Below are 139,234 nucleotides of genomic sequence, written 5' to 3'. Positions count from 1 at the left end.
GTCAATGTATTCAAAGTGCTTCATGTCCCAGAAACAGTAAGCACTAAACATTAACTATTATTACCATCATTACTCAACATACATGAAATTGATAAAATTTTGTCTCTGCACTATGGTCTAGTCTAAGCCTACCATCTCTTGCCTAGAATCTTGCAGCTGCTTCTAACCGGTCATCTGGTCTCTTCCCCTCCATTCTATCTCTATAGCTAGTGACCTGGTCACTTCACTGCTTAAAACTCTTTGCCCTCAGGGTAGTTTACAAGTGCCTTGAGGACAAGGGTGTGTGGTCACTGCCACATCTCCATCAACAACCTAGGACCTAGTATACAGCAAATACATGTAGATTTTTTTTTAAGTCTTTTATTCATTTTAATTTCATAAAATCTTTGCCTTGAAAAGTTAACAGTAGGAGCGCCTGGGTGGCGCAGTCGGTTAAGCGTCCGACTTCAGCCAGGTCACGATCTCGCGGCCGTGAGTTCGAGCCCCGCGTCGGGCTCTGGGCTGATGGCTCAGAGCCTGGAGCCTGTTTCCGATTCTGTGTCTCCCTCTCTCTCTGCCCCTCCCCCGTTCATGCTCTGTCTCTCTCTGTCCCAAAAAGAATAAATAAACGTTGAAAAAAAAAATTAAAAAAAAAAAAAAAGAAAAGTTAACAGTAAAAATATACCAAGACACCTAGATATAAGAGCACTCATTTCCATCTCGCTACTGCATTCATTCTTTTCTGTTGAATTCCTACACTGCTTCAATTTTAAGTTCTTATTTTAATTCCAGTTAGTTACCATAGTGTTATGTTAGTTTCAGTTGTACAATATAGCGATTCAACACTTCCATATACATTCACCCTCTGCTCATCGCTGACAAGTGCCCTTCTTAATCCCTGTCACTTGTGTAAGCCATCATCCCAAATGTGTAGCTTTTTTCTCATTCTTTCCACTGAATCCCTTCAAATATCTCACAGGTTCTGCATGAAGAGTATGTCTTTGATCTCTCAAGGCTACAGACATACAGAAAAACTGTGGTATCTCAGGTTCAGAGAAGTCTATGCGTCACAAGCACTACCAGCCTTAAGGGACACATCCACCTGGGCCTGTGACGAAGTAGTATCTAAGCACTTAATGTTAATTCTGCAAGGCTCATTCCTAAAGGTCCTCACATCTAGAATGGGGCCTGGACCGAAGAGGCATGAGTACCCACCGAGTGACCATTCCTAGCTTTTCCTAAACCAGAGGCTGAACATGTGCACCGATTGCTTGTTATTTTGGATTTTGCCCTTGAAATCATCCCCGAAGTAGTTGGGTACAATAACTGAGCAGAGTACTCATATAACTAAACATAGATTATATATACACATATGTAAACGAGAGGTGCCTGGTGATTGATACAATAATACAGTAATATTCTATGTGCCCACACTGCTCTAAGTGCAATTACATTGTCTCATTTAACCTGCCTAATGACCCTACTGGTAGGTATTATTACTCCCATGTTACAGATGATGAAAGCCACCAAAAAGCTTAAGAAATCTGCCCAAGGTTGGGGCACCTGTGTGGCTCAGTCGGTTGAGTGTCTGACTTTGGCTCAGGTCATGACCTCACAGTTCATGGGTTCGAGCCCCACAACAGGCTGTGCTGACCGCTTGCTCAGAGCCTGGAGCCTGCTTCACATTCTGTGTCTCCTTCTCTCTCTGCCCCTCCCCCACTCACGCTTTGTCTCACTCTGTTTCTCAAAAATAAATAAATGTAAAAAAAAAAATTTTTTTTTTTTTTTAAAGAAATTTGCCCAAGGTCTCACAGCTAAGTAGCAGAATAAGGACTTGAACTCGGGCGGTCTGCTTCCAGAGCCCCAGTTTAGTGCTAAGTTCTTTTATGTGTATTATCATTCTGAATCATCTCAAAAACCTATGAGCTAGGTTTCAGAGGCATTAACACCAGCAAAGAGAAAATAAATAACGGATTAAAGAAAGAGGCACTTGAGTAAGACATTAGCACATCTTGGTCTCATATAAAATCGATGCAACCCATTGCAGATGCACATGCTTTAAGTGGCTCGTAAAAGAGAAAGAAATGTATATTACAGGGCGCCTGGGTGGCTCAGTCAGTTAAGCACCTGACTTGGGCTCAGATCACCATCTCACAGTTCACAAGTTTGAGCCCCGCATTGAGTCCCTCTGCTGTCGGCATGGAGCCTGCTTTGGATCCTCTGTACCCTTCTATCTCTGCCCCTCCCCTGCTTGTGCTATTACTCAAAAATAAAATGAACATTAAAAAAAAAAATGTATATTACAAATGTGTGTCACAGAGATGTATCAAAGATGTATCAACAATCAAAAATTTGAACCAACATCCCTGAGCCCTCAGCCCCTCTTAGAACCCAGGAAAGGACTGGAGACCCATAGATGAGCTGGAAGTGCCCAGTGCTCCCCCTTGATCTCTTCTATGCTAGAATCAGTAGTGCTCCGCAAAAGGAACATCTCCCTCATGTCAAAGAGACAGCCCAGCCCCACTCTGAGTCAAGCCCTATTAGGATATGGTGAGGATTCAGGCAAATAAGACTTTGAACACAGGGGATCAGCGGCTAAGTCAACAAAATATGAAAATAGTGTCTTGACCTTCTAAGTCAGCCCAACTCACGTACCAGCCAGCAATTTTCATTTAAATTTAACTTCCCTTTAATGGAAATTGCTTGAATCTGTTCTTTTCCCCTTCGTACATTTCACTCACTGCTCCTTCCCTGCACACATCTACTTTGTTGGCCACATAGTATGCCCCAGTGCTGTGAAATACAGGTAGGCTCTTCACCTCCTAGAAACGGTTTGGAACTTATATGCGCCGTCTATTCTTTAGTTATTTAGCTAATATGCATAGCCTCACACAATTCTTAAGTTAGTATCTTTCCTCTTGAATGTAAGAACATGAAACTAATGTTGTAATCACCCCAACTGATGTGCTATTGTCATCTAGTATTTTGATTTGTCCATATCTCCCTCTCAGAAATTACATACTGCTCTAAGTTAATGTTTTCTTACTTTTACCAATATGTACAAATCTTGTTCAGTGTTCTTTCTTGAATCTGACTTGCCATTTGAGATCATTTTCCTTCTGCCTCAAGAACATCCTATAGATTTTTACCTCTCCTGAGTGGTAAACTCGGCCTTTGTCCAAAAACGGTCTTAGTTAGTCCTAATAAGGTGCACTAGAGGTGCCTGGGTGGCTCAGTTGGTTAAGCAGCTGACTTCAGCTCCGGTAATGATCTCATGGCTCATGGGCTGGAGCCCTGCACTGGGCTCCATGTTAACAGTGTGGATCCTGCTTGGGATTCTCTATCTCCTCTCTCAAAATTAATAAACTTAGGGGCGCCTGGGTGGCGCAGTCGGTTAGGCGTCCGACTTCAGCCAGGTCACGATCTCGCGGTCCGTGAGTTCGAGCCCCGCGTCGGGCTCTGGGCTGATGGCTCAGAGCCTGGAGCCTGTTTCCGATTCTGTGTCTCCCTCTCTCTCTGCCCCTCCCCCGTTCATGCTGTGTCTCTCTCTGTTCCAAAAATAAATAAACGTTGAAAAAAAAATTAATAAACTTAAAAAATTTTTAATGTGCACTAAGTGCCAATTTCCATATAACAGTTCTTTTCTTTTCACCAGGATGAATGGTAAGATTCCAGTGTTCTGGCTTTCATTGCTGATGCTGAGAAGTTAGCCATCCAGCTGTTTTCTGCATGTAGTTTGGGTTTTCTATCTAACTGTTCAAGATTTTCAGTTTCCTGCATTTCACTTTGTCTCTAGAAATGAGTTCCTTTTCAAATTGCTTGGAATTCATTGGGATTCCTAAATCCAAGGTCTGGTGACTTTCACCAAATCTGAAAATTTATCAGCCATCCTCTCTTTGGATAGTGTCTCTTGCTTCGTATTATTTCCTCCTGGAGCTTCAGATAACGTGCATCAAATCTCCTCTTGTCCGAATCTCACCATCTTCGTTATTTTCCATTCTTCCTTCTTCTCTTCTTCTGTGGAATTCATTCTGAATAATTTGTTGAGAACTATATTCCATTTCAGTAGTACCCTTCAACTTTTCCAACCTATTTAATCTGAGTTTTTATTGCAAATTTGTATTTTTTCCTAATTGAAAATGTTTTTTTTCAAATCTGGATGTTTTATTGTCAAACTTATTTTAATGATCAAAACGTTATTTCATTATAATCTGTGGGTCAATGCCAACATCTTTAGTATTTAAGGATCCGCTTCCGTGTCTTTTTTGTCCCCCTCTTCACTCATGGTGCCTTATTTGCGTATCGTAATTTTTGAGCAGGACTGCTCATTTGCCTGAGGAGTTTCTCAATGGGGACTGAAGCATTGCAGGGACTTCATTTGCTTCTGGAAATCACCTGGAGGCATGAGCAACTAGATACCACTTTAATGTGTTTTGGGGGACCACACAGGTAGTGCAAAAATTTGTTGGACTAAAAACCCACAGAGGGCCATCTTGTGGTTACAACTCCTCAGAGAAGATACTGGACTTATTTTTCCTTCCATCGAGCACCATGATGGGGACAAAGAAGCTCCTTGCTGCCCCTTCTATACAGTTTCTTGTTCACCTTGACACTGGGGGTACTCCAGCTTTACCTGGAGTCACCTGCAAAATTCCTTATTTCCTGTTTCCCATACCCTGTATAGTCACTAAAATAGATGCTTCAAGTCTGCTGAGTTTGGTAAAAACTCTGGGTAAAAGCTAGCTTTAGCATTTGCTTACTTCTTAGGATTCCAGTTTTCACTTCATTTTGAAGATCTGTAGATTCCTTACTTTTATGCTTGTTCATCAATGTGTTCATAAGTATTATTTATAAATACATTTACCCAGCATCTTATTTCTGCTGAAATGACATTTCAGATTATCTAATCCACCAGAATGCCAACAATAGAAGCCTTAACTAGTCCCAACTATACACACTATACTCCGCCCACTCTTGATTCTGACAAGAGCAGGTTGTAAAAAGACTCCGAGCCCAAAGTTTGCAAAAGACCAGTGCTAACCTTGCCTTAAACGCAGAGGAAAAAAGGCCTGAAGTGAAGACAAGAGCAGAGTAAGTGCCTACCTAGCACAACTTCACCACATAACCCACATTTTCTTTTCCTCAGGCACAATCACCTTAGGCCATTCAGGCTGTGCCCCCATTAGCACTAGAGATATCTGAGAAAAGACAGCAAGATAGTATTCCCTTCTGCACCTACACTGAAAGTGGGAGAACCTGTCCTTTTCAACAATAGAAATGTATATGGAGAGGAATGTAGCACTTTTTCCTCAGCTAAAAATAAAACACCTTGCTTACAATAATGCTTATGGCTCTTACAATTATACAAACAAGCATAAGTCTCTTGACTCAATCCACTTGTGAAAGCTGGTCCTGGTTATTTCATACCACCATAAAGAGGAGAAAAACAGTCAGGTTATGATAATGCAGACAGACCAAAATGATGATTTTCATGCTTTCCCTACCTCACTTCCTCCAGCTTTCTCTGCATCCATGTTTGCCCCTAAATTCTGGATCAGTTGAAGAAGTAATGCTTTAAGGGACACTGTCAGACAACATGAAAGTCAGGAGGTCACAGGGTATGAGAAAAAGAAATTCCCTCCTACAATGTCTTTTCTTAACTTTTCTTGTATTTTCTTGAGGTAGGCTGTCTCTCAGGAGTAATTTAAGCTTCTAAACACACCCACCTGACTTTGGTCAATGGGGTCACTATCTCCCCAGTCAAGGTACCCTTGTAGCCAGAAGTGACACATTAAAGTCAGCAACTCCAGAAATTCTCTCTGCGTTACAGGGCCCCGTATCAAGGACTAGCTTCAGCCCTCAGCAGCCTGGACCTTATCTACAGGACTTGATTTGAAGAGAAGTTTCTTGGGTGCCTGGGTGGCTCAGTCTAAGTGTCCAACCTTGGCCTCAGGTCATGATCTCACGGTTTGTGAGTTCAAGACCTGCATCAGGCTCTGTGCTGACAGCTCAGAGCCTGAAGCCTGCTTCAGATTCTGTGTCTCCGTCTCTCTCTCTCAAAAGTATTTAAAAAAAAAATTTTTTTTTAAGTTTCTTCTGCCTATACACTGGCCTATCACTATTCTCTCAAATTCAACAGTAAGCAATTCATTCCTTCCTCTATGAATTCTTCCTTACTGTGATTATCATTACACCCACCACGAAACTATTAATAGTGCCAATGGAGTTGAAGCCAGTCATCCGAGATTCAAGTTTGAGGCCAAAACCTTAAGCAAGTCACTAGATCACGGTCTCAAGTTACAATTAACTGACCAAAGGCATCAAAATATAACCTAGGTGACTTATCAAGATTTCAGATTCCTGAGTCCCTTCTATCGAATCAGTTTTTGGAAATGGAACATAGGGATCTGCATTTTTAACAAGCTTCTCAGGCAATTCTGGTGCACTTTTTCAAGTCTATAAGGCCAGGTCTAGTTGGTCTATTAAGTCTATCCATGAAAATACCAGGATGAACCTTTATTATCCTATACTTCAGATAGAAACAGACAAAATTGAAACACAAGGATCTAGAAAGGCCAGTCGGTCCTCAGTTCTTCCTGGGGGAGAGGCTTCCAGTTTGTAACAAAGCACATTAGTTCAGCAAGGAAGAACAAGTGGCCAAGTGAAGCCATAGCTTTGAGCTGTCAGAAAGTATACTCCTTATGGCCATTTCACAAACACGTTCACAAAAACAGCCTCGCTAAGACAGAAGAGTGGGGGAGCATCCACTATTACCACTTCCAGAAAACAACTCAGCCTCTAAAGGATCGAGGACATGGGCAAATCTTGGCACAATCCACAGGCTTCCTAAATTTGGTGTCAGAGACACCAAGAGGTTTCAAAAGCATTGCTTCATCAGTGCAGGGTGCTTAAGATACAGGGGCTTTACAGATCATTTTGTTGAACACCTTACTTTAGGTAGGGGCACGGGGGAGAAATGTTTTTAAAAGACCACAGATGAGGGCACCTAGCTGGCTCAGTTGGTAAGGCATGTGACTCTTGATCTCAGGGTCATGAGTTCAAGCCCCACAATTGGGGGTAGAGCTTACTCTAAAAAAACAAAACGACAGATCTTAGGACTCTCAAGGATTGTAAAGAGAAAGCGTCCATCTGTTTCATCCTTTAAACCTAACATCCACAACACCTAGCACATAGAAGATGTTCAGTAAATATTTACTTTATGAGACAAAACAAATGAACCAAGCCAGGGAGAGGGAAGTGTAAGATTTGTTTCTAGCTCAATGTCAGTGGATAATAAAGAATATAATGGAAATAAAGGCTATTCACCAGTAGCCAGGTTTTTCTATAGAGACAGAAAAGCATCTCAAGTGAAACTACCAAACCACTTTGGAAAGCAAACTTAGATAGCTTTTTGGCTCCGTGATTCATCCTGCCGGTCTAAAACTACAACTGTCAGACACAAACTAAGCTTTAAAAGGGATCAGCTACAATGCTTAGATTTCCTGGTCTCACTGGCCCAACAAAGTTTTCATACCCAAGACCTAGTTCAACAAAATTGAGACATGACCATCATCAGAAGCTATAGATTTTTAATCTAAAGATTGGGCATACAGCAAAGCATTTTACATAAATTCTCACTTTTTTTTTTTTTAAATTATGTAACAGGAAATAGGGGCCCCAGAAAAATAAGTCTCTTTCCATAGGTCTTAATCCTTGGCCTCTGCAGTAAAGACAATCCCTGTCAACCCAGCAAGTGTCTGTGACTCACCCACATATTACTTGGTAGGACACAAAAGCAGCTATAGGTCTGTCCCTTGTCTTCTTACTAAAGGATTACCGATAGCCTGAAAAGCAACATTCTGGCCCAGTATTCAGTACTTATACACATGAGCCTTTTAATTCTACATTTTCATATTTATGAAATGAGGGAATATTGGAGGAAGGCAATTGGAGTTGTTAGCTTCTAATCTTCTACCCATAAAGTTAAATGTTCAAGAGGGCCACGTATCGCAATGGGCTTTTGTTCAACGTTAGTTTTGCCAAATGTTGCAAAACAAATCCAGTGACTAAGAAAGTCATTAATTCCTATACTTCAGTTTCCTATCTCTAAGTTAGCAATAAGCTTCCCGTGCCCCACATTTAATTTTTAAGAATCTTGAGGGGAAAAATGTTTCATATGTAATTACCAACAATGTTGCTTGGTAAGACTTAGGACTGAGCTCAAAGTAATCCGCTCCTGGTAAACCCCCTTCTGGCTGCTCTGGAGAGAAGAAGGACACTGATACACATAAGGAAATAACCGAGATGAAAAGGAAGGAAGAGATACAGCTTAAAGTGAAGAAATGACACAGACCCCCCACATACACACTTTAAAAACTTTATTTATATAAAAAACTCATTTGTTTTTAAAAGCATTAACAAGAGAGAAAGGAAAACAGAAAAGGTATGGAGCAGAAGACACGCCCCTTAGTACTGTTCGGTGGGGAGGTGGGATTTTTGGTTCTCTGGAATTGAATGTTTAGTGTTTTTATAAACAAAAAAGAAAAAAAAATAGTTAAAGGTCCCCAAAAGCCCATGGCTGTTCTATTACCCACACCCCACCGAGAAAAAGAGCACCAGGAAAAGAGCAGAAGAGGACAAGAGAAACCAAGAGTGGAGCCAGGTCCAGATGGGGGCAATTTCCCCTGTGCAGTATGTTCTTAGGGTCACAGAGAGGAAAAGGCTCCTTTTTGCCAGAAAAGGAGTGGGAAGAAATGGGGGGGGGGGGGGAGGGGGGCGGTAAATAAGGGATTTTAATGCATAGGGGAAAGGGAAGGGGGGTGGTGGGTTGTGCACTTGTCTCCTACCCCATAGCCTCAATATATAAGGGAAGGGGGAGAGAGAAGGATAAAGATTTCCAGTTGCATTGAACAGAGCTTTTAGATTAAGGGGAGGAGTAAAAGGCAAATAAGGAAAAGGGTTAAAAAAAATCAACCAGCATAGCAGCTGATTCCTCTAGCCCAACCCACTAATAAACACTAAACAGAAAGGAGGAGATGCTGGGGGTGGGGTGGGGCAGGGAGGGCACAGATGCGACTTCCCTCCGGCCCCTTGGGAGATGACGATAAATTCTGGGCAACTAAGGAGTAAGAGTCGCACCACTCACTCCTCCCACATTTTGAGATTCATCAGAACAGGATGTTTGCAAAACCCCAGCCATATACTATTGAGCAAAGCTGAATGGCTGAAATCAGAGGTTCTACCAATTCCCAATGGAGAATCTGAGGTTCTCTAGGTCATCCCTCCTTTCTGCTAGTTAGGGCCAATAGTGGGTAAGAAAGCAACAAAATATAATTTGCAAAATCATGAAAATGAGACTGCAGAGGCAAAGAAAGGCACATGGAAGGGAAGGAGGAGATGCACCCCAGGCCAAAGGCACAAAGAAGAGGCAAATCCAGGGGCGATCCCCCACCTTTTAAGGGTAAAGGGGGCAGGAGTATGTACATCAAGTCCTTTTGTCAGCCAACCAATCCAGGGAAAAGGCAGGGGAGGACAGAGCTAGAAGGGTAAGGAAAGGAGAAAGAAGGGCAGGGGGGAAGCCAGCTTCAAAGCTTCCTGCCAGTTTCAGACTAACTGATTCATGTACATTCCTACTAGCTCCTGCTAGAGGTTCTTCTCCTCCCCAGAAGACATCTTTTTGATCCTTCTCACCCAAAAAGTCTTCCTTGACACATTCTCCTCTTTCTACAGCCTCTTGCAAATGGCCAGGCCAAGTCAGCAGACATTTCACAGGATGGGAGAGGAAGATTAAGGACAGCCTTAGTAAAGGGCAGTGGCAGCAGCTGAGGGTTGGCATGAGGCTTGGAGAAGAGATGGAGTCTGTAGGTCCACAGTGGTCCCTGGCCTGGAGATGAGACCAAGGTTTCTTAATCTCAGTTCTAGGAGACCTTCACTTACTCAAGGGCCCTTGCCAGGTGGAATGTGCCAATGTTGCCAGCCTTCTTTGATTCAAAAATAGTCATCAGGAATACGGGAAGAGCTCACACTTCCGATTCTCCAAAAAAATAAAAGTCCCTTCCCCACCAAGAAAAAAAAATCTTGATTAAGAATCATCAGTTTATCAGAGTGCTGGACACTGCATAGACAGCATGTAACTTCCAATTCTTCCCACGGCTTCCAGTGAGGATTCCCACTCTCCCCCTCCCTCCACACAAGGCCAAGAGTTCCAGGGAGAACTGGCAAAAAGAGCTAATTTGCAGCAGTTTCTCAAGATATGCATATAACCGAGTCAGGCTTCTTGGGAGCAACTGGAGGGGATCTGGAGGGGGGAGGAGGGACAATTAAGCTTCACTGGAAGAAGGTAGGAGTTGGTAGAAAGAAGGTGGCCACTTAGGGCTATAAGGGCAGGAGGCAGCCTGGCAGTTGGCACAACAGTCCAGCGAAGAAAGGGAAAAATCGTCAGTCCATTTCACCACCAAAAAATAAAAGTACATATATTATAAGCCCAGATGTAGTGCAGACAGTGGTGCTAAATCTTCTGCTGTAGGGAAAAAAGAGAAAGAAACGTTAATAGGGTTGGGAATGAGGAGAACCAAAAGACAGTTGAGCAAATCCGGAGGGAGGAAAGCAGCACGGAATGGAGAATCAGATCACCGGAGGCACGTCCCAGCCTCTTAAGAGGCAATAATCACAGAAGCAGCACCCCCAAGCGCCAAGCGGCTGAGACTAGGGTCTCTGGCCCGACTGGATCAGCTTGATTGGCAAACTGCTGGCACATAGGGACCTCCTTCCTCAAGGACGATCTTGGGGGTGGCTGGAGGACATACCATGGAGGGGTTAGACACTTGGTCCCCCTCATCATCCAACTCTTCCTCCAGAGATTCCTGCCCCTCGTCCTGCTGTGAACACATGCAATTTGTTAGTATGAGAGTAAGGAAATAGAAACCTCGTGAGTATGTGCCAAACCTAAGGAAAATCCCGAAACTGGTCAACTCAAACAAAACAAGATAATAGTAAGAAAAGGGCAAGATATTCAAGAAAAGGCAGGGACAGGAAGAGAGTAATGTATGAGAATCTATTGGCATTAGTCACATCAGCAATACATTTATGGTCTTCCTTCTCCTAACCTGACCGTTGCAGAATTATGACCCAAGAAATCTCAACAGGAGTCAAAACTCCTACTTTTCCTGAAAATCCCTATCAGAAAAGGATACTGTCTTTCACTAGGTACTTTCTTCCTATTTCACAAAACATGAAGGTTTCAAAACAGAACTAGCCTTAGAAGGACAAGAGTATATAAAAGAGAATTTACCATCAGGGGTGTTCCCTTCAATGGCTCCATTTCACCTAGATCCCCGGATCGATCCAGTGTTCTGTTGTGGTCCCCTCTCTCATTCAGTGTGGAATAGTTGTTATCTAATGAAAAAAGTACAAGAAATACGATATTCCCTCTGGTGTACCATACATATTAAACAGATAAGTGTGAATTAGGCACCCCTGTTGGGAAGTAAACTTTATCAAATGCTCCAGAAAGTCATTAAGTTCTAGTCCTTGACTTAAGGTCCCTGACTTAAAAATAATTTGAATCTAGTTGGGAAGACAATTAAATGAAACACACAGAGTATGACATATGATAATAAAGCAAAACAGAAGAGATCTGTCTATAAATGGCATTGGAATTAAGAAGAGAGCGTAGGGGTGCTGCAACAGTCAGGAAGCACCTAACAAAGGAGACAGGACTTGGTTAAGCCTCTGGGGATAAAGAAAATTTAGCAAAGCAAAGGGGAAGAAGGGCATTCCAGCAGGAAGTATGCTCTGAGAAAAATTTAAAAAGTAAAGAGACAAAATAGCAAATTAGACCAGGTGGGCTGAAACAGAGTACATGGAAAGAAGATGGAAAGGGAGCCTGGGGTCAGCCTGTGAAACTCGGTAACAGTTTAAGGACCCAAACATAATTCTGTAGTAAGTGGGGGTGGGGACAAGGGTGAATTAAGATTTGGGGGTTTTTTTTGAACCTTTGAATATGTGGGAATGTGGAAGAAAGTAGATATATCAAGTTTCACTAAATCTCCTCACATCCTTCCAAATAGAAATGTCCAGCCAATGAATGCTCTCCCAGGATGATGAAGGTGCTAGAAAAGAAACTGCAGAGCCAGACAGTTCTCATCCCAATGAAATATAACTCCGTGTCCTTAGGCAGGAATTAATCACCTACCTAATGATTTTGTGTTTGATCCCATACTGCTCATCTGAATTTCTTCCCGATCAGGTTTCTTATCTATACGGAGTCAGAAAGTTATCCAGGTCAAAAGCCAACTCTTCAAAATCTATACTCATCATAAAAATTGCTCTCTGGTTGGTCCTCCCTCCCTCCCATCAAATTTTTACTGAGCACCCACTATGTGCCAGGCACTAGACAAAGCCCTCATGGGACTTAAGAGATCCCTTTCCAATGGAACCCTAACGTTCACTCTTAACAACCATTCACTCTTAACAAGTACTTGTTAAATTATTTGGTCTCCAGACCCCTTTACACAGTCTTAAAAATTATGAAGATCCAAAAAGTATTCACTGGTGTCAGTTATATATATATTACTATTTTCCTGTACTGAGAAATTTTAAGTATTTCACTTAAAAGAAAAAATAGGGTGGCATCTGGGTGGCTCAGGTGGTTCAGCACCTGACTCTTGATTTCAGCTCAGGTCATGATCTTACTGTTCGAGCCCCATGTTGGGTTCTGCACTGACAGTGTAGAGCCTGCTTGGGGTTTTTCTCTCTCCCTCTCTCTCTGCCCCTACCCCACTTGGACTCGGTCTGCCTCTCTCGAAAATAAATAAATAATTAAATAAATAAATATTTTTTTAACAGTAAAAATAGGGGTGCCTGGGTGGTTCAGTCGGTTAAGCTTCTAAGTCCTGATTTCAGCCCAGGTCATGATTCATGAGATCAAGCCCCACCTCAGGCTCTATGCTGACAGTGCGGAGCCTGCTTGGGATTCTCCCTCTCCCTCTGCCCCTCCCCCATGCTCTCTCTCTCTCAAAATAAACATTTAAGTTAAAAAAAACTTATTCCATGTTAACATTTTAATGTTTTTTAAAAGCAGGTTTGTGGGTTTTTGTTTTTGGTTTTTTGTTTTTTTTTTTTTACATTTTTGCACATGTCTTTAAAGTTTGGCTTAATAGAAGACAGCTGGATTTTCCTATCTACTTCTGTGTTCAATCTGTCATGATGTTATTTTAGTTGAAGTATATGAAGAAAATCCAGCCTCCCACAGACAAAAAGTTGGAAAAAGAATTTTCAACAATTTTTTCAGATAATTGTGTATATTCTTTGATAGTACGCTAATACACAACAAGTAGAACTTCTCTAAAGAGCGAGTAGAGTTTCTCTAAAGTTAGCAGTAATGTAGAATCTGAATCCAAATGAGTGACCTCTTCTTCACACTTTGTTAAATTAAAATGCATTGGTCTGTCTTGCGCTTTGAATGGGTCAGTTACCCATTCGTGATTCTGAAACACCACACACTAGTCATTTGGAAAATACTGGTTCACAGAGTAATGCAGATCTTCTACATGTTAACACATTTCATTATACAACATCAAAAGAAAAATCACAGTCATTACTATCACCACTGGTTTGATTAAAATGTCTTTTGGGGTGCCCGTGTGACTCAGTTGATTAAGCATCCGACTCTTGATTTTTGCTCAGGTCATGATCTCAGTTTCATGAGTTCAAGCCCCATGTCGGGCTCTGTGTTGGCAGTGTAGAGCCTGATTGGGATTCTCTCTCTCCCTCTCTCTCTGCGTGTCCCCACCCCATAAATAAAATAAACCATAAATAAACAAATAAATAAATAAATAGATAGATAAATAAATAGTCTTTTAAGTATGGGTGTGTTATCAGGCTCATAATGGCAGGTACAAGTTTTTCACTTGAAAATTCAGGCAACAAGTACTGCTAGTTATTTTTCCTGAAAGTGACAAGCTCATTGCATTCATTTTTGAGAAAATGTCTAGCAAATACTCAAGTCTAAAACCATAGCTTGCCATTTTTGCCCAAGTAAAAATGGCATTCCGTAAAAAGAGTGGCTGGTCCACTCAGAAACTCCAACTAGAGCACCTGTGCTTTCCCCCAGGTCCACTACCACACTCTGGATGCAGCACAGGGCTCGCCAAGTACTTCCTATTTCATCAGCACAGGAGATTTCAAAAAGACGTGTGCTCAAGGTCACAAACAATAAAATTAGTAATTCTTACAGCTCCATCAAGTACATTAACAAGTGAAACTGGCTCTTTTTTACATTGTGAGCGCACGGCCACGAAGCCTAGGACGGCTAGTGGTGTGGGGTTGCTGCCATAGCTGCTGCTGCAAACACTCCCACTGCTTCTGCATAGTCAGCACAGATGTCAACAGACATGGGGATCCTCACACCACATCTCAAGAACCCTGATGTTGGAACACCTGGGTCGCTCAGTCAGTTAAGCGTCCGACTTTGGCTCAGGTCGTGATCTCAGAGTTTGTGAGTTCGAGCCCCGTGTCGGGCTCTGTGCTGACAGCTCAGAGCCTGGAGCCTGCTTTGGATTCTGTCTCCCTCTCTCTCTGCCCCTCTCCTGCTCACACTCTGTCTCTCTCAATCTCTCTCTCAAAATAAAAACCTTAAAAAAAGAGAGAGAGAGAGAGAGAGAGAACCCTAATGGAGGCAAAAGCCAAGTGTCAGCAAGATAATAAGGGTTACAGCAAACACTTTCATGAAAAATAAAATGTTTCATAAAATACGCTAATTCATCTTTGGGGCGCAAAATTTATTTGCTCACACGGCAAAAGTGTTTAAAAGATAAAACCACAAATAGCAGCAGTGATCTCTGGGTAACAGAAATAAGTGATTTTTGTTGTTATTTTTCTGGTTACCTGAATTTTCTAATTTTTCAACAGTCCACATATTACATGGTATTATGTGGAAATTTAAAAACCAAAAAATAATCATTATGCAATATATACATACATCAAAGCACTATGTTGTACACCTTAAATTTACACAATGATATATGTCAATTATCTCTCAAACAGAGAAAACAGTTGTAAGTCCGCAAGCAAAGACAGGATCACTTCCAGGCTACTGCCTGTTTTCTCTTCTAATGCTCAGGCCTACCAGCCTCTGTGGTACAATCCTGAGGTAAAGTATTATTACCGTCTACCAAAAGACTAGCTCATGCAGTAACAAATACATATTCTATTCCACCGGAAGTAAGCCCACTGAAGAATAGCCGTGGTGGAGTAAAAGCAGAGGGGTACGCCCCCCAGACACTGTACCTGATTTTGGGTTCCGGTCAATGAGAGGGAGAGTGCTGTCATCATATGAATGACTGCTCTGGCTTCGAGAAGCATTGTTTAGATTTACCTGGAAGCAAACATAAAATGCAACAATGTCACAGAATACTGAACTCACCCATATTTTATTTCCCAATGGGCACAGATCTTTAGGTTCCTATTCCCAAATATAGCTCTTCCCAAAAGGTACCTCATATGGGTTAAATATCTACATAGTGAAACAAATGAGGGTTTTGTGGCTTCTATTTATGTTCCTGAACAGGAGATTACAGAGGTACCAAACACTCGCACTATCAGAAGGTGACCTAGTTTCCAGTAAATTCCTTCAAGGGGCTATGGCACATCTGGGGAAAAGTCAAACAGGCCATCTTCCCTCATCCCCACCAATGTGGACAGCATGCTGTGGCACCGAGGAGAACCACAGCTATTCTGGCACCAAATGAAGCATAGCATCGTTCTTTTCGGGGAAGGAGTAAACTGAATGATCTCCTTACTCAGAATGACTTGGGATAAAGCAGGACTTAAGGCAATAGTGAGGAGGAAGGAACCAAAGACAAAAGTGTTACGTGAAACCAAGGGAAAAAAGGGTCAAGTCTCAGGCCCAAGAGTTACTCTACCTGAAAGTCTGATTTCTTCCATCCTTCTTTTTCCAGTGGCTTCCGCAGCTCCTTATATCCCCAGATTGTCTGTAATACAAGTGCTGCTGCTCGGACTTCTTTTTCTGAACGGTTCCTTTTGAGGAAAGTAATACGATATGGAATTTGGGTGTTAAGACCAAGGAGGAAGCTGAGAGCCTGTACTCTCCAATATAATGTAACATAAGAAGAAATGCCGAAATGGGCAAGATCAAGTATTCACCAAGTTCTGTACTGTGTCCCAAACAGTGACACAAAAAAATGTTTGATGCAACAGGTCTGTTGTCAATTTATAGCTCAACATTAAGACAAAACATTAAGACAGCATTATCTCTTCACACTTTATATGTAAATAAGAAAGCAAACATGGAACGCTCCTTCCTAGTAACTCCCCTCTCACACACAAACTCTTCCAGTTGTCATTTTCAGTGTTAAACTCACCCTGATTTGTTGATCAACACCAGCTTCTCAATACCCTGTGTCTCTCGAAGCTTTTTGGCAGCCTCCAAGTTCTCAGCAATAACCTCATTGATGGTGTTCAAAAGAGAGACCACAGTGTCCTCAGAGAAATTCTGGGAAGAGCTCTGCTGCCCTCCTGGCAGGTTCTTTACCAAGTTCGGAATAGCATGTTTACCTACAGCGTTAAGACAGAAGGACTGTGTGCAGGGAGAACAAAGCAAGTCCAATATATGGAGCCTAACACTGTACTTAACTTGCATCAATCATATTAAGTGCAATTCACTGTCCACATGAATCAACTTCATTTTGCTATGGGGTTATCGTATCAGAAGAGCCATGAACATATGGTCCTTCTTACTCCTTTATTTATTCTCCCCTTTAGTCACATTGAAACTATGTGAATACTTTATATCAAATATGTTACAATGCCCACTAACAAAGCAAGTGCTTAATGAAGAATGGCTGTTTTTATTCTAGTTTTGAAGAGTTACCAGTTCTTGTCTTTCTAGGAACCATTAAACTAGAACCCTCAGAACCACAAACTATGGAGGACTAGCCAGGATCCCTCCTCTCAGTCACTGCAATAATAACTATTTAGCATCTGCCAGACTAAAGGCTTGGTACCGATACTGAGATTAACGATGTGCATCCAACTCCTTACCAATCAGTTCTTTGTTGCGAGCATCTACCGCCAGATTTCTCAGTGCTCCGGACGCAGCTTTCACTACACGCTCGTGTTCACTGGTCAGGAGGTCAGCAATGGCAGAAAGAGCCTTCTCTTGACGCAGAGCAGAGCGGATGTATCGACCATACTGGAAGTAACACACAAGAAGAGGTGGAACAGATTACAAACGGTGGCAAACTAGTTAGGTAAGTTCTCCCATCTCTAAGTCTATTTTCTGAAAAGTACTCACTGTCCAGCGCCCAGCACACAAGTTCTGGATAGCTCCAGCTGAGGCTTCTAGGATGGCAGGAGTCTTGCTCTCCTTGAGGAGTGAGATGTATATCCGAACCACCTCTGGCTGAAATAAAAGCTCATAGCCTGCACAAGAAAGGGCAGGAAAGCAGGGGATGCTAGTCATTACCTAAACACCAGGCTCTGGCTGGTTGAAGTTCAGCCTCAGTACTCTGGATTGATGGATTTATGCTCCTATACCATTAGACCCCCTGTACTCTCCCACTCACCCAAGAGCAAACTCAGAGGCTTGATTCCATGCCTTCTTAAGAATAATTCATCCATGGGAAGAGCAGAACAGACCTCAACTCATATGCAACTCCTTTCTCTCTTTCCTCTTTGTCTCTTCTCTTCCACAGTCTACTTTGGCCTTGGCACTCAGGGCATTCAGGTGCCCACTGACACCGCTCAGGGTTAAAGATTCCTCATCTCAAGTGAATTATTTCTAACTTAACTGAATCATTCTGTCTACCTTTACTATGACTAAGTACAAAGCCTATCCTAGATTTAACAACATCTAAAATTTTTACATCCATGAAGAACTGTGAATTTTAAATTTTTTTTTTTTCAACGTTTATTTATTTTTGGGACAGAGAGAGACACAGCATGAATGGGGGAAGGGCAGAGAGAGAGGGAGACACAGAATCGGAAACAGGCTCCAGGCTCTGAGCCATCAGCCCAGAGCCCGACGCGGGGCTCGAACTCACGGGCCGCGAGATCGTGACCTGGCTGAAGTCGGACGCTTAACCGACTGCGCCACCCAGGCGCCCCAAGAACTGTGAATTTTAAACTCACTGTACTGGTAAACATAAACACCCAAACTGTGAGAAAGAGGCTTCTTAGAACGATTACAGTCCTGAGGAGAGTAGTGGTTACTTAGAGCACCTCCGTTTCTGGCCTAGATGGGTTCAGGACCCTACCCATCCTCCAATAATCTGAAAAGTTGCCACAACAAGCCATCTTTCCTAAGTTACTGCTACAATACCAGTTTCCCAGTGCTCCACCATCATTCCATGCCCAGAGTAGGAGGACAGAGAACCATACTGTCTGTCTATCAGACTCTCTGTCAGAGAACCATACCGCAGAGTCTACTGTTAGGCTACCAAACGCTTGTCTGTGAACTATATATATATGAGACCGAGATCCCTGGAGACTAAAAAGAAAAATAACTTACCCCGGGCAGGACTAGTTCTTTTAGGGAAATCCACTGTATCGTTCGCTGGATCCTCTGTGGGTTTTTTCCCTTTGGAAATTAAAAAAAGGAGGGGAGGGGAAAAAGTTTAAGAAAGGAAAGAGTCCACATAGTGTACTTTTTATTCTTCAGTCAAAATCTTTGGATCAGAGATACATCAAGAGGGGGGAAAAAAACAAAAAACAAGGTCCCTCCCCACAAGCTGTCCCAGCAGGGGGCTGTGCAGAAACAAGGACAGAAAACAGGCAGCAGACAGGTAAGATAAGGATAAGCACCGTTGTTGCTGTTGTCCTGAGTTCTGATACCTGGGTCTGCTATCCAGAAATAGCATGCCATGAGCCATTAGCTCCAAAGAGGTGAACTTGTTTCAATGGTCCTCCTCAACTGAATTTTCCTACATGCATCCACAGGGAAGGGTTAGGAAATACTAGGGAAGCTAAAACCAAAGCATGCAAATTAGAAGTCCATAAGCGCCTTAAAAGATTCCACTCACCTCTGGAGAACCACTCATCTTCCAGTGCGTCACCCAAGGTGGAAAGCAGAGAGAAATGAAGGAAGAAAAATGCAGGAGAGAGATGTCAACAGGATCATGGGCAAATAAGCAGGGAAGCAAGGAGGAAAAGAAAAACACAGGAAACACAAAGGAGGAATGGGGGAGAAGGCCCCAGATTAGTTGAGTTCTCGTCCTTCACTGCCCCCAAACTGATACCAATGACCACCACCACCACCATGATCACCGCCATGAATGGAGAACACGACACTGGGGAAGCGGCTGCAGAGCGAGGAGATATCCTTGACTAGGCAGACTCGTGTACTGCTCAGAAAGTATTTTGTGCCTAAAGCTAAAAGAGTTCCTTCCCTTCCCCATCCTACATTAAAGAGCAAGGAACAAAGAACCAAAACTCACCTTTGCCCTTCTTGGCCCCAAAGCAACTGGCAGCATGTGGCCCAGTATTGTTGGCAACGTTGGGAGGTGCCTCTTGGTAACGCTCTGCCTGTGGGATCTCCCGGTGAACTTGGTATGACAAATTCCGAAGAAGGCAAACGCAGTTCTCCACAAGCTTGGGGACACAAGATAAAGGGCTCAGTGAGCGAGGAGAATGCCTATAGTGTTTCCCAGCAAGTACAGGTTTCCATGATCCAAGTATTAAAATACTGATCCCCAAAAGCATAGCCCAGTCCGTCATCTCTCACAAAGCCTCTTAAGTGCACCAAGCCTTTCAAAATCCTTGCAGCCTCAGGCTACTGGAAGGTTTCTGCCACCATTTGGTGTGTGACACAAAACCAAGGGTCACCCTTTTTCCTACTTAGGAAAATATAGAACCTTGGAAATACAGCTAAACAGCTTTAAAACAGATTATACACGTGAAGGAAATTCTAAAGAAAACCATGAGGAACATCTGCTTTAGGGAACAGGAGCTGGTACAGATACCTCAGGTCATCTGAAAGCCTGAGATGGTAGGTCTGCACTACTGGTGCCTCATGGTTGCTGTGAATGGAATTCACTCAGCTGTCAACTTACCTTGCTGTCTGAATCCTTCTGCCCAATCTCAGCCTGCACAATGAAAATGAGGGCATCCACTAAACCATCACATTCCCGAAGTTTCCGGCGAGCCTCACTCCTCTCTGAGCTGACATTCCTGAGGGGAAAGGGAGAGGCTTTAAGATGACTCAAATCTAGAAATCCTCCCTTGATATCTTCAACATTTACAAGCCTCCTCTGTATCTTTTCTTTTCACTATAACGAATAGTGAGTACTTGTTATAAGCAAGGCACTGCGGTTAGAGAAAGTTAAGACAATCCCTACTTTCAGGACATTTATACTGTTAACAGTGCTTTAAGATAGAATAGATACTTCTTTCATGGAAGGACGAATGAAGAATGGAGCAGAGAACACAGGGGTATACTCCAAAGAGAGAAAGAAAATTTTCATGAAATAAAGGCATTTTTGAGTTTAGCCTCAAAAGATAAATAAGGAGGGGCGCCTGGCTGGCTCAGCCGGTAGAGCGTGCGACTCTTGATCCTGGGGTTTTAAGTTCAAGCCCCACGATGGGTGTGGAGATTACTTAAAAAAAAAAAAAATCTGTAGGAAAAAAAAGATAAAAGAGACAGGGGTGATGTGGACTGAAGGAAGAACAGTTCCTCCCCCTACCCTTCTAGTACATTTTGTACTCCTTTTGTTCACTCATTGCAGCCTTACTTGAAATACATATCATTGAGGACAGGGACACAGACACACACAAAAGCTCCAAGCTCAGGACTTGACAAGTGCTTTACATGTGGTAGATATTGAACAAACATTTACAAATTAAATGAACAAAGTCAAAGAGGCACAGAAGTGAGGATGTGCAGGGAACAACAAGTAAACCGGCGTAGTGAACGTATGTGGCATGCAAAGGAGTAGTGACAAAGGTAGAAGACAGGCTGGAGTCAGAGTCATTCCTCCAGTCACAGGAATGGAGGCTGAGTGACAGGCTGAAGAATTTAAAAAGAAAAAAAAAAAATGTTAGTCCTCAAAACTTCAATCTTCATACTCTTGAAGCCCTTATGTTACCTAAGACAGCCAGCTGTGTTGGTAAGCACCGACTCCCACTCGATATGGCGCGGTTTGCAATCTTCATTTGGTTCCCGCTCCCAACCAGAGTGTGGGATGATCACCTCATCTGTCAAAGCATGCAGTGCATGGTCCACAATCTCCATTTTGATTGAGTCATGGGATGAGAGATTCCACAGGGTGCCTGGCAGAGACAACTCATCAGATAACCTCTCCAACACCCAACACAGGATGTTTGAAGAAAGCCAAAGAGAATCCCCTACTCCATCATTTCTCAGTCTTCCCCAATACTTTATAATCTGGTATAACCAGATACATTATACTGATATTTAAGCTTTTGTTTGTGACTCACGGTAAGAAATATACATTATGGCTCAACATACACATACATACATACGTGTCATGAAATAAAATTTCATAAAGTAATACTTACTTATAAGCAATGCTCTCTGGGCTATCTCTACCAGTTTCTCAACTTCAGCACCACTGACCTTTTAGGCCAGATAATTCTTTGTTGTGGGAAGCTGACCTGTCCACTGTTAGATGTTTAGCATCTCTGGCTTTTACTCATTAGATGCCAGTAGCACTCCCCACAAGCCAAGTTGTCTGTCTCCAGACACTGCAAATATCCCCTGATGGGCAAGATCAGTCCTGAGAACTAATAATCTACCCTATTTTTTGTTCTTTCTTTCTCTTGAAATACTGATTGGGATTCACAAAACTGTATTTAATATGCACTAATGGATCACGACCTACAACATGAAAAACAACTCTTCTAAAGCAAGGGCCACAAGCTCGATTGTCTACACACGCCAGGCAGGTATGTCAGAAGCAGATACTTAAAAGAAATTACAAGAGAGTAGAAAAACGGCAGACACCCAGCTTCAGTTTTGGGAGACAACTTCCTACATGGCAGTAGTTGGCTAAAGGCAATAGAATACGTTCAGGATTATTGCAAACCGGAGCGCACACGTACCAATCAGCTCAGACCAACTGTCAGGGAGCAAAATAAACCTACTGTTACCAATCCTTGCACGTTTTTACCAGAAGCCAAGAATCTGGAATTTTAAGTGAAATCTTCTGAATTTTAAACATCAGCAACCAATTCTTTAAAATTTTGAAAACCTTGTGTGATCCAAACAAATCTGTGAGATGGATTTGACCCAAAGACCACCAGTTCACGACCTTGACTCAAAAATAAAAGGACTGGAAATCCTTCTAGCTCTCAACACCTCCAGGGGTAAGAGTAACCCCAACCGAGCAGTCCTCTTGTGCCTGTAACTCACCAGTAATGACTTCGGTGAGGTCCATATCACGAGCCTTTCGGAGCAATCGCACAAGGGCAGGAACACCATCACAGTTTTTTATGGCGATCTTGTTATCCTGGTCACGCCCAAAAGAGATATTCTTGAGAGCTCCACAGGCTCCAAGATGCACTTCCTTTTTGGGGTGGTCTAACAGCCCCACCAGTACTGGGATTCCCTTGAGCTTCCGAACGTCGGTCTTCACCTTGTCATTGCGATAGCACAAGTGTTGCAGGTATGCAGCTGCATTAGACTTGACAGCATCCAGGCGGAACCCTAACATGGCTATCACCTCTGGCAGCTCTGGCTGTCTCCAGTTGGGAGGTGGTGGCCCTCCCTTGCGCAGGCTATCCAAGCTTGCTAAACTTCCCCGTTCATGCTGGGCCAGAGGAGCCCAATAGTACTGGTCCGATGGCACCTCCTCACCAATCATGTCTTCATAGCTCCTGCAGTGTTGGAAAAACCAAGAGGAAAGACGAATACATCAAGTTGTTGAGTCTGGTTTCCCGGTGAGCTCCCATGACCCCTCACCTCCAAGGCAAGAGTAACTTCAGCTCCAGTACGCTAGATCTTACCTCTCCTTTGCAGAAATGATGCGTTGATCAATTTTTCTTAAGGAGAGAAGGTAACAATTTTAAAGGCATCTGCATTTAGATTAAAACTACCTTTTTTTCCTATCAAGTTTACTAGCTTGGAAGAGAGTAACAAATATTCAGAGACGTTAATCACAAAAAAAGAACCAAATCCTGACTGCTTAGCACTTAAATGATACCTGACAGCTAACCTCTCTGGATAGAGACTGAAATAAACCCTCAGATGACAGGGTTAAACCAAAGAAGTCAGCAAACAATGTCTGAGAACAGTTCTTACAAGCCTTTAGCTAAACAGGAAATGAGGCATCTACACACAGGAAACAGCTGCTGGGATTAGACCCTTAAACACACTTCTTATTTAAGCCTCTCCTTATCTTATTTTGGAAATTATAAGAGAGGAGGTGATAAGAGTAAAAACAGTACATGCCTTCTTGGTACATCACATGAGGACTTCGCTTTGGTATGAGCCTGAACATTAATTTTCACAGTCCACCCCAACGTCATCTCTGCTATTCAACAAATATGTTTGAGATAGGATTTCTAGCCTCTAATTTCTAAATACCTCAGATTCTGTCAAAACAGAGGCTACAGAACACCACAGCATTTGGGATACCCAGTCACCAAGAAAAGTACAAAAACAAAGCAACTGAAGGTTTAGAGAAGTCTAACCAGAATTCTTCCTATTTCAGTACTACCAGCAACCACTAGAGGGTGAATCTGTCACACTATTATTTATTCATAACCACCAGGAAGGAAGAGACCCATTATCTGTGAGCTCATCTCACTCTTTGGCTCCCATAGGAAAGAGGAGAATCTATTGTGTGGAACTCTCCAAATGAGTCTGTTGTTTGTTCCACAAAACCCCTCCCACTGTCAGCCCAACCCTCAAGGTTAGCCAGGAGCCAAGGGCCTGCCTCAAAGCTGTCAATATCAACCACTCAACAGCAACTCAGATGGACGAAGCATTTAGTAAAAATCACTATTTTTTAATATCATTGAAACAAAATGAACAGGTTATAGAGCTGAGTTTTAAAAATAAGCTACTAGGGGCGCCTGGGTGGCGCAGTCGGTTAAGTGTCCGACTTCAGCCAGGTCACGATCTCGCAGTCCGTGAGTTCGAGCCCCGCGTCGGGCTCTGGGCTGATGGCTCAGAGCCTGGAGCCTGTTTCCGATTCTGTGTCTCCCTCTCTCTCTGCCCCTTCCACGTTCATGCTCTGTCTCTCTCTGTCCCAAAAATAAATAAACGTTGAAAAAAAAAATTAAAAAAATAAAAAAATAAAAAAAAAAAATAAATAAAAATAAGCTACTGAACAGTATTTTAAGTAAGATTCCAGTTTAGCAGAAGAAAAAGAAAGGGTATGTTTACCTGCGTAGGAAAAAAGAACTCGCACCGAAGGAAAGGAAACACACCAAATGTTAACCATAGGTCTTTATCAATGGATGGTGTGCCTTTCTGGGTTTTCTAGTTTTTAGTGAGCATATTTTACTTTGATTATTATTTTAATATAACCAATCACAAAAACAATTGCTATAACCAAGATGTTGGTCACTCAGTTGTATTTCCTTCTTTTACAAGCAGTGGATCATGACATTCTTTCCCTTGTTTTACAAATAACAAAGCTGTACCCAGAAAGATTAAATGACTTGCTTGAGGCTATATAGCTAGTGGCAAAGGGACAACTAGAAGTCTTCTGGTTCAGTGCTTTTTCCACTAATCATTCTGCCTTACTGTTTCCGTTTGACCTTGTATTACTCTCCTAGGCCTAGAGCAGGAAGCAGCAAATGTTCTTGCTAGTCAAGCAGGTTTCCAAGTCCAGTGCCACCCTGGAACAGACCCAAGAACCAGGCCCCAGACGCTCTCTATGTCAATTGCCACAGCAAGGGACAGCAGAGAATGAGCTGGCCACCCACACCTGCCTAGGTCCAATCACTCTACTAATGAGGAAGTCAGAAAGGCAGATTTGTTAACAAGCAGAAGGGCCAACACCCTGGGCAGACTCTTTGGTGATAGCTGTTATCTACCAGTGCTCCAAGTTGCACCAGCTGAGGTCTGATGCCCACCCCACTGCCCCCTCCCCCCAATGAAAGGTGAGTCACATGGGAGTTGGACTAGCTGTCCAAATGATACAATACCTAAAAGGTGAGTGACTCAGGCTTAGATAATGGGGCCTCTACCCCTGGGCCCAGCCCAGTTCATTATTAACCAAAGCTACCTAATATGAGGAAAATGAGCACAAAGGCATTTGCTTTAGAAGGTTATGATCCCATAGAGAAATTCAGCAACAGCTGCTAGGATAGCCTTACCATCAAGACATCTATACATCTTCCCCTTTACTTCTTATTTTTCCTTGCCTAGTAAACACTATGTCTCTGATTTAATCTAAAGCAGAGTTGGCAGCCTATGGGCCAAACTTGTTTTTGCACAGCCCCAGAGCTAAAAACGGACTTCTATATTTTTAAGAGTTTGTAAAAAGAACAACAACACACAACAAAAATTATACATGGCCCGCAAAGCCTAAAATGGTTCTATCTAGTCCTTCACAGAAAAGGTTTGCCAACTCCCATTCCAAAGCATTCTCTCAAGGCAAACCATCTACCAGCCCAAACATCAATCATGCCCTTTTTCAGATCACCAAAGAATCCTCCGGGATGAGTAGTAAAGTCAGAAGAGGCAGCTGCTTAGTGACCTTTCAGAATGTCACTAATGTACCACCCTCAAAGGATGCCACCCCCATTTCATTTTATAATCAAATGTAAGAACCAAAACACAGTGTCAATTTGGGCTTTTGTGAGATCAAGGTTTGTTTTTAACTTGAGATTAAAATCACCATGGGGAGGGTTCTCCCTTCACTGTCTATTCTGGCCTAGAAAGCCTAAAACCCTCAACTCAGAATACCAGATCAGATGCTGAAGAAATTCACAAGAGCAAGGGAGTGTCCCACAGCCCCAGGCACCAAGCTCCTTTGTGATGCTGCCTATCTCTAACTGGGGGTTAGGCAGAAACAGCAGAAACTCTTGGCATAGAAGCAAAGGCCATTCTTCAGGATATAGACCAATAACCATCACAAGTCATTTTCTATAATTAGATATATGACTTCTATAATGAAAAAGAGACAAAAAAGCAAGTCGATATCTAGTAAAATCACAGAAGGGAAGACACAAGTGTCTCTTTTTTTAAATTTTTTTTTTTTTTTTTCAATGTTTATTTTTATTTTTGGGACAGAGAGAGACAGAGCATGAACGGGGGAGGGGCAGAGAGAGAGGGAGACACAGAATCGGAAACAGGCTCCAGGCTCTAAGCCATCAGCCCAGAGCCTGACGCGGGGCTCGAACTCCCGGACCGCGAGATCGTGACCTGGCTGAAGTCGGACGCTTAACCGACTGCGCCACCCAGGCGCCCCAAGTGTCTCTTATTGAAAAACACTTGGAGAAAGAAGAGGGGAGCCTGGGTGGCTCATCCATCTGACTCTTGATTTCAGTTCAGGTCATGAACCCAGGATCGTGGGATCAAGTCTGGCGATGGACTCTGCTGAGCGTGGAGCCTGCTTGAGATTCTCTCTCTCCCACTACGCCCTCCCCTACTTGCTCTCTAAAACAAATAAAATGAATTAAAAAAAAAAAAAAAAAAAGAAGAGCTGTCCCTTTTCACTATTTTTAAAAGACCCTTACCTTCCCCTTTTCTTCCCTACCTGAGTCGTCGGCGAGGGTCAGAGGGCGTCCCTGTCCGACGGGCAGTGCCATAATCAGACATCATGCCGTAATCCAGATCATCATAGCCCATGCTACGTTGGTCGTCCTCTAGCCCATAAGGCTCTGGATGAAAACGATGCAGATCCACACTGCTCCCACCTACCCGAACCTGGGGCTGGGGCCCATAGACATCCTGTCTACTAGGTGCCCGATAACCTTCCATGCTGGGCCGATACCGCTCCTCAATGCGGGTCACCCGGGACAGACTACCATAGTTGTCACTGCTACTTGGATAACCATCTTCATAGTGGCGGCTATATCCATCAGGAGGGTAGTGGAAGTTCCTGGGAAGAGTAGCAGTGCCTGCTTGCCCCACATAGGGACCAGGTCCCCCATTGCCATTCTTGCGAAAGTCACGACCCAGAGTCTGGATATAGTTGTTAGAAACTGACGAGGCATCCACAGGCAGCCCATCTGGTCCCATAGGGACTGGCTGTACTGTCCGTGTTGTCACAGTCTTCACCACTTTCTTGACCTTCAAGTAAGGAAAGAGAAAAGAGTGAACAATAGAAGCTTAAATCCTAGACTGCTCTAAGAAATGAAATAAATCCCTACTGCCAGACCACTTTATCTAGAAATGCCTTACGCTTTACCATCTACCCTCCTCTCCATCTTAGAGGAAGTCCCCAGGCAGGACAGCTGCACTGACAGTAACTGTGCCTATAAAGGAAGCTACTATAGACCTTATAAGGTCTTTCTTCCTTCCCCATTCCATTAGATTTTCCCAGATCTCTTCTATATTCCCTGTCTGGCCAGAGACCACTTTCTTTATGCCTCCACTACATACATTCAACACCTTTCATCCACCTTAATTTTTTTTTTTTTTTTAATTTTTAAATTGTTAAATTTTTTTATATGTTTATTTTTTTTTAGAGAAAAAGAGAGCACAAGGAGGGGAGGTTCAGAGATAGAGGGAGACAGAATCCAAAGCAGGCTCCAGGCTCCGAGCTGTCAGCACAGAGCTCGACATCGGGCTTGAACTCATGAACTGTGAGATCATGACCTGAGCTAAAGTCAGGTGCCTAACTAACTGAGCCACCCCAGTGCCCCCACCCTAATTAAGTTCTTAATCCCTCCCAGTAAAGCCCACAAGAAGACCTCCTCCATCATCCCCGACCTCGTATAAGTCTTAGCTTACTGTGGTCTCTGTGCGCCGAGTAGTTCCATCATCAGAGGTCTCCACGGAGACAACAGACATGGCTCCCTCCGGGTCCTCCTCCGTGTAGGTCTCCACAATCTGCCCTGGCTCCTGCATCCTGGGAATGGTACTATACACAAGGTGACTGTGATCCTATGTGGAAAAGAGGAAAAGCAAGAAACAGCCATAAAGATCAACAGTCCAACCCAATGACAAGCAGTCTCCCTAGAGACAAAGACTTCTCATGCATCTTCCATGGGCCCCAGGATTTTCAGAGGGGTAGCTTTCCACACGTTTTGAACTTCTACAAAAGAGCAGAAGCTATAATTTCCCAGTTCTATTCATCTAACAAATAAGAACTGAGGGGTATCTGGGTGGCTCAGTCGGTTGAGGGTCCGACTTTGGCTCAGGTCATGATCCTGTGGCTTGTGGTTCAAGCCCCGTGTCAGGCTCTGTGCTGACAGCTCAGGCTCTGGAGTCTGCTTTAGATTCTATGTCTCCCTCTCTCTCTGCCCCTCCCCTGCTGATGCTGTCTCTCCTCTCAAAAATAAACATTCAAATATTACACACACACACACACACACATATATATGTGTGTGTGTATATATATACATATATACATATATATATATATATATATAAACTGAGTTAACTATAGCCACATCAACACCCAAGTGACAGAGACAGCAGACAGCAGATTTAACTTCCCAGTTCTGGTCGTCAAAGTGAATATGATCTGTGTTGACCGCGGCTACATCTACATATGAGTGATCCTTCAAAAAAGAAGTTCAACCAATAAAGAACTTTTAAGATGAACCAGAAAAATCCCCAAAAGAGCCATCTTCTGACTGGCTCTGTACCCTTCAGAAACTGCCTAAGGCTCAAGACCAACCAGATTTCAGGTAGAAATAGAAGCATGCCCATTCCAGAAAAGGGATGCAGTAATTGAGGGATCAAATACCGGATCAAGAGCCATTAAGATTCATTCCAAAATACAATCATCTATACATTGAAGCTCCACTTTTTTATTTTCCTAATTAATGGGGGGGGGGGGGGGGTACTTACAATGTACTTTACAAGACACCCATAAGCTCTTATAGGCTGGGGAAGGAAGAAGATACAAATGAAACAGCTGAGACTGTGAACCAAAGAAGTTACCTGGGGTCCGTTGAGTTTCAGATCTGAAAATTTCTGTCGCTCAAGGTCAGCATCGCCCACAAACCGGCCGTTCTGAAACACAGCCCACAAGGAGATAATTCATTTTGTGGCCTTCCTTTGCTCTATCAAATACAAATTATCTTTTTTTCCAAACAGGAAAAGGGCTTTCAAAATGATATTTGTGGCCTGGAGTCCTTCTGTCAAGTACTTATAAAAGAACAACATCACCCCTTAGTTTTAGCACTTTCCTCAAAACTGGAATTGGGCCTGGTACTAGCAGACTGGGTCTTTGGAGGATAAGAAGGTAAGCTCTATGAGGGCAGATGTTTGTTGTATTTTTAGTTTTCATTTTTTGGTCAGTTTTGTTCAATCATGTATTTCCAGTGCCCTGACCAATGCTTGGCACATAACAGGCACTCAAAAACTATTGGCTGAGTAAATAGCAGAGACTCAGGTAAGTCCTTAAAAATATAAGGCTAGGTTGAGGAGTTTCCAAAGGCCTTCTTTTTAAAAAAAAATTTTTTTTTTAACGTTTATTTATTTTTGAGACAGAGCATGAATGGGGGAGGGTCAGAGAGAGAGGGAGACACAGAATCCGAAACAGGCTCCAGGCTCTGAGGGGTCAGCACAGAGCCCGACGCGGGGCTCGAACCCACGGACCGCGAGATCATGACCTGAGCTGAAGTCGGACGCTCAACCGACTGAGCCACCCAGGCGCCCCTCCAAAGGCCTTCTTTATTGCTCCGTCCATATTCATGCTATACTACCACTGGAAACTTCCATATCAGAGAGACGCAAGAGATAGGAGTCTCTCTTTCCAATAGGAAGAAAATGAGTACCCCAATTCCCCTCAAGCAGACAGTTGTCTCAACATCATCTTCACCAATGTTTAGAGCCACGGAACACAAGTTGCTCTGTCTTAAGCAGCAGGAAATAATCTGACAACGTTATACTATGTAAAAATACATTTGACTGCTCCTCTTCCAATAGAAAACTGTGAGATCCAGCCACCTTGGGAGACTTCCCCCACCCTTCTCCCATTACCTAGGGAGTGTAATGCTGCAGGGAGAGGAAGTTAAACATTATTTTCAGGAAGAAGGAAGGGTGTGGCTTCACTGCTGAACAGAAGTTAAAAATAAAAAAGAGACAGAACGAGAAATCTTGTACTAAATCCTGGAATTCCCCACCACCTCCAAGCCTGAGCAGTCCTGCTCTCCCCATTCCATATATACCTCTCATTCCTGACCCTCAATTCTGGTTCCTATAAAAATCCTAGGAATCTTGCAAACACACTGCCTCCAAGTTCCTGATCATCCCCTAAATGGACTTCTGTCCACTCACTCAATATGCTCCTCAGCACGAGGGACCTTCTCTGTCTTAAAAAATAAATAATCAATGAAAAAGGCAACTGGAGCATAAGCTGGAGCATAAGCACTGTTGTTAGTTCCCACAGGAGATCCCTTAAGATGGAGTCTACTGGGCAATGCCTACTCTACACACACACACACACACACACACACACACACACACACGAACGCACGCATAACCTCAGACAGATTATATCACAGCAAAGTCAGACCAGAGAAACCATAGGAAACACAAGATACTTCTCATTTCTAACACCAACTCCCCCAAGTCACATCACAAAGTCAGCCAACCCAGAGACCACTGGCTCCTGTGGTTATCTGGATTAAATAGCAGCACGATGCTCCTTCTCCAGCTCTAACCAATGATCCCTTCCCTCCAAGACATGATTTGCAAAGCCAACAAAACTAGCACGCAAGGACAATATGGAGGGGGAATACACAATTTATGGACACTGCCACACCTTCTGAGCAGACTGTTCCCTGAGGGAGACTGAACTGGAGCCGAGAATACAAGATGCCCAACTGCGCCAACCACTAAGCAGACATTTACTTTCTTGAATTTTTGATACCAAGTTGGGGAAAAAAAATCAGAGAAAACAGAAGTAACTTGATTACAGCTCAAAACTATATGATCTAGAATCCCAACCCAGAAACCCCACTCCAGCAAAACAGAAGTCAGACGGATGCTTCTTGAGATAAGTCCACTCAACTCAGCAGAACAGCAATATCCCCTGTGTCTTATATCAGTATTTAACACCCCTGGATAGGTTCACCATGAAGCATGGGCACTGGACAGCCCAGCACCATGAGGAAAAGTAGTTTCCCAGGTAGGATCATAGCCTCCCTATGACCATGCCAAAGTCCTACCTGCAGGTCTGATGGAGAGTCCTACCTGCAGGTCTGATGGGTTACCTGATGCCGGCGGGTGAGGGTGCCGTTGGCCATGAGTGGGTTGGCATCTTGTGGTGAGACCCGGACGCGTTCCAGTTGCGCCGAGACGTGGCGCCGCTCCTCCTCCAGCGCCCGGGTCAGCTTCTCAAACTGGGCCTCTTGCTCCTTCACAGAGGCCAAGATGCTGGCGGTCGACTCCACCTCTGAGTCGTCCATGAAGGTAAAGGGCGGAGCCGCCGCAGAACAGGGTAAAAAGGAAGGTGTGGATCACAGAGGGAGGAGCAAGGAGGGAGAAGGCCCCCCTCACTTCACACTACCGGGAGAAGGTAAGAGAGAGGAGAGAAAAGGTCACAGGTCAGAGAAGACAGATGAATCATTAATCCCAGAGCCAAAGATGCCCTCTTGTGGTTTTACTGCGATGCAGAAAGCCAGCCACCATCAAGCCTGGGAGCCCATCACCAGTGTCCGCTCAAGCAGGATCCTTTGCCCGTTACCCTTTGGTAAACACCTCACCAGAAATAGTTACTGAATGGAAAGGTGCAACTAGATCCAAGTCTATACTGTTGGCACAAGAGGGAGAATACGGCTAAGGGCTGCAGTCATGACAGATTAAAACTAGATTATTTTTCCCTGGGAAAATTTGCTGGCATCAACTCAATGAAAATTGTAACTCCACATTACAGACCAGCACTCGCTGTCCTGCAAGAGCAAGCCACTGTTAGAGGTAAGGGAGCAGTACAGGTCCACAGATCTTCCTCAACCTCCCCAAATCTGAACACTGAAATTGCTGCAGTGGTGGCAAAATACACTAAATGAAGATGCTAAATTAGAAGGCCAATTAAAAATGGAAATATTAAAAACTTGCTATCAAATGCAGGAAACAAAATGAAGGCCCCCATATTTAATACATTCATGAAGGGGCCTTTCTAGGTTTCAAAACTGTACTACGATACTGGAAGGCAAACCATGTGCCTTGGCTAAAGGAGACAAGGGAGCAAAAAAACCCACAAAAATTCCATATGTAAAAACGCACCCGTGCAGCGACCTTTGCCTCCCTTGGGGAGTTGGAAAACGAGCATGAGGCTCAAACTCTGAAACTGTCCCTTGAAGTAGTTCATATTCTAATTTCCAGACAGTCAATTGCTGGAACTTCCTACATCCCTGTTATTCTACAGAAAGCTCTAAATAAACCAACTATATTTTTCATCTTTACTTACTCCAACTCAGGGTAATATCCAAGTATCTAGAGGGCTGGTGTGCTAGTTATACAATAAATGATAGTTATACAAAATGAAGAGTTCCCCCTATCCTGTTACATTAACTGCAAGTTGGCCAGTAAATGGAGGGGCACTGTAGTCATACTGTTGGACTGAACAAGGTTTCTCACTTACAAATTGGCTATAGATTTTATGGCCAGCTCACAATATACCATGTCAAGAGGCAGGTTTTAAAATAAACTCTCTTCCCCTCCTTCACCACCCTCTCATCAACCCCCTAAAGAAAAAAGACACTTAAAAATTTTATTCTTAAGAAACATAATTCCATACACACCTGTTAAGAGAAGGTCGTAACTGATTGGCTTAAAACAGAGAACAGCCCAGTCTAGATTCAAAAAATCATGGGAGAAGCATCCCAGCCACCACAGCAAGGAGGAAGCAGGAAGGAGACAGCTGCAGAAATATTTGAAGGAAAAATGGGAATGAGAGGAAAATAATATATACACAAAATATTAAAAAATAAGAGGAACAGGGGCAGGTATTGGGAGAAGGACAATCTGGGAATAGAAGGGAGTGAGTGATGTATAAAATACGACTTGGAATTGCTTAATGTGACAAATGCCCTTTGGACTTTGCTCTGTCTTCAGGTATTTGGACGTTGGATGTAGTTTTCACTAAAACCTGGATTCTACTGTCATAGACTACTTCTGTACAAAACCAGGGGTAGGTTATAATATGGATAAAGATTCATTTACCCCCTATTCCCAGCAACCAAATTGGGGGGGGGGGGGGGGAATGTCGTTGGAATGCCCTTCCCCCTCCTTCCCACCTCTAAGGCAGAAACCTCAAAGCCCAGTCCCAGCATGCCCACAAAGACATTGAGAAACCAATGCAACAGTCGTAGTGGGGAAGACATGTGGGGACTAGCCTAGGCTGAGCCTTTTGCTTCAGTTCCCTTTCCCACGCTCCCCAGAGCCCCACCAAACACAAATGCTTGGGCCCTTGGGCCCGTGTGCTTTAAAGTATACGCAGCATTCTGTAAGCAAGAGCACCCAGAGGAGCAGATAGACAGGTGCCCAATAAACTCCCTAATTAGTCCCCCACCACTAAGCTCCTTCCAGCGGATCCAGTACCTAAATCCAAGAATGTGGCAACCCTGTCTAAATTCCTTCTACCCTGGCTCTGCGCTCCCACAGTCACACTTATCAACTCCTGTTCTTCCTTCCGGTCCACTGCCAAGTTCTTCTATTCCCACCCTATATCCCAACAGGCCACTCAAGGGTCTTTAATGAAAAGTAACCTCATTTAAAAAAAAAAAAAAAAAAGCTGCTCCCTTTTCCTCTCTATTGCTTCATTTTAACCATTGCCCTTATCCATCATGTACGATGACCTATGAACCTTCCATACCAAGAGGACTCTAAGCCCAAGAGAGATTCTTCCAGTTCTAGGCTTCAACAGGGCTCAGACTGCAGTTACCACTCTGGCAGCCTCTGCCCTGTAATCTCCTTTACTAATAAAAGCCCAAACCACCACTATTATGGGGCATACAGTGAAAACACTCCCTGCTGCAGAGAAACTGTTTGTCACCCACTTTTATGTCACCCATAAACGGCCACTTTTTACCCCTACAGCTTTAGTTTAAAAGAAGGGGTTAAGGAAGGTTGTAGGAAAACTACCCAGGGCTCTAGGCCAGGAAGCACGATCCTTCCCCACGTTCATGGCTTTAAAGGCCAACCACCTGGCTCTAATTTGGAGAAGAGGACAGCACAGTTAAGCAGAAAGACAGGGTCAGATTCCTGGGCCTAATAGCATGGGGAGATTTTCTGCCTGAAAGAGAGCAGAAGCAGAGGCTGTGTGGGATAGGACTCAGAAGACTGGTCCCAGTCCTGGCTCTGCCACTAGCCAACAATGGCAGAAAGTCACTGCCGTGTTCTCATCTGTAAGATGCCAACATCACCAGCCCAGTTTAACTGAGGGTTGCTAAGAGAAACAGGTGAGATAATGTACATCATACAAATGTGAGGTATTAAGTTGTTTCAGGAGTTAGTTTCTATCTCCCAATTATATTACTTAATGGTAATGCCTCAGCCCAAAACTATTCTGTGAACTAGTAGATGAGACTCACTGGATCAAGAGCATAACTGGGTTCTAAGGAGTGGATGAGCTGGTTCCCCTGCTCCAACTCTATTTACTAGGGAGGTCCCACCTAGACCAGTGTTTCTGGGACATAGGGCATAGAGTATTACAGATCTGCTATAATAAGTTCTTGACCCCTTATTTGACGCCTTGGTAGTTTATTACCAAGGAGAAAGGGAAGGTGAAAAGAACTAACAATTACTGAATGTTTTACATTTATTATCTTGGCAATACTTATAACCCTAAGGAAGTAAGTTCTACTGCAAATGAGAAAACAGGCTCTAGGTGAAGAAATTACCCAAGGTCTAGGTTAATAGCAGGTTCCAAATATCAACTCAAATCTATTCCATTCTAAAGCCTGTGTTCTCTTTCTACTACATGCTGTCAAGCCCAAAAAATACAAGCCCAGTAGAAGATGGACAGTCCAGTCCTTCTTCCCCACAGTCCTTGAGCTTTCTGCCCAAACATCACAGGAAAAGGGGGAAGGGGAAGCTTCCATTTTTCCTTAAAGGCTTATTTATATGCCTGCATATAAGATATAAGTGGAAGAACAGAACCAAATGGGAGGAAAAAGCAAGCAGAAGTAGGGGGAGAGAATGAAGCTGCTGGCAAGCTATAGAACACTGCTTCACAACTCAGACTTAAGCAAAGTCTATACCATGCCATACACACACAAAAATTATGGTTTAGACCAGAATCTGCAAACCATTAACCGACTTTGGCAATTAGAGTCAAGAAAGTCACGGGAGTCCAGGCCGACACCTTTCTTAATATTTTCAAGTGAGTTAACACTGGATCTCACTACAAAAAGAATCAAGGAATTCTCAAAGTGAGAAGGAGCAGGAGAAGGCCACACATAAAGTGAGCCCTGCTATTTCCTTAAGACTGTACTTTCCCTTAAGACTACAATTGGGTTTTTTTTGTTTGTTTGTTTTTAATTTTTTTTAACGTTTTATTTATTTTTGAGACAGAGAGAGACAGAGCATGAACGGGGGAGGGGCAGAGAGAGAGGGAGTCATAGCATCCGAAGCAGGCTCCAGGCTCCAAGCCATCAGCCCAGAGCCCGACGCGGGGCTCGAACCCACGGACTGCGAGATCGTGACCTGAGCTGAAGTCGGATGCCCAACCGACTGAGCCACCCAGGCGCCCCATGACTACAATTGGTTTTACTTCTAACAAGCCATAGGTCCTACAGACTTGTGAGTCTACAGCAAAGCCTCAACAATGGTACAAATTCAGTCTCTTCTGTAAGAATCCAAAACCAGAAGTTAAATTGGATCAAATACCCTGCAGGACCAAACAGACAAGGCCAACCAGGTAGCTGGGCAAAAAATATCAGCAATAGCATGGTCCCCTGAAATGATCCATTCTATTGTAACCCAGCCAAAGAAATGTAATTTGGAATTATGATTTTTAGAAGTTAAAAATACAGACTTTAGAATCAGACTAGGTTCAAATCCCAACTCCACTGTTTCTTAGCTATAGGACTTTGGGCAAAGTACCACTTAATCTCTAACCCTCAGGTTCCTTTTCTGTAAAATGGGGAAATAAAATACATGTAAGGGTAGTTGTAAGAAGTACATAAGACAATCCACATAAAATGCTTAGAAAAATGACTTGACACACAGAAAGCTATTAATATGGTTACTAATACAAACACTGCTACAAATAGCTACCACAAAGGACTAGAGTTTGGTGGTGTTAATAGGTCTTTTGAATAAACCACACATTTCCACATGCTCCCCTCTCTGCTTTACAGCAGACCAGTAAACTAGAGAAACTCTTCACACTCTCAAAGGGAAAAATAAAATAAAACTCCAGATTAGGGTCAAAAGACCTGGGGTTCAAGTCCTATGTCTGCCAAAAACTAGCTGTGAGAACTAGCTCACAGGGGAAGTTATAACCCAAGCAATCTGCATTTTTATTACTTGTCAAGGCTTAACTTTAATGGGCTCATATATGTAAACCTATAGGCTGGGTGACTCTGACATCCATGCTATCCTGATAAACATATCCAATAAAGATATGACCAGAATTAGGCAAGCTAGCCCTTATGGAAAGAGGAAAAAGTATTTGTCCTAAGCCCCACAAAATAGTCTTTGGGGTTCTTAGGAAAGAAATTTTCTGTAGCCAATCCCAAAGCCAGTTCTCCTCCTTCCTTCCTTTTTATTCATCATGAAATTAAAACCAATGTCACAAAGTTATGCCTTCCTTCCAAAAGCAAGAATAAGCAAAACTCCTCTTCTAGGTCATCCTAGGAATTTCAAATGGTGGTTCTAAAAAGCACACTGAGGGGCGCCTGGGTGGCTCAGACGGTTGAATGTCTGACTTCAGCTGGGGTCATGATCTCGTGGTTCATGGGTTCAAGCCCCATGTAGGGCTCTGTGCTGACAGCTCAGAGCCTGAAGCCTGCTTTGGATTCTATGTCTCCCTCTATCTCTGCCCCTCCCCCACTCATGCTCTATCTTTCTCTCTCTCAAAAATAAATAAAAACATTAAAAAAAAATTTTTTTAAAGCACACTGAGCCTCATACTGAAGAATACCAATCAACAGAACATAGCACCTGTAACGCCACAGAGCTGTACTACATAACACTCAAGCCAACAAAAGTAGGTCTTCTAGACCCCTAAAAGGCATTTGTTTGCCTTAAATAGCACTTGCTCCAAAATTCAAAGCAATTACTCCTGTTCAAACATACACACAGAGGGTTGCCATTTTATTTTTAAATTAAAGGAATATATTTTGTCGGTAGTTTTTCTCTGGCTTCTTCTCACAAAGAGCGCTTGTACCAGAGTCCAAGATCTAAGTACCCCACCCACCACCTGATGTTCCACCATCCCAAACTCAGTGAGAACAATTCCAGTATACCTCCTTTTGTTGGGAAGACTCACTCGCACCCTAAGCCAAGTCCCTGGACATGATTTGCATTAAGACCTAAAGAAGACCCCGCTCACTTCACGATCTCAACTGACCACTTCTCAGAGTTACAAATCCAATATTCCGGAAATGGCCTTGTCTCAGGTGTTAGCGGTTTCTGAGCCTCCCCGTGGATCTGCCTGATGTGGGGCCCAGCTTCTCCACTTAAGAGCACCCAAAAGGCAGACTGGGGACTTTCACTTTCCCAGGGAAAGCCTGGGTCTCACTGTGTCCACCATGAATCTCTCTGATATAAGGGAGTCTCTGACAAATCACTGTCCTCTTAGAAACGAGTGATACTTCTGATTGGAGTTCAGAAAAGAAGGAAAATAAATACACAATAGTTTGAAGTTGTTTTTTCTTTAAATACTCTTTGTTAAAAAGAGGTTGAGCTGGCAATCTCTACAGGTCAACAGGACACGTTAAATGCACTTCAGTCTTATAATCCTGACCCAAAGTTACTCATCAGGTTTTAGCTTTTACTGTGACTTTAAAAGAAAAAAAAAAAAAAAAAAAAATCACCTCCATCATCTTGACCCTAAATTCGGAAACCAGATGGAATATTCTCCTTGTTCTTTTCCCCTACCAAGTATTCTGGGAACCCCCCAAACCATAACATACTAAATGGATGAATGCTAGACTGGCTTTGAAAAAAAGGAAGGGTGTGGCTCTCAGTTAGTGAGGGGCCCAGGACTGAAAGGCTATGGAAAGAGACAAAACCTGCTTCTCTCTGGGGCACGTATGACACACACACAGGACTGGTCTAACAAGTCCTTCTGATCTCTCAGGCCAGGCCGCCTCCTTCTCCTCCCCCATTACCCACGTGCCTCTCCAGGGCCCTCCACTGGGCCAGCCAACGCTGAATTTTCTCTCAATCCTGAAGGTCTGAGACACGGGAGTTACTTACCTGGATCCCTGATGCAATCCTGCCAAAGGAGCCTCACCTAGCCTTATAAGGAGAAAGCAGAGCTTTAGGGAGAGGCCGATAAGGAAACAAAGATAAGAGGGAGGGGCAAAAAACCAGAAGGAGGTGTCAGACTGAAGGGGAGAGGCCAAATGCCTTTCTCCTTCCTACAGGAGAAGGGAGAGAAAAAGAGGGAGGTCAAGTACACACAATGGGAAACGAGAGAAAAAGTCTAATCAAAATGGAAAGGTATTGTGTAACTCCTGTGTCATAAAACAGAAATCCTAAAATTAACAAGGACACCTTATACCCTTCCCTAGCCTAGGCTAGGGGAGGAAAAAAAAAAAAAAAAAAAAACATGGGGAAAAAGCTTAACCTTAGGGTTTTCTAGAGGTCACCCAACTGTCTGAGCTCACATTCCTTTTTTAAGGAGGCACCTTCTCACCAAACCCCCTCACTTTCTATCTATGGTATTCTCACCATTTCTTTGCCTGTCCTCTGATGGGGCTTGGACAAGCTGAAAGCATGCAATTGAGTCACATTTGCAGTCCCGCTTCCTCAAAGCACTGAAAAGAGCTAAGACACCCCTTCCCCCAGGTTTAGAATATATCTCCCTTTTGAGACAAGCAACAGAGTCTATGAGGAAATGAGAGGAAGTGTGAAGGTCCTGTTTCATCTATAGGACAGACAGCTGAAGGAAAGGTTTTTCCCTACTTTAAAGAAGAAAATCTGACCTTACAGGGGAAGAAAAGTTATGAATTAATTACTGATGTCCCCCATAAGTTATCACAATAATCTTCTCAGTGACCTCTGGGGTGACACTGGACCCTTTTTATAAATGAGTAAACTCTACATCAGAAGAACTCAGTATCTTGCCCAAGGTCATAGAGCCAGTGAGTGGTGGAAACTCATCTGTTCTGCTCCAAGTTCGTGTTCCTTCTTCCCAATGCAGTAAAAGAAGTCTGAACTTCCAAAGGGTCTTGCGGTTAAAAGTCATTCTAATTCCAACAGAGAAGCTGACCAAAAGTAATGGCATGGGGAGGATGGCATGGAAGCAGATAGACTTTTGGGTCTTACTTTCACTTTAATGAGTAAGACTTACTTGATTCTGAGGAAGAATAGCTTACGGTCTACTTCAGATTTATATCCCATTTTATAAAGGAATGAGAACTCAGAAGGGAAAATGCTAGGGGCAAAAAGTAATACAACTTTTTACATAATCACCTACTTTTCCTCTGCAGAGCCTGCTCTAGAAATCTGGCTACATGCCACATCCTCAAATCATCCAGATCTCAAGAAAGAAAACCTAATCACAAATATCCCTACTCTCATTTTTAATGTGGCATCTCACTAAACCAAAAGCAGAGATCAGAGTGGGGTGGGAAACAGAAGGAACTAGAATCGGGGAAGATTGTGCTGGCCAGCATCAGAACAGAGGGGAAGGATTGTTCTAGCGGTATGTTAGCAATCTGCCTCTGGGGCAGCTGTCCTCCTGAGCAATCAAAGGCCGATTTGTATGTGTGCTCAGGGACTAGCCAGCTTGGCAAGAAGTTGAGGACTCAGCCACCCAATCCACAAAGTGAGAAGAAATGCCTGTTTCACAGCTGGAATGGAGGGCAGGGAAAACACAAAACAAGGGGGAAAGGAGGGAGGAGGAGAACAGAGAGTGCTACAGGTGCTATTTCAGTCTAGACAGAGGGGGAACATATCCTAGGAAACTACCAACCATTCCTTAGTTATGTGCCAACAGTGAATTGCCAGTACCTCTCAATAGTGAAATCAAAGAATGGGTGGGTTTCTCTGGCTCTGTATGTAGTAGGGTGCCAACTGGAGAGATGAAACCTAAAGTGTTGGGCCCCAGCAACACCCACTTCTCTCTGTCCCTTTCAGACCAAAGTACCTGCAACATACAGAGTGAATAAACATCATATAAACAAACATCTCTTTCTAGAATTCCTTTCTTAATTAAATCTTAGAAATCTATAAATAACAGTAACACACATAAAACTCAGTGAGATTCCCCAATGCTAGGACGTGGAGGCCATTTACAGAATTCGAGTGCTGAGAAGGCCACGGTCCGAATTCACACTCCCTCATCCCTCAGAGTAGTTTAGATGCCCTGAGACCCATTAGACACACAAAGGCTGCTCTCTTCTCAGTAGAGCCCTGGAGCAGAGCTGCTCTCCAGGGACAAAGAGATTTCACAGGAGAACCACAAAGGCATCGCCCCTCTCCGCTCCCCACTCCCAGCTTTCTCACTTCCTGTCACAGTAGCACCAGACCACAGTCTCCCAGAAACAAACAAATACAAAGTGCTGGATTCTGGGCTGCAGGCCAACCGCATTCCAGGGCATCCTGTCTACCAATCACCAGTCAGAGCTCCCACTTTGCCCTGCTCAGTTCCTTATCATGTTCGGGAAAACAACCCTCCTCCCTGCCTCAAGCCAACACTACATAGGACAAAGCTCAGGCCTTTGAGAATCCGCAGAAAGATACTGTGCATGGATCTAAGGGTTTGAAAGGGGTGAGGGGATTCTTAAGATTCCTACTTGGCAAGGCTTCTTCACTTTGGAGGCACTGCATTGGGGATGTTAGAGCTACTGCTGCTGTTATATTCAGTTCAGCTACATGTGATACATCCCAAAGAGAACTTCACTATGGCAATCGGATTGCTGCTCTGGATTCAGTCAATAGAACATTCCCACCTGGAGAACTACATTAAAACACATCTTCTGTCACCTTCTCTATCACCCATTTCCAGTTTTCAAAGTCTTTCAAGCCCTTTTCCCCACAAGCATAAAGTTGATTCCTAGAGGCCCCAAAGAGAACAAACAAAGGCAGCAGACTCCACCCTACAAAGGGGCAGGATAAGCACCAGCAGGTGCTGGGAGCAAAGTTCTCCGCTTCCCCAGGGAATGAGATGTAGCCAAGTATTGCACAGTAGTTCTGGTGGCAAAGTGGTCAAGATCGCAACCTTTTCCTGTTCACTGCTCCCCCGGAGTGGGTCAGGGCCTGTAGATTTGGAACCTCTTCAGAAAAAGAAAAAAAAAAAAAAAAAAAGCCTCCCTTTCTAATAAGGGTCCTCAGCTAATTCCAAGAATGGGATAAATGATACATTCTTCTATTATCTTGTACAAACCCCATGGAGGTTAGCCCAAAACCCCAGAAGCAAAGATGCAGATAGAAGTCAAGCTAATCTATTAGCCAGAGAGTCTTGAAATCCAAAGAAGTAACACCCTTTGCCCACAGGGCTCAATTCCCTTTGAATAAAGCAAAGCACAGGCTCAGCCCAGAGTCCTTCAACCAGGTGACATTCCAGTCAATGAACTAGTAATATGTTATCATTTCTCAGCTTTTCTCCTCCTTTGCTTTCTCCTACAAACTCCTTTATCCTTCTTCTTGGATCTGCTAGAAGTACTCTGGGCTGAACCCTGATTTCAATTAGTATGTGATACAAAAGGAGCCTAAGTCTGAAACAACACAACTTAGAAGGAATTAGCCAGTATCTGAATCTGACATAACCAGGTGGGGAGGAATATACACAAGAGTCAGCCATTCTAGAGCTGGGTAGCAAAGTGGGCACTTAACACTGTGTTTTAGAACAGAACTTCAACAGTAGAGCCTAGCCACTGCAAACTCTATTCTATCACTGAAGCATACACAAAAAAAGTTTAAGATCTCTCACCTAGCACTGAATCAGACGAACTCCCCTTTTCTCTCAAGAATAACTGAGAAAGTAGTAACAACTGTTAATGTATTCTTGTCCCATTCTCCCTCATCACAGCCCAGGCCAAATACATCACTCAGTTAAGCAATATCGTGTGAGGTAGCTATACAAAAAAGAGATAAAAAATAATCTAGTGGGGGAGTTTTCTGGGATACCTATAAAAAAAACAAAAAAAAAACAAAAAAACAAAACAGGGTTGTCAAAGACTCATCCCAGACAGAGAACTGGATACACCCATTATCAGTACTCCTGCTAATGCTCCAAAAGGATGCTTGGCAGGTTGTCTGCCTCAAATTGAGCAGGTGAGACAGAAAAGCCGTGCTGACTCAGAAATACAGTCACCCCAGGGTGTGAGGGAGGGAAGGAGACCAATATAGCCAACCGATTACAATTCATCATGACTTCACCAAAGGTCCTGGTTCTAATTGTATCTCTGGCTGTTTGCAGACATATTTCAAAAACCCAACCAAAGGAATAATGAATGGGTAAGAAGAAAGTCAATGGAGGGGCCCAAGACTTAGCTGAATACTCAATGGTTGGAAAAGCATGAATCTGTTTTGCTATCTAACTTCCCACATACCCCTTTCCAAATCAGGCCCAAAGCTGAAAGAATTAGAGGGAGGGGAGGCAGAGAAAAGAATGTGACTGAGAAAGGTTTAGTTACATTCCAACTAGCCAACATCCCACATGGTATTAAGAGTGCCTGACAATCCAATCCCACTACATGGGAGTTGCTGGGGCTCTGCTAACATACATCCAATTCCTCCACCCCTCCCACCCCCAAACACTCTGAAAAGAAGCGTAATTGAGATAGCTTGATGAAGGCACCAGCTGTTTCCACCACTCTCCCTCCCCCCAACCCCAGAGACCACAGTTCAAACTCACATCAAACACTTAATACAATTGACTAGCCAGTAGGAAGGAGAAGCCTGGACTAAAATAGCAGGAAGAGTGCCAACTGGCCCCACTTAGAAGGAATGTTTTCTTGGCTCAATTTAAAAATAAGAAACCTTTGTCACCCACTCCCTTCTGCCCAATTATGTTCTCCTTTCTGCAACCTACTCCTCAGTGTCAAATGGATTTCAGTTTCTTCCCTACAACTCCTTGATCTATTTTCAAATGTCAGGGAATACAGGGGAGGTAGAAGGTTGAATGTAAAGTAATGCCTGGGAGATTGGGAGGCTTCCTGGACTGCCAAACCCAGCTCAGGGCTCTCACACAAGGGCAAGGAGACAAGAGCCCACACTGCACCCGTCTCCACATTTCAAATTCGGAAAGAAGGGAATGAACATTAGGTTTCCACAGCTGAACAATGATTTCCCGAGGCATGGGTAGCCGGTCAAGACTATTAACGTGATCAGCCCCTCCCCCACCCATATTTGAAGTTGGCCTGAGTTAGCCAAGGAGGAAGGGAAGGAAGCCAGCACTTCCTTTTCAGACAGGAAGTAACAATGGCCCTTCCTGTGGAGATTTAAACAAATTGTCCAGCTGAGTTTCAACAAGAACATCCTCTCCTGAATTTGTTCCACAATTTCAAAATGGAGAGGGGAAAATGGAGATATGGCCTAAAAGTTTCCCTTCCCTCACAACAGGCAAGTCCTCCATACCATGCTGAGTGCTGGCATAACCCCCAAATCAGGCGGTGACATCTGTAATTACAAAACAATACAGGATAGATACAGAGGTAGAAAACTTCAAATTAGCCACCTTCTCACCAAGTCCACTACCACAAACTATTCTTCTCTACTTCTCATTCTAATAACCACCCATCTGAGAAATCACATAGATATGTAGCTTAACTCAAAACGTTCAGGTTTTATGGTCCTCAAACCTGAGTGATCAGAATCACCTGGGAAGTTTTTTTTTAAAAAAATACAATCTCGGCGGGGGGGGGGGGGGGGGGGGGGGGGCTGCAGGTTAGTACCTGTGTGGCTTGGTCAGTTAAGTGTTGGGACTTCAGCTCAGGTCTCACAGTTCATGAGTTCAAGCCCCACATAGGGCTCCCTGCTGTCAGCACGGAGCACACTTTGGATCCTCTGTTCCCCTCTCTCTGCCCCTCCCCTGCTCATACTATCTCTCTCGAAAAGAAATAAACATTTAAAAAAGTTATTTTAAATATAATTTCTGGGGCACATAGCTGGCTCAGTGAGAGGAGCGTGCGACTTGAACTCAGGGTTAGGAGTTCGAGCCCCATGTTGGGTGTAGAGATTACTTAAATGAATAAACTTAAAAAAAAAAATTGGAATGCCTGGGTGACTTAGTCGGTTAAGGGTGTGACTTCGATGCATCGGGCTCTGTGCTGACAGCTCAGAGCCTGTAGCTGCTTTGGATTCTGTGTCTTCCTCTCTGTCCCTCCCCTGCTCGTGCTCGGTCTCTCTCTCTCTCTCTCTAAAATAAATAATAAACATTTTTAAAAATTAAAAGTTTTTAAATTCAAAATACAAAAAAAAAAATATTATCGCCCAAATCTACCTCCTCATCCCTTATACTTCAATTTCTAGAGAGAATGACTAGGAATTTATGCTTTTATTTTTTTAAAAATTTTTTTTTTTCCAACGTTTATTTATTTTTGGGACAGAGAGAGACAGAGCATGAACGGGGAGGGGCAGAGAGAGAGGGAGACACAGAATCGGAAACAGGCTCCAGGCTCTGAGCCATCAGCCCAGAGCCCGACGCGGGGCTCGAACTCACGGACCGCGAGATCGTGACCTGGCTAAAGTCGGACGCTTAACCGACTGTGCCACCCAGGCGCCCCGAATTTATGCTTTTAAAAAGCTCTCAAAGTGATTGATAGCTGCTGGGACCACTGTACTAGCCTATCACTGACAACCCTCTGGCCACCACACTTCTCCAGCAGAAAGGGCACTGGTTATTACATATAGGATTTGGGCCTGCTCTGTTCACCAGACAGCTCAGATCATTATTCCAAGCCGGATTAGTGACTCTTTGAAAGCCTGGGTTTAAATATAAGAATGACTAGAATGACACCGTCCTAAATCCTATATTCTAGACTCAGAACCTAGAAAGAATTATCTCATTTTTTAGAATCCTGAGCTCCTACATTGGAGGATATCCCTGTTTACATTGCAGACTGGACAACCCTGATTATTTTTTTTTTTTTTTCAACATTTATTTATTTTTGGGACAGAGAGAGACAGAGCATGAACGGGGGAAGGGCAGAGAGAGAGGGAGACACAGAATCGGAAACAGGCTCCAGGCTCTGAACCATCAGCCCAGAGCCCAACGCGGGGCTCGAACTCACGGACAGCGAGATCGTGACCTGGCTGAAGTCGGACGCTTAACCGACTGCACCACCCAGGCGCCCCACCCTGATTATTTTTAAAACAACTTAGTTTAGAGGCGCCTGGGTGGCTCAGTCAGTTGCGCTTCTGACTCTTGACTTCAGCTCAGGTCAGGATCTCACTGTTAGTGAGATGGAGTACACATTGGGCTCAGCACTGACAGCATGGAGCCTGCTTGGGATTCTCTCTCCGCCCCCTTCTCTCTCACTCAAAATAAGTAAATGAACTTTTAAAAACTGATTTGGTTTAATTTTCCTCCAAGAAACAAAGAACTGTGCCAACATTTTCAAAGATTGGTTCCATATATCCCAAAAGAAGTCTAAAGTCGCATATCTAGCATTCATGACCCCAGATAATTCTAGCCCAGTTGACAATATAACAGCAATAATCAGAAACTCTGGATTCAAATGTTATCTATGACATTTATTCAAGCAAGTGACTTTAACTTCTGGTTTGAGTAAGAGCAAATGAGTAGCAAAATGTTTTTAGAAGAACCATAAAGAGAAATATTTCCACAGGAAGCATGTGTCACTAAAGATTTAGGAAAAAAGAATGCCACTAAAAAGCATACTTTCAAGACAACTACAAACATCTTTGAATGCTGAAGTAATACATATCAAGCAGTTATTTAAAGCGACTTCAAAATTTGGGGGATCTGTGATTGCCTAGAGTATTTCCTATGCAAGAGGATACAGTTACTTGACCAGAGAAGGGGATGGAAGGGAAATAAATGTTTCCTGATTGAGGTCATCTCCCAAGGATGATATTAAGTAACAGGATGACAACTAGGTATAATTAAAAAGAAGGACAGAGGGTAACCAGGTCAAGTTGCAGAGCTAAACTCCAAACTGAGAGAGAGGGAGACAGAGATTCTTTCACTGAAGGACAGACTAGCTAAACAAGATTATCGTGAGAGGGAAAGTAAGAATGGTGATTCAAGACACAAGTACTCTTGGTAATCAAATATCCTTTTACTTTCCCATGTGTGGTTGCCACAGAACATCGATCACTAAATAGTTGGTGCTTATTCCTCAATCCCACCAAAGTCAACCAGGCCAAGCAGCTCAGTATATGCTTTAATAACCCTTAATGCTTAAACATACATATGGAAAAAGGGAAAACAGTTATCAGGGATGAATATCTCCTCCCATGAGCAAAACAGAAATATGAAAATGGTGACTTACAACATGGTCCCTGAAGCCATTAAATCCCAATGATTAGGGCTTTGGGGAAGCAGGGGCTTTTTGATCAAATGAACAAACAGAAAAGCAACAGATAAGTGGGGCAGGCATATTTGGTCATAAACCAAAGCACAAATGTACTCAAAAAGAAACTGTACCAGATGTAGGCTGTCACTTCTCCTGTTCATAGAAAATCGACTATGTAGATAAGGGAGGAAATTTTTATCTCACTTCCCAAACGCATACAAGCTTATTCTAAGTAGCTGCCCTACTATTATATTCTCCAAGACAAGGGTCATCAATCTATGCAAAATCTGCTACTCTGCAAATTATGTGCTGACTATACTCACATGGAACTTCTGCAATGGGACAAAGATGGAAGTTGGGTCAGGTATTGCCTCAACTCTTTACAAAGAACACACAAAAAATTGTTACCATTTGTTGTCCCTGTGGTCTGAAGAAGACTTTTTTTGTATTGTACAGTGCACGACAAGGTCCTAAATTAAATTGTCCCCTCTTCCCCACAACACATACCCATTGAACCTCTCTGAACAGATCTACTATTCCTCTCATCTTTCTTGCTCACTGGTAACAACCAACCTCAGGACCTTTACACATTCTACTCATATCTACATGACTTCACCCTAATATGTTTTAGGTCTCTCTCAAACATACCTTATTAAGTGAAGACTTCCTTGACCACTCTCAGTATACATTTAAAAACCTCACTTTACCCTTGTACTTCTTATTCACCACTCTGTATTCTGCTTTATTTTTTCCTCAATAGTATCAACACACTCTAGCATACTATACATTTACTTGCTTATTTATTATCCGTCTCTTCCAACTAGAAAGTAAACTGTGAGGTCTGATGTACTGTTATATTCCAGTGCATGGCATACAGCAGGTTCTCAAATTTCTTTTATTTAAAAAAAAATTTTTTTAATGTTTATTTTTGAGAGCACATGAACAGAGGAGGGACAGAGAGACAGGGAGACAGAGAATCTGAAGCAGGCTCCATGCTGACAACAGAGCCCAATGTGGAGCTTGAACTCACAAACTGTGACATCATGACCTGAGTTGAAGTTGGATACTTAACCGACTGAGCCACCCAGGCTCCCCTCAAATTTCTTTTAAATGAATGAAGATGTTTCACTCTTCCAATGAAAACAAAAAGTTAAATTTTAGAAAAATAAACCAACTTTGTTCATTTTTCTTTCTATATTTTTTAAGAGTGTATAGGCACACAGAGGTTTATTCATATCTTGTTAGGAGATTTAAAAAGATACTCTTGTATTGTTACAACTAAATATTTGGAGTAAAGAAATCCTGCCCTTCTGCTGCCAAAAAAGTTTTTAGCAATAAAGTTCTATACCAAGAGAGTGACATATACATGTGCACAGCAATTCACTTTTTTAAAAAATATTTTTTTTTAGATTTTTTAAGGTAATCTTCACACCCAACATAAGGCTCAAACCTACAACCCTGAGATCGAGTCACGCAGCCCACCAACTGAGCCAGCCAGGCACCCCAAGATTTTACTCTTTCAATTAATATGTTGGGCTATCTATTGTCTTCTGAGTCTTATGAATGGGTGCAAAATAGATATTTTTACATGCTCATGTAAGAGCTCATGTAAGGTAGTAAGATAGGATGGGACAAAGAAAGAATGCTGTCATGTTTTCTTAAAATAGAATTGCCTAAGAAGGCAATTTTTAAAAAGAAAAATAGGAAAGAGTAAAAAGATTCATGCTTACTGTTGGGAGTTCTCTTTTTCAAAGACCTGTGATGCTGCTTAATTCAGGAAACACACTTAATGACATCTTTGATTTCATTTAATGTAACTATGTCCTAATTGTGATCTTAGGCCCATCAATTGGGGTCTCCTGTAGCCTAACCTGCAGATTTGGCTGACCTTCAGCAGGATAGACATTCAAATGGCCAACTCTGCCCTGGTTTACAACGTAGTCAATGGAGAGCAGAACAGAGAGGTTACAGAACCTCCCTTACTCCAGCAAAGAAACCGTGGAAACAAATCAGATTGGCACCAATTTTTCCTTTAAAACAGACTACTCTATTTTAAAAGTGTGCTGAATATACACAAGCTACTTTGTTTCAATGAGATTCACTTCACTTGCAAAGAAATGGAAACTGTAGGTGCTTTGATAAAAGTATTGAAAAGTTGACCTAGTTTCTATAACAAGGTCTTATGTCCTCAACCATCAGAATATATTTTAGTTTCTTAAAATATAAGCTCCCTAAAACAAAAATCTTTTCACTCCGCAAAGCAATCTCTCAATGTGCTACTGCATTCCAATGCAGAACAACATGGGAAGCTACACACAAAACTATTAATTTACTCTTAGAAAAGTATGTATTTTTTTCGCTCTACTGCCAATGAATGAAAGAGAGTAATTAATTGGTAAATGTGGATGGAATCTGAAAATCAAAAAGATAAAAACTAACCTGTTTAAGGTTTATTTATTTTTGAGAGAGACAGAGAGAGATAAAGCACGAGCAGGGGAGGGGCAGAGAGAGAGGGAGACAGAATCTGAGGCAGACTCCAGGCTGTGAGCTGTCAGCACAGAGCCCGACGTGGGGCTTGAACCTGTGCCCGTGAACTGCGAGATCATGACCTGAGCCAATGTCAGATGCTTAACTGACTGAGCCACCCAGGCGCCCCAAAACTAATCTGCATTATTATAAGAGATCTTCTTGAATCACAATTTACCCTAATCTAGATCTAACTGAAAGAAATCAGAAGCAGTATCCTAATACTTGTACCTTTAGCATGAGTGTAGTTTATTCTATGATGAGAATCAGAAACTTCTTCCATATTAAGTGTTAGTGAGGCAAAGCAATGACCAAGAAGACTACCAACCTCAGGAGAAAAGATAGGGAACACCAGAGGTCAGGAAAGCAAATAAAAAGGAGAAAGTGTAGAGCAATCAGTGGAGAGAAATGTGGGTTTAAAAAAATGCAAAGAGTTGGGTGGGGAGCTATGATGCGAAGCTATGAAGTGCCAACAGGAATTAGTTAAAATACCATTCAGAACATTAGTTTCATGGGTTAGTTAGTATGAGGGGAAGGAAAACCTTCAGCCAGAAGAAACCTAGAAGTTTCCAGGCAAGCCTGCCTCTGACAAATATACATTTCCCACAGGCCACAGTTTGGCTTTTCCGCACACAAAAGCAGACCTCTTTCTTAAGCACACTTCTCACAGGATGCATTAATGAACTCACAATTTCTACACACCCCAGTTTTACAAATGTCCATAAATAGGGGTTGAAAATAGAGAATGAATTTTCCTGAACATAAAAGAGGGGAATTTATTTGAAGAAAAAAGATAGTAAAAGCCTGCCTTTATTTCTATGGAGTTTCCTATACAACCATTCATAGCTGAATATTGTCCTACAAAATCCTGGTTGGACAAAACTTCAAGGTAAACAATCTGGTCCAAAGTCAAAAATAATAAACCAACCAAAGCTTTTCCAGTCCAGTCTCTGCAAAATTAAAGAAAGTTTACCCTTGAATGCTAGAATTCTATCTCCTGTAGATAGAAAAGATGGGAGAAACCTTCTTTTCCCCTAATGTTTCCAAGTCTCTGAAGAAATTACCGTAAGATATTCAAGCTTTGCCACCTGTTTCTCTTCCCCCACTAATGCCTCACTTTACTTTATTAAAAGTTATCCATCCCTAAATTTTGGACAACCTTGCCCATATAACTCCCCAAACTTGTCTATTATTAGACACCATTTTTCCCGTTAAAAAAAGTTAGCTTGGGGTGCCTGGGTGGCTCAGTCAGTAGAGCATGCAAGATATCAGGGTTGTAAGTTCAAGCGCTACCTTGGGGGTAGAGATTACTTAAAATATCTTTAAAAAAAAGAGTTAGCTTACTCATCCAGGAAGCCCATTTATTCCATAATACAAACATCCATACCATAGAGTACCTTAAAGGGTATCTAGTCCAACAGACAAATGATGTTTGAATTCATTTAAAGCATCCATTCTAATAGCAAAAACTTACAAGGCATTACCATGAGCTGAGCACCATTCGATGAATTTTAGATATATTAAATCACTTAGGCATCACAACAATTCTGTGAGATGGATTATGTTATTGTTTTCATTTTAGTGACAGAGCCAAAGGCATAGAGTGACCAAACAATCTACCCACTATTGCAAGAGTTGAAATGGCAGAGCAAGAGTGAACTCAGGTAGTCCAGCTCAAGGATCCATGCTCTTAGCCACTAGGCTACACTGCCTTGACTCTCCCTATCTGTGGAACTCTCAGACTGGAAATTCCCTGTTCAGTCAGCATATCGATCAAAAAATACAGAAAAAGAAAACATTCGTGGCAAAAGGTTAACTGTGGGTGTCTGGGTGACTAAAGGGTATACTGGAGTTCTTGTGCCATTCTTGCAACTTTCTTCTAAGTTCAAAATTTTTTCAAAATTAAAAGTTGAGGGATGCCTGGGTGGCTCAGTTGGTTAAACTTCCGGCTCTTGGTTTCAGCTTGGGTCATAATCTCACGGTTCGTGAGTTCGAGCCCGGCATCAGGCTCTGTGCTGACAGTGCAGATCCTGCTTAGGATTCTCTCTCTTCCTCTCTCTGCCCCTCCCCCAATTGTTCTGTCTCTCTCTCAAAAATAAATAAACTTAAAAAAAATTAAAAGTTCAAGGTTGCTTTTATCATGTAATGGGACATAGTTTGCCAAAGTGATGACCAAATTACCTGCTGGCCAGCAAAGAAGGCTTTAAGAAAAAACTCTGGATCCTTATAATGTCCCCACTAAATGTCTGATCTAAATTGCCCACGCCACTCCAGTCAGACTGAAGGACTCACTGCAGAGGAAGTGGCCCTAAAAATGGAGAACACTGTCCCTGAACCATAACAGTAACTGTGGGCTCCATTCTCAGTGCTTAATATTTAATAACCAATGACACTCAATTCCAAATAGAATGGAGTGCGGACATTTACTCCCCAGAATATATTATATTATATTATATAATATAACCAAATACAAATCAATCCATACCCTTATTTCCCCCTCATTAGTTCTAACCAGAATTATCAGTTCTCTCCTTACTATGTCCCTGCCAGGCCGTATCGATGCTCTCTATTGGAAACCTTGCAGTCAGCTGCATTTTAGGCAGAGCAATTCCTATTTTAGCTTTTCATGGCATTTTAATCCTTGTGCAATAGAAGAGAACATGAAATCACATACTGATAACCTAGGAATCATTCCTTTAGGCAGTTTCCTGTTACTATTGTTCTACATTACCCATGAAAATTAATTTGGGTTCTCTTAAATTCATACTTCCCAATACACTTGAACAAAATCTGAAGTTTCATAGCAGAAGCACTGACAAAAAAATACAATGATATCCAAACATACTTTCTTTGGAACACTCATGTTCAAAACTATCATCCCAAGCTTTTTATGTTTTCATTAACTAGTATAAAAAACACTCAATTCTAACATGTCGGAAAGCAATACTTCCCTGCTGCTGCCCTAGTAAGTTCCAGGTAAGAAGTTCCTCTCCCCTAGATAGTGGCTATATTTAAGGTTTCAGTGGTTGAAGTTAATAGCCACCTAGATTATGAAATGTTATGATCCTTACTTTTTACACTACCCTTTACACTACTTTTTACACTACCCTGTCTGGAACCTGACAGCATCCAGAAAAGACGTGTTTTATTTTTTTGATTAAAATGTTAAATCTTTGATTATTTCCAGAAACTTCACTTAAAAATGGGAGGTAGGAAATGTGTAAAAGGTTGAAACCACTGACTACAGCAGAAGCTTCTAAATCACACTGTGATTTTGTTAATCGAAGTTGTTCTGCTCCCCACCTTGACTTCCTTTCAGTCTTCCCCACAAAATCCCTCAGTGATTCCCATCAAATGCCTTATTTAACCAAGGCTTACTGACACTGAGATATATACTTGACACTAAGGCAGGTGCTAAGAGGACATAGAAGACAGTCTCACAGTCTAGAAGGAAAGACAAAAAGAAGTAGACAACTTTAACACAGTGTGATAGTGTGATAAACATTATTTGAGCTACCGTTACAAGCCTCTCCCTGCAAGTTGCCAATATCATTCCAAACCACATGCCTGCAAATTCTCTAGAAGAAGAAATTTCACTGATAATCAAAGTTGGAGGCATTTCCGGTAAGTTTAAGAAGTCAGGATAGCAATAATAGGCATATGGGAAGATCCCAGTTTTAAAGACTGAGGTAATATCCATTCTAGCATATTCAGGTCCCTGTGGGGCTTATGGAAAATGGATTTTTTACATATATTATTCCAACATGCAGGGGGTTGGAATTCTAAGTGGGGGACTGGCACTCTGCAAAATTAAACACTCCTGCCTCTAGCAAGGGCTCATTTTAGTTCTGGCTCTTGTTTCTATTCTCTCTGGAGAATGGTAGTATATTAGTGGCTAAGTCCATGGACTTTGTAGTTAGTCAGAGGAGGGTTTAATCCTGGCCTTGGCCACTTACAGGCAGTGAGATTTTTCAGCAAACCTCACGGGCAGTGAGATTTCCAGCAAACCTCAGCTTCTCTGAGGCTCACAGTCCTTAAAAAACAACAACAAAAACAGTGGTGGGAAATTAAGTAAATAGTTTATGCAAAATGCTTAGCATGCAGTACAAAAACAACAAGGGGGTGGGGAGAAAGGGCTGGAAGTAACAGAGGACCACTGGGTACTAAAATAGAAAGCAATAAATTATACAGAGCTAATCATTTTGTTATTCCAATTGAACAATGATCTATGCTTAATTTATTTGCATCCGTCCTGTCTCACCCATCCCTAGAGAGCAACTACCTCATAAACCTAAGGCTGAATTGCAATTACTCCGAGCTTTTTTAAAAAAAAAATCTACAATAGTCCCAATTTTTATACTGAGAGAACATATCCTAGCCCCTGCGACTCTCCATAATTTGGAACCCTAAGAAAGGCAGTAGAACTCTAACCACCCAAAAGAGACACCCACCTGGAACATACAGACCATACCTTAGTCATATAACAAAGAAACCAACAGTATATAGGAGTCAAACAAAAAAAGAAAAATCTGCACAACTCATACTTACTCGTCATTTTTTATCCCAAAACCACAATGAGGAGCAAAACAAAAAATTAAAGATTTACTTATTTGCACCCCTTATATTTCCTGAAAGAACTAGTAGGGGTGAGGTAAGAGACAAATCTTCCATCTTATCAACCAAAAGGCTCTATAGTACACACCAGTCAAAACAAAGCCTCAGTCGTGGAAATAAATATTCCTGGACGCTAGTTACTAGGATGCTCACTGCAGCTACACAAAGCCCAGTATTTAAAGCTGGACCCAAATCACCACCACTCAGTCATCCAGAACCTATTTTCAAACTGCCTTTGTACTCCTTCTTCAGATTCCCTCATCCCTCCCCCTAAAGGTTGAGTGGGAAACCGACACTCTGGCAGCAACATGACCAACCCTCCAAAGATCCACCAAGAAACCTCCCTAGGCTGGAGTCAAGGCAGAGAAAACGTTTAATATTTTCCAAATTTTCTTTCAAGCAAGAAGTATAGTCGAACAGACTGTACACATTATCTTTTTTCTTTGTTGCTGCACTTGCTATAATTATGAGATCCAGACATCAAAATTTGACTGTAGCCCTCGCATCGATTAGATTAAAAGAAGGAACAAAGTTGTTTCTTCGGAAGCCACAACCTCACCAGGATGAAATCATCCTTCAAGAAATACTCTCATTCTGGAAAAGAAATTCAAGGAAGTGTTGTAGTCTAAAAAGAATGGGAGGGGGGCACGAAATCAGGGGACTATTAAAGATACATACCAGTTTAAAGCTAAAGGGCAGCTCATCTATTAAGGCCTATCTTGTTACAATCAGGGCAGTATCTATTCCAGCTCTAATTTTCAGACCGATGCGCATTTTCAAAGAGAGAAAGAAGAGAATACTCAGTTTTCAGCTCCTGATGAGTTGGCTATATAATTATCTAGAAACAGTATTTTTGGAAGAATGTATTTGCAAAAAAGAAAAGACGAATCTTACGATTAAGTATATGAAAGCAGTCACGGGCCTTCGGCTCTTACATATTTTTTATTTCATGGCGAATTAACCAAACCAAAAACTGACCTCCAAAAAACAACTTTCAGGTGGGTTAAAAAATAATTATTCCTGTTGTACTTTCTCAAATGCATTCTCAACACTAAAGTCTGCGTTAAATGTTTTCTCTTAACCTCACCTTATTTGATCCAAGGCCCTTTCAGAAGGCACAAATATTTCCAGGTGTGTTGCCACTTTATTCAGGTGAAGTTAAAAAGCATGATTAGAATTTCCTTATCCCTTTAAGCACATACACCAAACGTTATGGTACTTGCAAACTGAACATCTAACACCTCTACAAATCTTTGTCATCAAATGTAGTCTTAGGGAGAAAGAAACGGCAATTTGGTTAACATGGACCCATTTGTTTTCTTTTATAAAGCAAAGTAAGGAGGCTACGTCTCGCAGGAGAATGAGGCTCCCACCCACCGCACCTGGAAAAGTGAAAGAGGGATCCACCCAGGAACAGCAGGGCTGGAACTGAGCTGGGCCGTTCAAACTCTCTGGGGGAAAAACACCACCATTTAAGCTGCAAAGCTCCCTACAACTTTCCACTTCCACAAATCTAATGATAAAGGGGGGGAAAAGTTTTGAAACATATGAAGAACCATCTGTATAACTAGCTTCCAACCCGGACAAATTCCTTTCCCAACCCACACGCAACATGCCAAAAAACCGAACTTTTGGTTTGGGCTCTGAAAATAGAAGTTTGTTAGCTGAACACCAGAAGAAAACATAAAATTAAACAACATACAAAAATGTAAATTTACATGTAAATGTAAATTTGCTCTCACCCCTCTGGATCTAATCGTCTCCCTATGTTAGAGAGAGCTTACAAGTTTGTTTCTGGGTCTTGAATATTTTACTTTTTAATCTAATAAAATACCAAAATTCCCCCAAAGTAAGTAGAAAGAAAAAATAACAATTGCTTAAAAGTCACCCGTCAGCACAGCAGAAGCTCTCGTTTTTAACTTCCCTCCGGTTACCGTAAGACAAAAATTCGACTTGGCTTATCCTCCTTCACCCGTCTGTACACACATTTTTTAAAAAGGCACACACCTCAAATGTGGACTTCTAAAAACCAGTCCTTTAAGAAAGAAACCCAAGGCTTCGCCAATGTGCTGAGAAAGACAAATCCAGCAGGGTACTTGATTTTTCGCCACTTCTTCCTCCTTTCAGGATCAGGATCTTTCCTGCTCTTCTCTCTCCCTCTCTCTCTCTCTCTCTCTCTCTCCTTTTTTTTTCTCTCAGATCCAACACCTAAAATGGAAGTTGCACCCAGCCAAAGGCTAGGGAGCCTGGGTGGTGACAAACTGATCTGGCAGCCCTACCCCCTCGCTTTCCTAAGTGATGTCAGCCCCTGAGAACTTCCAATAGGAGCCAGGCATAAATCAGGGAGCTGATTTTATCCAATAGGAAACTTTATTATAGGAAATTAAAAAAATAAAAAAGGAGAGAGAGAGGAGGAGAGAAAGAGACAGGGGGAAGTTTTATATATATATTTATATTTAAAGTGGAGACTACACAATCTCTGAGGAATTACTGCAGAGCTCCAGGGGGGGCCGAAGGAACAAGGGCTCCTTAGGATGGCACGCCTAAGCTCCAGTTCTCTTTGATGGTGGGGTTCTTGCTTCCTCTCCCTTCCTTTCCGGGTAGGGAAATAAGAGAAGAGCTGATTTGATTTGCCTGCTGCTATTTGGTTTGTTGCTTTCAACCCCAAAGCATTTTCCCAAAAGAAGACAGGAAGGGAAGGAGAGAAAAATCCTAGAAACAGGATCGCTATGTATTGATTGGATGGTAGGGAATATCTGAGGTAAACTCTCAATTTCGGTGTTTTGGTTTAACTGCATTATAGCTAAGGAGAAAAAAAATAGATGTTGGACTTGTTAACAGTTTTTCGTGTCTATACTTTCAACTGGTAGGAGGCTGTATCCCACTGGGCTGTTAAAGAAAATCACTGTCTTCCCATTTGTCCCCGAATCAAAATAATGTGGGTTTGAGGGGGAGAATAAATGGAATTCAGTAAGAAATATATTTAGAGGAGATAACAGCATGTGTAAGAAAAAGTCTCACTTTAAGAAAATTCAGTTTCTTTGTGCACTTCAAGCTTACGATGATCTAGTTCGTACATTCTCTTTTTACATTTAACCCACATAAAGGATTATACAGGTATTCTTTTTCTGAGCTGCAAATGATCCTTAATATGCTCTTACACTGTTAGGCCATGAAGGACAGACATTGGACTTTTTTTTTTTTTTTTTTTACATGTTTGACAAAGACTAGCATTTTATGGTCATTCAGTGGTTACTAAAGAAAAATGATAATGATGAATTGAAAATTTCCTTTTTTACTCTTACTGAAAAATCTGCCTGTAGACTGCTGCCAAATGAATCTTCATAAAGTTTTCATAATCTAGAGTAATAGTTAAGAGCATAGGTGCTGCAGTCAGACTGCCTGGCTTCAAACCTTCCTTCCCTGCAAGCATACTTAAGTAAATGTGTTCCTACGTGACCTTGAACAAATTATATAATCTCTCAGAGCCTCTGTTTCCTTAACTATAAAGAGGAGATAATAACTATATCTCTCACAGTACTGTTGTGAGAATCAAAACACATATAAAGTTCTTAAAACAACATACAGTATATAATATAAACTCACTAAGAATGAGTTATTATTACCAGTATCTACCCTCTCCCAAAACCTTCAGTGGCTCACCATTGCCCGATAATAGCAAACAATGACAGAGCATCTATCATGTGAAAGGCACTTTGCACTCATTATCTCTAACTTCTAAAACACCACCATGGAGATAGTATTACCACCATTTCACAAATGAGGAAATCAAGGTTCAGCAAGCTGAAGAAACTTGCCTGAGTTCGTCTGGCTAAGAAGTGGTCCCCTCATTGATCTGACTCCAAAGCCCATGCTCTTTCCATCACCCTACACTATGGTCAGGATAAAAGCCAAGTTCCTCATCTGCTTTCAAGGTGCCACGTTTACTCACTCAATACATTAAAGTCACCCTTAGTAACCATAATCTGACCTTTCCTTATCTATTTAAACTGGAATTCTACTCCTCAGCATGAATGTGCCCTTCTAATCAGGCAATCTAGTCATTATCCACCCCCTCATATCTGGTCTAAAGTGGCCAAAAAAGGATTTCTCTCAGAATGGCTAGAAGGCCAAACAGGCATCACAGCACTTGTTTGATGGGCTTTAAACAAACTAACTAGATTGGGAAATTAATACATTAAACAGAGACATGCAGGAACTTTAACCCTCATTATCTAGGAACCTTCTCTTACTATCTTATCACATCTTCTACTTCTCTTTCCATCTAGTATTCCTGCTCCTCCATAGCAAGTTCAAAAGCCAAAGATGACTGCCAAAGGAAAACAACCAGCACAAGAAATGTTCATTGATTAATTCCTAGATCAGAGCCACATTTTAGAATATTCTATGTTTTTCTAGCGATGGATTGGTCTTGTTTCCTTCACATCATACTAAAAACTTGCAAGTATTTTGCCTTCCTTTAGTGTGTGTGTTTTCCTGTCTCCTTCACCAGAAGATGAGTTCCATGAAGACATGAATGGCATCTTTCTAGCTCATGGTGTACCCCAGAGCTCAGCCTAATGTCTCGTATTTAGCAACAGATGAGTGAGTGAATGAAGTCTCTTGGCTTACTAGTTATGTAATCCTGGGCAAGTCATTTTATAGTAACGAATTTGTAGATAACATTTGAAATAAAGTTATATACAAACCAAAAAAGATAACTCAGGGGATGCCTGAGTCAGTAAAGCATGAGACAGGCTCAGTCAGTAAAGCATGAGACTCTTGATCTCAGGATCATGAGTTCAAGCCCACGTTGGGCAGAGAGCCCACTTAAAAAAAAAAAAAAAGATAATTTAGTGATGAAAAAGTTAAAATTTAAATTTATCTGAAATAGCTGTCTCCAAATAAAGCATCACAAGGATCAATACTCACTGAGGGATAAACTCTTTACAGTCAGGTGACCGAAAGCAAAAAGATGAGTTCCACTTGGATTATTCTTAGTACCTACTGTGAGCCAGGTACCTTCTAGATGTCAAACATAATGAGTAGACCAGTTCCCTGCTCTCAGAAAGCTTACATGCTAGTGGAGGGAGAGAGAAGATTAATAAATGTCAGATGTAACACTACGCAGAGATTTAAAACAGACTGATAGGGGCACCTGGGTGACTCAGTTGGTTAAGTGTCTGACTTTAGCTCAGATCATGATCTTGCAGGCCAGGAGTTCAAGACCTGCATCAGGCTCTGTGATGACACCTCAGAGCCTGGAGCCTGCTTCAGATTCTGTGTCTCCCTCTGTCTCTGCCTCTCCCCTGCTCATGTTCTGTCTCTCTCTCTCAAAAACGAATAAACATTAAAATTTAAAAAAAAAAAAAAAAAGACTGATAATAATGACTCGTGGCTTATTCTACCCTGGATGTCAGGGACAAACTCTTCAGAGAGTTTGACATTTAAGTTGAAATCTTTAAGTTGAAATCTGAAGAAGCAGCTAATCATAAGAACATAGGAGCATTGGTAACTACTGATGCCAAAGTCCTCAAGTGTGAGGCTGAAACATGCTGAATCCAGCAGTGTGTCGAAATGAGGAGGGAGTGATAAGAATATGAACGATTCTACAGGTTAGAGAAAGGAGTTTGATTTCATTCTTTGCTTAAAATGTTTATTTATTTATTTTGAGAAAGAGAGAAAGTGCTCACGCACACAAGTCGGGGAGGGGCAGAGAGGGAAGGAGGGAGAGAATCCCTAGCAGGCCCCACACTGTCAGTGCAGAGCCCAACGCGGGACTCCATCCCATGAGCCAGGAGATCAGGACCTGTGCCAAAATCAAGATTCGGACGTCTAACTGACTGAGCCACCCAGGTGCCCCTTGATTTTATTCCTAGGTAGAGGAAAGCCTGTGAGGGTTTTCAACAGCAGAATGACATAATCTAACTCAGATTTTGAAAAGATCTGGCTGTTTATGTGTCAAATGGATTAAAGAGGGGGTACAGGTGAAAGCAAGGAAATTAGTTTGAAGGTCAAGTTGCAGTAATACAAAGCTGACTACAGTAACAGTGAAAACGGGGAGAAGTTAATGGATTGAGGATATGTTTAGAGATACAAGGTTGTTTTTTATTGCGGAGCTTTTTCTTTTCTTTTTTTTTTTTCTTTCTTTCATTTGTTTTTACCGCATGGAATATTACATTCAGTGTGCTCGGTTTCACAGCTCTCAAAGTTTAACTCCCCCCACCCAAGCCACCAGCACTTACACACAAAGAAAAACAAGATACCATAAAACGGTGAAAGATTAGGGAAGAGCTAGGAAATAATACCATGTTTAAAAAAGAAATATTAAAAACAAATAAGAAATATTAAAGTTATTATATAGGGCTGAGTTCTGTGCTGTGTTGACTCTACTTCTAAAATAGACTGAAACTATAAATGCGAAGGAGAAGAAATGAAAAAAAATTCAACTCCAAAAAAAACCAAAAAAACCCCCCTGGCTATCCATACAAAAGAAGACAAAATATTTTTACTCCTTTCTACCCTCTGGTGGCTACATATTACCATCAAAAGTTTGTCATTTTTGAAGCCCTGAGTAGGATGGCCATTTATCATTCCCTTTATAAATTCTACTATCACTAGATTTAACTACAATAGTGTTGGATTAAAAAAGCAGAAACCAAGAAGGGAGTCCTCTCCAGTTCTTGAAAATTAATCTAATCCTAATAACAATAAATTCATGAGGAGGTGTAATATTTATATTTTTCTTACAAGCCCACAGGATCACCTCTACTGGTACTCCAGCCACCTACTCAAGTCTTGATTCCACAGTAACAGATATCATAAACAAGCATTGTTCTGCCTTCTCTTTTTTCTTCTTTTTGCTTGCTTGTGTGTCCTCCTTCTGCTAAGTTTTATGTCCTTTCACGAACTGCTTCCTCTTCAAAATATAACTGCAACCTAAAATGTCTTCTGTTCCTTGATCTTTTTTCCGTCTTGAGAGCAGAGGTCTCAAACTAGGAAAATATTACCTGACTTGGAAATCCACCCCATCCCCCCATATTTGTCAACCTTCTCAAATCCTATACAAAAACCAAAAAAAAAAAAAAAAAAAAAACAACAAAATCCTTAAAAAAAATTTTTTTTTAACGTTTATTTATTTTTCAGAGACGAAGAAAGACAGAGTGAGCAGGGGAGGGGCAGAGGGAGAGAGGGAGATATAGAATCCCAAGCAGGCTCCAGGCTCCGAGCTGTCCGCACAGAGCCCCACGCAGGGCTCGAACTCACAGCCGTATTTGAGCGCACCGTACTTTACTCACCTCTCTACACTGATCCTTTGCAGGTTCCCCGTGTCTTAGGCATCTTCGTGTCCTGTCTCCAGGTGGCCTCCGTGAAGGCTGCTCCGTTTTAATTCGCCGCACTCTGTCACCAATGGCTTTGGATTCAGCGGTCTTCACCTAGAGCTGGACATCGCGGGGCGTGGAAGTGAAGCCAGGCCCCAGGTCCTAACACACACACATGGGGAGGAACCGCTGTCCAGATTTATAACGTGGGCTGGCATTCTCTCCAAATGTTTAATCTTGAAATCATTTGTTACATCACCCCTGAAAACAGCTGCTGCCAGTCAAGAGGTGCGCTAACTAAATCATCTCTGGAAGGCCTCTGCAGGCCCCACCACACCCGAAGTTCCGTAACCCCCTTGGTCCCACCAGTTTATAGTGGAGCGGGATCTGTGAAAACCGGATTCCAGACACTAGCCCAACAGCCTTGTTCCCGAACATCCCTGGCCTAAGGTGCTATCAAGGTTAGAAACATCTGATCAAGGTGCGAGGAGAGCCATCCAGAGGCTTTTTCCTCCGAGACGCCTTCCTCAGCGGGGCCTGGGCCCCTTCAGCGTCTTCAAAGGGAAGACAGAGGTGTCCTTCAACCGCCTTGGAGGCTGCCCTACTGGGGAATCCTGACCTTGTCCTCCCTGTGATTTCGTCGAGTGCCCTGGGACAAGACGGCCTCCACAAGAAACCCTCCCGGGCGGGCCTTCCCACCTACCTCTTGCAGCCCGACCATCTTGGCTCAGCCCTCAAGTCCCTCGAGACGTAGCCTCCCGCCCAAAGCGCTCCTCCCCCTGTGATTGGCCGCCTGAGGAGCCTTCGGCCAATGGGGATGACGTATTCAGGCAGACGTCAGCCCGCGGGCTGGGGGAGGAGGAAGGACGTCGGGCCCCGCGACGCGCCGTGCGCGAGGGCCACAGCGCGAGGTGTGTGGCGCTGGCCGCGTGGCCTCAGGCCCTGGCTGTCACCACCTCCCGGTGCATGAGGGTGCCGGGCCCGCAGCGGTACGAGGGCACCAGGGAGTGGCTGCAAAGCTCGTGTGGCCGGAGGTGGTGGTGAGGGCGAGCCCTGAATTCGGGCCTCCGGGAGCCTCACGCTCCATTCCCAGAAACCTTTGCGCCTAGAGGTCTCTCTTCAAAGGAGTTGGGCCGGGGCGCCCAGAGCGTGAGGGGAGCCCAGCCTTGCAGGGCCTGCTGTGAAGCCCTGCTTTTCCCGCCAACCCCGATTCCTTGCTTCTGGACGCGGAGCGGAACCCTCAGGCCGTGGGCCCACCTGTGCCGCTCTGCTAACCCTCCCCGCGCAAGGCTCGACTTTGGGAGGAAGCAAGGCAGGCTGGACAGAGGACCCGAGCACCAAGAGGACGCCAAGAGCAACTTCTGCAGAGCTATTCCAGGTCGGGTCTGGGGGCCAGGCAGGGGGCTTGGTGGATCGGGAAACTTCCCCAGAGCCTATGTTTGGGACCTTGCAAGAGCTGCCATCCTCCGCCCCTTTCAGCTCTCCGGCTGAAATTGGCATGGAGCCTACCCTTTCTGAATTCACCTTTCCGTCCCCTTCTTTCCTGATAGTTTGACGGGAACCGTTCGGAGCCGTCGGTGCCACCTGACAGAAAACTGCATGCCAGGAAAGGAACGCCAGCTGTGCAGTGAGTGTGGGGGTTTCAGTGCAAAAAGCTGGAAATGGAGTGAGCCTGAAGGCAGAATAGCCAGCTTGTTTCGGGAAGGGAAGGATGCTTAATTATCCTTGCTCCGTTGTCAGCCAGGTGATTAACCAGACTGACAAACCGAACGGCCAAATCCTTTGCCAGTTTCCAGGCCGCGTGAGGCTCGCTTTGGTCAAGAACATCTGAAGCAAGGGTGGCAACGTCCTTATTTCTTTCTGTGAGAGACCTTCCCACGGAGTCCAGCACTTGCTTTTCTTTAATGTGCACCCTCTGCTGGTTAGTGTGATAGAGTGAGCTCAAAGAAAAGAAGGTTGTGTACAACCTCCTAGAGAATTTTATGTTCTATATTGTTTCTTTAAAAGTGTTAAATTGGGGATTATACCCATGGAACTCAGAAGTGTGGTGCTCGGGAAGAATAGGAGTTGTCAGCATTATTGGTGTTGAGTCTCAGTGGTAACGTGAATGAAGAAGGTTTAAGCATAATGGTAATAGCTACCTTTTTTTTTTTTTTTTTTTTAAGTTTATCTGTTTATTTTGAAAAAGAGAGAGAACAGGGGCAGGGCAGAGAGAATCCCGAGCAGGCTCTGCACTGTCAGCACAGAGCCCGACATGAAGCTCAAACTCACAAACCATGAGATCACGACCTGAGCCGAAATCAAGAGTCAGATGCTTAACCAACTGAGCCACCCAGGTGCCCCAACCACAGCTACCGTTTTGGAAGTGATAGTTATTATGTGCCAGGCACTCACAGTACTAAGCAATTTTACCTGCATTGACTCATTTAACCTGTAAAACAGCCCTACTAGGTAAGTACTGTTATCATTACCATTTCATAGATGAGAAAAGTGAGGCTCAGAAAAGTTAGGTCAATTGCCTGAGATTATACAGCTAGGCTAATACATAACAGAACTAAGATTCAAATGTGCACATGCTTCTGAGCTCCTACATGTAACCACTATGAAATTCTTTGTTGAGATACCCTTGGCACAATTTCTGGGCTTATGGTAACTCGACTCACGGCTATTCTCTCTCACTTTCAAAATTTCCTTGTCATTTCAAAGACAAAAAGCAAATTAGGTGCAGCCATTCCTCTGAAATGTACTATCTCGTCCACAGGAATCCGATCCGTGAAAACGTAGGTTAAGAGACCAACATGTGCTCTCCTGCCAGTTCCAAAATCCTATATAGGAATCCCCGGTTTCTGCGGTTGGCTTTTGTGCAGCTTCATCACCAGCAACAGAGTGGTGTGTTCTGCGATGTCCTTCTGCAGGCAGAAGGTAAGAGACTGGTGGGGACCCGCTTGAAAAGCCACTCACTATAGGATACTCACGATGGAATAAGATAAAATGAGTTCAGGGCCAGGGAGTAGAGCATAAAACCAAGAAAAGGTATTATCATCACCTTTGAGTATTGTACATTATTTGGTAAAGAACTGTTTGTTTGGAGGACAGTTGGCTGTTTTCAAGAATGAATAGGAGACTGTGCTCTTTTTCTTTTAAATCGTGAAACTAATTGTAAAGTTTAGTAAGCCTAGAAATTCTATAAAAGATGGACAATATTGTAAGAGGATGATTGTGAAGATGGAGTTAACATACACACAGCGCTCAGAACGGCATTCTTCATGAATTGAGCACAATGTAAGTGTTAAATAATACTATTACTTATTCTCCCATTTTCTCGTCAAGCTGCTGCTTTACTTTTCTCATCTTAAAATTGGTGGGTTTTGTTGTTTGTTGTTAGACCTAAAAATAGTTAATTTCCACTCCTTCCCTTTACACTTACAATGGTCGAGCAGCATGAAGTAGAGCCTGGAATCATGTAAAAGGCCCAACACTAGGAATCAGAGTCTTAGTTTTTTTTTTTAAGTCTTAGTTTTGTTACTCAGTAACAAAGTGACAAATGGGCAAGTAAGTCCCACTCGTCTCTCCGGAGCTCAGTTTCTTCATTTATAAAAAAGGATTATGAGGGATGCCTGGGTGGCTCAGTCGGTTGGGCGTCCAACTTCTGCTCAGGTCATGATCTCACGGTCCGTGAGTTCGAGCCCCGCGTCAGGCTCTGTGCTGACAGCTCAGAGCCTGAAGCCTGCTTCAGATTCTGTGTTTCCCTCTCTCTCTGACCCTCCCCCGTTCATGCTCTGTCTCTGTCTCAAAAATAAACGTTAAAAAAAAAAAATTATGACAACCAACATTGTGTAGCACTCTACAGTTTGCAGAGTACATCCAGTATAGTGTCTCATTTGATTCTTAAGACAGCCTTATGAGGTAAAATATTATGTGGTTCCAATCTTAAAGATGAGCGAATCAAGGCCTAGAGAGTTAAGCGACTTGCCTGTTGGTTCTCTTAGTAAGCACAGAATTGGGATTCATTCCTTAATTCATACTAAAAACCACAATTGCCTGTTGTATACTAGAACAGTGTACTAGCATGGGCATATAGTATATATGAAGATAAAGTCCCTCTTTGTACAAAAATCATGTAAAGGGGAGACCTTCGGATAACCAGTGCATCCAAGTAACTATGCAGTATAGGAGTAAGTAAAGGATGATGGAGGAGCACATGAGAGGGGTACCTTCCCAGACTTGAGGTTCGGGGACAGTGGTTAGGGAGATTTTCTTGGAGAAAATAACCCCTCAGCTGAGATCTGGAGGACAAACAAGTAGAAGGAAGTGAGGAAAGATTTCCCCAGGCATGGAGAACAGCATGTACATAGATGTGACCAGGGATTTGCGAGTTGTTCACTATGGCTAGAGTGCAGACTGCAAGCGTATTGATCAGAGATATGGCTAGAGAATTAGCAATGTTAAGGTCTGAAGTGTTATGCAAAGGAAGCAAGTCTTGTCCTCAGAACATTGGGAAATGTATTCATCGGTTTTCAGAAGAAGGTCATGATCACGTAAAAGGCCCAAGCTTTAGAAATAACACTTGGGCTGCATGAGAAGAATATTGGATTGTTGTTGAGCCCAGATAGAGGGCTATTTTGGAATCCAAGAGAAGGAATGGTGGCCTAAACTAAGGCATTGAGAATAGAAATGTATGGTTTATAATCAGAAAGAATTTACAAAACTTGCTGCAGTTAAGGGCATAGGCTCTGTAGACAAATTCCCTGGATTCAAATCCTCTCCCTGTGACTTGCTAACCATGTAATTGTGGTGGGCATATTACTTAGCTATGCCACAGTTTACTCATCTGTAAGAACAGCTGCTTCACAGGATTTCAGTGAAGATCGAATAAATGAATACTGGTAAAACCCTTACTTAGTACATTATATGGCATGCAAGAAGGACTCAAGAAATAATCGCTTTTTAAACAAAATTAATGTTTGGGGGCGCCCGGCTGGCTCAGTCAGTAGGGCATGTGACTCTTGATCTCAGGGTTGTAAATTCAAGCCCCATGTTGGGAGATTACTAAAATATATGTATTTATCTATAGATCTATGTATATCTCTCTATACAGAGATATATTTAAAATAAATAAAAATAAATTTAATATGTGTGATTAGATACAATGAGTAAAGGAGAACAAAGACTTCTAGTTTTCAGGCTTGGGAGTAAAGTGCATACTTATTTTGAAGTAAGAAACGGGAGGTTTTGGGGTTGAGGAATGGAGTTCACCTTCTAGAAAGGTTGATGCAGGTTACGGCATGTTCAGTGTCTTGGGAAAGGTATCTAGGCAGAGGTAGGACCTGGGAGTCAGCATCAAGCCTTTGGAAACTGAAGTCATGAGAGATACCAACTAAGATTGACAGGGAAGTGCCCATAAAGAAGGTGGCTCACGATAGACAACTGCCTGGTAGGCAGTGCCTAAGAGGTCAGGAGAGAAATGAACCCTGGTTATATGCATCCAAAGCTCATATTCTGTTAGACCACAAGCAGCTTCTGTAAAAAAATTTAAATTCTTGTGAGTCAAAAATTTGATGCCCTCCTTTGTGTGAAGCGGTGGGTATATCTTAGCGAACAAGATAGATATGGTCTCTGTCCTCAGGGTTGCACTTTAGTGAAGGAGATGGATGGTTCTAACACTGATACCTAAGTGCTCTGCTAGCTAGAGTACCTCTCTGTGCCCGGGAGCAGCTAACCTAGACTGGAAGTGGGGTGGGGAAAGTATTTCTGGAAGAAGTGATGTCTAAACTAGATTTTGAAGGATAAAAAGTGAGTTAGCTAGGTAATGTCAGAAGGTTCCAGACAAACAGAAGGAACAGACTTCTCCTATTTGAACTTCCACGGAAGGAAGTTGAAAGGAGCAGCACGTTTGGGTAGTAAAGACTCTGCTTAGCCTGTGAACATGCCAGTTTGCAGGAAATAACAAAAGTGTTTGGATTTCCTTCCAGGTGAGGCAGTTCCAGCCCATTGCTGCATCCTGTCAGCCTGCAGCCCCTTCTTCACAGAGCGCCTGCAGCGGGAGAGGCCAGCTCAGGGTCGGAAGGTGGTCCTGGAGTTGGGGGGCTTGAAGATCAGGACACTCAGGAAGCTGGTGGACTTCTTGTATACCTCAGAGATGGAAGTATCTCGAGAAGAAGCCCAGGATGTGCTTTCTGCTGCCCGTCAGCTCCGTGTCTCTGAGCTAGAATCCCTTCAGCTAGAGGGTGGGAAGTTGGTGAAGGCCCCCCCGGGCCGAAGACTAAACCGGGAGTGCTTACAACCTCCAAGTCCTGCACCAATCTCTGCCAGGGTGGTGGCACCCACCCGCCGCCCTCGGACTCCACTGCCTGTGACCCAGACTCCTTGTCCTCTTGGACTAGTGAGACTGAAGTCCTTGGGAAAGGAGGAGGGGCCCCTGGAGAAAAGCAACCAACAGAACGCAGAGAACTCGTCTGGCAATCTTCTGCTCAAGAGGAAGGCCAGAGCTTGCCCAACTCCACAAGAAAAAAGCTCTTCACCATCAAGCCACAGTCAGGGACCTAAAGAGAACAAGAGCGACTCTGCCCTTGCTCCTACAGCAGTTTCCCCGCCTGGTATGTACCCCTCTGTGGATGAGCGACTATTGCCCAGAAAGATCAGACTGAGTCGCTCAAAACCATCTCCTGATGTCTGTACACCCAAGCCTTCCAGCACTGTGAGTGGACCCAGCTCAGTACCGACAGCCCCTGGCCGGCGTCTTTGGCGGCAGAGGAGTATAAATAAAGGACCAGAAGACAAGGAGAAGCCAGGGAGAGCTGGTCCTCTCCAAAGCATCCCAAGCCCATCTGGTCTTGGAAACACAGGTGGGAACAAGAAGCGGAGTCCTGAAGTCAGAGCACCAAACTCAGACTCTGCAGAGGAGGGGCAGGTTGGAAGGGTGAAACTTCGGAAGATTGTCAACGGGACGTGCTGGGAGGTGGTACAAGAGCCTCCCCTCAAAAACTCTCAAGAGAGCCCTCAGATCCCAGAACCTGAATGCTCGGAAGAGCCTGCAGGGACGCAGCCATCCTCCGTGAACCAGCAGGAAACGTTATCTGCCAGAGTAGATCCGTGTCAGGACTCCCCCGTGTGCTCCAGGCTACAAGATCTCCTGCTCTCTGCTAGCCACTCCCCAGACCACCCAGTGGCAAAGTCTGAGTTTGGGTCCAGTCCAGAGCCGGTAGGGAAGGAGCCCGGGTTGGATATGGACTGCAGAGAGCACTACGCGTTTGACGCAGCCCTGCTGGGGCAGCCGTGCGAAGCTGAGGAGTACCGCATCACCAGTGCTGCTGCCACCAGTGAGCTGGAGGAGATCCTGGACTTCATGCTGTGTGGCTCAGACATTGAGCCCCGCACAGGGTCTCTGGAGAGTCCTGGAGCCGAGGGCTGCAGGACCCCTAATTATCACCTGGCAGATACAGGAAAGAACTGGATCGAAGGGGAGGAATGGTGTCTGCCAGACATGGAACTCTGGCCCAGGGAGCTCACAGGATTGGAAAAGGAACCTGTTGGGGAGAACAAAGAGCCAACAGAGCCCTTTAGCCCCCTTGTCATGCCCTCTGAGAACAAAGAGCCAGAGGAGTCCCTCAGCCCCCTTGTCATGCCCTCTGAGGTGAGTGAAGAGGGGTACTTTCGGTAGGAAGCCCTTGGACTCCGGATCTGGAAATTACCAGTTCCCAGCCACTGGATGGTCAGAGAGAGAAGCTTCTCCACATGGACTCTCTCCACGTTCCTCAAAGGTCCTATGAGGATCTCTCACCCCCCTGTTCAAACTGGATGGACGCTAGGCCGGAAGTGTCCCTAAGTATGGATGAGGTATTATACCCTGCTCCAGAGGCAGGCAAGGAGGAACTTGGCAACTCCGGATTGTTGGACCCACTTCCTGCCAGCTCGGAAGAGGAAGAGATTGATGTTGTGGACTGGACGTCAGAGGGGAGGCTGGTGCCCACGGGTATTCCTTCTGTGTGGCCCGACCCTTCCTCAGAGTCAGACACAGAGGTAGACATACTAACATAGAACAGGTAGTGCAGGTTAGCGGCAGGGGGAGGGTGGGAAATGTTGACTAGCAAAAGGTGTATTGGTAGAGGCTAGCACGTGCCCTGTCCCCTTAGCAGGAGAGGCGGGTGTACTCCCAGCTCTTGGTCGGTCCCTTCCTCTCCTCCCCAGGCTTTGGGAGCCAAGCAGAAGTAGTACCATGGGTACAGAATTATGAACCTGAACCATCTTATTTCTTTGTAATCTATTTTCCAGTTAGTGATAAACAAGTCAAACTATAAACTGTGTGGTCCCCAAATCTACTAGGTCATAAATAACCAACGCCAGGTATCCTAAGTCATAAGACCTCTAGTCACTGCTAATTTAATAATAAATGAGAAAAAACACCCTCTGAAACAAAGCGTTTCAGAAGGTTCGAAACAGTGCTGGGGTGGGACAACTGGGTAAGAGTGACAGGACATTTTCCAGTACCTACTGTGGGGCTTATTCAATCCATTATTGAAGTTCCAGTCAAACCTCTGCAGGGGCCAAAAAGATAGAACTCCCATCATCACTTCCAAGAAGTGAGTTAAAAAGAAATACATGCTTTTAAAAAAAATAAATTTACTTTTTCCCCATAGTTTTTGCAAGTATTTCACACGCTGTGCCAGACAGCCTAGGAGCTCCAGGATAATTGGTGACCTTAGAATATGAAAAATAGAAAGGGAGCCAATCCCACAAAAGGCTGAGCTCTGTCCATCTAATACCATAACATCAAGTTATTACTCAAATTCTTTGTTTCAATTTTTATTAGGCAAACCAAACCCAAGAACTTTTCAGTGCCTTACTAGAGGGCTGCCTCACAACTGAACCATCATTTCTGGAGGGGAAGAAACCAGGGCTTCAGGCACATGACTGAAATTTGGCCATGTCCCGTCATAAATGCTCCAAACGTCACCAGGGACCGAAGGCTGTGAACATGAGAAGGGAAAAAAGGGTTAGAGAAGGGGCCCAGGAAATCCTAAAGCCTGAGAAAGATGTGTCCCCCACCCTAGAGCCCACAAACCCAGGAGAGTCCAAGGATTGCATCCTACCGCCACATTTCACTCAGCTCATCAGTCAGCTGTCAGTGCCTGACAACAGGCAGGAGCATTAGGGATAAAAAACCAGTCAGATCCTTGGGGCCAGGAGTGACAGTACAGTGGTTCTCCCACGGGATCAAGAGAAGGACAACCGCATCTTCCAAGGGCACAAATTGCATTTCTATAGGGTCATTTACATTACCATCAGCATCCTACGACTTAGCTCAAGGACAGTGAAACGTGCAGTTTAGCCAAAAGCACACTGGTAAGAAACAATTTTATTGCCGACTTTGAGCTTTCCTACCAGTAATAAGGGGACATCTTGAGAGCAAGAAGAGTTACGAGTGGTAGATCCCGTGTGATATAGGGTAGAGGGAGGGCTGCTTCGCAAATAGCCACAATCCACCCCTCCCGCCCCCTTCAAACCTCAGCGTGAGGACTTCTGCTCAAAACACCCTACGAGAGGTACTTCTTCAGCTCCTTCACCACCTCTTGAGGCTCAGGGAACTTGAGTTTGCGTGGGGGCCCCTTCTTAATCCCAGTCCAGAGCTCCACACCTGGGAAAAAGACCGAGAGCGAAGTCACTTCGTCGTGCACCAGCCTCTCCCCCACATCCCGAGGTGCCGGCGGTCTGAGACCGGCGCTTCCCGCCTGCCCCCGGTCCCGGACGCCCACTCACTGCTGCCGTCCGGGCGCAGCAGCGTCACCTCGAAGCTGCCCCTCCGAGGCCTGGCAGGATTCACTTCCACCGGAAGCTCCGGGGTGTCCAGGCGCAGCGCCTGGCTCAGGGCCGCGGCGTTGCGCCCGTAGACGCGTCAGCTCGTGCTAGGGAGAGACGGGGAAGCTCAGAGGCCGGGGCCTTGGTGTGCCCTGGCCCGCCTCCCCGTGCCTCTCCAGGCCCCTCACCAATGCTCGATCACGACGGTCGCCTCTTCCACTCTCTTCCGGTCACCCGCCGGCTTCTCCCGCTTCTCCGCCGCCGCGACCACCTCCGCTTCGACCTTCCGCTTCCTGCCGCGGGAAGCCATGGGGCCGGGAGCCGGGCCGACCTGGGGGGAATAGGGTGGAGACTCGGGCACCGAGGGGGCGAGGACTCCGGCCGGAGCCGCTCTAGCCCCAAACCACAGTCCAGAAAACCAACCGCCAGGGCCAAGCCCCTCCCTCGCTGCGGAAAGCGTGGCCGGGGCGCACACGTGGCCTGGAGGCGGGTTCTCTGGGCACAACCACTCAGCCCGCGGCCTGGGGGTGGGGGTGGGGCCCTGGGCGCAACCACCCAGCTGGAGCCCGGAGGGGGGGGCTCCCTGGGCACAACCATTCTGCTCACGGTCGGGGGTGGGGAAGGGGAAAAAGTTCCCTGGGCACAACCACTGCCCGCGGAGGGGGTAAGGTACAGGCAGCCCCCGACGGAGCCACCGCACTTCGGGAGGATCGCCGACTAGGTAGCTCTGAAAACAAGCCGGGCTTCGCACAGGCCTTTCTATAACCATCCGTCCGGCTAAAGAGCGTGCCCCACGCCCCCCCCCCCCCCCCCCCCACGCCCCACCTCCTCCTTGGGAACCTGCGCACCAATCCCAAACAAAACCCACAAACTAACTTGGCGAGGTCAGGACTCTTAAGATTACGGAAACTAGTCTTCCCCAACTCTCCCGGATCCTAGGAACCAATGCCAGGCAGGTGAGGTACACACTTCCTCTGCAGTTGCCAGGCCTTTCTAATAGGCTAGGAACACACAAAGGCGCAATCAAAAGGAAATCCCAGTCTTTATTATTGAAAACCATCAACTGGGTGTTGGGAGTAGGTAGGAGACTAAGTGAAACCTCATACCTGCCCAAGGGCGGCTTTCTCCTGAGCCCCACCATACAAAGGAACGTCTCAAACCTATTCCCGTTCCTCCCAAACTCCAAAAATTAGGGGGATTATTCAAAACTATCTCCAATGAGTAAGCTCAGTGGTTAAAGGTTTCTCCTGGGGACCAATGACAAAGTTAGCCTTATTAATGAAGGCCACAGACCAAGCCAGAAATGCCTAAAGAAGTAAGGGTCCTTGAGGGAAAAATCCTAGTGCAGACTCCATACCTAGGCATTTTCTGTTAGGCTTAATATAATCTAGGTAGACTGTGCAGGTCCACTAAGAGGAAGGATGAAAACACCGCACGGTGGAGACATGTGAGTGGTGGACAGCAGCTGATACTCGGACCCAAGCTTGGAAGGCAAGCATTTCCTCCTCCATCATCAGAGATCTCTCCCTTCTTCCAGTGAAAGTTGGCCACAGCAGTGGAGGCCTTCCCGGAGGGTGCCTGTCAATTCCCTGAAAGCCTCTTTAAAATCAGAAGCAGCACCCTGCCTGACTGAGGCAGAGCCAAAGGGGAAACATAAATAAGAGGCCCAGGCCTCAGGCAGGGCCTGTGGTTACAGAAGGGGCAGGGCCTCAAAGGTGAGGAAGCACTGAGAAGGCAGGGATTCTATTTGTCCTTCTTGCTTTCCCCCTCTGGCACTTCTGTGGTGGTTGGGGCCACAGGCTGCTCCTCAGGGATGTGATCTCCAGCCTTTGATAGCTTCTTGGCCCTTTGATACAGCTCATTCAGGTTGAATTCTCGGATCACATTCTCCTGCGCAAAAGAGGTGCACACATTAGGGTTCCAGTTGGAAAGGAGAGTTCTTACTAGGAAGTCAGAAATATTTAAACACAGTGTAGGAGAGAAGGAAGGAGAGGACAGAACCAACTCTAACCTAACGCTCCCTTTCTGGGTACTGGAAAAGTCAACCCTGTACAGTTAGTTAAGTACCTGTTATGTGACCATCACTGTACCAAGAATTACAGCTACACTTGTACTCTACGAAACAACCCTGTGATCCACAGGCCTACAGACTGGGTACGAGGGCCTTTGAGACTGAATCGTAACTAATAACCGTTCCCCAGTACTAGCAATTCTGGCACGTGGGAGAAGCACAACAAATTTGCTGAATAAATTCATGAATTAAATCTGGTAATGAGTGCCCTCTCTCAAAACTAGGGGGCATGTGGCAGAGCCAGGAATCAGAGTGGAGCTCCAAAGCCTGCCACTGTTCCACACCCTTCTCCAAACTGTTCGCTCACTCTTTCAGATACCTCAGAGAAGGTCCAAGAGACAGCTCGTCCTTTTTTGTCAATCTGGGGCCGCCGCATGACCTCCTTGCCACCTTGGAATAGGATCAGAGTAGGGAGTTGCTTGGTAAGGGGCGACGTGCTCACTTTGTACCTACAGGGCCCAGAAAGTACTCTGTAAATGCATCTGTCTACGTCACTTAAAGTGATTTATTGCTCAGACCCTCTGTCCAGGCCTTTACATACCGTGTACTAACATCAGTGTAGCGTCCAACGTCCACCTTCCCAAAATTTAGCCCTGTACAGTTGTACCTGAGAAAAATACATTGTTTAACATAGTGAAAGAAGGGACTGGATCAAGGGAAGAAGTCCACATATTTGGGGAGGGGGGAGAAACGCTGTTAGGTGGGGCACCTGGGTGGCTCGCTCAGTGGGTTGAGTAACTGACTCTTGGTCTCTGCTCAGGTCATGATCTCTCAGTTCATGAGTTCGAGCCCCCCATCGGGCTTTGTGCCACCGTGCGGAGCCTGCATGGGATTCCCTCTCTCTCCCCCCCATCTCTTGCTTGTCCCCTACTTGTGTGTGTGCATGCTTTCTCTCTCAGAATAAATGAGTTAACTTAAAAAAAAAAAAAAAAAAAAAAGGCTTGGTTGCAATGTGCAAAAATCAAGGCCAAAAACAATGAGAGGGAGAGTGCAGCACCTCAGTTCCCTTCCTCCCCCACCCTCTGCGGTACTCACTTGAGGGAGAGGTCAGCATAGATAGGAGCAAACGACTGGCAGTCATTAGACCAATTGGCAAAGAACTCCACGATCCAGGTGACCCTCCTGTCCCGCTCCAGCTCTTCCTGCCACACACAGGGAAGAAACAGTGAGCTGGACCACACAGGCTCCCAGGTCTGATTCCTCCCCCTGGCTTTCCCTCTCCCCCCACCGCTCCCTAGCTCTGGTAATGAACCGCAGGGCCCTTGACTTCCATTCTGAAGCACCGTTACTCCTCCTAGCGAGGAAAAAGCACAGATACAAGGTCACCCACGAGGGGCCCAAGAAACAGGAAAGAGCACTCACATCAATGGTTTTGTCATTGAAGTACTTGATGTACTCAGGGCCCATATACAGGGGGGGCTTGCACGTCATCAGGAACACTAACCAGAAAAAAGATGTCAGAGGAAACATATAAGGCCTTGAGCAGGGGATTTACTTGCAAACCGACTCGAAGATTTCAGGCACCAAAGAATACACTTTGTGGACACACACAGACCACGGACACGTTTCTCTCTTCCTAAAGTTTCCGTAGATTCTTCTCACCTGAGCCACACACGTAGTTCATGAGGTACAACATACAGAAGAAGGGTATGGAGAAGCCTGTTTGGGGTCGGAACTCGGGTCCCACAGCCAATCTCCTTACCTATGCAAAGTGTGATGTAAAGCAGGCCCATGCGAATATCCAGACGGAAGAAAAGAATTGCATTGGCCACTTTACTGAACATGAAGATGTTGCCTATATGTTGCTCCACAGTGACTGAAACACAAAGATGTCACAGGTCAGGCTGGGCTGCATACTCCTATATCCCGTTTGTCTCTCTTCCTGTGGTACTTTGGATTGGGAGAGGGGGGAGAGGATAAAAGTTCAAGATCAAATTCAGCCTTGGCGCGGAATGTGGGACTCCTTCACCAAATCATGCCCCTCGCATAATAAGAATGAAAGCACGACCAGAGGGCATTAGTCCCAACCTCGAGAAGCTGAGGTGCAGGCTACACTTACTAGATCTGCGGTTTTTCATCATCACAATGGCACTGAGGAACATCAGGATCTCTACTTCTCTCTGGAAGAGAACCAAAGTGACAGGAAATGCCATAAACAGAGATGACGTGGGTGGGGAAGGGAGCCAAAAAGGGAAGAAAACCCAGCAGAGCTCCACTCTGGGAATGGTGTCAGCAAAGACAGAAAAGAACCGGAGGGGCGCCTGGGAGGCTCAGTTGGCTGAGCATCAGTTGGTTGAGATTCTTGATTTCAGCTCAGGTCACGATGTCACGGTTCGTGGGTTCAAGCCCCGCCTTAGGTGTCTCTGCTCCAAGCAGTGGTCCTGCTTGGGATTCTCTTTCTCAGCCTCTCCCCACCGCTCAAAATAAATAAATAAACATTAAAGAAAAGGGGAAAAAAAGGAAATAACTGCAGTCAGCTAAGATGTAGTGGGAAAACCACCAGTCAGGGTCCACCCCTGCCGCAAACTGGCTGGTGTCTTTCAGCAGATCACTTAACCTCTGAGCTTTGGTTTCCTTGATGGAACTGTATCTATTTGTTCCAATATCTAGTAATATCTATTACTGTGAGGATTAAATGAGATGATGGGTATGAAAGAGTTGCATAAAGCCTGGTACCATATAAAACTGTAAGACAGGGGCGCCTGGGTGGCTCAGTCAGTTAGGTAACCAACTTTGGCTCAGGTCATGATCTCACCATTCGTGAGTTTGAGGCCCGCACTGGGCTCTGTGCTGACAACTCAGAGCCTGTTTGGGATTCTCTGTCTCTCTCTCTCTCTCCCTCTCTTTCAAAAATAAGTCAATAATAATAAAAAAAAAACAAAACTGGGGGTGCCTGATGGCTCAGTCGGCTAAGCGTCTTCGCTTACCTCGGCTCACAGGTCATGATCTCGCGGTTCATGAGTCTGACCCCTGCATCGGGCTCTGGTCTGACAGCTCAGAGCCTGGAGCCTGCTTTGGATTCTGTGTCTCCCTCTCTCTCTTCCCCTTCCCTGTTTGTGCTGTCTCTCTCCATCTCAAAAATAAATAAACATTAAAAGCAATTTTTTTAATAAAAAAATTAAATAAAAATATAAAAACTGTTAAGAAAATATAACCAACTCAGCGTGACCCTGGCAGAATAAAACTTTTCCAGGGAAACCTTCTCTGTAATATTTCATTAATACAGTATTTGGCTATTTCATTTGGGCGGGGGGGGGGGGGGATTGCTTATGTTAAATCATTCCTCCCCATTCAACAATCAGTGATAATCCAAGCACCTTTGACCGAATTTGAAAGCTGGCAGAGACCTCAGAGCTTCAGAAACCCTTTTTCAGGATCCTGGGCTCCCAGTTCTTTCTCCCTTTCTCAACTGGAAGGTCTGTGAGACCGACAATCATCACAACAAAGAAACAAACAAGGTAATTTCAAAGAGTAAAGACCACAGTGAAGAAGAACAAGGACCATGTGAGAAAAAGCATGGGAGGAAGGGCAACTAGAGCTTAGATGGTCTGAGAGGGCTTCCAGACCTTTCTGTTTACAACACAGGTGCCCAAATCACTATTTCAGACAGAGCTAATCAACTGTGATTTACAGCTGGGATTCAGGGACCTCTTAGGTCCTGGATTTTTAGCATCAATCTCCAACAAAAAGTAATTGACTTTAGAAAGAGACCTGTAAAGTGGGGGTCAGGGAATACAACAGACCCTACTAAATCATCCTGAGCAGAAAGGAGCAAGAGTTTTCACCAATGGAATTGGGTTAGAATTGGGACTTAGCAAATATGGAAAAATGAACTTAAAAAAAAAAAAGGACTGTGGTCTAGCAGGAGAACAAAGATAGGACTGTAAGGAATATTCTCTGAAAACAGAGTGGGTCAATGGCAAAGACTGGCTATGTATACTCCAAACCAGTTTCTCTTTCGTCCTGGGCGTTCTTGGCAGTGAGATGCTCTCTGTCCACCTGCACCTAAGTAGAACTGTGCACCAGCACTCCTGAGTGGCACGTGAGTAGAAGCGATGTGCCATGTCTGTGCCAGGCAGTAAGAAAGCATGTGGCCTTGCATTCAGCCTTCTGTCTTGTCTGCTGGCTGGATGATGCAAGGATGACCATAAGGCAACAGAGTGAGACGGGTTCCAGACCAACAATGCAAAGCGGCTGCCCCTTTAGTTGTTCTGCCTGCCTGTTCCTAGTTTTAAATCTTTTATTATGGAAAGTTGCAAATACACACAAAAGTAGAGAGGACACTAAAAGGTAGTGGAATTTGCCACCCCAAAATATGCTACTTTTGATTATTCTGCATAATAATTTTGGACTTAAAAGCAATTAAGAATAGATGTAAGAAAAGCTCCTTGGGACGCCTGGGTGCCTCAGTAGGTTAAGCGTCCGACTTCAGCTCAGGTCATCATCTCACAGTTCATGAGTTCGAGCCCCGCATCAGGCTCTGTGCTGACAGCTTAGAGCCTGGAGCCTACTTCAGATTCTGGGTCTCCCTCTCTCTCTCTGCCCCTCCCCCACTCGCACTCTGTCTCTCCCTCTCTCTCAAAATTAAACACTAAAAACATTTTTTAAAAAATGGGGGGCCTGGGTGGCTCAGTTGGTTAAGCATCCAACTTCAGCTCAGGTCATGATCTCATGGTTCATGAGTTCGAGCCCCGCAACAGGCTCTGCGCTGACAGCTCAGAGCCTGGAGCCTGTTTCAGAGTCTGTCTCTCTCTCTCTCTCTGCTCACACTGTCTCTCTCAAAAATAAATAAACATTAAAAAAATTTTTTTTAATTAAATAAAAAAAGAGATAGGAAAAAATTAAAAGCTCCTTGCCCTCCCTCTCTGTGTCTAAAAGCAGGACATAAATTTTTAAAGGTGTTCCTCCAACCCTCTCTACCAGGAAGGACAAAAGTTAATCAAGGGAGACAATTTTAGACCCTATCAGCCTGGAGACAGCACCAGAGGAACCTAACATAACTAATGGGACTTTATCTGCCATTAGTTTACCTTCCCACAGTTTGCCGCCCTTTGAAGCCTAAAAGTTCTTTCCTTTGTCCGGTCATTTCTCCAAAAATGTATTGCTCTTTGTTGAGCCAGAGTTCTTTTTTTTTTTTTTTTTTGAAAATTTTTTAATGTTTTTATTTATTTTTGAAAGAGAGAGAGAAAGAAAGAGAGAGAGAGAGAGAGAGAGAGAGAGAGCGAGCGAGCATGAGCGGGGAAGGAGCAGAGAGAGAGGGAGACACAGAATTCGAAACAGGCTCCAGGCTCTGAGACAGCAGCCCAGAGCCCAATGCGGGGCTTGAACCCACAAACTGTGAGATCATGACCTGAGCTGAAGCTAGACACTCAATCGAGCCACCCAGGCGACCCTATAAGCCAGAGTTCCAATCCACTTCTGAGTTAATTCATTTTCCCTGGGTATCTCCATGTACACATGAGGTATACATATGAATAAACTTTATCTTTTAACTGCTTTTATTTTTTTTTTAAGTAGGCTGCATGCCCAGCATAGAACCCAAAATGAGGCTTGAACTCATGACCCTGAGATCAAGACCTGAGCTGAGATCAAGAGTCAGATGCTTGAGCCATCCAGGGGCCCCCTTCTTGTTTTCAATCTGTCTTTTATTACAGGGGTCTCAGCTAAGACCTCAGAAAGGTAAAGAAAACTAATTTTCCACCCCTACAATACTTTAATAAATCCCTACTACTCAGATTTAACAGTAATGTTTTGCCAAAACGGTTCCATTTCACCTATGCTACCCACTTGTTTTGGAGAAACTTAAAGCAAATTCTAACTATTATCATTTCATCTGTAAATACTTCAGTGTGTATCTCTTACAGATAAAGACTTCTGTTTTTTTTTTTTTTTAAGGAACCCTTTTTTTTTAAGTTTTTTTTTTTTTTTTTTTTTTTTAAAGTAATCTCTACACCCAACATGGGGCTTAAACTCACAACCCCAAAAGCAAGAGTTGCATGCTCTTCCAAATGAGCCTGCCAGGCTCCCCAGGACTTCTCCTGTTTTTTTTTTTTTGTTTTTTTTTTAAACAAACCAAAATAGCATTGTCATATCTAACACAATTAGTAATTCCTTACTGTCATTTACTACTTGGTCCTTATTCAAATGATCCCAGTTATCTCAAACTGTCTTGGTACAGTTGCTTGTTCAAATAAGGAACAAGCAAGGAAGGTCCACACAGTACATTTAGCTGATGTGCTTCTCTGGCCTTCCTTTATCTCTAAAGGCTATCTATTCTTTCTTTTTACCCTAGGCTATGTATCTGTTGAAAACACGCATCCAGGCGCCTGCGTGGCTCAGCCAATTGGCTGAGCATCCCACTTCGGCTCAGGTCATGATCTTGAGGTTTGCGAGTTTGAGCTGCTCACTGGGCTTGCCGCCATCACTGCAGACAAGCAGAAGCCTGCTTCGGATCCTCTGCCCCGCTCCCCCCACCCCTCCCCTGCGCCCCTCCTCCACTCTTGAGAGCTCTCTCTAAAATAAACAAACATTTAAAAAAAAAAAAAAAAAGACAGTCATATGAACTGTCAACTTTCCCGCTTTCTGGATTTGGCTGTTTGCAAACTGATGGTATGTGTTCTTCTGATGATGATTTTCTATCCACTGTATTTTTTATAAAGTGGCAATGAAACCTAGAGGCTTGCATACAATGAAATCCACATCTTTTGCAAGAAATACGTCATTGGTGGAGTATCTAGCATCACCTTCTGCATCCCTTTAGAGATGGTTTTAGCATCCACAGATGATCATTGCCTAGGTTTATTATTCCATTAGGGGTTGCTACCTGTTTTTTGGTTGGTTGATTGGTTTTTTTAGTAAGCTCTATGCCCAACATACAGCTTGAACTCACAACCCTAAGATCAGGTGTCGTATGCTCCACAGACTGAGCCAGCCAGGCATCCTTGCTAAATGATTTTTAAATTCCATCAGTCCTTCTGTATTTATTAGCTCAAATTTGTCTATTAAGAAGTCAACATTCCCTTAGCAATTATTTGGGTACTCTGGAAGACAATATATACAGAAAATGCAAAATGATTGATTCTTTCCTTTTATTTAATAAAACAGAAATAAACTTTTGTTAAGTCACTGAAAATCTGAGGTTTACTTTTTTAGAAAATATTCTATTTATTTTTGGGAGAACAAGGTGGGGAGGATCTGACGCCGGCTCTGCACTGACAGGCTGACAACAGCGAGCCGGATGTGGGGCTCGAACTCACAACCCGTGAGATCACTACCTGAGCTGGAGTCCACACTCAACTGACGAGCCACTCAGGTGCCTCTTGTTATTTATTTATTTTTATTTAGCTGTTATTGCTAACATTATTTACCTTAATACCCTAACTTCTCAGTCACCAAGGTAAATCAGTAAAACGTGTGTTTTCCAGGAAAACAAACACTGGCTATAAACTCTAAGTAAAAAAAAAAAAAAAAAAAAATCTATTAGAGAAACAGTAAAATACAAAAACTCCAGTATTTTACATATTATTAAAGGAGAGTATACAAAGAAATTAGTTCTATAAAAGGTCCCTACACTTACTAAAATCTTTACTACTACCCACTTATGTCTTGTATCTTTGAGTCCCATTTTGGTTAAATCAGTATAGAATACAGTGGTCCTCCCTTATCTGTGGTTTTAGTTACCTGCGGTCAACCTCGGTCAGGAAACACATCATCCTCTTTCTGACTTATCAACAGAAGGTCAATAGTAGCCTAATGGTATGTTACAGTGACTATGACATTCACCTCACTTCATCTCACCTCCCTTTATCATCCGATATCATCATCAGAAGGATGAGTATAGTATGGTAAGATATTTTAGGAGAGGGAAAGAGAGAGAGAGACCACATTGACATAACTTTTATTACATTATATTGTTATACATGTCCTAGTTTATCATTATTGTGGTTAATCTCTTACTGTACCTAAATTGTAAATTAAACTTTACCCAAGGTATGTATGTATAGGACAATCCATCATATATATAGGGCTCCATGCTATCCAGAGTTTCAGGGAACTGGGGGTCTTGCAATGAATATTTACTCCCCACTCGCCTCAGATATACAGGGGAGGGGGACAGATGGACTACTGTATTAGATAAAAATAGGATCTTCTAAAGTAGCATGGGTACACTTGAGCTAATTAGGAACACTAAGGACAGAGGAAACATGAATGAGTAAACAAGGAATGGAGGACAAAAATAAGGAGTGGGTTCTGGTAAAGGTCAAGACTCATTTGGGGGTCTGAGAAAAAGACAAAACCCCAGGTTGACCCTCCTCCCTCAGAACACAGCTGCTGTTGTACAGCAGAGAGAGCACAGAGCTTCCAGTCATTTTTCTGAGCGGTCTCTCTTCTTCTACTCAGGAAGTACAGCAAGAGGCTTGAGAAAGATTTCTTTACAATTTTTTTTTTTTTTTTTTTTTTTTTTTTTTTTACAATCCCTTTTTAACAGACCTAACAACTGTGTTCATTTTTACGTCCGGAGGACGCAGGGCAGTGCCTAGCAGATAGTGCCCACTCTAGAAATATTAATTGGACTAAGAAACGGCTGATAAGAGTGTGCAGGTACTATGGCCAAAACAGTGGTTTCAAGTCGCAATCCCTCACTAGCTGACTCACTAGTGATTAGTTTGGCAACTCGCCTAACCACGCCGAGATCAATTTCTTCATCAATAAAACGTGAATACTACTACCCGCCTTGTTTATTTCACTGGCTCGTCAAGAGACTTTACATTAATGGGCAGCCCTGTAAAACACTGTAAATGTGTAGAGTTTGGGTACGGCTCTTGGCCAGCAGGAATGCTGAGACAGAACCAGGACTCAAGAACACTAAGAGCTAGCCTGCTGTGCAGGATATCCTGTTTTCCCGTCTTAATTAAACATGAAGTGGTTTAGGCTCGATGATGGTCCAGGCCCTACATTCTAACAATCCGTAGGTCCGCTACAGGCTGGGAACCTCAGGTATCCTCAAAAAGGTGAACCTCGAGGCTCCCGCATGCAACCGCTGGGGACAGGGACAGTCAAGGTCGCGGGGTCCGCTCACCCAGTCAAAGTCACACGGGTTGCCGTCTTCGCGTTGCGTGGGGAGACTGCTGCAGAGAGGAGGTAGCTTCCTCACGAGTAGGAATGCAGCAGAAAGCAGGGCTGACAGGAGATAGTAAGGTCGGGCCAGCCATCGTGAAAGTCGTGGCACCGAATACACCAGAGCAATTAAAGGTGCGAGGACCGCCATCTTCCCGGCCCCTGCGGCGCCCGCCGCTCTTCGGCGTCTGTAGGTCTGGCCCCGCCTCTCTCACCATTGAGACTGCCATTGGGCCTAGTCTCGGATGCACCGCCTCTGTGCCCGGAAGTAGATCTCTCATTGGACGCTGCTGCAGGTAAGCAATTAAAAGGGATTTAACACCTTATTGGTCGATCTAGCTGTCGCTTTTTCCACTTAAGTCATTTTATTGGATATGCGACTGTCCCGAACGGAGGACTACAGAGAAGAATTTAATTAGGTTAGATAGCACTTCCTTAACGTTCTCATAAAGCGACGGAAGTAGTTGCCGGAAAAAGGTAGGCGGAACACCCAATGAAAAGCGGCTCCTGAGGAAGGGGGCGGGACACCGTGAAAGGATTGTCCAATGAAAACTACCGACGCCAGACACCGGGACAGGGCCGGGGTGGAGGAGACGATGGAGAATTTCTCGGCGCTGTTCGGAGCTCAGGCTGACCCACCACCGCCCCCAACCGCACTCGGCTTCGGACCAGGGAAGCCACCACCTCCGCCTCCGCCTCCTCCGGGCGGGGGCCCCGGCACGGCCCCGCAGCCCACCTCGGCCACGGCCCCGCCCGGCGCCGACAAGTCAGCGGCTGGTTGTGGTCCCTTCTACCTAATGCGGGAGCTGCCAGGTGAGTACTAGGCCCGGCCGAAAGCAGCCAATCAGATCATAGTGAGGAGATGATGGGCGTGGCTCTCAGCCGGCTGGCGAAGGTGTTAGGTAACCTAGGCAACGCGTGCCAGGACCTTGGCGCTCAAAGTGAGTCGGAAGGGGTCTGAGGATTCCCACCCCTTTGGATGAGTGACGTGAGTTTTTGGCAGGGATTGGGAGGTGGCAGAGAATAAATTTCCGTGACCTTCTTTCACACCATATCTGGCTCTGTCCCTGATACTGGTTCATGGTTGCCTAAAGATTACCCAGAATTTGAGTTTGGAACTCGACAGTCCTCATTTAACATCCCTGCAGACCTAAGGTTTTCCAAATCTGCCACAAACTTGCTGTTGGTTTGACGCATGTTGCTCTCCTACTCAGGGCCTCCACATTTCCTTATGTGTCCGAAGGAGCGATTAGAATTGAACCAAAAATTTGCTTTGCTGGAGCACCTGCTATGTACCAAGCACTGTTCTAAATGCGTTAAGGTTCAGCTGTGAATAGGGTTGACAAGATCTTTGCCTTTTCTGGAGTTTACATTTCAGAGGAGGAGGCACAGAGTACCCTAGATAAGGTCAGATAATGGTTAGTGCTAACAGGAAAAAAACTGGTAAAGAATTGAGGAGGCCGAACTACTTTAGCTAGAGTGATCAAAGAAGCCCTCTCTGAGTAGATAATTTCTGAGCTTAAATGTAAAGAGTCAGCCATGTGTGAGGGGGAGAGCTAAATCAAGATGCAAGAAACGAGGTCAGAAGCCCTGCTGTGAGGGAAAAGCTTGGAATATCTGAGAGTCAGAAGACCAGCTGGACTCCAGTGAAGGTTCAAGGGAAAGAGTTACAGGAGATGAAGGTGAGAAGGGCAGGCAGAGGACTTTGATCTGAAGTTCAGGGGGAGCCATTTTATTTGTTTGTTTTTTAGTACTTTCTATACCCAACATGGGGCTCAAACTCATGACCTGAGATCAAGAGTCGCATGCTCTACTGACTGAACCAGCCAGGCGCCCCTCAGGGGGAGCCATTTTAACACAGGAAAGTGACATGATCTAATTGTTTTAATCACTCAAGCTGCTACATTAAGAATGGAAAGTCAAGGTGGGGGAAAGTGGAGAAGTCAGTCAGAAGTTACTGCTTAGTAGTCCAGGAAAGAGACGACGGTTTGGACTAGGCAGTAGCAGTGGAGGAGAGAAGTGAACAGATAGATACAGGATAAATGTTAGGGGTGGAGCTTATAGGAACAAAGGATCGAATATAAAAGTAGAGAGGAGGGGCACCTGGGTGGCTCAGTCAGTAGAGGGTCCTGATGTCACGGTTTGTGGGTTCGAGCCCCTTCAGGCTCCACGCTGACAGTGCAGAGCCTGCTTGGGATTCTGTCTCCCTCTCTTTCTGCCCCTACTCCGCTCGTTCTTTCTCTCTCAACTAAAAACTAAAACTAATGATAATAATAAGAAGAAAATGTAAAAAAAAAAAAAAGTCTTTAATAAAAGTAGAGAAGAATTGAGAATACTTGTAAATCTCTGGCTTGAATAATTGGGTGGATGGTAGTGCTGAGACCAAGAAGGAACAAGTTTGAGAAGGTGGAAATCAAGAGTCATTTTGGACGTGTTCAATCTCCCAAGTGTCTTTTTTTTTAATGTTTATTTTTGAGAGAGAGTATGTATGTGCGTGAGTGGGGGAGGAACAGAGAGAGAGGGGGTCAGAGGATCTGAAGCAGTCTTGAAGTTGACAGCAGCCAGCGGATGTGGGGCCTGAATTCACTGTGAGATCATGACCTGAGCCGAAGCCGGATGCTCAACTGACTGAGCCACCCAGGTGCCTCTCCCAAGTTGCCTTTCAATTCCTCCCAAGTCCTACTGCTACATCAAGAGTTGAGAGAAATAATAATGCATATTGGTACAGTGCTTTGAAGTTCACAATGCAGTTAAATACGTATGTAATAGAGTTTAATACTTAGAATAGCCCTTTCAGGGCTCCCTGGGTGCCTCAGTCGGTTGAGCATCCAGCTCTTGGTTTTGGCTCAGGTCATGATCTCACAGTTCATGAGTTCTAGCCCTGCATCAGGCTGTCTGCTGTCGGCACAGAGCCTGCTTCGGATCCTCTGTCCCCTTCTCTGCACCTCCCCCGCTCGTGCTGTCAAAAATAAACATTTAAAAAAAAAAAAGCTCTTTGAGGGAGGCATTTTATAGCTGGAAAAAAAAATTGAAGCATAGAGAGATTGACTTTCCTTTGGTTAGTGGTTGATGTCTACCAGAAGTTTCTCCAACCTTATCTATTCTGATGGTACCTGTTTGTATCAGTCAGTTGATAGAGATATTGAATAGGTTTTGGGCAAATGCTGGGTATGTAGGAAGTGGGGTATGTGGTGAGAAGGGGAGAGAACTAATATGTCTAGTCCTTGCTTTTTTTAAAAAATGTTTTTGATGTTTATTTATTTTTGAGAGAGAGAGAGAGAGAGAGAGAGAGAGAGAGAGAGAGAAAATGAGTGGGGGAAGGGCAGAAAGAGAGGGAGACACAGAATCTGAAGCAGGCTCCAGGCTCTGAGCTGTCAGCACAGAGCCCGACATGGGGCTCAAACCCACAAAACAGGAGATCATGACCTGAGCTGAAGTCTGGCGCTTAACTGACTGAGCCACCCAGGCACCCCTAGTCCTTGCTTTTAAAGAGCTTATTTTACTTAGGAATATAAAATATGTGGTTTAAAGATAGTGTCTATATTACTTGTCAAGGCTAATCTCATTACTTTGTGGTCCTGCCTCACATACAACTAACAACTACACGATGGGGGGCTCTGGTTGGCTCAGTAGGTAGAACATGCAACCCCTGATTTTGGGGTTGTGAGTTCAAACCCCACGTTGGGGGTAGAGTTTGCTTTAAAAAAAAAAAAAAAAAAAAAAAAAAACAGAAACTACATGATGGTTTTAAAAATGTTTACTATCCAAAATGACAGAAAGAGTTGTCACTTGAGCCAGACCTGGAAAATTCATATTGTGAAGAAAACTAGAAAAGATGGTCTTATAATTATATCAGTATAAAAACAAATTTCCTAAAAGGAAACAAAATGAGCGTGTTTTTCAGGAGATGATGAGAGACTCATTTGGATGGATCAGAATTTGGCACAGGGGAGTAGTGGTTGATCACACCCCAAAGCTTACAGTAAGATATGTTTTATCGTGAGTGCCAAAGGAATTTGAGCTTTTTCCTTAGGGTAATAGTACATCATTGAGATTTTTGAACTGCGTAGTACTGCTTCTAAAAATATCTGGAGAATATGGGTGCCATGTATTGAAACAGAGAAACCATGAGTGAGGTGGGGAGTATTGAGAGTTTAAAAAGATGAATCTGGGGGCACCTTGCTGGCTCAGTCAGAAGAGCATCCAGGGGTGCCTGGGTGGCTCAGTTGGTTAAGCGTCAGACTTTGACCTAGGTCATGATGTCGCCATTCCCAAGTTCAAGCCCCACGTCAGGCTCTGTGCTGACGGCCCAGAGCCTGGATCCTCCTTCAAATTCTGTGTCTCCCTCTCTCTCTGCCCCTCCCCCACTCAACGCTCTGTCTCTCTCTCTCTCTCTCAAAAATAAATAAATGTTAAAAAAAAAAAATTAAAAAAGAAAAGCATCCAATTCTTGATGTTGGGGTTGTGAGTTCGAGGCCCACGTGGGGCATAGAGATTACTTAAAAATTTTCAAATCTTAAAAAAAATGTTTTTAATTCAAAATTAAAAAATGAATCTGCATGAAATTAACTAAGAGGAAGTTGGAAATGCAAGATTAGTTTTTAGGAGGGGAGTCAGGACTGGAGGGAGAGATTTACAAATCACCTTCGTGGAACTGACAGTCAAAACGGGAAGTTGGGTGGACGCATAAAGTGTTCCAGAAAAGCAGGAGTGCCTTCTCACCTCAACCTTGAGCATGACCACCTGGAAGAGGAGAGCCGACCAGGGCGGGTGGGGAAGCAGGGCACTCTTATGGCAGGAGGCAGTGCCTAGTTTTGAGGAGCAGTACTGTGGCACTGAGTCCCCTGCTGTTACAGTAGACCACTGCTGAAATGTTTGGCATGGAAAAGAAAAAAGGGAAGAAGGTAGGGCCTAGGGGTATGGAGGGGAAAATACCTTGCTCACTTAATAGTTACTGAGCACTGAAGGTGTGTACTGTGTTGGGCACCAGCGACACAGGTATGAACAGGAAAGACCTGGTCTCGGCCCTCAAGGGACTCCCGGTTCAGAGCCGGAGTTTTTCCAAGTGAATGATTATGAACAAGCCACTCTTGTCATTTGTATTCTTCGTGTTCCTCATAACTGTAGATGAAACTGTAGGCAGGCTAGACAGCTCCACCCTTGCCTCTAGATCCTTACTACATTACTAATAAGTTTCTATTCTTTGAAAAAGGTCGGCCGTGCAATATTTGTACTGATAGTGCCTTGCATCTATAGAATATACTTTTCAATGTTTTCATTTAAACCTTGAAAAAAATTAAGTGTGCTTAAGAGAGCTGTTACCCCACTCCAAAGATAAGAGGAAACTGAGGCATAGAGTATGACTAGGATGAGAATCCTGTTTGCTCAGCTGCTAATCAAACATTTCTTTTTTCTAGGCAAAGCATTATACTTTCATTAGGAAGAATAGAGACGGTGGTAACAAGTTAGGCAGCAGTAGCTTAAAAAAAACCCGTTTATTCCCTATGTAATTAGTGGTTCTTGCTATTAAAAAAAAAGAAAGGAAAAAAAAGGGTGCTTGACCAGAGACATTCAAGCCATTGGGTCATATTTGGCCCTTACCTTGCTTCTAGTTGAGCTCTGAGGTAACATCCTGCTGGTGTCAGCTTTTCTCGCTGTGAAAAGCACTCGGAACTGTGTTTAGCCTGGAGTAAGGAGCATGTAAGTTACTACTGCGGTGAGTCCAAGGAGGGGAGAGTGTCTCCTTCATTGGGGAAGAACAGTTTCCACGTGCCCTGTTTGGATTTTTGCCGATTTTTCTCCTTCCCATTCCAACCTACCCTACCATTCTACGGTAGTATATTTTTTAGTGTTTACTGTATGTTATTTCATTTTGCTGTTTTTTACTTTAAAAATAAATTTTAATCTTTGTAATGCTCACCTAAAAGATTCTTTACAGTCCTTCACTTTCCCTGTGGGGTTCTTAAAAAAATTCTTCAGGGCACCTGGGTGGCCCAGTCGGGTGGCCCGACTCTTGATTTCGGCTCAGGTCATGATCTCACGGTTTCGTGAATTCGAGCCCCACATCGGGCTCTGCACGCTGACCGTGCACGGTCAGCATGCACAGAACTTGCTTGAAATTCTCTCTCCCCCTCCCTCTCTGCCCCTCCCCTGCCCGCGTGCTCTCTCTCAAATAAATTAAAAAAAATTTCTCTTGGGACTGATTTTTTTGTTGTTGTTCTTCTCCCTGTGTCCTCTAGGTAGCACTGAGCTGACAGGCAGCACCAATCTGATCACACACTACAACCTGGAACATTCCTATAATAAATTCTGTGGGAAGAAGGTGAAGGAGAAGCTAAGTAACTTCCTGCCTGACCTGCCAGGGATGATTGATCTGCCCGGTTCCCATGATAACAGCAGCCTCCGCTCCCTCATTGAGAAGCCCCCTATTCTTGGTGGCTCTTTTAATCCTATCACAGGGACCATGCTGGCTGGCTTTCGCCTCCACACTGGCCCGGTGAGTCCCCTCCTGGGGAGGAAGAAGGCACATGGGGAGGCCTGAAAGGCATGGAGGTGGTTTTTCTGTCCAAGTCTGTTCCTTCATAACTTACTGAGCAGAACAGATGATGGGAGCAGGGGATCTCCTCCCTCCTCTCACCTGGACCTTCCTTTGGTTCCTTCAGTTGCCAGAGCAGTGTCGTCTGATGCATATTCAGCCTCCCAAGAAGAAGAATAAACACAAGCACAAACAGAGCCGTACCCAGGATCCTGTCCCCCCAGGTAAGAAGCAGTTCTGTTCAAAGCCAGAAAACCTGGATCTAGTTGGACCTTCCTCAGTTAAAAGGCCAGAGAGGTTCCTTACACAGCCCTGGACTCCCAGATTCTCCTGAAACTGATCTAAAGGTAATTAGTGTTCCTTGCAAGTAGGTCTCCTGGGCAAGTAAAAACCTGGAACCGTGCTTTAGCAGTGCCTCCCTATGCTTCCTGGTCGCTACAAGAACAGCAGTTGCCCTTGACTAGGTTTTCCTGTGGTCTTTTGAGTTCCTAGCAGTAAGGAATTTTGAGCTCTGCAGGTGATAAGCACATACTCTCCTACAGAAACGCCATCTGATTCTGATCACAAGAAGAAGAAAAAGAAAAAAGAGGAGGATCCTGAACGCAAGAGGAAGAAGAAAGAGAAGAAGAAAAAGAAGGTAGGGTAGGGGCCTGTTGCTGCAGCCCCCCGGAATCTCCCCACTTCACCCCGCCCCCAGTAGTCCTTCGCCTCAGCTTGGACCCAGGATTGAAAACCCAGGGCACATCGGTTTTTTCCTGTACAGCCCTGATCAAGGCCAAGGCTACTTCCTAGTTGTTCTTACCCTTCCTTCCTTGTCTTCCCCAGAACCGACACAGTCCAGACCACCCAGGCGTGGGCAGCTCTCAGGCCAGCAGCAGCAGCAGCCTCCGCTAACAGGGCTCTACCAGAATGGCTTTTCCTGCCTGACAAAAGCTGCCTTCCAGGCTCGGACACTGCCTTGGGAGCATCCCCTGCAACCGGGACAGAAGCCAGCTCCTGCTGTGCTTGACTGAGATTAACGCATTATATGACAGAAGGGCCATGCTTTTGTTAAGGCTCAGCCCGGTTGGCTTTCTCACGGACCTCTCTTCCTCTCCCAGGAAGCTTTCTTTTCATCTCTTTTGTGCAATTGGTCTGATTTAGGACATTGTCTCATTTGTTAGGGGTTTTCTTTTTTTTGAAAAAAAAATTTACATTTATCAAACTGGGTGAACTGTGGCTGCCTATTAAGAGGTAAGTGCCTTTCTGTGTGAGTCAGGGTTTAATCCAAGGCATTCAAAAATCAGAGCGAATTTGGGTCTTATCATTATGTTATCTCATTAGCAGGCAGGGAAACCACCAGAGTAAGATCTGGGAGCATGGTCACAAGTGAGGCAGAGCTTGCTAATACCTGTCTACAGCAGACGCATAACACTCTGCCCATAGTGTTGAGAACCAAGCACCTGGATGAGGCTCCATCTGAAGAGTTAATCCAGTTAAGTCTCAACTGTCTTCTGAGTCAATCTTGCATTGAAACAGAATCGCCAACTGAAAAAGCACCCACAGTCACCAGTGTAGTTCAACAAGGTTAATTCCTGGTCAAGCCTGTGATTTTTTTTTTTTTTTTTAAATAAACCTCTGGCAAGCAAAGGTTAAATGTTTTTCTCGTCTTCATAGGAGTCTTTGAACTGCCTCATTCCTTAATTAAGACAATTAAATTATTTGGCTGATTCGAAAACATTTCTAAGCTAAGACAGCAACAAAAAGGCAGCCTAAACCAGCAAAATGCAATAGAAAACCCAAGCTAATGTAATCTGACTTTAAATAAACTTGACACAGAAGAGTTAAAATCTGTTGCCATGAGCCAAGGTTGTTACTTAGATCAGTAGGTGGAAAACCACTCATTCAGCGAGTTTTAATCTAGGATATCAGAGCAAGAGTGTATATACTTAAGTCATGGACAGCGAAAATAATGGGTTCTGGTCAATTGCTGGAGATTTAGTATCTGAGGAGGCCTATTTAAAACTAGGGCACAGCCTTTTTGCTTCTGACAAACAGAAGAGACAAAGTGAGATACCAAATTAAAGTGCCAGCCATATCCATCCAGTCAGTCCGCCTCTAATAGGCTTTTTCATCCCTCAGTCATCCACTGTCTCACCTTTGGCTACATCCAAAAAGGGCTTTACTTTCCAGAACAAAATTCTGTATTAAAGAACTGTGGCAGTCAAGATTCTCTAAGCTTTGAAATGACCAGGAGTTTTGATGGTCACAAAAGACTTTTCAGGAATTTTTAAATTAAATCACCAAAATAAAAACAGGACCTGTCCTGTCACGTTTCAAGTAGTTATTTTCACTATAGTCCTGCCTAAAGGTAAGCCAGGACAAGAGAAGCTTATGAGGTTTTCTTTGTAACTTCCCACCAGAGACCATTCACCCTGCCTTAACCAGACAAAATAACACAAGTCAGGGGGAGCTGGTTAGATCAGGATTTCTTTTTATTCCTTGTTGGTTTAAAATGGCTAATCAGAATAAAAAATAAAAGGGCCTCTGTCTAGAGGCTGGGGTCTCCCCTATTTAGAGGTTAGAACCCAGGTACCCCCACTACCCAGCACCATACTGAGGTGGGCGGAGGGGTAACCCCCAAGGGACAATCGGAGGGGCCTAGGCCTGCCGCTCCTTCTCTCTATCCCATTTTTGGCATGTGATGAAAAATATTGCTTTTTGGATTCATCTCTCCCGGCCTTGGATTTAAAAATAATGTTAACCGTGTGAGTTGGGGGAAGGCTCTGAGGGGACTAAAGGAGCCCACCCTAATCCCTCTCCCCCAAGAAGCGGGGGGGATTATCCAATATTGTTTCTGGAGTTCAGCCAAGCTCGTTTCCTGATCTCCCCACCACCACCAAAGTCATGGGGCTGTGACCCCTTTCCTGGGGAAACTAAGTGCCAGTGAGCCTAGAAAACTAACTCTCCTCTCCAAGTCCTTCCCTCCTCTGACCAAGACCCCAGACTCGCCTCTCCCCCAGGTGTCTTTCCTGATCACTATGCACCAACAACAGGGGGTGCTGTTTCCTTAGTGGGTAACTGGGACAAGAGAGGGAACCACTGGAAAAGGAAGACTTCGATGGATGTCCCCACTTCTTTCCTGCTGGTCTGAGGAATGGGAAGAGTACGATACCCCTCCTACATATCCCTCCCTCATTTTCCCATCCCAGGATAGATATAGAATTTCTTTGATATTTATAATATATATATATGTATATATATATATATATATGTACACACACACCTGGTAACGCAGAGAGGAAAAAAATAGAATCCGTAACAATAATAAAAAAAATTATTTCTGGTTTAAAAATGATCTGGTTCCCTCCAGGGCGAGCAATTGCACAAATGTCCACTGAGTCTGGTCCAGGGGTTAAGGAAGGGAAGGTCTTAAAAGGTGAAGGGGATTGCTACCCCAGTCTCAGGGCCCCAACTCTCCAACTCCCCAACCCCACTGCATTTTATAAAACGCTCCTCATCCTCTTGGAATCGGTGGTTTAAAAAAATGTCCATGCAGGGGAGGGGAGCCCCTTGAGGAAAGGAAGGTGGCCACCTGGGGCCCTTTGGTGTAGGCGCAGAGGCGTGGGGCAGAAGGGAGGTGCTGAAGGCTCACACGGAAATCTCATAGGTGGTACCACCCACCCCTGACACCTTCTTGACTCCACCCCTTGTGGGGCTGCTGAGCGGAGGCTGGCCTGGGCCAGGGGAGGCAGAGCCTATACTCTTGGGCTGCCCGTTGGATTTGCTGTAGGTGGTCTTGAGCTGTACTTCATCTCTAGGAAGGAAAAAAGATAGGTGTCATCAGAACTGGGACACGAAACACAGAAAAGGGAGACTGTTTTAAAAATTACTAGAACAGGGGAGCCTGGGTTAAGGGCCCGACTCTTGATTTTTTTTAAGTTTGTTTATTTATTTATTTTGATGGGGGCAGGGAGAGAGAGACTCCCAAGCAGGCTCCACACTGTCCGCACAGAGCCCGATGTGGGGCTCGAACCCAAGAACCGTGTGATCATGACCTGAGCTGTAACCAAGAGTTGGATGCTTAACCCACTGAGCTACCCAGGCACCCCCTGACTCTTGATTTTGGCTCAGATCATGATCTCACGGTTCACAGGATCTAGGTCCGTGCTTAGGATTCTCTCTCCCTCTTCTTCCCCACTCGAGCTCGCTCGCTCTCTCTCTCTCTCAAAATGAATAAGCTTAAAAAAAAAAAGTTATGAGAACTGATGTGCTTTTCCCACCTATCTCCCCTATTTATTCCTTCTCTCCAATAGCGGCTACCTGAAATACTTGCTCTCAGGCAAATAAATACATTTGGGGAAGACAGGATGAAGATAAAAGTATTGCTCTTTAGGCTTTTAACAGGAATAGCCCATGCAGGCAGCTGGAGAGAGTGAGCGAAATGAGCGATCTACAAGCAGGCGTCTCTGAGTCCACCTGCACACAAGTGAAGTCATGACACCTTATGTAGGCCCCGAGGAGAACTTTAAAATCCACTGAGCGTCAGGAAGGACTCATACTTACTTGGGGGTCAGTAATGGCTGCAAGGCTACTTCCTCTGCCTCGGAGACACCAGGTGGGGCTTTTTGGCTGCTGTAAGACATAGATCGGCCCAGGTACGGGGCAGTTGGGCCTGGTTCAGGGGACCCTAGTCCCCGGCCCCTTAGCCCATCTGGCTTGCCAAAACGGGGGGCAGCTGGGCGTCCCAGTGGAGTCTTAACCAAGGGTGATCTCTTTGAATCATCTGAGGAGGAACTAGTACGAGGGGCATGGCCTGAGCCCGGCGTTGACTGAATGCCTGAGTCCCCCAAGCCTGGTTCTTCCTCACGGCCCGGGAGTGGGGGTGACTGGCGTAGCAGCTTCTCTCGTTCCTGGAGGGAGGCCACAATATGGCGCGACAGATTGTCGTACCGGACTGGCGAGGGCTCTCGGTGCGTTGGACCAGTTGGCACCAGACGTGGGTGCCTCTCGGCTTCCCGTTGCTGGGCCAGCCGTGCTGACAGGAAGGGAGAGGTGTAGCCTAAAGGTGGGTCTGGCTCAGGCCCTGCCTGCACGGACTCGAAATCAGGGCTGTCTGAAGGAGTGAGCAGGCTGTCATAGGACAGGCTTCCGTTGCGTGTCTGGTTGGCCAGGCTCTTATAGGAGGTGGAGGTTGTGCCCTCTGAACGAATGGACTGCAACTGGCCCAGCTCAAAGCCAGTGCCCTGGGCCGACTTGAGGCTGGAGGAGCGTGAGCCACTGGACAGTGGATCGAAGTGAAAGCTTTTGCCGAAGGTGGGAGAACGGAAGCTCTCTGGCTCCAAGCTGGGCTCCGAGCGATAGCTGGGATGGCGGCTGCTCTCCGCAATCGAGGTTGGCTCCTTCAAGCTGTCCCCACGGCTCAACTGAGGGAGAAAATAAAGCGTGCTCTTAGCGCTCCTCCTCTTGTGACAGATCCTAGGCCCAAGAGCCTAGGCCCAAGAGTCAGTCAGAAACAGTATTTGTCACGTGCCGCCAGTATGCTTAGAACTTTTACACGCATCATCTTGTTCAACGCCTAAAGCACACCTACGAGTTGGAACAAGTATCTCATTTTAAGATGCAAAAAATGAGGGACACCTGGGTGGCTCAGGTGGTTAAACCTCCGACTCAATGTTGGCTCAGATTGTGAGCCCAGGGTCATGGGATCGAGCCCCGGGTCGGGCTCGGCGCTGAGGGTGGAGCGTGCCTAAAATTCCCTCTCCCTGGGCCCCTCTCCCTGGCTCACGCGCACTCTCTAAAATAAATAATTTTATTTCATTTATAAGTTATCTAAAATAAAACAACAAATATATGAAATAAGATACAGAAAACGAAGCTCGGAGAGGTCAGGTAACTTGCCCACGATGGGTGCTGAACTCAGATACGATGCTATCATCAGTGCTTTTATCTAGTCTGCTACGTTGCCCCCTCTTGGAAGGACACGCTGTCAAGGAGACTCAAGCCCATTAATGCCAACAATTGGTAAAATGTCTTCGGTTTCTTCCTTCCCTTCTCCGATATTCTTTTTCCCAGAACAGCTGACCTACATCAGAGCCTTACTTCTCACAGAGTACTGAGTACCTTGGCGCTGGAGGAATGAGGCATGGCGGCTGATGTACTGCTGCTACTGTAGCCCGGCCGGTACTTGTACATGGTGGGTGTGGGAGGGCTGTCCTTGCCCAAGAGGCTGCTATCTGCAGGAAAAAAGGCCCGGGGACACCGCTTTACAAGCCGTTCTCTTAACGTGGCCAGCGCTCCTTGAAGGACGGAGGGAGAACAAGGTACGAACAGATACACCCGGCAACAGAAAAGTCCCAGGAACGTGACTTTGCTGCAGCCGAGACTAAAGACTCATACCGGCCCAGAACCCAGAGAGACAGAATGCACCAAAGAGGTCTAGGAGGTTCTTTGGTCTATCTGAAGGCTGACAGTACCCCCGCCTCCCCCGCCCCCACCCAACGACAAAAGTTCAGTTCACTGCAAACAGCTAAGTGGCATCCCCTTTCTCCTGTCCCGGCTGTCCAAAGAAGCGGCCCGAGGCCCACCTGTTGGGTGTTCTCAGCCACCCAACCTTGGCTCCCCGCCCTTGGCTGCCCGTCTTCTCCACAGCATACAGTAACCTTCTCACATCTGCCACTGCTCTTACCCTCATTAGTAGCCAGGCTGAGGTGTGTTCGTAGCCCCGTGTAACGGCTCAGGTCCGGCTTAGGAGGAGGTGGGGGTTCGGCATCTGCAGACTGGCTCTCCGTTATCTCCAAGCTTCCCTTAGACTGGATAAACGAGGGAAAATCAGATTTGGAGAACTGGGTGTAAGGGCAGCTCCAAGGATTAATTAAACCAGTATAAGAGGGGCGCCGGGGTGCCAATTATGTATTTCGAAACTAGGACTAGAAGACAAGGGACAAGAGCCATTTGGGGGATGACAACGGATAAAGAAAAGTCTTCAACAAGGTTTAATTCTGTCACTTATTTGTCCATTTCCACCAACTATTTGTTGAGCTCCTACCATCTGGAAGCTGCTACATTAAGTCCTATGAAGACGTGGAAATGAATGGACTCAAATTCTACCGTCAGTGAACCCACAATCTAATGGAAAAAAGAAGATAGGTACTTAACTAGTTCTTTAAAAGATTTTCTTTCATTTATTTATTTTAAGTAAACTCTCTACTCTCAGTGTGGGGCTCGAACTCATCACCCCAAGGTCAAGAGTTGCATGCTCTACCAGCTGAGCCAGCCTGACGCCCCTGTACTTAAGTAATTTTTAACACAAGTCAGAGAGTGATAAACACTGTTAAGAGTAATGTCAACTAAAATCAAGTTTCCATCTCTTTGCCATGCAAGTCCCCAAGTTACCTACTTTACTTCCCTAAATTCCTCACCTTGCTTCTCCTCAGCTCTCCCTGGATACCATTGTCCATGATCTTCACAGTTATCTGCCCATCTGACACTTCTGGTCGAAGGAAGGGAGGTCTGATAACAATCGTCTTCTCTTTCTTTGGTCTTCCCAAGTACCTGAGTGTCAAGAGCAAGACGGCTTTCATCCACTCATTCTAAAATATCTATTGGTTGCCTACCTTGTATTAAGCATTTTTACAAATACAAGCACGGTCTCACCAAGGCAGCAAAAAGCTTAGCACTGAACCGATTTCTTAGATGCCATGAAGAACTGCACCACGACTAGGCCTCTGGGCAGATACCTAGATCAAGCCTCTCTGCAATAAATCTCACCCTGAACTCTCGAAGGAGAGTAACCATAATACCTGAGGAATGTCAACTGAATTCAGAAGGTCCACTAAAGGATGCCATTTCTCTCCCTTGTAGGCACTTCCCATTCTAAGAGAACCCTCCCTAAATGGCAGTCTCCCACCCAACCCCCCCCAGACTAGAACAAGCCCAAAGACAAAAGCTTTGACCAAGAATGAACACTAGACCAGAGGGGTGGGTGTACCTGGGTGCTGGGGAACTGCAGAGCACACGGCTGACATTGTTACAGCAGCCATTGGTGAAGGGATTCACACCTCCTCGGAATTTACCCGTAACCTAGAAGGAGCAAAAAAGGGCCCTATCAGTCAGACGATGGGACCTTGATCCCTAAAGGCCAAAACAAATCAATTATTGTGCACCCACCATTTGGGAGATAAAAAATGAGTAAAACACAGTCCTGCCGTCAAGAAGCTTCTACTTGTCATGGCTAAGAATGGGGACTCCAGAATCAGGGTCTTCAGTTCAAATCCTACATCTACTTCGCAGTAGCTACTTGACTGTAGGCCCAGTGTTCTCATGTGAAATGGGGATACGCAGATAATATACACGTAAGCAAGTAAGGTCACTGCTATTACGTGCACGGAAATAAGTGTTTTCCTTTAAGCAGCTCTAGAAGCTTTCTGAGCACTGGCCTAGGTCTATTACTGTTTCCATCAGCTCAGAATTCAAACTGTCCAGTATATGAGTGAGCATTCTGCAAATGGTTGTTAACTGAGAATGGCTCTGTGCTCATGCCTGCATGAGGAGTGTGGACACTGCATCACAGAAAGTACCCATCAAGCAGCCATCTACGGAAGCACTCCACTCCGCTCCTACTGGAGGGCTAAGACTCCCGCGTCCAGCTCTACAGAGGTTTCCCAGCCCTTCTCCCCGTACCTGCTCATTGGTTGTGCGTCCCCTGGCCACCAGCACCACGTGAAATCCCGTGAGGCCAGCTACAGGGATGAAGAATAAGCCAGCCACACACATCACTGCCATTCTAAAGCCAAAGAATCAAGGAGAACAGAGCGGCTCGATCCCACCATCCCCGGCCCCTGCAACAGCCACGTGACCTTTGACCCGTGCCACCACAGCACTCAGCTTTCCTCCTCCTCCCCCCTCCCCAGCCCGAAACCCATAGGCCTTGAAGGATACGTGACAGCCGTGCGGACCCCTGAGAGTTCCTCCATGTGGTAGAGGACGTAAAGGAGGCCAAAGCCAAACACACCCATAATGTGTGCTGTCAGGGAAAGGAGGAAGAGGAAGAAATAACGGTAGTTCCGGCGACCGATACAGTTGTTCACCCAGGGGCAGTGATGATCAAATTCCTAGGGGCAAAAAGAGAAAGACTGAGAAGCGTCCTTGGACCATAGCCCTAAATCGCTTCTGTCAACAGCAGGAACAAATGTCAGAACTGAAGTTTTACTTTCAGTAATACGTGATCAAGTTCACCGTTCAGCTGCAAAATTAACAACAGGTTCATGCAGTTTATCTTGCTCTATCAAGCTGTAAGGAAGACCTCCCAGAAGCTGATCAAAGTTTATCCAATGTGACCAAAGAACTCCAAAAGGGATGAATATCAGAGGCTTTGCAAAAACATCAAGATTCACGAGAAGAGAGGCCTGGAAGGAAAATCTGGCAGACCACTGCTTCCAGCTAAGTAAAAACTGATTGGAAAAAAAGGGTTTAAAAATAAAAGACAAGGGCTGCAGCAGTTCAAGCAGGAAGAGAAATATAGCTGTAAAGTCTGAATGCAACGGACTGCATGATGTAGTAGATGCAAGAGGTAACACAAAGCCAGGACCAATAACCAAAAAGATGAGTCAAGGGACAGAAGGCTAGGGCTATGAATCCTGGTGTTGGGAAAACCCATTCCCATTTGGGGTCCCTCCTATAACAGACAAATAGTTATGCTCTCTACCTCTCGGGCAGACAGCTTTTTTTTTTTTTTTTTTTTTTTAATGTTAATTCATCTTTTGAGAGAAAGAGAGAGAGAGAAACAGAGCACGAGTTGGGGAGGGGCAGAGTGTGAGGGAGACACAGAACCCGAAGCAGGCTCCGGGCTCTGAGCTGTCGGCACAGAGCCTGACACGGGGCTGGAACTCACCAACCACAAGATCATGACCTGAGCTAAAGTCAGACCCTTAACCGACTGAGCCACCCAGGCGCCCCTCGCGTGTACATCACTGGTAACACTTTTTGACAGAGCTTCCATACGGCCCAGACCGTTAGCCAGGGCTGTATTTCATCCATGGCCCAGAATCCAGAGGATTTAATTCTTCTTCCAAGGGCGGGAAGAAGAGAACTCAGAGTAGGCACCCAGGCCGACCCCACTCAGGGTGCTTACCTCCACACAATTGTCACAGACACTGCAGTGGGAACAGCGGGGAGGACGGTAGAAACGGCAAGTGGCGCACCATTTCATGCGCACTTGGATGCCCTTAATCTCCACCGTTTTGTAAAGGGGAGCTCGGAAGTCATCTTCCTTGTCTTCATCCTCCTCAGCTGCAAGAGAGGAATAATCAATTAAAAAACAACGGTGCCAGGACTGGACTCGGCACGAGGGATGCAGTGATATGTAAGTATGGCCTCTGCCTTCAAGGAATTCGGTCTAATGGGTAAGAGAGAACAGGAACTAGTAACTAAAACCATGAGATCAGCTCTGTACCCAACGCAACGGGAACACGGTGGGAAATGAGGTTCGGGAGAATATGACTCAGAGGTAGCTCTGACATGGGTATGCTGACACTTGGTTTACATATTATTACGAATTACATTTTTGAGGAAATAATTTACATATCAAAGCACATACACAAAGAGTCGGCATAATAGTTCAACATCTATACGTGAAAACTACAGCAATCCAAGAGAGGAACTAACAGCAAGCTTTTTTTCCACGCACAAACCCCTTCCCCAAAAGAGCTTCCCCTATTCTATTAATCTCCTGTATATTTCAGTATTGTTTGCTGGCTCAAGACACTCTCCTTACCTGAATGCCCTTTCAATTTTCAACTATCAGAAACTCATGATCCTACTTCAAAACTGAAAGTACATTATTTGCCTTCTCATCTGCTGTGTACAATTTTTATTTTTTATTATTAATCTAGAAAAAATACATGTGGGAAGGAAACATTAAATAAACGAAGGAGCAGGGATTAAAAATTAAGTTTCCAACTTTTACTGATCTGGGGAAGTGTTTACAATACAGATAGGTAAAAAAATGCAAGGTAAAGAACTGTACAAACAAAAAGATCGTTTTGAAAACAGACACAAAAACACATACACATTTGCTACAGATAAGTGGTACATATAAATGTTATATACACAAATCCTCAAAACACTGAAAGGAAATATAAATAGTAGTTATCTTTGGGCTGTGTAATTACAGGTGATATATTTCTTTTTTATGCTTTCTGCATAATAAATACTCACTACTTATTAAGGTCTTTTAGAAAAAGTTTCCTCTTGGGGTGACTGGGTGGCTCAGTCGGTTAAGCATCCGACTTTGGCTCAGGTCATGATCTCACAGTTCGTGAGTTCGAGCCCTGCATCAGGCTCTGTGCTCACAGCTCAGAGGCTGGAGCCTGCTTCGGAGCCAGTGTCTCCCTCTCTCTGCCCCTCCCCTGCTCGCTGCCTCCCTCTCTCTAAAAAATAAACAAACATTAAAAAAACAGATAAAAAATAAAACAAGCTTCCTTTTAAAGGAAAAAAATTAAAATGCTACTTATTTTGAAATTTCTGATCTTTCCACGCCCATCATCTATCAGAAACAAGCGCTTTCTCTTCTTAAAACACTACACGGTTCTTTAGTTACTCTTAGACCTTAGCACACAGTACAGGACATTTATTCATATAAACGTCATCCCTATTTGTCCTTCCACACTGAGCTATTTGAAAGCAAGAACCTTTAAAAAAAAAAAAAAGTCATCCCAAATGACCATGATAATGCCTTCCATATTAGATCAATAAATATTTAATACATGAACATTAAAGGCTCATTAAAACAGTCCTCTTTGGCTTTAGGGACTCCAAGTTCCTTCGGTTCAACTAATCTTTGAGACAGGAGTCACAAAGCACAGTGACACAGGCTTTGTGAGTGCAATGATCTCAGGAAAACCTCATCTCTCACTCTTAAAAGCTAACTTCACGTTTGACAGAAAAACTGGTTATCAGCAACAACCCTTATCGACTTCTAACTCTAATGACGGTTCCTGACTCTCACCTCCTCTCCCAGAACAGCCTGCTTCTTCTGTAAGCACAACCCTTCCAACGTGCACAGGAAAGCACACCCTCACTCTGGAAGGCCTCTCTTCCACCATCTCCCTCGCCTCTCTGGTTCCACCTCCTCACGTGACCAGAGTGCTTCCATCTTCTCTAGCACACAAAAAAGAAAAAGGCCAAAAGCCTCTCCCTCTTTCGTAAGACATCCATCTTCTGCCTTCTCTAACTTCTTGAAAGAGTAATCCTAACATTCATGGACTCTGCTTCCTCACTGCCCATTCACTGCCTTCCAAACCATGGCAGTTTGGTTTATTATTTACCTGTATTTTTCCCACACACACACATACCTAAACACACTATGACAACTATTCTCGTCAAGATCACAAATTCCAACGGGGAGTTCTGAGTTTTTCATACTGGATCGAATTTCTGATACTGCGAACCATCATGAACTTCGTGAACCTTTCTTATTAGTTCCCACTCTGTGCAGTTTCTTCTTCTACTAACCTTCTTACTCAGTCCCTCTTCAGTGGCTCCTCCTCCTCTGCTCATTAAAATGTCAATGCTGGTCAGATCTGACCTTGGTTCTTTCCTTACCTTGTACTTTCTCTAGACAACTTTACTCCCGTTGCTTCAAACACCACATGGCTGAAGCCTATGAGACCCAGGTCTCTGACAACTGCCAGCTGGCTGACTATACCTAAATGACCCATAACTATCTCAAGTTCAACATGTCTAATGGGCTGTCTTCCTTCCAAACCTGTTCAACATTCCTGTAACTCGTATCTTGTTTTGTAAAAATCAGCATCCAACTATCTCCCAAGTTAGGAACCTTGGGACGACCCTAGACAATTCCTTCACTCTCCTACTCTCCCCCAATAAGCAAACGGTCATGAAGAACTCTGTTGAGTCTACTGAAAAAAAGTCTATAAATCCAGCCTCAAATTCAAGTTCTCATCTAGTTTACATTATTGCAATTGCATCCCAAAGGGTATCTGTACATTTTTATAAGATTTATTTTTGTAAAACAAAATCTGATCCCATGATTCCTCCAGTTAAAGACCTCTTGCTGTCCAACGGAAGAAACAGCATCCATTAATTTAGCACACCAAAGTCTTTCACCATTTGGCTCTTGGTTTACCTCCTACACCGTCTGGCCCCACTGTGCACTCTGTCTGCTACCCAACTAAGCATGGCATTCGTGGCTCCTGCTGCTTCCTCAGCCGAGAACACATTTCCCTGCCATCCTCCGTTTGAAGTCTTTCCTGCCTCCTCCTCGCAGCATTTCCCCAACTTATTTGGGCAGCTCTAAATGCTCCCTTTTCTGTGCTCTCCCAGAACCCTGACTATGCCCCCACCAGTTTACCCCATACTGTGATAACTGTCTAATCCACTGTAGATTATCATTGTGCCTACGGATAATGCCCAGCCCACGTGCTTGAAATGAATTTCTGATGAATGAGTAACTGAAAATCAAAGAGCTGACCCAAAGTGAATCACATGACTAGAAGTTAGGACATCTATTCCAGAAGACCCCAACCCGCTTTTCGCCTTAGACTACAGAAGTATCCCAAACCCCTAGGAGTCCTAAGGCCCGGGACCAAACGTGTATGTCAAAAATCACTAATTTTCAAAGGTAGTGAGGAGGTTCCAAGAGGAGAGAGAGATCTTACCTCGAGGGAAAATCCCTGGGTCCATGAAGGTGGCCATGCTGAAGTTGGCCAGCACAAAGAGAAAAACAATGGCATTGTAGATGGGCACTGCAGGTGACACGTAGAGGCTGAGTCCTGGACAGCTGTACGGATAATAAAGAAAATGAGGGGATGCTCCACCACTCTGGACACCAATCATACAGCCCCACAGCTAGAAATCTTGTGTGTGCCACCTCTACAGTCTCAAATTATCTTTATCCTTCTCAACAAGTACGTCTAGTTTCCCACAGAAACACTCATTTTAGATCAAGGTACAAGACTCAGAATCTCTCCTACTGTAATCCCTTGTACTGAGGTCTGTGTTCTTCAGATTCATTCCTCCCCAGTGAATCTTGCCATGTTTCAGAACCTGTCCTCACCTCCTTTTAGCCAGGCACAAGAGCTGGGACCAAGTATGTAACTGACACCAGCCACATTCCCTTCTCCAGCAGCCTCAGGCTGCTGGATCTCAGCCATGCCCCACTGACCTGCACATTGGCACAAAGCATGGGATACCACCTGCCTCTCTGGCTCCCCTTCCCTCTTCCCAGCTGGCTTTGGACCACTCTCAACTGCCTAAAGTTTCTTCCCTGCATCAGATATTCCTGAGTTTTATTCAACTAAAAGCTAGTTCTCAAGGGAGGCAGGGGGACCACACACAGAAAAGACTAGCTACCAAGACACAGAACTAGACCTCTTGAGGCCTATAAATGAAGTAGAAGAGTGGCAGGGCCGGGGGTGGCGGAGAGCAGGTATCAGACCAAATCAGCCCTAAATTCTATAGGAAAAAGAAACTAGCCAAACATATCCAATATTCCAAGGGTCCAAACCAAAAGATATGCTTTAGGTTAACTTTTCTTTGACAGAAGACAAGAAGAAAAGGGTGCCCTAGTCCAGGGTTACGCGCCGTTTCTGTGAGGACAGGAGTCTGAGTAGGAACGCCATAAGACCTCTTCCTTTCTCTGGGAGCTGGAAATTTCAGAACATCTGATGCGTTGGTTGTTTTGTCAGTACTATCAAGTGCCCTCTCTCCTATCTCAGCTCAGGAAGAACTTCCCCTTACAAGACAGTGGCTAAGTACCCTAATCTGCTTTGTGGCTGAGAACTTAATCTCCAGAATGAGGACAGCATCTGTCCTTGTCCCCTTTATCTAGACCAGCCAGAAGGAAAAGGGAGAGTTCACTGAAAGAAAGGAAGAAGGGGCCAGGAGAACAAGACAGCAAATGAGTTGGGAGAATTAATCCACAGCAGCCCTGGATTCTGCTGACAGAGGAGCTCTATCTCCATCAAATCAAAATGCACAGCCCTGAACAAATCAGGACAATTTTCAGGAATTGAGCTCTCCAATCAGATATAAACTAATAAGAGCCAAAACTGATGGTCACAAAGCATCTCACAAGTCTTGACCACCTCCAACTATTTATTCAAATTCCATTTAACCATTCATTAAAACCAAAAAATGTAAGTCAATGTTTATTGCGTGCTAGGCTTTTTACATAGTAAATATCAATTAACTCTTTGCTTCTCTTGGCGGGTCAGCACATAACTGGGAAACAAAATAACGAAGCAAGGCGCAGGCACTGATTTCAAGGGAAAACAGACCCTCCGTCACAGCTCTTGTCTTACTCCAGCCACGTCTCCCACGGAAGCCTCATCCTGTGGCAGTTCTCTGGCTCAGAAAAGATGTCCCCGTACTCTGGCAGGGTTTGGGGTGAATACAAGCAAGAAGAGGCCTTACACAGCCCCACCCAAAGCCTGACCTCCTAGGCTCCTTAGGAGGGAGGGAGAGAAACTGAAAACCAGTCATCCAGGTCAGAGCCCCTCCCTAGCACTTAGCTGTCGCTTCGATTTCCGCCAGGGGAAGAGGAGAAGGGGTGACTCACTGGACTCCTACAGCCTGGGAAGATAATTAGAAGGGGAAAAAGAAATGGAATCCTTAGAACACAGAGGTGCCCATGATTTAAAAGTCTCGTTCCTAGAATGGACAACTGTAGCCACTGTGGCCTCTTGAGCTTCCGACAAACTACAGGTTCCTCAATCCCTGAGGGAAACTAAGGTGAAGGAGGAGGAGATGTCAGCCCCTCCAAGGCCCAGATGGCCGTCTTTCTGACCCCATTCCTTCTTCAGCTTCTCCATTTCCAAGTGAAGAAAATCACCCAGTTTTTCTTGGGTGTGCTGCCAACCACCACCCCTGGATAGTTGACGTCACCCCTGCGACCTTCTTTTTCCCCTCCAAAGACTTTATTTTTAAGAGTAACCTCTACACCCAACGTGGGGCTCAAATGCACACCCCCAAGATCGAGAGTCGCCTGTTGTACCGACTGAGCACGCCAGGCGCCCCACTCCTGCAACTTCGTATCAACTCTTCCCGGCTAAAGTGTGTAACCCCAGAATCCAGTTCTGGTATCTGTTGCCAAAATAAAGCCCACCCCCACAGGAGCAGCATCTAGAAAAGATGTAAGTAAGTCAACTTCACAGGCAGCACCTGCCCCTAGATGGAAATCCAACCCACTGCTTCCAACCTTCACACTCTAGCTGAGAGAACACCCCACCAAGGAGAGGCGTGAAGGAACAGAGTCCGTTCCTGCCACATCCCATACTCTGCTTGGCTCGTGGAGAGGTTTGCAGTTGCTATAGTACTTTGCCAGATTCCTAGGTGACCACTCCAAATGGCCTGTCTGAATCTGTTGCCTTCGATGGAAGGAAGGGAGGAATGAGCTGAAGAGGAGCTGTTGGGGCTGGTCCTCAGCCTATGGCAATAATCACAGGGCTCCAAAGCCTAGGGAGTGGCCGTAGCCCAGAAGGCTGGCTGACTCACTGATGAGACTCCCAGACCTGTACCAACCCAGGAAGAACAGGTTCTTCTGCCCACCCATTCAATACTCCTGTTTTCAGGGAGAGTGGGTTTCATTACCTACACTCCCCGGGGCACCTGGCTGGCTCAGATGGAAAAGCATGCGACTCTTGATCTCAGGGTCGTGAGTTCGAGTCCCGCACTGAGCATGGAGATTACTTTAAAAAATAAATAAAATTAAAAACAAAAAACAAAAAACCCCACACTTCTGAAAATCTGTTTCCAAGCCCTCTCTAACACTTCCCTGTTATAAAAAATGGTTAAGCTGCTGGTAAGAAAAAAGTAGGAGTCAAGGAGCTTTGGCTCCTAATCCCATCTCAGTCAATGCTTTGCTATGTAGCCTTAGGTAATCTGCAAACTCCAATCGTGTTACTTCGGCTACATAATAGATATGAAAATGAAGGAGACATATCTGAAAAGATCCTGGAATTCTTTTCTAAACCAGCTGTCTTAATATTGAGCATTCACTGGATAGAAGGCATCCCCCCACACCAAAAAAACCCCACATGATTAACAAACACCCTCATCATCAATTATCATTCCAGCCCCACCTTCATCCTTAATTCCACTTCCCCTCTGTGAGGTACTAGAAATTCAAGAACACTTAAAACAGAGGCGCTAAGCTCCTGAAGCATAGGTCTATGCATTCCACCGATGCCTGGCACATAGTCTATGGCTACTGCTCCTTGTTGATGAAGCAAGGCTGGAACGAATATTCCACTTCCTGCCGCTGGGGATCCTCAAGATTCCAGGAGAAAACAATTTCTCCCCTTCTAGGTAGGTAAGTTTCTCTTAAAACACTTGATTTGCGGTGTCTTTACGCACACTTTCAAGCAGCCGAGAGCAAGATGTAGGACTTGGGCACTTATTCCTGGATGTGAAAACAACGTGGGAAGTAAAAGGAACATCCACTGCTCAATTAATGCCCTAAATCACGAGGCTACTCCCACTCAAATCAGGTGCTAGCACCTCTGCAGTCAAGAAAAAAAGGACCAGAGGGAGAGGCACTGAGGTTACCCAACGCCGTGGGTAAAAGAGTTGGGAGGGGCTAGAGGCAGGAGCTGAACAGCAGAAAGCACTCTCATGGATGGGACACACTGGAAAGACCATCATGGATTTCCGGACAACCCTGACTTTTTTTCCTTCCCGCAGAGGACCCCCTGCAGCAGAGATCTTACCCCTACGCCCTCCCTCCAACTTGAGAAGTAGACACACAAAGAGACACTAGCTGACTTAACTCACAGCTCAAGGAGATTTTAGGAGAGGCAATTCAGTGGTTTATTTCAAACCTTATTGCCAGGAGTCCTAAGAAAGACTCAGGGATCCCTGAAAGAGGCAAAGAGGAGACACCAAGCGGCTGGGCCTCTCCACACCAGCCTCACTTGAAGCAGAGCAGCCCCCCTCTTGTGTCTCACGCACTGGGCTTCCACGGAAGATCTCACCGGATAAAGGGTCATGGTGCTTAAGTAAACTCCTCAAGGTCAACTTCTTCATTACACAAAGAATAGCTCCACAACGGTGAACAGACTTTACCAAAATTAGTCTCCTGACCCCCAAAACAGTGCTGATTCCTCTTACCTGGCACTGCCCCCACCCTTGCCAATCACGAAAGGGGACTTAAACTAAGATAGATGAGGATCCAGACCCATTACCTTAAACACAGCATCTAGGACCTAACTGGGAGGAAGAGGGTTCCTTCATCAGACACTCTCCTTCCCAGACAGCGAAAGAGGAAAAGAATGAAAACAGAATCCTCAATAACTCTCCCGCTCAGTTTTGGTACAGGGCAAACTGAGCGAATGGGAAGGAAGGGTTAGAGTTCTGAAGGGAAGGCCTCAACTGTTCTACTCAAGCTTTTCCAGGGCACAAGGTCACCCTTTGATGACCAAGCCCAGCCAATAATTTCTGCTCACAGCTTTCCCTACCTGACAGAGAAAGACGGAGGGTAAATTGTTCCTAATGAGTTCCTAAGGCTACATGCCTGCACTAATTATGTCAGCCGACTGAGAGGGACTCTCCCTCCCACTTCAGGTTCTCTAGGCCCCAAAGTCATCCCCTCTTGGGACTCAGACTGACGTAAGAACAGACAGTTACAGGCTAGTGAAGAGAACAGGAGGAGGACAGAGCAGTTACAGATTTAGGGTCCCAAATAGGAGCTGGTTCAAAGAGAGCCTTTCCCTGGGACGCCTGGTTGGCTCAGTTGGAGGAGCGCTTGACTCCTGAACTCGCGGTTGTGAGCTCAAGCCCCACGTTAGGTATAGAGACTACTTAAAAATAAAAATTTTAAAAACAAAAACGAGTCTTCCTCTGGTCTATCTGAAACAAGAAATTCTTTTTTAGGTTGTAAATAGTTTCAAACAGGGAGGTTCTCCAGAGAATTGAACCTTAAAAGAGAGAGAATCCACGGGGGAACAGTTTTTGAGAACAGCAGCAGCTCAGCCCAGACCTACACCTACAGAGGAACCGCTACGGTCAGATGGAAAGGAAAAGATGATAATTTCACAGGTACCAAGAGGTAGGTGATAAAGAGAAATAGGGTGTTTGTCTCCATGGGGAAGAAACGAGCCCAGAAACTGGTCCTGAGGAAACTGCCAAGGGAGACTCCGGCTAGGACAAGGCTCTTCTTCGAACTCTGGATTGGAGGCAGTCATTCCAAAGTCCATACTGTCCAAAATTCTTTTTCCTGGGGCTGAGACACCATGGAATTAGGAGGGCCCCTACTTCCAGGCACCAGGGAATGAGAAAGTAGGTTAAATAGCTTCAACTATCAGTTGAGAAAATGCCTACGTCAGGACAACTCTTTGTGGCGAAACTGGTAGAACCAGCCAAGCACTTTAATGGCTCCAGATTAACAAAATAAGAATGGGGCTTCTGCCCGCCCTATCTCAGGAATAGGTGGGTTAGAAGAAAGAAACCGCTCAGTGAGTCCCTTCAATTTCTTAGCCGCCCCAAGGCTGTGCCTTTTGAAGGAAAACAGACCTCCCGAATTAAGCAGGCCGAAAGGTGTCAACCTGGTCTTATAATCTATCCCTCCTGACACAGCACCGCAACTGCCACAAGGATATACACATCCCTTGGTTAAAATGCTGATTCAAGGGGAGCCCGGCTGGCTCAGTCAGCAGAGCAGGAGACTCTTGATCTTAAGGTTCTGAGTTCCAGCCCCATGTTGGATGTAGAGATTATGTCAAAATTTTAAAATCTTAAAAAAAAAATGCTGATTCTACTTGCTGGCCGTAATAGCAGAAACCAAAACAAGTCATACTGAAGACTCACACCTCCTTCTCGATAATCAATGCACGAAGGACAGAACACTGGGGGCGCCTGGGTGGCTCAGTCGGTTCAGCATCTGACTCCTGGTCAGGAGATGCTGCTCAGGACATCAAGCCCCGCATCGGGCTCTGTGCTGACAGCATGGAGCCTGCTTGGGAATTTTTCTCCCTCTCTTTCTGCCCCTCCCTGGCTCACACACATTCTCTCTCTCAAAAGGAATAAACTTAAAAAAAAAAAAAAAAAAAAAGGACAGAATACTGAACATGTTGAATTTAAGCAAGAGAGACAAACTATGAGAGGTAAAGTCAGAGAAGAGTAGGGCTGCTTTAGATCCTTGAGGGACTCAACAGGCATGCTCAGGCTGGAGAGCTGAGGGCCAAAGAATCCTCCAGCCTCCAGAGGAACAGGTGAAAGTTGGAAGATGCTCATACCTCAGATAAGAGATTCATTTTTTTTCCCCTTTAAGACTCAACAGAAAAACATCATTGCTTTACTGACTCTACTAGCCAAGCAACACAAATCTTTTAGAATTCCTTTTGGCATCTGAAGCTCAACTTGGGGCAGGAGGTGGGGGGGTGGTCTTCCTCCCCTCCTCGAATTTAGTAACAGTTCTAGGTTTCTCTGCATAATAGTAACTGCTCCCCTCTCCCCCCCACCGCCAGCAATTCCTGCTTCATTTTTCCTTTAATGAGTCGAAACTGCTTTTATTCCCTATCCCGTCGAACCATCTCTTTCCTCTTGCCAGCAACCTCACACTGCTCTCAACAACACCTCACAATTAGGTCTGAGCCTCAATCTCGGCAAAGTGAACTCCACAGAAAATCTAGCATGCTCTGATTGTTCCAAGAGCTACAGCTAGAACACTAACTCAGTGACTCAACAGTTTAAGGCTCGGAAGCCGGGTACACGTTAATTTATAAACAGGTAACAGCAAAGAGGCTGGCCAGGTGGGTAACAGCTAAAATACAGGATGAGGGAAGATCAATCAGTCTCCTCCAGTGACCGGCAGATGAACAAAGTCTGAATACCCTAAACAGGAAACCTTTCGATGCCAACGGCTCTTCCTAATAGGACCAGGGAATCAAGAATTACTGCCATCCCCTCAGCAGGGAGGGATGTGAAGGCAGCCCGCCAGGGCTCTTCCTAAATAAAGCCTGCCCTTTCCCAGTGGCCTTCACTTCTCCAGGCGTCGGCTCTTAAGAGTACAGAGAAAACCATCTGAGTAACACAAAAAGCCCAGCTGTCTCATTGGTATATCTTCTAAATCAATCCTGCAATTCTCCAGTATGCTCAGCTCCAGAGAGCCCGGGGAAAAGCCATTACTCTGTGAAAAACCTCTCATTTAGTCTGGTTCTTTCTCGCACAGAACTGATTGCTTGAGCTGCTTCAAGCCTCTCTGGTGGTTTCCTCCTACTTCCTTCCTAGTTCACGATCATCTCGTGATGGAGCTGGATAGGAAAACACAAAGACATCTGTGATTCCAAAGGAAGGGAAGCAATGGAAGGTAGGGGATTCAGAAGAGTACAATTCATACATAGCAAGGCTGACAGGACAGGCTTTTTCGCACTCGTCTCCCCAGGTCTCTGAGGTTTGTTTTCACCTCTATCGGACACCAAGCCACCCAGGCCTGGCAAGTAACTGGCAAAACTCCAGAGAAACCGCACCCCCCCACACCTCCCACGGAATGCCCCCCCAGATACCACCACTGGGGGAGAACTCACGTAAAGGCAAAGAAGAGGGTCGTAGCTCCCACTAAGAAGATGGCGGCTGCGGAGACTGGAACATACTTGCTGGGCTTGAATCTCTTTCCAGACTCTGCGGGCATGTTGGAGCTCTGATGGGAGGTCTGCCCTGCCGCATAGCCCAGGCCCACACAGCGGCAGAACAGACAAGAAAATGGGATGAGGGAAGCAGCGGACAACGAGAGCACAGACGGAAACCAGGGGAAACCGAAATTGTGAAAGTATCACCCTTCCCCCTCCCAAATAAAACCAAAGGTCAAAAGATCTCAAATGAAGGAAAGCACATGGGAGGGGGAAAGGTGATTCGAAATGATGAATAACCACCTCCCCAGAACAAGGCAGAAGGAGAGATTAAGAAACACAACTCGTACAGTCTACAAAGAGGGGACAAACAGCAGGCTGTACACATGCAAATGGTTGCGGGTGGAGAACATGGGCCACCAGACAGATCGAGGAACAGCTCATGGATGGAGGCAAGTCTTCCAAGGGCAAGAAGGGGAGACTGTCAGGCAGGGCAGAACACCTCGGGCAGGGCAAAAGTCTTCTGAGGAGACACTATAGCACCTCCAGGACTACCACACTCCACAAGATGTGAGGTGCCCCTCAGAGAGGTGCGCCCTGTGTTTCTATTTTAATCCAAAAGGGAACCTGAGGCCCCTTCCAGTTCTGAGGAGAAGCGGTTTTCACTGCGGTCCTCGTCCCTTTTAGGCAGTTTCCTCAATGCCACCACTCCCACACCTTGACTTCAGGGTCTGTAGTCCAGCAATGGTGGTTTAATTTTATTTATTTTCTCTTGATGGCTAAAGCTGGGCAGCAGCTGTTACAAGGTTGAGTTGCAAATCCTTTTCTTCAAAGGGGAAGGGAAAACAGAGAGAGAGAGAGAGAGAGAGAGAGAGCGTGCATGCAAGCGAGCTTGTCGGTCTTCAATCTCTTCTTGTCATTCCCAAGCCCCCTAAGGGCTCCGTTTCCTATCAAGTTCATGCAAAACTAAGGAGAAATGTAAAATCCCTGAAGCCATGTTCTTCCCAACAAGCAAAATAAGATGAAGAAATCAATTCCACTCAACGATAGTTTTAAAAGGGTACTGTGGATGATGAAACCAAAGTTCCAAAGAAGTCCCTGTTTCCAGGTTAGTCACTGTCTCTGATCTTTCTTCTTCAGTCTTGGGCTTTCTAGATGCAGAATTCAACTGGGTTACAGTGATTCACCTGGGGGAAAAAAAAATACCTTTATCAGATAAATTCTTTCAGGGAATTTCTTGAAAACATCATGACTAAACCCCACAGGCTACTCTGTCTAAAAAGTGCCTTTTATGGCATACATTTCACTTATGTGCAGGTGGGAAAGGACTCTGAATTGAAAGAACAACGGATTCACAATCTTTACTTCTTCTCAGTGCTGTTCATATTGGAAAGAAGAACATGGCTTCACTGGCCTAAGGTCATCAAAGAACTAGCTCTTATAAGGGGTGCGTCTCACCTGACACCAACGGGCAGTAACAAATATCAAGAATATCAAAATCTAAAAACATACAAGGGCACCGCGGTGAAGGGCAGTCCTAGAAAAGAGACTTCTCTTTGGAAAAAGAGAGTATTTATTGCAACAATGAAAAAAGAAGAAAGTAACCTCAAAATTAGGACAGTATGTCTCATTTCCTTTCTGTGTAGGTCTCTGTCTCTTATCTCTCTATGCTTTTGAGTTATAACCCTGAAGAGGCAGATGCTGAGTTTTTGGTCTGCTGGAATAACCCATGAAAGGACCTGGGTGAGAAATGTCCTTGAACTGAGAGGTGAGCCACTCTCTATGAGACTCCGAGTCAACCATAGGGGCTGGTCCTGTTCTTGCCAATTCAACACCTTATTCCTACACTGGCCTATCAGAAGTTCAACTGCGCCCCACATTCCCCATATGATTAAGAGTAACAATTATTTCTGTTGACGGTAGTACCCAAATAACACCAGCACTTTGGATTTTATAGGATGCTTTTCATCTAGTGATCTCAAAGCACTTAACTCACATTATCTGGTGACACAGTCCCTTACCCCACTCCATAAAATTGAAGGCTAGAGAATGCCTGAGGCCATTCTACTTAATCGCTTGAACAGTCAGGTTAAGAACCAGAGTTCACATGCCCCTTTGCCAAACCAAAGCCTTTCTACCACTTTCTCATCCACTACACTACTTGCCCAGTGATTACATTTTGGAATCTGAAGACCAAAAATTTTACTTAAGTTAGAATTTAAAAATAAAAGTTCAGGAGTGCCTGGATGGCTTAGTTGGTTAGGCATCTGACTCGTGATCTTAGCTCAGGTCTTTATCTCAAGGTAGTGAGTTCAAGCCTTGTGTGGAGCCTACTTTAAAATAACTAACTAAATAGATAGATAGATAAATAAATAAATAAATAAATAAATAAATAAAAAATAAAAGTTTATTTGACCGAAGCAGCCTGCTATTTCCCTTAATACCAAAGGCAGAGATTCAAATGTCAGAAGATTCAGACAGCAAAATACAAATGTGCCCTGGAATTTACCGCTTCCTCTCTTACCTGTGGTATGGAAGGCAAAGGCACCTTCCTTCAAGATTCACTGTCTCTTTCCTTAAAAAAACAGAGTTTTACAGGGCCAAACAGCAATATTAGAATACAGTGAACACTTAGAGACTATAAGAAATTGTTTAAGGCCTTAAAAAGATAAATCCCCTCTAGCTCTTGATTTTATGATTATTTAACACTGAGTTTCTATAGGACTGAAAGCCCAACCGTCTCAATTTAGGTCTGAGTAACTTTGTAAACACTGAGAAGCAAATTCTTGGTTTGTGGGCAGTACTATTAAACTTACCCCTCAAAAGCCCAAAGATGTACAGAAGGCAGAAAGCTGCACTGCTTAAATTTTACCCGAAGTAATAGCATTTAGACACCTTACTTTATTTCAGATTGTATTTTCTGACAAGAAAAAAGTCACATGGGCTCATATTGCCACAGCAATACAGGGTCACAGGGTCATAAAAGGCCATGCAATTTGGGGAGTACTGTGACGGGAAACAAAAGAGATCAGCATCTGAAATCTTTAGGGCATATATGTGAGAAGGGAGAAGACAAAAACTGAACAACTTACTCGGCATAATAAACACACACCAAGTCTTAACAGAAGAATGTGCTAAGGGCAGTAGGGATGAGACTGCAAGGTGAGTGTGGTTCATCACAGCCGGCAGTCTGGATCCATACCAGCATGAGAAAGGTGTACAAGAATGTGTATGACACATGCAGACACAGAGTAATCTACCGAATGGAAATATGTATATGTAAAACAAACTATAGAGGGCTCGCTATAAAGGCTTAACACAAGTGGGTACCTCCTTAAAGGGGGCGAATGGGTATGGGCAGTATTACCATAACACAAGTATTATTTGTCGAAATAAAGTAATGTTAACAGAGCAATATAGTAAATCTGAACACAAAGCAACCAAGGTATCATGGAATAATCCACATGTCAAGATGTTGGCTGGAGTCAAGCATAAGTTTAATACTGGTGTTACTACATAGGAGGTATGTATGTATGGCAATACAATTCCTGTAAGCATCCGGCGGATTTTTAAAAATGGGTGATTATGAGCATTCTGAAGAGATTTGATAGAGTACAGAGGGATACTGGGACAAAAGGACAGGGATGCTAATATAAGATCAACCTAGACAAAATGGTACTAACCAGGAAGTGAAAAATCCAACGCAAATAAAAGGACCAGAATATAACACATATCCGATCCTACACCTCCTTCCATAACTTTTAAATCACTTTCTTACTTCTCGTTAAAGTGTTTTCATTTGGCCAAGTGGGTAAAACACTTTCCACCCCTTTGTCCCACAAAGAGAGACCTATAGGTAAAATATTGGCCAACACATTCGAGCTCCACTAGCAAAAAGTACAAAGTACTAAAAGCACGGAGCACCCAGCTGGTGGGGGTAGGGGGAGAAAGCGGACGGATGCGAGAGAACAGGTAACAGGATGAGGCTTGAGCCAAAATAAGTATCAGCAGAGGAGGACAAGGGACCTGAAATGCAGGGAGGCAAAAGGGGAACAGCACCCAGTCGCCACCCTGGAGCTGGAGACGGAGAATCACCACACGGGGCAGAGCTGGCTGAGACCGAGAAGACGGAATCCGCGGCCGCAGGGCCCACCGAGGCTGCGGGAGACGGCAGAGCCCGGGGGCGCAGGACCGGGGGCGGAAGGGGCGGCGGCCGGGCGCCAGGCGCGCAGGGACCAGGGTCCCGGGCCAGGACCGGGCGGCCGGGCACTAACCCGTCCAGAGCCCCGGCGGCCGCGGATCCCCGGCCTCTACTCGTCGTCCGTTTCCGGGGCCCACGGGTCCCGCCGCAGTTGGATGACCCGGCCCGGAGCAGGAATGGGGCCTCAAACCACCTCCCCCCTTTCTCGGTCCCCCTTCCCTAGAGGTCACTCTCCCCTCCCACCTCCCTGGCCCGGCACTTCCGGTTCCGCAGGGGCCGGTGTCCCCGGTACTCACCCCCGGCGCGGTTCCCGTCACCGCCGCCGTCGTTGTCGCCGCCGCCTCCCGGCAGTGCCGTCCGGCCTCTGAGAGGCCGCGCGCGGCCCCCGCACGCTCCACGCCCGCCCTGCTACGCGCGCTCCCGCTCGGCGACGCTCGTCTTCGAGCCGGCGCGCGGCCGTTGCCCTCAGTGCCGGGTCTCGAGCCCTCCCAGCGTTCCCATTGGCTCCCCGTCCCGGGCGCGCGCGACGTCTCGCGCGGGGCACGTTTCTCTCATTCATGCGGCTCGCGCCGCCGCGCCCGCCCCCGCTCACTCTCCCATTCACCCATAGCCCCCACCCCCACTCCGCTCCAGGGCGTGCGCGCGAACCCGGCGACCGCGGCGACCTCGCGGCCTGATTGGCTGCAGGAGCACGGCGCCGTACACACGCGAGAGAACGAGCGCGCGCGCGCAGGGCCGTCGGGTTCCGCAGACGACTGGGAGAGGAGGATTGGCGTACTGCGGGGTCGGAAATGGGGAAATGTCCGGGAAAGTCTTTTTCCTGCTTCCCATAGGCTAGCCCCACAGTATCCAGGAAGAAATCCTTGGAAGTAAAAATAATTACATGTGTGTGCTGGAAATACTCAAAAGCAAGGACCTAGCCTCCCTCATTCTCTAGAACCCCTCCAAGGAAGTGTGGTACGACCCAGACAGGCTTCCTGTGTAACCAATCGCCAGTCGGCCCCGCGGTCCTCGCCTTTCAGCCCCTTCGTGCATTGGCTAACCCCTTGGAGACGAAATAGCTCCCACCCAGCCAACCACCTCCTTTTTTTTTTTTTTTTTTTTTTTTTTTTTTTGGATGGCGAAAACTTTATTTAAAGCAAATCTTAACGGAGGAGTCCTCGGTCAAGCGAGCTCCCTAGTGCCAGCAGAATCCCGGGATAGTGGAGTGGATGGGGCTCGCGCACGGTGGGGGCTCCTGGACTAGAAGAGTCGTGTGGGGCGAAGCTCCTGCCCGAGGCCCCGGAGGAAGAGGAAGGAGAGGGGCGCCAGTCTTGCAGCGTCCGTGGTGCCGACGGTGGCAGGAGGCGCAGGGAGCGAGCGCCTTGTGAGGCGGTGGCAGCCCCCCTGAGTGCCAGAGGGCTCTGGGCTTCATTTCCTTAGTTTCTCACTGCGGCACAGGGGATGGGCGCCCGCTTCCCTAACTTTGCCCAGTCCGGGAATGCAGGCTGGAGGACGGCTGTCAGCCCTGGCGAGCTGCTGGCCGACCGCGAAGATCACAGTGCCACACTTTGCCCTAATTAGCCCTACACAGCTGTGAACCCAAGAGGAAGGCCAGGTGTTGTTCTCTCCTCATTTAGCTCAAGGCCATTTCTCTTTTGAAAGCAGCTCTGGCTATTACATAACCAAAGTGTTCCAGCAGCCACTTCTCTGAAATCAAGGTTCTTCACCTGTAAAGTGTGATTCTAAATCCTGCGGTGTGTCCTCGGGTTTGGTGTCAAATGTTTCTGGTTTAACTGTGGTCTGATACTTTAGTACTAGGCAGCAAGATAAAGGACAAAGGTTTTCTGGGATCTAGTCTAGCTCCTCTGACATGGCGTATATAATCAGGTTCTAGTTCATTCTTTAAAAAAAAAAAAAAAAAATTAACGTTCATTTATTTTTGAAGGGGAGAGAGAGTACGAGCGGGGAAGGGGCAGAGAGAGAGGGAGACACAAAATCTGAAGCAGGCTCCAGGTTCTGAGCTGTCAGAACAGAGCCCCATGCAGGGCTGGAACTCATGAGCCCGGAGATCATGACCTGAGCAGAGGTCAGATGCTTAGCTGACTGAGCCACCCAGGCGCCCCAATTCATCCCAATTCAGGATTTCAGTCCATTTACTGCAACACACTATAGAATTCTTTTACTGGCAGTGTGTACTAGAAAATGAAAGCCCCCCCCCCTTTTTTGATAAAAAATGAAATCTTGATAACATTTCAGACCATATAAAAGGCAAAGCTAAGGTATTATTGGAGACACAGTATTTATTTATAGAGGCTTTTCTATCTGTAAATCAGGTTAATTTGTTTCCTTAGGAAATCATATTTCACTTTTCTACTGCATATTTTTAAGACTTCATTTCCCCAAATTCACAAATCGGGCGTCTTTCTTTTCCTACTTTCAACAGTCTAATAACCTGTCAGTTGTCTTGTCTTTCAGCTAGAGACACTACCAAATGAAAATAAATATTTCACCTTCCATCAACCAACCACACAGTTAAAACTCCCCTAGGACACTGGACTACTAGATGCCAGCCTCTTAGCCGGATGAGCAATAATGGTGGCATAATCATTATCCCAAGATTTAGATGAGATTCCATTTTCTTGTCCCGTTTGTTTTAGGATCATGCAAGATATTTCCTGGAAAGGATGTTTAATAGAGCATAAGGTTTAAAGTACCAGCCGCTTCTGAAAACTACTGCACAGTAAAATCTAGGCTAAAACAATGAGGTATCCACACCACCCAAACTTCAAATAAATTAATTTGCTATGTAGATCACATAACACCTTATAGTTTTTGTCTAATGTATAGTTTTCCAGTCCTTTACATCTTCTCATGCTGATAGATGGCAAACTACAAGGTCAATTTTACTCCAACTTACTGGTAAACAGGCAGGGGCGCTTGGGTGGCTCAGTTAGTTAAGTCTCAGACTCTTGGTTTTGGCTCAGGTTGTGATCTCACTTGGTTAGTGAGATGGAGCCCTACATCGGGCTCTTCACTGAAAGTGCGGCGCCTGCTTGGGATTCTTTCTCTCCCTCTCTCTCTCTGCTCCTCCCACACTCTCTCTCAAAACAAATAAACTTTAAAAAAAAAAAAAAAACAGACAAAAACAAACTGCTACCCTTGGATTTAGGCACAGAGACGAATGCCCTTTCAGTACCAAAACCACCAACGATCTCTTATTTTTGTAGTAATCTCTATACCCAACCTTAGGCTTGAACTCACGACCCTGAGATCAAGAGTCACATGTTCTTCTGACTGAGCCAGCCAAGCACCCCACCCTCTTTATGTTTAAATCCTGCTGCCTTCCCACCTGTCCTTGTGAGAGGTCTCTGCTTATGTTAAAGCACTTTCTCCCCTTGTGCTCTGGATCTCTCCCCCTTCACTCCTGCATTTTCTTCTGAATTTCTCCTTTGACCTTGTATTTGAAACACAGAAAAAAATACAATGGTGTCAAGAAGATTCCCATACCAATCATTAAATTCTCTCCCTCTAGTCTGTTGATATGCTGTGTCACCCTATCTAAAAAAAAACTAACAAACCCTCCCTTAATCCTACATCCAGCCCCCTCTTAGCAAAGCTTCTTGAAAGAGTGGTCTGTAGATGTTATCTTTACTTCTTCAGTTCATATTATTTTTTTCAATAATATATATATTTCTATAGGACTTTTATCTCCACCATTCCAAAACTACACTCATAAGGTCAATACTGACCTCCATGCTTTCAGATCCATAGCCAAGTCTCCTTTGCTAGCTCCCGTTATACTTTGCCTCTTGTGTTTGGGTGGCCTGAAAGTCCATCTCTATCTTCTGATTTCCATTTATACAGTTCCTAAAGAATTTTATCCAATACTACTGCCTTAAAAGCCTTCTACAAGCCAACAGCTCCCATAAACCTTCAGCCCTAACTTTCCCAAACCTTCCAGATTCTCTTTTTTCTACCTGTCCGCACAGCATCTCCATATGGATGACTAGTAGACAGCTGACACTTAATATTGCTAAAGTAGGACTCTTGATATTCTCTCCTCCTTCCATGAATTTCCCCAATCTCCTATCCAATCTAGCTACTCAAGTAAGAAATACAGAAATCAGCTTTGATTCCACCTTCTTTTCTCCACCACTTCCATCAGCCAAGCCGTACCTTACCTCCAAAATATCCCAAGGCAATCTACTCACCAATTCCACCTCTGCTAGTCTAATCCCCTATCAATTCTCACACTGAAACTACCCAAGTCTAACTTGTATCCTTGATCCTAACTCTTTCCATTATCCACAGAGCAACGATCTTTTCAAAATCAGACCATTCCTCTGTTTAACCACCTGCTTTAGTCTAAGTGTTTATGTCCCCCCAGAATTCATATGTTGAAATAATAAGCCCCCAAAATGATGGTATTAGGAGATAGGGCCTTGAGAAATGCTTAGATCATGCTTCGTGAATGGGATTAGTGCCTTTGTAAAAGAGGCTCCACAGCATATCCCTGGCCCTCTACAATGTGAGGACATAGCTAGAATTAGGCAGTCTGCAACCCCAAAGTGAGCCATCATCACAACAGGACCTTGCTGGTGCCCTGACCTTGGACTTTCCTGCCTCCAGAACTGTGAGAAATATCTGATGTTTATAGGCTATCTAGTCTGTGGCATGTTGTTACAGCAGCCTGAAGGAACTAAGACACCACCCCTCTCCCATCATTTGCCACTGCTCTTGGATTACAAAAGCCTTACATTATCTGGTCTCTGCTGCCCCCTCCAGCCTCAATTTTTACCAAGCTTCCCTTGATACACCAGCCTCTCCCTTCATCAAACACGTCAAATTTTTTCCTTTCTTAGCGTTTTGCAGGGTTTCCTCCCCCAGGAAGATTTTGTCCCAGTCTCACCTAGCCATTTAGGTCTTAACGCCAAACGTGCTCAGGGGAGGCCTGTCCTGACCACCCAGTCTAAAGCACTGTCCTAGTCACTGTGTCTCAGATCACCCAATTTTCAGTCTCTGCATAGCACTTACTGTTTTTGTTTTTCATTCTATGTAAGCTCTGTAAGACTTTGTCTATGTTGTTCCCCATCTACAATAGCAAATAACAGATACTCAATAAAGATCTTGTCGAAAGAAGGAAAGAAGGGCATCACATATTTACTCAATCCAATCTAAACTAGGAACACAAATAATCCGCAAAAAATCCAAAGAGAATGGGCTTTCCCAGCTTCTTACCACCTGAAAAAGCTGAATTTACAGTTGGACCTAGGACCCAGTTCCCAACCGGACAGACAATAGGAAAGACAACTGCAGCCGAGACAGCAAATGAGCTACGTCTGGAAAACGATCAGGCTAGAAATCTCAATCCGACTTTATCACCAGCCGCTTCAGCTCGTCATAGTAAACCAGCATGGACAACAGATTTAGCATCTATTTACCTATGAGGGAAGGGAAGGGAAGGGAAGGGAAGGAGAACCATTATAAAAATTCACTTGCTTGGTTCACAAGTGGGCTCTTGGCTTTCCTCTCCTCTAAGAGTTTAGCAGTAATTCGTTCCAGTGATGTTTCCATAGTGCTTAGGGGAAAAAACAAAATTTTTAAAAATTATACCAACTTCCGTGATTCGGCAAAAGTATTTATTAAAATTTTCCAAGTTTAAACTTGAAAGAGGCCTCCTGATTCAATCTTTCATCCTGGATAAATGAGATAACAAGTACTATATACAGAATATAAAGCAGTAATAGTAAAAAAAATTCCTCCTAAAAATTAGTCCACCAAGTGGACAGTGGCAGAAATGGGACTCTCCAGGGCCTCAGAGAATTCAAAGTGGCACCTTAGGTGATCCAAGAAACCAATTATATTCTCCTAGTTTTCCATTTGGCTCAAGATTAGAAGAGTTAGGTTACCACCAACTGTTTCAAGAGGTAGAAATATGCTTTCTACTAGTTCACTATTTACTGGCCCGCATGGCCTCAACAGATTCTCATACCTCAGCCCGTCTGCCTTTGGTGATGACCAGAAGACCTCTACGTCCCAGGCAGCAAGGCTTCCTGCTAATCTCTACTTAAGATCCATGAACCTGATATCCATGATGAGAAGGAAGTTCTTAGGCAGTGGGCGGGGGGCTGGAGAGAGAACAGTAAACACCTGATGCTCCAGGTCCACGCTGGTCACCACGATGAAGCCAGCGACACTTGTCTCAGAAAGGTTCTCCTCTGTGCCCTCAGCAGTGCTAACACTCAGGAGGTGGTGTACCATATCGCGGCCAGGCGTGACAGGTACTAGCTTGAGCTGATTGTCCTCCTGAGACATGCCCAAAGGCAAACAGGAGTCTGGAATGGTGGGTGCCCCAACTTTGTAGATTTTCACATCTGAAAATTTGACATTGAAGGCATGGGGATAGAAACAGCCCCGGAATCCATAGAAATACTCACGGATACGCTCATCCCTACATTCCCGCCGGAAGTCTTTGGAGCGTTCAACCACACCCCCGGATTTAGGGAGCAGCACAGTGCGTACAAAGTGAGGCAGGTCCCGTTTTAGTTCATTGTACAGTCGTTCTTGATCCAGAACCACAACCACATCTACCTCAAAGGCTGAGGCAGCGTGCACCAGGGCCTGGTAACCAGAGCCCTTGACCCAGCCACAGGTATTAATGACACAGCCACTCACAGAGGCCCTTCGGTTCACTTCACATCTTTGATTGAACACATCCGCTAAACGAGAAGTAATCTGCAGAAGAAAGCACGAAGGTGAGGAAAAGAGACACAAAACTAGCAAACTCATAGCTATGTAGAATAAGTGGTTATTAGGTACAAGAGAAGATGACATTCTTAATGGCTGTGGTTTTAACCTCATTAACATGGATTTCGTTTTTATGTTGTTTCTTCTGTTTATTGTTTCGTGTCCTAAGTAGAGATTGAGTTAATTACTTAACAACGGGTCCACAGACTCGTTTAACAATCTGAGGTTGACTTATATCTGAAACGGTCTTTCCCAAAATCATCTGGAAGTAATACCAGCTGAGAGGGAGCAAAGAAATGGCCACAGACGGTTTTAATTAGCACACTTTTTGCACAGCTTCCTATCCTGATAGCAGCCCTTCCCTCCATCCCCCCTTGGCGCCGGCTCTGACCTTATTATAAAGCTTGATGTTGGTGCCAGGAGTGGTGGAGCCAAAATGATACACCAGAGGGGCCTGGATAGAGAATCCCTCTTCAACATCTGCCGGCCGCTCAATGTAGAGGGCCCCCATGGTACCAGGGATGGAAACAGAGCCCTGACCCACATCCAGCTCCACGTAAGTAGGACGGCGGCCCAAACGCACTGCGTAGTTGAGCAGTAGACGGCACACTGTGGACTTGCCCACATCAGTGGGGCCCACTACCATCACCCGGGGGCCTCGCTCTTCTTCCTTCTCCGCCTGCCTCCGCATCTGCTCCAAGGCTGTGTGAGTGTTGAGATAAAGTAACATAGGAGTGTCCTTGGAGACATAAGCCACCTCGGTGCGGCCACTCAGCTGTACAGAACAGCCATGCCAAGTGAAAACAGCCACCTTGGCACCGGCATCAAAAGTGAATTTCTTGTTTCGGGTCAGCTCTGTGCCGAAGATTTCTGCCATCCCAGCCAGCAGCTCCAACTGAACTGACTGAGATGCCTCCACCTCAAAGCGAAGTTCTGTTTCTCGCTCTAGTTCAAATTTAGTTGTTGGCTTCTTGTCATCACTGGCCTCCTCTCCCATCTTTTCTGTGTAGCTGCTGAGCCTAGAACACAAATTAATTATCAGATCTAAACAGAAGTTAGGACACTGTTCAAAATCCTCCAATGGATACCTCTCCTTACCTGCTTTATTTTTCTCCTTATCTGTGATCACCACCTGTCTCACTATACATTTATTGTCTGTCTACCCCCACTGGAACGTAAGGGTTGGGCAGTCTGGTTTGCTGCTGTATCTCTAGTATCTAGAACAGGACTGGACAACCGGTAGGCACCTCATAAGTACACCGAGTAAATAAATGACTCAGACATAAGAAAACTGTATCTACAGATTGACCTAAGACTTGATTATATCACCTCCATTGCTCCTTTCGTCACTCTCGGGATACTCGACTTAAGAGGGCAACTGATTCCCTCTTATTCAACAAGAAAGGGCGTCTGCAATCTGGATGCAAAGCAGAGAATATGGAGTTTGCACTTGGAAACAGCATTAAGGTCCCGCTCAGCAACTACTAGGTAGTGTCTTTAGACAAATCACCTAACCTTCTCCTCAGCTGTCACCTGGAGTCACTTACACTTCCTCTCACAAAGTGTTGTGCTGGGGACTGTTGGAGGGAAAAAATTACTCCGTAAACTAGAAAACGCCGAGAAGTAATGAAGAATGATTTCCGATCCCGAGCCGCAGCTCTAAGTCCAGCATCTGTCCCGGCACTCCCAGACGCCGAAGTCTGTCCAGGCTCTAAGGGGCGACGGTTGCATTCCTGAGCTTATCGTCTCACCTGCACAAGCCACGAACCCAAACCGGTAAAACGACGAGCTCCCGGCCGGACCTAAACCCAACTACACGCCACGCTCGCCCAGTTCCACGCCGGAAACAAAAGCGGTTCCGCACTTGCGCAATGGAGGAGCCGCGGTCGCGCGATGTCCCTTGGGATATGTAGTTGTGCGGGAACGGCCTCGAACTATTGAGCTCGCGCTGCCGCTCGGCCTTCTGGGAGTTGTAGTTAAAGGATTGTTTTGATCGTGACGCCGAAGGTGGGAGGGGCGGTGGCCCGTATTGTTTGCGAAGGCGGCGCGCCGGGGGGTAGGAGGCGTGGCGGTTACGCCCCGCGCGGGGCGGGGACCCGCCGAGGAGCCAATGGTTGCCGAGGCGCGGCTGCTGCGGATTGTCGCCCCAGTGTGCCCGCTCACCTGCAACCGGGAAAGGAGAAGGGCGGCGGGAAGCGGGGGTAGCCTCACCATCTGGGTCCCACGACCGTCTGCTTGCCGGGACCACAAGCCAGGATGTGAGAAAATGCGCAAAACCCCACGTGGAACACGAGGAAATCTGAGAGTAAGGAAAGCGAAGGAGAACAGCTTGTCCGAGGCCAGCCTGGGCTGTCATCCCCTACCTGACACAGTGCGTGGCACCTAGAGGGCATTAAGATTTTTTGTTTGTTTGTTTTAATAAAAGAATAACAACCCAAGAATTTCTTCCAGCTACTCTCTAGGTCAGTCATTACCCAACAACGTCTCTCCTATCGAGTGGGGAGTTCTGTTGGGGACTCCTTTCCCTCCCTGAATCCCCGTCAGTTATACCAGGCCAACCGTTTACCCCGCAGGCAACAGGTTGGGCCACGGTCTGTAATTCTCACGAGCTTGGGCTTTGGAATCTTGTGCTCTGCTATGCCACTTTCTCACTGCGTGACTTTGGGCAGATCAGGCTCAAACTCTGAGACCCAGTTTCTTGTCTAAAATAGGGATAATAACTGTACTCAACCTCTTAAAGTTGTTTTTAAAGATTGAATGGGATGATACATGTAAAGTACTAAGCACACTGTAACACAGCATTTGATTATAGCTTTTTAAGTTTTTATTATAGGTTGAGGAGGGGGAGCACGAATAATGCCATCCATTTGTACAGTAGTTTAAATATTTTTCAAAGCCCTTTTCACTATCTTCTTTCACAGCTACCCTGTAAAGTCCGTTTTATTATCTCCACTTTCAGACGAGAGAGGAGACTAAGGTAGGTGAAGGGACTTGCTCAAGCTAGGACTCAAACCCAGGATTTGGGAGTTTGCTATTATAATAGGCAACACATAGTGTTAGATGCTAGGTACTATTCAAGGGGCTTGACAGGCGTAAATTCATTTAATCCTCACAAGAATCCTGTGAATATACTGAAATTGTCATCCCCGCTTTACAGATGAGTACTTTCTTCAGTCCGGTTACCACGGTTAATCCGGGTCCAGAAACCTGGGGTGATTTTCTGGGTTGCCTTTTACACAGTGGCCCTACCCTAGCAATCATTTGCGTGGGAGTGCCATCCTCACTGCTCACAGCTTTTTCTTTAATGGTTTGCTTTCATTCATTCATTCACCACGGCATGCATTCTCTGGTGACCTGTTAAATATCCCATGATCTTTCACCGTCCTTCAAAAATTCAGTTCCAGGATTCTATTTGCCAATTTTTCTCCCAGAATGAGCACAGCCTCTCCTGTTTCCCTGCAGTCTACCTCCCAGATCTGTTTCTTTGCCTCCACACTCTCTCCCTTGAGGCAATTTCTCCCAAATATCTGAAGGACATCTTTATTTGGATACTGTATAGCCATCTCAAGCTGAATTTCACGCAAAGAAACCCCTCTCCTCCTTTGGACTGTTTCACTTCTTAAACAAAGTGACGGCACAACATATAGAGCATCCATGCTTGCCTAAGCTCTCCTCGCTTTTTAACTTCCACCAAGAGCCCTTGTCATCTGCACCCCCAACAATATGGTCCTCATGTGTCTTTTTTATTCTCCTCTCCAGCTGAATCTTTGATCATTTTCTTCCTGAGTTAAATTCATTGGTATCCCTTTTTGCTTCCAAGCTCTCAATCCTTGCCCTAAGAGCTACTCACCTACCCTTTCCCCACTTCCGTCGTTTCCCTGCAAGAATGGTTCCTCAAATGCCTCCCTCCACTTACCTTTCCTTTCTCATCTGCTGCCCAGACAGAAACACTTCTTCCTTTACCCAGTCCTCTCTCTCACTTCCAAACCTCTGGTGATATCACTCACGGCACCTGCACTGTGTTTTCACAATTTACCTCAAACTCCAGAATCTTCCCTGATTAAATATTCACAATTCCTTGTATTTTTTCATACCCAGCTAGCAAGGCCTCCCATTACCCACATCTCCCTACTCTTTCCTTCCTTGCATGTGAAAAGACAAACCACCCACAAGCTGTCCTTTCTAAGTCCCTATCTTTGTCACACTTCATTTTCTTTCTTTTTCTTTTTTTCTTTCTTTCTTTCTTTCTTTCTTTCTTTCTTTCTTTCTTTCTTTCTTTCTTTTCTTGTCACACTTCATTTTCTAGATGGTAGCCTCTGTTAGAAGTTGGAGTTTTTCATCTTAGAGAATGTGTTCTGTGCCCACATACTTTAAAGATATGCACAGGACAGCACTACATGAAAAATAGAATCTGAGTCAAATGAAAAATACTTGGAAGCTGATAGAAAAAATAGCACTGAGAGATAGAAGTTCTTCCTAACATATCAAGTTGGTATGCGTCTCTTGAGATCTCAGAATTTAAGAGTAAATCCTCTCTGGGTTTAAGGATATTAAGTTGAGCACACTATTTTTGAAATAATAGTAGCTGCTGTTATTTATATTTATATTTATATTTATATTTATATTTATATTTATATTTATATTTATAGCGTGCCAGGCACTTTTTAGGTGTTTACAGGTTACTTCACCTTATTTCACCTCTCCATGGGGTAAATGTCACAAGCTTCATTAAGCAGAAGAGGAAAACTGAAGGACAAACAGGATCAGCAACTCGCCCAGTGGTTCCTCGTGAGCATATTGGCAGAGCTGGATTCAAACTCAGATCTCTCTGAGACCCAAGCCAGACACTCGGACCACGTCTGAAGATGCAACTCAGCCGCTGTTTTCTGATCGTCTTCTGGATGCGGGGCTCTGCGCTAGGCACTGCAGTCCTGGGATGCAGAGAGGAGTTTCCCAGAGGACGCTTCTCAGAAAGTTTACAGCCCGTTAGAGAACCTTATGTAATGTGGGTGTTTCTGTCCAGAAAGCACAAGTAGCTTGGAGGTAGCTGAGCAGAGGTTCCTGCTTGTGAGATGTCCAATTTCATCTGTGACCCTTTCGGGGACATTAAGCTGAGGCTTGGAAGTGTCCGGTACAAGCTTGGGGGCACAGTTTGCCCTATGTGACAATTAATATGTCTCTCTTTTCCCTGCGTCAGGGCTGGCATCGGAGCTGAGATGGGAAATATATCATCTTGGATGTGTGTGCACACGCCTCTCTGCATCCGTCTCTCACTGTCACCGCCTGGCCACCTCCTTTCCTCCAGCCCTGCCACCCATACTCCATCCTGGCCAGCCCTGTCCTTCCTCCAGGTTCCTTCTGTCTCCTTGGCCACACTGCCTTCCTCCTCGGCAACCAGCCTTTGCTCCTGCGCCCCCCTGGCCACCCTGGCCCTCTGCTCCCTCCCCTAGCCCCATCCCTCGCCGCCTGCCCCCTCCCTTCCTCCCGACCCGCCTCCTGTGTCTCCCAGCCCTGCTCTGACGTGGGAGGTGAGGGGGTGGGGGGACGGATGACTCACAGTGTTATGATGCAGTTCCACAACACACAGCTACATTCACCCACAGACCGAGGTACAGACGAGAGACAACCTCTGGCCCCCCAGCAGCTGGCCAGCTTGGCAGCCCCAGTCTCGAGCCCCTAACTACTCTCCCCCGCCCCCATCCCCTTCCCAATTGAAGGAGCGGAAAGAGAAGAGAGAAGAGTGAGCAGAGAGATTGAGAGATTGAGAGAGAGAGAGATAGACGGAGATCTCTGGAGCAGACCTCAAGGTGAGGGGGCAGCCCTTCTCCAAATGAATTTTTTTCCCCTTTGCAAATTTCCTCCTCCTGCTGCGTGTTGCTTTCTCCCCATCGCAAAAGCATTATTCATCCACCCTTTGTCCTCCCTTCCCCCTCCCCGCTGCCTCTGCTCCTCTCTCCCTCTCCGAGCTCTGACGGTTCCGCACTTAGATTTCCCGGCAACTTCGGCTGCTGCATCAGGCCTCACTGTTTATTGTTTTGCTGCTGATGCAGACCCCCAAAGCCCGACCGGGGAGCTGGCTGCGCTGCTGATTATTTGGACCATACCATACCGAGAACGCCAGCCCGGGGGGGTGGGGGATGAAACCTCGGAGGAGATGAGAAAATCCATTGTGAGCAGGTGTTGCATCCGCCCCCCCCCTTACTCCCCCAGGCACAGGATTCGCACCTGGTTCCGCGAGCCTCTGCCTGGGCGCCTCTGCTGTCAGCACTGGTTGCTCAGTACACCGCCCAACCCCCCCCCCCTCCACCAGCCCTCCCTCTCCCCTACCTCCCACGGTCCAGCCCAGGCTCACTTGGGGGAATATCCTCTCCCTAACACTCAGCTTGCCTTTGTTTTTCCATCATTTGCCCAACTTGCTTCTCCCTGTGATCTGAGCCGGGAAAGAAATGAACCCATCTCCCCCTCCCAGCCCCCTTCCCCCCCCCCCCCCCCCCCCCCACCGCGAGTGATTCTCTGGCCTTCTGTGCAGGCTCTCTTTGGCCTGATGGGGAAGCAGGGGAGAGAGAGGGAGGGAGGCGTGACATAGGCTGGGGAAGGAGCTAGAGAGCAGGGACCCAGCCAGCCCCTTCACAGGTGCACTTAGGTAGAGAGCAGCAGAGGGGAACTCAGGCAAAGTTTGAAGGCAGACCTGGGAAGTGGACGCTGGTGAGGAGGGCCCAGACTCCTGCGGCCAGAGCCCAATGTCACCCTGAACTCAGCTCAAGGTGTCTTTCTGGGGCCCAGCCACAGGGAAAGGACCTCAAACTGAAGATGGGCTCTGTTGGGGGTTCTGTGGAGAGACTGCTGCCTGGCGGCCCCAGGAAACACTAAAATGGCTGGGGCACCAGTGGCCACCACAGAGGACATGATGAGAGCCTCTTTGCCCTGACTACTCGCAGCCACACTGTCCCTGCTCTGCTTAGTGGCCTTTGCCTTGCCAGAGCACCGAGCTGGCACCTCTGAACTGGACTTGAGCTAAATCACCCACAACAGGCCTGAAGGCCCCATGAAGGAGACGCCTTATCAGAGACAACAGAGGACACCTCCCTTCTTATCCTCTGCCTCTTGTACCCTCAGTCACTTTGGGACTGGAGTCTGGACAGATACCAATATCTTTCTCACCATTCCTAACCAGAAACCAGCAATTATTTTATCCGCTGTCACCCACAAGAGTCACTGCTGTTCGTCCCTGGCCCTGGGAAAAGGTGGAAACGTTCTCTGCCTTATACCCCAGAGCATAGGTTTTGAAAATAAGAATCTCCCACTTCTGCTCCCACTGCACATCACCTAGCCCAGGAGTGCCACCCTCCCCGAAGTGATCCCCACTTCCCATGGCTTCCGGCTGTCAGGTCTGTCTCTCCACGGGCTGAATGTCCACGTCTTTAACTGAGGCTAAGGCAACAGTTAGAGCAGTACAGACAGACCAAGGGGCTCAGAAGCTGAGAAAAGCTGGAATGAGAGGACCAAAGTGCGGGACCGGGCGAACAGCCACATCTGAGGTTGGCAGTACCAACGGAGACAGCCATGAAGTTCTAGTTCCAGGAGTGCAGGACCCCAGGCCCAGGAAAGGGCCGAGCAGGGCGTGTGTACTTGCCCGCCTGCTGGCCTCTCTCCCACGCGACACCTACAAAGGACCAATTGCGTTGCAAATGGAGGCCACAGAAAAGAAAAACCGCCAGGCTTCCCCAACTTGCAAGAGGCTCTGAACCCGAGCCTTCCGGCGCACGTGGGACGCAGACCCTCACCAAAGAGCCAAAACCCAGGCGAGAGCACTCGCAGATGACGTTGCTCCCATGGCAGCATTTGCACCAGCAGGCTGCTCTCAGTGGAAAATGGTGGAGGCTGCTCCCGCCCCAGGAGGGAAAGACACCACCTCCCGGCTGTGGCACCAGAGGCCTGGAACAGCTGCCAGAGCAGGCGGGAATCCAGGGACCGAGGAGAGAGTGCGACTGGACGCTGCTGGGGGGGGGGGGGGGGGGGGCAAGGGACCGATGGTGATGGGGGAAGTAGGGGCAGGGGAGGGCTGAGCCCATCTTCCCCGTTCCCTCGGGAGGGGCTCTCCTGATGCACTCTCCCCTCTTCCCAGGTGACTTCCATTTCTATCTGGTTCACGTCTGGGGGGGCCCTGGCCGGGCAGCCCCCCCACATTTCTCCTGCCCCGAAACACGGCTCTAGCCAACCTGCTTCGCTGCTTCACCTGCGACCGACTGTGTGGGGGCTGCACGGCGCCAGCCCCTCCAGCCCGCCAGGGCATCGTCCTCCAGCCCGTCATGCCCAGCTGCGACCCGGGCCCGGGCCCTGCCTGCCTCCCCGCCAAGACGTTCCGCAGCTACCTGCCTCGTTGCCACCGCACCTACAGCTGCGTCCACTGCCGTGCGCACCTGGCCAAACACGATGAGCTTATTTCCAAGGTACGCCAAGCAGGGGGGGCCCGCCGCTCGGCCCTGCCGGCTCCCACCAGGATTGTCCAAACTCACCTGGCGGAGAGGCAACAATGCCCACCCGCCCTCTTCCTTGCCCCTGGGGGACCCAGGCAGTGGGGCCCAGGGCACCCCAGCAGTCACCGTCTGTCCTGTCTCCACAGTCTTTCCAAGGGAGCCATGGCCGAGCCTACCTGTTTAACTCCGTGTGAGTCTACCTCTCTCTTTGTGTGTATGTGTGTGTGCGCGCGTGTCTGAATGACTTTCCAGTGTGGGAAAGGGAGGTGAGCCATCCGCAGGTGGCCTGGCGCCTTCTGCTTTGGCAAAGGGGGCCAGAGACCCAGTGTGCAGTTCTCCCGTGGAGCATGTGGGCAGAACTGGAGAGGGAAGGCCCGGGCACTAGTCATGAACGGGTGGATTGCTGCCGGCAGGCCTTCCAGTTGGGCAGGGCTCAGCGCTCTCCAGATGGCAGTTCCTTTGGGCTGTTTGGGGGCTGAACTGATGGAACAACTCCACTGGTGCCGGGTCCTTCCTCTTTCCTGAGACAGGGTCAACGTGGGCTGTGGACCAGCCGAACAGCGCCTCCTGCTCACGGGGCTCCACTCGGTAGCTGATATTTTCTGCGAGAGCTGCAAAACCACGCTGGGCTGGAAATACGTAAGTCCCAGGAGAGAGGGCCACCCTCTCAAGCGGACAACCAAGCCCCCCCCCCCATGCCCACATGGCCAGGTTTTTGCATGACGCCCAGAGGCAAGAGGGAGTTAGTTGCTGGGTTGGGGGGGGGGCTCTTGGGGGGCAGAGGTAGTACAGCAGTAGTAGGAGGTCCTGGAGGGGGTCTGCTTTGTCCTGCTTTCACTGCTTCCCCTCCACCAGGAGCAGGCTTTTGAGACGAGCCAGAAGTACAAGGAGGGGAAGTACATCATTGAAATGTCACACATGGTGAAGGACAACGGCTGGGACTGAGGGGCTCAGGCAGGCTGTGCCCTTCCTCCGCATGCCCACCCTCCCCGCACCCGTCCCCGGGCCCTGCCAAGCAGTCCATACCAGCATGAGTACTGCCCCACCCCTGGGGGGAACCCAGCTCCCGGCACCTCTCCCCCGCCTCCACCTCATCACCCCCAGGCCCCTTTGGAACAGGGGTCTGGGGTACCCCAGGGGTGTTCAAGGCTCAGGAGTGGGCAGCAGTCAGGGAGAGCCAAGGGGATGGTTGCGGGTTCTTCTAGCCCTAAGATCCTGAAAATGGAGGTGAGGGCAGGGCGGAGATCAGGCAGAGGACCAAGGGAGGACCCGTTTCTGCCCCAAACTCTTTTTGAGTGAACGGAGGACAAGTTTTGAGGCATGGGGCTGGTAGATCCCAGCCCACAGAATAGCAGGTGAGAAGGGGCTCGAGTTGGGAGAGAAATTTTGGTCTCAGACACTGCGACACACTGGAGTCTCTGAGGGTGAAGTTTCCCACCCCTGTTTGTAGGAGAAAGCATTTGGGGGTGGAAGGAAAGAAATCCCAGATCCCAGGCCCTGGGAAATGAAAGAATCACAGGGGTTTCCATTTTACTCCACTTGTTAGTTTATCTTGGCACTAAAGAGGCACTTTCGAGTACGTGACTTTCGCCACGGGGTGGGGTGGGAGAAGCTGCCGCTGGAACAGCCCCCACCCCCCACTGGCCGTTTCCAGAGCGAGCAGTCCGTACGGGCATTCTGAGGCCCAGCCACTGCTCCCTGGGACCCAGTCCCTTGGAGGGGAGGTGGGACATCAGTGCCACGGGGCCAGGCTTCCTCGTGGCTGCCACCAGCGAACGAAACTTTTGTATGATACATAAAGTGTTTGGGTCTATTTTTAATAAAAAGGGGAAAAGCAACCGTGAGGCACTCTCTCCTCTTGACTTTGCTTCCCATGCACAGACCTTAACTTATACTATTCTGTCACACTCCCCCAGTACCTGTCCCTTTAGGCCACTAGAGGGCAGCAATTGCTTTGTCTGTGTCGAGACCCCACTTGAGCCCTCACCAGGGGGATGGGTCTTCAGGTGAGGTTTGCTTAGTGAAGCGAGGGCTTTTGTGAGCAGTGTTTCCAAAGGGGGCAACCAAAACAGCGCCTCTTCCAGAGCCCTTGACAATGAATCAGGTATTGCCTGGATCCAGGATTGGGCACCTGGAAGAGGCTCACCCCTGAACAAGGGTGTTCTTGGGTCCTATTGCCTTTCAGCCTGGACTTGGAATGTTTGGGTCAGCTCATGGCCACACTCGAGGCTGAAAGGAAAATCGATCGAGCAAGGCAGCTTGATCCAAAGTGGAACTGAACAGCTCAAGATGGCAGCCATCAGTGCAACCATGTGACCCACGTGCATTTTCGGGGCAGTGATGTGAAATTCCCATTGTTGTTGGGTCACTGACAACTGCAGGGAGGACTGTACACATCATAAAAATCACCTTTTGTAAGCTAGCTTGTTATCCAGATTCGTTCATTGATATTGCAGATCTTTGCAAAGCACCTGTTACCTGCCAGGCATTGTGTCATGCACTGGAGATGCAGTGGACAGCAGGGCAGCTGTGGCCTGACTGTGGGGGGGGGGGGGGCGGTGCTCTCGATCTAGTGGGAGGACAAATAGTAACCAGATGATTCCAGAACAAGGGCTCTGAGCAGGGATGGGGAGTAGGCTCAGGGGCTCCTAGCAGAGGCTCAGCCTAGATATGAGGAGTCAAGGAAGACTTCACAGAAGTGATGACTGAAGGCACGTGGAAGAGACATCGAGTGGACACAGGGGAAGTGGGGAGGGGCATATTTCAGACACAGAGAACTGTGTGCCAAGGCTTGAGCTTAGTTAATTGGAGGAGGGAATAGAAGTTTCCCCAGAAAAACAGACCATTTGGGGAGCTAGATTTCATCCCAAGGGCATTGGGAAAACACTGAAAAATTCTTAAGAGTGGAGTGACATCATCAAACAGCTGTTTTGTGCCCAGAGAAGAGGCTCAAACAGAAACGTTAAGATGCTGAAGAAAGTTAAGGGACAGAACCTAACTGTACTACCAAATACCATACGGTCAGTGTCAGAATGGAGAGGCTGTTTGGGCAGAAAGGGAGAACTGGCAGATACAGAAGTGCGTGAAGAAGGCAGATACAAGCCCTGAAGGACTGACGGCCAGCACCTCCGAGGCCTCGGAGGCGTCTGTCCCGCCACTCACTTTCTGCGTGCCTGGTGATGCCTAGAGATCCAGAAACCCAGAAACCCTCAGTCCTACTTCTGGTGCCAAAGTTCAGGAAGGGTTCTCTTCTCAAGCCCCGAGCACTAACCCTGAAAATCAGGCACAAATGAGCTACCTTCTTAAAGCTCCCCCAAACTGCCCCCCCCTTTGCTTACTTTCACAACTTATTTCCTAGGCACTGTGGGAAACAGAGAAGTAAATGGTGTAGCCATTGTTCTCAAGTTCTTTGTCATCTCCCCAGAAGGAATCGTTCTGTGGCTTGGCTCCAGGGATCCTATTTAATCTCAAGGTCAGGCCATGGGCAGTGCTGCCCAAACCTTGGATGCCCAGACAGGTGTACCCTGGATAAGCATCATGACCAAACACTCTATTTCCCAGCAGGGTTGTGCGAGGAACTACAGGTGGATATGAGGGATCCTTTTTATTCCCCAAGAGCCAGGGGAGGAGCTGCAGGTGCAGAATGCAAGGTGCACACAGGTTCTTGTCCCTGGCGAGCAGTCCTTCCAGGTCAGCCCTATCTCCTTTCCTGTGCATCCAGTTTTTCTCATGGAGGTCCACTTCGGTCCTATCGGTGACTCTCCCAACCTTCTCCACGCACCCTCCGACCCCAGGCTGAGTCTGGGAACTCTTCCTTCTGAAAGGTTTGAGGCTTTGGAAGATACCCCCCTACAACCAGCAGGTGGCATCAAAACCTTCCAACCCTCAGCTCAGGCAACCTCCCCGCGGACAGAACCTACTCCAATCTCTCCAGATAGGTCTACAAAGAAGACGGGTGAGCTGTCAGACTTAGGACAGGGTTATAGCTAGGCGCTGCAATGTAAGAGCTGTATAACCATGGCCCACACTGCTTAAACCTGCCTGGCCCTCAGTTTTTTCATCTGTAAAACGGGGATGTTACTTGCCAGGAAGTTATTAGAATGACGTGCCTAGCGCGTGGAAGTGCTTCCAGACGTGGGAGCGGTTAGTGCCGCTAACAGGCTTCCCAAATTCTCACCAGGAGGATAGCTGATTGGTGCCCAGATGGGAGAGGGAGTCGATACAGGAGACAGCCGGCGCTGGGTAGCACTACACGGCCAATGCCCTTTTAACATTGCACTGCTAGTGGTAGGTGCAGACAGTAGCACAATGTGAAAAGAGCTCCGGCCCGCAGCAGAGGCATGCCGGCCCTGCCTCCTCGCCCCTTCTCCCAGGCCCCGGCCCACTCAGCTCTCTTGGCCTCCCTCTGCCCCTTCGCATCTTCAAGACAGCTTCCCTCCCTTCTCAATACTAACCCTTTCTTTTCTTTCCCTTCCTCCTCTGGCCTCCTTCCTCATACCCTTCCCAGAAGAGACTGCCTTTTATCTTAGTGTTTCGGGGCGCATGAGGGGAGGCGGGGTCCATGGAAGCGGCTAAAGGGACACCTTGAGCTTGGCATTCAATTGGAAGTGACCGGTAGCAACCCCAAGTGTTTGGGGGTACACTCACATGAAACTGTTTCCCCGGATTTGATCTCTGCCAGCTTCTCTTCCGAGGGAGCTTGCTGACCAGGACCGCACCACACTCTAGTCCTCCCTGCTCAAAAGCTCTCTCCTCTTCGTTTAGATAAAGGGGAGTTCTAGGCCTCCAGGGGACCACCTCAGATGCACCTCCAGGACCAGAGGGAGGAGTATAGTCACAGCTCCCAGGCAGCACAGTGAAGCTTCCAGGTCTAGAGGAGGAAGCCCCACCCTTGCATCTCCCCTCTGCGGTCTTCAAATCCACCTTACGGAGTTCACATTGAACAGCATCGTGAGGACGATCCCCTCTCTCGTACTGAGCGTACTGAGCGTCAAGGATGGGCTTTCAATGGCAATGAGATCAGAATCGGAGTTGTTCCCAGACTCCCCTTAGAGTCCAAGCTCACTCACAACTTGCCCATCCTGGCCCAGGGAAGGGGGCTTAAACACTGGATAAACAATCCTGAGACTGATCAAAAGCCAAAGCCAGAAGACTGCCTCCAAGGGGCACCTGGAGAGCCCCGCAGGACCCGCTCCTGGCTAAAGCAGTGGTCCCAGAAGCCGAACTCCAGTTCTGACCCGGTAAGCGGTGTGTGGCCCAAAGGGGCAGAGGCTGGAGGGTGCTTCCTCAGGCACCCTGATCAGTGAAGGCCTTCGCGGGATGGAGCTGCCTCTGGGCGATACCCTCGTCCCCACTCCACCGCGGGCAGGAGGCACGGAGGCACGGTTCCGGTTAGGAGCCCTTCCTCCGGGCTTCCCCTTCCAGCTTCCTCCCACCCCTCCAGGATCCGCAGACAAGGGGCCCTGTCCCGCAGTTTGTACAGTTGCAATGACGGAAACCAAGAGCCCGCTAGGGTCAGTCATCAGGCCTCTGTGTGGGGCAAACCAGTCCGGGCTGGGAAGTGGATCATGCCAACAGGGAGCAAAGGAGTGAAGGTGGGACTGCCCAGCCAGTCTCCGGGGGTGGGGGTGGGGGGCAGTGAAAGATTATATTCACCGACGAGCGCCCAGATCTCTCCTTGGGGAGGGCAGGGAAGGGAGGCTAGGGCCAAGATCCCCTCAGCTCTCACACCCAACTCCTTCCAGAGCCGGCCTTGCGATTCACCAGCCAGCAGGGCCCCTCCCCCACCTTGGGCCCAGGAGCCATCCCCCAGCTCCTTCCAGAGGCGGGTGTAGAGACCGAGGAGGAAATGGGGGAGGGGAGGCCCCGGCTCAAGTTCTCTCCACTCCCCCTCCTCATTGGCCACCATCTTCCGGCCCCTGCCCCCCAGAGCAGCAGGGGATGGGGCCCAGCCTGTGGAAGGGAGAGAAAGGGCAGGTGGAGGGTTAGCCGGAGCAGCAGGGGCAGGGGCAGGCCCCAACTGTCTCCTCCCACCCCCTCCCCGCAGCCATGGCGACAGGCGGAGGAGACCAAGAGGGTCCTGAAAGCCGTGTTCTGTGAATGGGATGAGAAGGGCAGGGCGGGGGGTGGGGAGGTGGGGGGAAGAAGGGGGTGCGGGGCTCTCTGCCTCAACACCCAACTGTGCTGTACCACCCCCCCCCCCCCCCCCCCCCACACACACCTCCAGGCTGGACCACACACGCGCGCACACAAACTCCCAGCCATACTTGCCACACAGCTCAGCCCTTACTCCACACTTACCCAAACAGCAAGCGCTGGAGTGTGAGCACACAGCTCCCCCACATCCCCGCACCCCTGAACACCGCACACTCGCAGCTCAGGAGCGGGCCTCCCACCCACCCCCAGCCCCTTGGCTCACCCCACAACTTCTCGGGATGCAGAACTCCCTGCCGGGCTCCAGCCCCTTCAGCCACGGCGTCTCCCCCCGCCCCGCCCCCCCCCCCAGCCAGGCCCCCTGTGCCCCGCACCGCCCCCCCCCCCCAACACACACCCTCCCACACACGCCCGGGCACGGACAGATGGCCCAGCCCCAGCCCTGCCCAGCCGAGCCCCCCGCCCCTTCCCCACCACACCCCCCGCTGGAAAATGACAGGGAAGCCACCCCGGCGAGACGTGCCCAGTGCTTCCCAGTTGCAGTTGTTTCGAAAGGAGAGACCGAAGAGATGCCCACGAGTGGGGGAGCACGAAGAGGGGAGCGGGAAGACGAGAGAAAGAGCCCAGACCACCCCCTCCCCGCCCGAGAGAGAATAAAACCGAGAATCGGTGGCGTTACCCTTCTGGGAGCTCCCGATACCTACACATTTCTCTTCGTTACGTTCCTCTGCCTGCCACCTCCTTCTTCCCGGGCTCCTTCTCTGCCCTGCCCTCCCTCTCGGCTTCCCTCCCTGGCCTCGCTCCCCCTCTCGCACGCCCTCCCGCGCCCCGCCGGCCCCTCTCCCGGCCGGGGCCCCCGGCCCCCCGGCCCCCCGGCCCCCCGCGCCCGCCGCGCCGCCCGCCGCCCGGACTGAGTCCCGAGGCCGGCCGGCCGCGGCGCCCGCGTCCCTGCCCGGCTCGCTCTACCCCCCTCGCCCCCTTTCTCCTTCCACACTCCCTGCCGTCCATCTTGAATACTTGGGATTCTTGAATGGAGTGAGCAGGATCCGCTCCCCCAGGCTCCCATTGGCTGTGGGTTAACCCTTTTGAAACGAGATCCTCCCTCTCATTGGCTGCCGGGCTCCCCTCTTCTCCCCCAACCCCCATACCCTCCGCCTCCCGGCAGCCGGCGAGGTCAGGGCGCTCCCGGGCGCCCCCTCCCCTGGCCTCTCGCCCCCTGCCCCCACCCCGGGACGCCCCTCTTCCTGCCCTTTCCCTCACACCGCCCCCCGCGCCCCCCGGCGCAGGGCGGCAGGTGAAGGCAGGTCCCGTTCCCGCCAAATGGGGCCCCAAGGTTGGGCCGGCAGAAACCTTGTTCCCAGATGCCCCTTGTGCTGGACTTGGAGACCTTGTTAGATGCCGGGGTGCAATTTCCTGCCCCCCTGCAGCCCCTCCTGGAGCAAAAGTACCTCTCCAACGGGGAATCCGCGCAGCTTTTCGGCCTCACCCCGGAGATCGGGGAGCTCGGGAGCGCTCCTGAACCAGGCAGCCCCCTGGGCTGGGCAGGAAGAGGGCAGCTCCGGAAAGAAGATCTGAGGCTCTTCAGAGAAGCTAATTCCCTGAGTGCCCCGGGGCAGGTCTGACCCTACCAGGAATGTGCAGCATCTGGAGCTCTGCTCAGTCACAAACATCGCCTGGGACCAGCTCGGCCTGGCCCACGTGCTGGGCCCACTGGGGGCTCTGAGTTGGGGGAGCCCAGAGAGGCATGGGGGAAGGAGGCAGCAGGGAGTAAAGGATGAGTCAGGCCCGGCCTAACATGCATGGGGAACCTTTGTTCTAGGCCCAGATCCACCCATAACATGCTTGGCGAGGTCATGCCTGCTTGGCTGGGCCTCAGTTTCCCCATTTGCAATAGATCGGTCTAGCAGAACACTGTCCTATAGAAGTTTCAGCGGGAACATGGAAATGGTCTGTATCTGTGTCATCTGATGTGGTGTCCACTGGCTACATGTGGCTACTGAGCACTTGAAATGTGGCCAGTGTGACTGAGAAACTGGCTTTTTAACTTGATTTAATTGTAATTTTTTTTCCTTTTTTTAAGGTTTTGTTTTGTTTTGTTTTTGTTTTTGTTTTTTGAGAGAGAGAACACGCTTGCGTGAGCGAGCAGAGGGGCAGACGGAGAGGGAGAAAGAGAGAATCCTAAGCAGGCTCCCCACTGTCAGCGGGGAGCCTGAAGAAGGGCTTGAGCTCACTGTGAGATAATGAAGCCAAAATGAGCCAAAATGAAGAGTCAGACACTTAACTGACTGAGGCACCCAGGTGCCCCAAATTGTAATTTTTAAAAAGATTTTTAAAAAATTTTTGAGTCATCTCCACACCCAATATGGAGCTCGAACTTGCAACCCTGAAACCAAGAACAGCATGCTCTATCGACAAAGTGAGCCGGGCGCCCCCGTAATTACTGTTAAATAGTCACATGTCGCCAGTTGGCTATCATTTTGGACAGTGCAGGTCTAGAACCTTGTGGTCCTGCTGGTGAATAACATCCTATGATTCTTGTTGGGGGAGGCGGGAGTGGGGAAGTCCTTTCACTTCATCTTCAGGTACAAAATGCTCTAGATCCAAATCACAAATCGCCAAGGGCATCAATACCCGGGAAGTGAGGCTCAAATCCCCGCCACCTCTATCAGGAATCGTTTTCTTACGCTCATCTCTGTTCTGAGAAGGGATCTGAGATACACAAACCCGCAATCCCGTGGCGGATTTGGGCTAGCAGGGAATTTGCGGGTTTGCCCAACCTTCTTGGTTTTTCAAGGATGGAAACCACGATGTTGATGAGGGGGAGGGTGGTGGATGTCACTTGCCCAAGGGGGAGCAGCAGGTTACTTTGCTTATAAGTTAACACACACCCATACATTTAGCACATGTCTTTGGGCCTCTGCACCCCCTCACCCCCCACCACCACATATGACTCATGAAGTCCATTCGATAACTGTACTTCTCTGACCCAGGACAAATGTATGGCTGATGTCAAGGGATAGCCATCTCCATGGGAGGGCCAGATAGGCTCCTGGGTATGCCACCTGTTCCCTGAATTCGTGTGCTTGAGAGACTCCGCTGTGGCATCTTAGACCACGAGGAGAGAAAGCTATGGGGCAGAAGAGTGACTCTGGGCTGACCGGGAAGCAGAATTGGCGAGGGACCGAGTCTTCTGGAGGAGGAGGGGTGCAGCGTGTCAGGATTCTGGTAGCTACAGGCTGGGATGGGTGCATGCAAGGCCCTAACACCAGCAGGGACAGAGCTCTACAGGAAACTGGCAGAGTGGAGACTTCTGTGCCAGCCTGAGCTAGTGCAGTATTTATCCACTTCCCATGTCCAGAGGGCCTCTGCCTGGCTGATGTGCCACAGGGGCGGGGGGAGAGGAAGACACAGCACCTCCTGGGGAATGGCTTCTGTCTTC

The 139,234-nt window shown here is 46.0% G+C and overlaps 8 protein-coding genes and 1 long non-coding RNA gene across 32 annotated transcripts; 4 read left to right on the top strand and 5 right to left on the bottom strand.

Annotated features, from left to right (window-relative positions):
• Nucleotides 1-8,340: 8,340 nt before the first annotated feature.
• CTNND1 (catenin delta 1) lies at nt 8,341-56,095 on the bottom strand. Of its 17 annotated transcripts, none has more exons than XM_045485289.1 (21): nt 55,840-56,091; nt 32,833-32,951; nt 31,303-31,594; nt 29,024-29,095; nt 27,866-28,018; nt 26,667-27,202; nt 22,367-22,830; nt 21,081-21,264; nt 20,049-20,166; nt 19,434-19,587; nt 19,020-19,037; nt 18,509-18,577; nt 17,294-17,421; nt 17,041-17,191; nt 16,362-16,554; nt 15,903-16,017; nt 15,268-15,355; nt 12,173-12,235; nt 11,270-11,373; nt 10,785-10,856; nt 8,341-10,498 (listed from the first exon to the last, which is right to left on the bottom strand). In XM_045485289.1, exons 3-21 carry the CDS (start codon nt 31,495-31,497, stop codon nt 10,487-10,489), a joined length of 2,889 nt encoding a protein of 962 aa, XP_045341245.1. In that variant the 5' UTR covers nt 31,498-31,594; nt 32,833-32,951; nt 55,840-56,091; the 3' UTR covers nt 8,341-10,486. The 17 variants fall into 17 exon arrangements, with proteins under 17 accessions (XP_045341245.1, XP_045341248.1, XP_045341246.1 ...); XM_045485292.1 differs by having other exon boundaries at nt 8,341-10,495; XM_045485290.1 differs by lacking the exon at nt 55,840-56,091 and adding an exon at nt 40,220-44,416.
• A 163-nt stretch (nt 56,096-56,258) lies between these two features.
• Nucleotides 56,259-58,310, top strand: LOC123601717. The gene is made up of 2 exons (XR_006714244.1): nt 56,259-56,398; nt 58,122-58,310. It is a non-coding gene; the product is annotated as an uncharacterized LOC123601717 (long non-coding RNA).
• A 2,724-nt stretch (nt 58,311-61,034) lies between these two features.
• Nucleotides 61,035-69,787, top strand: BTBD18 (BTB domain containing 18). Its single transcript, XM_045485315.1, has 5 exons — nt 61,035-62,532; nt 62,705-62,781; nt 63,916-64,076; nt 67,127-68,756; nt 68,798-69,787. Exons 3-5 carry the CDS (start codon nt 63,953-63,955, stop codon nt 69,189-69,191), a joined length of 2,148 nt encoding a protein of 715 aa, XP_045341271.1. The 5' UTR covers nt 61,035-62,532; nt 62,705-62,781; nt 63,916-63,952; the 3' UTR covers nt 69,192-69,787.
• Nucleotides 69,788-69,942: 155 nt separating this feature from the next.
• Nucleotides 69,943-71,424, bottom strand: SELENOH (selenoprotein H). The gene is made up of 4 exons (XM_045485312.1): nt 71,138-71,424; nt 70,911-71,056; nt 70,658-70,788; nt 69,943-70,120 (listed from the first exon to the last, which is right to left on the bottom strand). The coding sequence occupies exons 1-3, from the start codon at nt 71,257-71,259 to the stop codon at nt 70,688-70,690; spliced, it is 369 nt and encodes a 122-aa protein (XP_045341268.1). The 5' UTR covers nt 71,260-71,424; the 3' UTR covers nt 69,943-70,120; nt 70,658-70,687.
• A 548-nt stretch (nt 71,425-71,972) lies between these two features.
• On the bottom strand, nt 71,973-82,363 carry TMX2 (thioredoxin related transmembrane protein 2). Of its 2 annotated transcripts, XM_045485310.1 has the most exons (8): nt 82,100-82,363; nt 75,080-75,140; nt 74,723-74,836; nt 74,383-74,459; nt 74,056-74,162; nt 73,562-73,627; nt 73,340-73,469; nt 71,973-72,839 (listed from the first exon to the last, which is right to left on the bottom strand). In XM_045485310.1, the coding sequence occupies exons 1-8, from the start codon at nt 82,286-82,288 to the stop codon at nt 72,693-72,695; spliced, it is 891 nt and encodes a 296-aa protein (XP_045341266.1). In that variant the 5' UTR covers nt 82,289-82,363; the 3' UTR covers nt 71,973-72,692. The 2 variants fall into 2 exon arrangements, with proteins under 2 accessions (XP_045341266.1, XP_045341267.1); XM_045485311.1 differs by lacking the exon at nt 71,973-72,839 and having other exon boundaries at nt 73,377-73,469; nt 73,573-73,627; nt 82,100-82,337.
• Nucleotides 82,364-82,674: 311 nt separating this feature from the next.
• On the top strand, nt 82,675-90,981 carry MED19 (mediator complex subunit 19). Its single transcript, XM_045485314.1, has 5 exons — nt 82,675-82,950; nt 88,377-88,633; nt 88,800-88,896; nt 89,215-89,309; nt 89,498-90,981. The coding sequence occupies exons 1-5, from the start codon at nt 82,683-82,685 to the stop codon at nt 89,564-89,566; spliced, it is 786 nt and encodes a 261-aa protein (XP_045341270.1). The 5' UTR covers nt 82,675-82,682; the 3' UTR covers nt 89,567-90,981.
• A 142-nt stretch (nt 90,982-91,123) lies between these two features.
• On the bottom strand, nt 91,124-115,379 carry ZDHHC5 (zinc finger DHHC-type palmitoyltransferase 5). Of its 3 annotated transcripts, none has more exons than XM_045485307.1 (12): nt 114,733-115,379; nt 110,194-111,422; nt 102,331-102,452; nt 98,784-98,941; nt 97,592-97,764; nt 97,334-97,436; nt 96,642-96,733; nt 96,073-96,205; nt 95,340-95,463; nt 94,775-94,887; nt 93,218-94,077; nt 91,124-92,468 (listed from the first exon to the last, which is right to left on the bottom strand). In XM_045485307.1, the coding sequence occupies exons 2-12, from the start codon at nt 110,295-110,297 to the stop codon at nt 92,303-92,305; spliced, it is 2,148 nt and encodes a 715-aa protein (XP_045341263.1). In that variant the 5' UTR covers nt 110,298-111,422; nt 114,733-115,379; the 3' UTR covers nt 91,124-92,302. The 3 variants fall into 3 exon arrangements, with proteins under 3 accessions (XP_045341263.1, XP_045341265.1, XP_045341264.1); XM_045485309.1 differs by lacking the exon at nt 114,733-115,379 and adding an exon at nt 113,919-114,646; XM_045485308.1 differs by lacking the exon at nt 114,733-115,379 and adding an exon at nt 112,760-114,622.
• A 4,667-nt stretch (nt 115,380-120,046) lies between these two features.
• Nucleotides 120,047-123,066, bottom strand: CLP1 (cleavage factor polyribonucleotide kinase subunit 1). Of its 4 annotated transcripts, XM_045485286.1 has the most exons (4): nt 122,917-122,997; nt 122,264-122,393; nt 121,557-122,184; nt 120,047-121,153 (listed from the first exon to the last, which is right to left on the bottom strand). In XM_045485286.1, the coding sequence occupies exons 3-4, from the start codon at nt 122,160-122,162 to the stop codon at nt 120,482-120,484; spliced, it is 1,278 nt and encodes a 425-aa protein (XP_045341242.1). In that variant the 5' UTR covers nt 122,163-122,184; nt 122,264-122,393; nt 122,917-122,997; the 3' UTR covers nt 120,047-120,481. The 4 variants fall into 4 exon arrangements, with proteins under 4 accessions (XP_045341242.1, XP_045341240.1, XP_045341241.1 ...); XM_045485284.1 differs by lacking the exon at nt 122,264-122,393 and having other exon boundaries at nt 122,917-123,066; XM_045485285.1 differs by having other exon boundaries at nt 122,264-123,021.
• Nucleotides 123,067-126,644: 3,578 nt separating this feature from the next.
• Nucleotides 126,645-132,064, top strand: YPEL4 (yippee like 4). Of its 2 annotated transcripts, none has more exons than XM_045485282.1 (5): nt 126,645-126,972; nt 129,291-129,615; nt 129,789-129,832; nt 130,173-130,281; nt 130,498-132,064. In XM_045485282.1, the coding sequence occupies exons 2-5, from the start codon at nt 129,475-129,477 to the stop codon at nt 130,585-130,587; spliced, it is 384 nt and encodes a 127-aa protein (XP_045341238.1). In that variant the 5' UTR covers nt 126,645-126,972; nt 129,291-129,474; the 3' UTR covers nt 130,588-132,064. The 2 variants fall into 2 exon arrangements, with proteins under 2 accessions (XP_045341238.1, XP_045341239.1); XM_045485283.1 differs by lacking the exon at nt 126,645-126,972 and adding an exon at nt 128,682-129,147.
• Nucleotides 132,065-139,234: the final 7,170 nt, after the last annotated feature.

Source organism: Leopardus geoffroyi, chromosome D1, assembly GCF_018350155.1.
Source record: "Leopardus geoffroyi isolate Oge1 chromosome D1, O.geoffroyi_Oge1_pat1.0, whole genome shotgun sequence".
In the NCBI taxonomy this organism is placed as follows: domain Eukaryota; kingdom Metazoa; phylum Chordata; class Mammalia; order Carnivora; family Felidae; genus Leopardus; species Leopardus geoffroyi.
Note: the sequence above shows the minus strand (reverse complement) of the source record. Positions and strands in the feature narration are given on the sequence as shown.

What these genes read in the sequence shown, in the direction of transcription:
- CTNND1 (XM_045485289.1), bottom strand. Translation starts at nt 31,497, where the DNA reads ATGGACGACTCAGAGGTGGAGTCGACCGCCAGCATCTTGGCCTCTGTG. An exon ending in CCCTCACCCGCCGGCATCAG is followed by an intron (nt 29,096 to 31,302) that starts GTAACCCATCAG and finishes GCTGTGTTTCAG; the next exon opens with AACGGCCGGTTTGTGGGCGA. An exon ending in TCGCAACAAAGAACTGATTG is followed by an intron (nt 16,555 to 17,040) that starts GTAAGGAGTTGG and finishes TTAACGCTGTAG; the next exon opens with GTAAACATGCTATTCCGAAC.
- BTBD18 (XM_045485315.1), top strand. Translation starts at nt 63,953, where the DNA reads ATGTGCTCTCCTGCCAGTTCCAAAATCCTATATAGGAATCCCCGGTTT. An exon ending in TGTCCTTCTGCAGGCAGAAG is followed by an intron (nt 64,077 to 67,126) that starts GTAAGAGACTGG and finishes ATTTCCTTCCAG; the next exon opens with GTGAGGCAGTTCCAGCCCAT. An exon ending in GAGAACAAAGAGCCAGAGGA is followed by an intron (nt 68,757 to 68,797) that starts GTCCCTCAGCCC and finishes AGGTGAGTGAAG; the next exon opens with AGGGGTACTTTCGGTAGGAA.
- TMX2 (XM_045485310.1), bottom strand. Translation starts at nt 82,288, where the DNA reads ATGGCGGTCCTCGCACCTTTAATTGCTCTGGTGTATTCGGTGCCACGA. An exon ending in TATGCTGACCTCTCCCTCAA is followed by an intron (nt 73,628 to 74,055) that starts GTGAGTACCGCA and finishes TATTTTTCTCAG; the next exon opens with GTACAACTGTACAGGGCTAA. An exon ending in TCTCTTGGACCTTCTCTGAG is followed by an intron (nt 72,840 to 73,339) that starts GTATCTGAAAGA and finishes TCTTTTGCGCAG; the next exon opens with GAGAATGTGATCCGAGAATT.
- MED19 (XM_045485314.1), top strand. Translation starts at nt 82,683, where the DNA reads ATGAAAACTACCGACGCCAGACACCGGGACAGGGCCGGGGTGGAGGAG. An exon ending in TTCGCCTCCACACTGGCCCG is followed by an intron (nt 88,634 to 88,799) that starts GTGAGTCCCCTC and finishes TGGTTCCTTCAG; the next exon opens with TTGCCAGAGCAGTGTCGTCT. An exon ending in AAGAGAAGAAGAAAAAGAAG is followed by an intron (nt 89,310 to 89,497) that starts GTAGGGTAGGGG and finishes TGTCTTCCCCAG; the next exon opens with AACCGACACAGTCCAGACCA.
- ZDHHC5 (XM_045485307.1), bottom strand. Translation starts at nt 110,297, where the DNA reads ATGCCCGCAGAGTCTGGAAAGAGATTCAAGCCCAGCAAGTATGTTCCA. An exon ending in GGGGTCCGCACGGCTGTCAC is followed by an intron (nt 97,437 to 97,591) that starts GTATCCTTCAAG and finishes CTTTGGCTTTAG; the next exon opens with AATGGCAGTGATGTGTGTGG. An exon ending in TGCAGTTCCCCAGCACCCAG is followed by an intron (nt 96,206 to 96,641) that starts GTACACCCACCC and finishes CTTGACACTCAG; the next exon opens with GTACTTGGGAAGACCAAAGA.
- CLP1 (XM_045485284.1), bottom strand. Translation starts at nt 122,162, where the DNA reads ATGGGAGAGGAGGCCAGTGATGACAAGAAGCCAACAACTAAATTTGAA. An exon ending in ACATCAAGCTTTATAATAAG is followed by an intron (nt 121,154 to 121,556) that starts GTCAGAGCCGGC and finishes TTTCTTCTGCAG; the next exon opens with ATTACTTCTCGTTTAGCGGA.
- YPEL4 (XM_045485282.1), top strand. Translation starts at nt 129,475, where the DNA reads ATGCCCAGCTGCGACCCGGGCCCGGGCCCTGCCTGCCTCCCCGCCAAG. An exon ending in ACGATGAGCTTATTTCCAAG is followed by an intron (nt 129,616 to 129,788) that starts GTACGCCAAGCA and finishes CTGTCTCCACAG; the next exon opens with TCTTTCCAAGGGAGCCATGG. An exon ending in GCCTACCTGTTTAACTCCGT is followed by an intron (nt 129,833 to 130,172) that starts GTGAGTCTACCT and finishes TTCCTGAGACAG; the next exon opens with GGTCAACGTGGGCTGTGGAC.